Source organism: Amphiprion ocellaris, chromosome 15 (genome assembly GCF_022539595.1).
Source record: "Amphiprion ocellaris isolate individual 3 ecotype Okinawa chromosome 15, ASM2253959v1, whole genome shotgun sequence".
NCBI classification, from domain to species: Eukaryota; Metazoa; Chordata; class Actinopteri; family Pomacentridae; genus Amphiprion; species Amphiprion ocellaris.
The window spans coordinates 20,260,537-20,400,324 of NC_072780.1; the positions used below are offsets into that span (position 1 = coordinate 20,260,537).

The 139,788-nt window shown below is 38.6% G+C and overlaps 1 protein-coding gene across 1 annotated transcript; it reads left to right on the plus strand.

The window, feature by feature from the left end:
- Nucleotides 1–3,351: 3,351 nt before the first annotated feature.
- On the plus strand, nt 3,352–102,301 carry ctdp1 (CTD (carboxy-terminal domain, RNA polymerase II, polypeptide A) phosphatase, subunit 1). The gene is made up of 13 exons (XM_055018038.1): nt 3,352–3,848; nt 5,979–6,062; nt 6,854–6,947; nt 8,650–8,778; nt 10,015–10,165; nt 11,089–11,179; nt 11,686–11,852; nt 18,277–19,320; nt 22,333–22,474; nt 22,612–22,837; nt 26,727–26,876; nt 51,606–51,847; nt 101,573–102,301. The coding sequence occupies exons 1-13, from the start codon at nt 3,556–3,558 to the stop codon at nt 101,733–101,735; spliced, it is 2,976 nt and encodes a 991-aa protein (XP_054874013.1). The 5' UTR covers nt 3,352–3,555; the 3' UTR covers nt 101,736–102,301.
- The last annotated feature ends 37,487 nt before the right edge of the window (nt 102,302–139,788 follow it).

The window sequence follows — 139,788 nt, forward strand, 5'->3', positions numbered from 1 at the left end:
GTAGCACTTTTCAAAAACAAAGATAGAACATGCTTTACCATGAAAGAAATGTCGAAATAGACAAATAATGAAAACAAATTCAAACAGATAAATAAGTAATAATAATCCGAAAAAAAAAAGATGTGTTATGAAGTTGTGAAAGTAAGGTTACAAGTAAGTTTTTACATTTTAAATTGCTTGTTGGTGTTGTTTTGCCTTGTGACCAAATCGTTTGAGAACCACTGCACTGCAGCAGGGTTGTCAATTTTTAGCTCCTTGTAGGAGTGAGACTGGTTTATCTTTGGGTTATTTTTTAATTTCTAATAACAGTTATATTTAATGGTGATGTGTGTGACTGACTTTTTAAACAGTTCAAGAGAATAGATGCAGAGGATAAGTTCACCCATAAAGTCCTCAAACCAAATATCTCAAATAAAAAAACTTGAGATAAGAAACAAACTTACACAGAGCAAGGTTTATCCATACACTGACTTCACTGAATCTATACATAACATAATTTCAGTTTCTTCCTTTAAAGGAACGGAGGAGTGTTATTGAAAGTCAGTGTTTTTATTTATTTATTTTGTTCAAGTTGTTCCAATATTAAAATAGCAGGGACACTTGAAATCCTTAAATCAATCAACACAGAAATTTGAGTATCAAACATAATATTAAATTGATAAAACATTATGTCAACTCAGCCCATTAAAATAATGTTTGCAGCTCAAAATGCTTGCCTGAATCAGTAAATTACATTTTCTATCCTGCAACCATGTATTTAAGTAATATCTATCTATCTATCTATCTATCTCTCTCTCTCTCTCTCTCTCTCTCTCTCTCTCTCTCTCTCTCTCTCTCTCTATATATATATATATATATATATATATATATATATATATATATATATATATATATATACATATATACATATATACATATGTGTGTGTGTGTGTGTGTGTGTGTGTGTGTGTGTGTGTGTGTGTGTGTGTGTGTGTGTGTGTGTGTGTGTGTGCAGTTTGGGGTCACTTAGAAATGTCCTTATTTTTGAAAGCAGTTTTTTTTCAATGAAGATAACATTAAATGAATCAGAAATACAGTTTAGACACTGTTAATGTGGTAAATGACTATTCTAGCTGGAAACGGCTGATTTTTAATGAAATATCTACATAGAGGTACAGAGGTCCATTTCCAGCAACCATCACTCCTGTGTTCTAATGCTACATTGTGTTAGCTAATCATGTTGAAAGGCTAATTGATGACTAGAAAACCCTTGTGCAATGATGTTAGGAGATGAATAAAAGTGTGACTTTTCATGGAAAACATGAAATTGCCTAGGTGACCTCAAACTTTTGAAGGGTAATGTATATGAATACGTAAATATTATTTAAGAATGTTAATCTGCTAGATACATAATGTCTCCTATACTTCACTGAGAAATCTGTTCACATGTGCTCCACAAACTTTTCATCTACACTCAGTCACTGGTTTCCAAACTGGTTGTGATATGACAAAATCCTGTTGTAATGCACAAGTTGAAACCAGAGAAAGATTCCCAGGTTAGCAGGCAGTGGACATCCAGTCTGTGGAGCGTCATGCAGGCTGGACTGGTAACAGAAGGCTCTTGATAGTGAACTCTTTGGTAGGAGGTGCCGAGTTGATGTCATTGATCATATGGAGTGGTCTGAGGCTTGCCCTTGTCTTGGTAGCATAAATTATTATTCATGTCTCGTCTTCTCTCTTTGCATCTCAGCTTCAGCCTGTTAAGTTCATTACTGACATCATGTAGAGCACAGAAGTAAAGTAAAAATTACGTGACCTTGAGCATCAGTAATGTGACCTGTAGCCCACAATGTGACCTAACATTTGTTTGTCCCTTCACTTCAACAGAGTTTGCATAATCCTCCTAAATGCACTTATATGACAAGCTATTCCATTGTGTATGGTGAAAAAAAAGGGAAAAAGACTGTAATTGTAAATAATGCATTCACAGGCAGATAAGCCTGCCCAGTGTACCACATGAGACTCTACTATTATTCACATGTTACCCTATCTCAGAGGAGTGTACTAAGAAACAGGACTGACATAGCCAGGCCTGCATTAGCATTCTTTAGACCTGGCATATGGACGTAACATTTAATAACATTTGTTATTCACGCAAGATTTGACAGTACACCAAGTGAGGTTTTAGTTCACAATAAACACCAACAAACAAAACATTGATCTAAACTAATAGCAGTTTATCAAACTGTCTAAATAACTAACCGCGTAATTTATTTGTGATTTCCTAAACACTGAAAATTCTGTCCAATAAGCCTCATTCATAAGACACATTATTTTATGACTTACATGAGAGCTATACGGAGGCTTATGCACTAGTTTGAACAGAAAATAACTATTTTATTTTATTTTATTTTTTGTAACACATGGAAGTGTAAGAGTAGAACTTTTGCGGGAGGATGCCCACTGTTATGATATTTTTTATTTTTTTTTTTTAAAGGCCCCCATTGACATCTAGGACTAATGTTAAAGACACATTATGTTCACTGTCATCTAAGACAGCAACATAATAGCTAACAATCATTTAAAAATATACAGTATTACTGTCTGTTTAAAGGGGTAACTAGCTGATTTTATGCTAAACAGATGATGCTAGTTAGCCAGCTTTCATCCTTAGCTAGTGTCTGCTGAGCATCCCCGCTGGTTGGGAATTCATGATAAAGTTATAATCTCTCTAGGTTGTTTTTGTTGTTGTTGTTGCCTTGGACCCATTAATTCTAAATTAACTGGCAACAATTTTGATTTTTTAAAAAACTTTTTTAAAAGTGAAATATATATATATATATATATATATATATATATATATATATATATATATATATATATATATATATATATATATATATATATATATATATATATAAAAAATAATGATAAAATAATTTCAGCACGTGTTACCTAACTTTCAAGCTACAATTACAGTCAGAGCAACGTCAAAATTTTAAAAATAAAGTTAATGTTATGCATAAGATTAGACAGGACAAAAAAAAATCTTCCGGGATTCATAAAGTTTTACCAAATCCTATTTCAAGCAACAAATACGTACAGATCAAAATTCCCCTGACAGGAGGATTTAAGGAATTTCACGGCGCTGTTGCGCCATGTGCGCAAATGTTTGCACCGCAGTCCCTCTGGAGTCGCTCATATCCTGCTGTCAGCCACCATGGTGATCTAAATAGCAGTGAAACTGCAAAACCAAAACGCTTCTCAGAACGACACAGCTCTGCTATGTCACCAGGGATTTTATTTTGAATCCTAGAAGAGCGTGTTTCTGCCATTGCCGGTGTACCGGATGCTGTAGCTGTCCGTGTCGCTGCAGTGTTGCGCTTTCCTGTTTACGGGCGGGAAGAGCGAACTGTGGGAGCTTCTGGGTTTAAATCGGCAGCACAGTTCTTTTAATTCTCCTTCATGCTAACAGCTTGCACGTTTTGATGATTCACAGAGCGCTGCGAGGTCAAGAGGATACGTTTTAAGTGGACTACTGCTGAAAACAGGGGATTTTTGGAGACGCAGGGGCAGATGGAGGATCCTCCAGCAGATTCTGGTGGTGGCGGCAGTGCAGCAGCGGAGGGCCCCGCGGTGCAGGTGGCGGATATCTGCTGGCCGGCCGGGGCTCTCCCTCTACGGCTCCTAGAGTGGAAAGTTAAACCCGGCTCTCTTGTTAACGTGGACTCCGTGTTAGCTCTGTGTGCTCCCATACCTCAGGAGAAGGGGGCAGAGGCTGCCAGGCTGCCAGAGAGGAAGGTGAAATCCAACCGTGCTGGAGTAGTGAAGGAGCTATGCTGTCAACTTGGACAAGTCATACCTCCCGGGTGAGTCACTGAGCTTGCTAGAGGTAGCTAATGTTAGCTGACCTGTCCCCTGCTTGGAGAGCCTACAGGCAGTGTGGCAGCTTAGTTTTGGGACGCTTTGTGCAGCTACTGACTTCACACTTAGTGTACGTTAGCTAGCTAACAAGCTAACATTGCTAAGTTGATGTTAGCTTGTTTGCTAACCAAGCAGCTCTGACCAGCGTCAAAGCAGTCAAAATAAACAAGCGAACCTGCAACAACGATTTTCAGAATAAATGCGTATGCTTTCTAATAATATGTTTCTGAACTTCATGAAGCGTTATAATTTTAGTGGAAGAGAAAACCAACTAAGAGTGGTCTTGCAATAAGCATTAAGTGCTTTCTTGACTTTCCACACTGATAAATGTGAAATAATTATTTCGGGCAAAATAGTTTGCACTTTTATTTTGAAGGGAAACAACGTGTATTGTTGTCTCAGGTTGTATGACTTGACGCAGCTGTCCCTCGCGTGCAGAAGTGTGTACAAGCTGTGCAGGTTGACAGGTAGAGGAACAGTCGGAGGCAGCTGCTGTCGCCGGGAGTTTGAACCGGTGTCGTGCCAACAAACAAACATGTTTCAGCATTGTTTTACCTGCTCTGTGCCCTTGATTCCAACCAATCTACTTTTTTTTTTTAAAAACAGTTTAAATGGCTTTAAAGGACCAATTCAACTCGTACAAAGCAATTTTCCACCTGCCAGAAAGTACCTGCAGTCCCTGTATTTTGACTGAAATGTTGTTAATGCATCAAAATGACTTGACTTTAATAATTGAGAGTTGTCTATTAAAGATGAGAACCCATAAGATGATTAAACTGGCTATTTAAAAAAAAAAATCCATCTGTAAATCATTTTAAATGCAGTCCACACAAAGATATTACACGTACCCAACGCTTATAAAACAAATATCAGAAACAATGCAAAAGTATTGCATATCATTTGCCTAAAATTCAGACTTGGTTACGGTATGAATTGCCAAGATTTACACTACTGTTCGAAAGTTTGGAATCACTTAGAAATGTCCTTATTTTTGAAAGAAAAAACATTTTTTCCCCAATTAAGATAGCATTAAATGAATCAGAGATACAATCTACACATTGTTAATGTGTAAAGAACTATTCTAGCTGGAAACAGATGATTTTTAATGGAATATCTACATAGAGGTACAGAGGCCCATTTCCAGCAACCATCACTCCTGTGTTCTAATGCTACATTGTGTTAGCTAATGGTGTTGGAATAAGTAAGAATAGGTATTATTAATAATTAGAAAACCCTTGTGCAATTCTGTTAGCACATGAACAAAAGTGTGAGTTTTCATGGAAAACATGAAATTGCCTGGGAGATCCCAAACTTTTAAACGGTAGTGTATGTGGTGCAGTTTAAAGTGCAGTGTATCGACGACAGCCTCAAAAACACACATTCAGACTTCTGGGATTTCATACGTAACAAACTTAAGGAACCAGTCTTGTCAAATTGCAGGGTGGAGATTCGGTCAGTTTACAGGTCAAACATTTACGACTGAATTACACCAATATTCCAACTTGTCACTGTGTAGCTAGAGCAGTTTTATGGTTTTTGAGCAGAGTCGTAGAAACTTGTGTGCCTGAGCTGCTGTGAGTGGGGAGGACTGGGCACTCTAGATCTGCACATTCTAGAAGGAAGCACCAGTATTAAGTTACATTTCAGTCATTTTTAACACAGGAAGGGATTATTTTCTTGGAAAAATCCTCTAAATATGCAGCGTTGATGCACCGAGATTAGTTTTTAATATTTTAATTAATGACTGAAAAGGGAATATAAAATGTACAGCACTGGTTTGGAAGCTGCTCTCACTGCCAGTGTCTGTCTATCATGACTGCTGGTTTAACTCTAAACAGGAACTTACTCAAATCCACTGTGTGTGTAGTGCTAAACTTTTCACCACTGTAAATACAGACATGTTCTGTTAATTGGATTGGCAACTCGTTTTCTAGTTCAACAAAACAAATCAGTAGCGCACATGTCTAAACATGCAACACCTACTGATGTCTTTATCCATGTACAGGCCTTGCATGTCACCTGTTTACTCATATGTACATGATTTTTCTGTAATAGTGTTACTTTTCATTTTTCAGAGGTGTCATCGCCAGAATAGAAGAATGCAGCCATCCCATAGTCATGAAGGGTTTATGTGCGGAATGTGGCCAGGATCTGACTCAGTAAGGAAACACACACTGTTTTTATGCTGGTCAATTTTTTTTATTTTGCTGTCTGGGCTGTCACCCTTGTATGTAAAACATCCCTACCAAAAGAACACTAAAATAAAAGCTTGCCATGTTGTACAGTTACTTGACTTGTTTCAGCATCTTTCAGTGAAAGGACAGTTTAGAACTAATTTATTTTTATGTTACGTTCCTGAAATGAAACACTGACTGACTGCGAGTGGCCAGTGGTATTACTGGTAGATTCTATTTCATGTAATGCCATCAGGTGGCACCAGAGATCATACAAAGAGCACTGAGTGTAACTTAAGCCACAAATAAACTGTTTACACTCTGCACTTTCACTTTGACAAAGATGTAAAATTTGAAACTAAACATGATGATTATTTTCTGATTTTATTGATTTAAAATGTTAATATATTATTATTGTGAGGTAAAAGTGTGGCTGTTTATTGTACCGCTTGAAAGATATGATATAGATATCTTGGAACACAGAAATGTTAAATAGCAGATAAAACTTTTAGAAGTCATAATAAGATGTTTCATGACAAAAAAGGTGAATCTGAAGTGCCAAACACCAGACAACGCACTTGGTAACTGAAATATTTTCTTCTGTTCTTCCATTGCAAATGTAACTGCCGCCAAGTCGAGCGAATTAGAATTTGCATGTTTGTGAAAGCTGCTTTTCTTCTCATTCACGATATGTTCAAGGACCAATGAGATGCACAAAACACAAAAATGCATGACTGCCACTCTTTTTTTTTTTTCTTTTTCCCTTCCCTTCTCAGGCTCCAGAGCACAAATGGAAACCAGCAAACTCCCATCTCCACAGCAACAGTCTCCATGGTGCACAGTGTCCCCGAGCTGATGGTCAGCTCTGAGGTGAGTCATGCGATGAAGACACCTTGAAGACTGGGTTAGCATGGGAGATATTGCTCACATTTATCCCACTGTAAGACCTCTGTGTGTGTGTGCTTGTGTGTTTGAATGTGCATGCAATGCTCTTGGAAGCACAGTGCCCCCTCAGCTTTTGCATTATGTTTCCTAGATATTCAACAGTATATGGATTATTTGAATTGTGCAGCGTTTTGGGTTTTAAAAATGAACGGACTCTCATGTTAGATATGTTAAAAATTTCAGTATTTTTAAGCACATAATAATAAAATAGTTCCGCACAATAACAGTCAGGTTAGATCAAGGTATAAGTAGTCAGTCAGTGCAGGTTATGTAGTAAATAAGTATTTAAAAGCAAAACGTTGGTGCATAACAGGTCAGTCATTTTTTAGATTTTGTTGCTGTTTTGGTCCAAAGGACAATTTGTTTGCCTGATTTCTATACTGACCCAGAGTTTTGGACTTATTCAGTTCAGTTGAATGCAACTCTTTTCATCTGTTTGAAGACCGATTATAATCCGTATTTTATCAAGGGCAACAAATACACACAGGGATTACAGGGAAAAAACAATTATGAACCCCAAGATGTTCCTGGGTGTATTTTTTTTCTGTTACATTTTTAATCACTGTGGGCTCTTTTTTTTTACTGCAGTATAAAGTCCTGCATCTCTATGAAAAACAACACAACCATGGCTAGATGTAGAGAGAATGTAAACATATTTTTTGTGCAGTCTAATAAATCTACAGTGCCATAAATCTGAAAAAAAAGTTTGTTATGTTGCATTTTTGATTGTTTATTTTATCCAATCAACAGGATAAATAGAATTAACATGTACAGCATTTTCCATGTGTCCCCAGCTATTAAAAATACTGCAAAAAAAGAATGGGGTCTCAATGTACTACAGATATACACTTATATTTTTTCAACGTATACAAATTAGTTTATCTCAAGCTTGGGGAGCTTGCTGTTTTTGACATCAGCTCTACAAAGATATTTCATCGTGATAGATAGATAGATAGATAGATACTTTATTTATCCTGAGGGAAATGTATCCTCCAACAACTTGCTCCTCTCTATATTGTTTAGAGCCGTGCTGCATTTATTTCAGTTTGAAGTATATTTTCTTCTCCTTTCAGTCTGTCTAATTTGTTTCCATAGTTGTCTCCTGACTAGTCTTTGTCAACACTGACTACAGTTCAAATGAAAAGTCACAGCATTTTTGTCACATGACTGTTGGTCACAACCGAGTAAGTCATGGCTTCTCAGTTGTGCTGAGAAACTTTGTACAGAATCTGTTTATTTTTGGTGATTTTTTTAATCTTAAAAGACAGAGTGATTGTTACAAAATATCACGATTGTAATTTTTTTTTTATGCTCAGATTTAGTTAAATTTCCCTATGGGACTGCACATCTTACATGACTAGTTGAGAGACCATCAAAAAGTTAAAAATCCGATGGTTATTTCAGTTTTTAGCTCTGGTAAATGTTGTAATTTTGGAGATTTTCTTTACAGACAACATGCCTTTAAAACCTGCTGGCAGGTGGTTAATCACAACCTTGAGAGATGAAAGCTTAGTACTGCATGTTGAGTCTGAAGTAAATAATTAACTCAAACCTTGACCAGAGGCTGTACAAAAACATAAAGTTGTGATTGCTGATATTTTCTAATCATCTTCATTTAATCCAACAGCAAGCAGAACAGCTGGGCAGAGAAGACCAGCAGAGACTCCACCGGAACAAAAAGCTAGTCCTCATGGTAGATCTGGACCAGACACTGATCCATACCACTGAACAGCACTGCCAGCGTATGTCCAATAAGGTAGTAGTCTTCCATATCACTATTATTTACGATTATATACGCGTGAACATAATTGAGATGCAGTGTCAGGGTGTTGTTTATCTACCACTTCTTCTGCTTTAACATATCTGCAACATCTGCAACATATGGACTGTGTAAGTGTTGCTGAGCAGCCACCACTGGAGCTCCAAGTTGCTATGAATGTTGTGTAGTAGCACAAGTAAAAAAAAACAAAAACGCTTCAAATAATAACATTAATCTGTTTTGTAACCATAAATACCTATAAAAACTTATATTAACTTATATTAACTTATATTAGCCACTATATGCTACAGGTCATGCCAGTAAGGCCATGGTGCTAAAGTGTATCCAACTGAGAACGGATGTCTCATTTCTTGTGAATGGTATTTTGATATAAAAAAAAAAAATGATTGTTTGTGTCAAGTCACATTTAAACCTGAAATTAAGAGAAATAATTCTGTTTTATTACATGCAATAGTGCAGTTTTTGTAGTTCTTAATTTACCATTAAAAGCCAGATATAGTATAAATCTCTTTCAGTCTTTCATAATTATTCCTCCAAGCAAGGTGGTGCAGTTATGTAATGATCAGCGTACGTTTGTCTGTCCGTTTGTCTGTTAGCAACATTACTCAAAAACGGACTAAGGAGTTTGGATGAGATTTTCAGGGAATGCCTGAAATGACACAAGGACCAATTGACTAGATTTTGTGATGCAGCTTACAGTCTGGATCCATGGATTTCTTAAAGATTTCTGTTTTGCGAGACAGCGGAATGGCGTCACTGTAACTATGACAACAAGTGAACACTACGTCAGCTGCCTGCTGACGATCACATGATTGTGATCCTATTCCTATCGACCACTGCAGACTTATTGGGACTTATCCATCAGAAATGATACACGGAACAATTGATTAAACTGGGGGTGTTTCTGAGTCCCATCAATTCCTCCTGCTCACTACATATTTAGGTCACGCAATTGGGTATCCGTACATAACGTACACATGCATAACACACGCCTGTGCTCATCAAAAGGTAATTTTTTTTAAATTCAATATTTCATTCATCTGAAATGATACAGTTACATGAGTAGCCTTGGCAGAGTACTGCGCTCTCTGAGTGCTTTTCTTGTTGATTAACTGAAGTTCTTAATCAGAATCTTACTTTACAGATGTTGAGACCCGAATCTGTGGTTTCTTCGTTATTGTGTAATACTTACACCCTTTCTTGCTCCTTCAGGGTATTTTGCACTTCCAGCTCGGCCGAGGAGAGCCTATGCTCCACACACGACTACGCCCACACTGCAAAGAATTCTTGGAGAAAATTGCCAAACTTTATGAGTTGCATGTCTTCACATTTGGAAGCCGCCTCTATGCACACACCATTGCTGGTAAGGAGTAATTGTTTCCCTCCTAACAAGGAACTGGGCAGTAAGATGTGCTTATTATATAATAAGTATTTTAGGTACAGATTCCATTATTCTCCCTAATTTAATTGCGTTTTTATGCAAAGACTTTAAATTCTACTTCTGTTTGCACTGCCTGTTTGTGTCCAAAAGAGGGAAGTATCTGCTCATACTCTGTGTTGCAGCTGAAGTCCTGGTCATTCAGTGTTGTGTTCAGGGGTGCTGAACTTTAAAATGCATATTAAAGCCAGTTGATGTTTTGCTTTAACATTTTAGCAGGTTCCCTACAGTAGTCAGTCCTTCCATTTCCAGCTTTCTTTTGGCAGCATTTGGCTGCTGTAAGTAATCCTGATGCTGCTGTCCTTTTAAATGGAAAATATTTCACAGTTGTATGATTAAAGGTTGTGTTATATTGAAGTGTTGGTTACGTGTTTATGCTGCATCCCTTTGGTATTCATGATGCAATCTTTCATCATACTGTATGTAATAGATTCAGCTCAGCTTCAGTACTGTTCTACCTCTATATGATTAATGTTTAATGCATTTTGAATTGGATTTTACTACTGACCCTGATGCAGGAGGGTCGGTGTGTTTCAGAGCAGTGCTCCCGCTATTGACAGCTTCTGTTGTGATTATAGCAGCCTCCACAACAACTGTCTTGTTCAGCCATGCTAGATCTCTGTCTGAGGTTTCATTGCAGACTGTATATTTCTTTTCGAACGTTGTAAGAAAGCCAGAGAAAGTTAGATTGATTACATTAGAAAACACTGAAGAAAAGGTCACCAAAATGTATTAAAAGGTTGTTCTCTTCATCTAATTTCAATACAAGAGAAATACCTACTGTAGCCCTGGAGAAGAAGCCACAGCTGAATTGGCATTTTTTTTTTCTTCTTCTTTTTTTCTTTTAGGCTTTCTGGACCCTGAAAAGAAGCTTTTCTCTCACCGAATCCTTTCTAGAGATGAATGCATCGATCCATACTCCAAGACAGGGAATCTTAGGTGGGAATTGCCCTCTGCTAAAGATGGCAACTAAATCGATTGCTCACAGTTTAGTCTGTGGTGATCCTCCACTTCTTCTCTCTCTAGGCCAGTTTTGTCTTAAAGCAAAGAAAATCCTAAAAGTGACTCAGAATGTTTCTCTTAGAAGATCACAGAAGGATTTGATCCTATGACCTGTTGCTGTTAGGCAGCAGTATTTTCATCCAAGTAATTTCTGAGCTTCTATAACACTTTGTACTACAGACATTCTGTCTTTATTGTGTTTAATTGTTGATACATGAGCAGAAATGATACAGAATTGTTACTGTTTTTCTCAGTGTCAATTCTGAATGATTGTCAACAATTCTGCTAACACATGGAAAAAAATAGAAGACTGTTGAAAGAAATTGAAGTTCATTTCATTTATCTGTCACTGAAACAACACTACAATCCTAGACAGACAAATAATGGCTCATCACAAAGCTCAGCATTTTCACTAGTGTTTTGTGCATCATTTTTAATAACAGGAATCTTTTCCCTTGTGGGGATTCAATGGTCTGTATAATCGACGACCGGGAGGATGTGTGGAAGTTTGCACCGAACCTCATCACTGTGAAGAAATACATCTACTTCCAGGGCACAGGAGACATCAATGCTCCTCCTGGGTCACGGGAAGCTCAGATGGCCAAGAAAGGTACAGTGCTCCTACACATCTTTGATAACTTGATGCATCCAGAGAAAGACCCAGTGAAACAGCTTATGCAACATATAGGGTCAAATAAACAACCCAAGGAAAGCACTGTCCAGTGAGTTGTTTCCACTAGTAGGCTCACTTTCCTGTGAGAGGCACTTTTAGATTATGTTGCCAGATAGAGAGATTCACTCACTGTTACACAGTCCATTATGTCATCTGTCTATGTGTAGCCCTGTGATAGACAGGTGACCTGTCCCCTATCTTCACCCTAAGTCAGCTGGGATAGACTCCAGCCCCTGGCGACCCTAAGACCCTAAGCGGTTTATCGATAGATAGAAAAACGTTAGGATAATCTATAAAAAGCTGAATATCAGACCCAAAAGTCAGCCAAACGGATAATCAGTCAACCCCTAGTTGCAATATCGGTCTCCTGGCTCGGCCACTCATTTGCTTCAAAGTAAATTACATCCAAAGGTATAGGATCAATTGCCAAAAAATTCATGGTTTCCAGATGATGAATCCTACTTCTGGCTGTGGTGACACCCTGACGTTACCGATAATCCCTACACATTTGATTGTAAAAATATTTTATCTTGCATCATCATCAGGTCAAAAATAGTTTATGACCAACTAACCTTCAAAGCTAAATGCATTCACATATCAACCCCTGTTATGCTGTTTAATTAGAAAGTGTTAGAATGCTAACATCCCAGACTCGCATGGTGACAATGGTATACATCATGGAGTCTTGTTGTTGTTTGCAAATATTCATCAAATTCGAATATTGACATCTTTGTACAAGATTTTTTTTGCAAATACACAGTATGCTCTTTGTAAAGCCTGAGGTAACTGTATGTGTATTAGTCCCAAACTGTTTAGCATTTGGCATGCCATGTGAGCCAAACACTTACTGTCTGACGTTTATTTATGGGTACATAGTTCACTCACAGAATGAAAATTCGAAAGTGCAGGTTGCACCCAGAACATTTTTACAGTTCACCAGTTGCTGTAAATCAGCCATAGCATGCCTGTAATTGAAGCCCGTACTGAACCATTAATCTTATGTAACATTACACCCTTAGCTTTAAAACTGTGTTATGTAACAAAATTCAAATATACAATTTTAAGATCCACAGACCTCATTATGAAAAAGCACATGTTGATAAACAAGGGAAGACCGTCTTTAAAGGGTTCCAGTACTTTGTCCTCGCTTCTGTATTGAACCCCTAAGTTGTGGCCCTTCATAAAGGGATTCTTGTCAATGACACTGTTACTCCTGATGATCATTGCTGGAAACAGGCTGCTTGAAGCCATCTAGTGTGTATCCTTGGTCTGTTGTGGGGTTCCGTCCCCCTTATTTACACCCACTCTCAGGCTATCACATCAATTAACCGATTACTGCAGCTTGTACTGATCCCATGTTACAACAGCTGCTGGTGTTCATCAATTCAAAGATAGCAAGACAGTTTATTGTGTGAGTAAAACACAAGCTTCCGTTGTGGATAAAGTAAGTGGAAGCCCACCAGTTCCTGTTAATCTCAATGTATCATATCATATATTACAGACAGCTTGCTACTGATATTATTGTACGTCAAACTTACGCCTGAAACTAATTTGGTTTAATGTAGAAACAAACTCCTCTTGTAAGACATTTTTCCCAAATGCAAGACAGTATTGTCTTGCTGCATTGTATTAAAAATAGTTTAGACATTTATTCATCTATGCATGTTCTAATAACCTCAGTAATATCACATCTATGACTCACACTTGCATATAGGGATTTAGTAAATTACCAGTTTATTTTTTTTATTAAATATACTGCGAATGGTATAAGGCACTTGACTTTAAATTGAACTATAGTTGTACATATTTTATTTTTGGCCACTTTTGGCCAGCACAATAAAGCTGTTAACAATTGTTGAGAATGCTTCATAGAGCTAAGGTGAGGACAAACTTGGGTAATTACTGGTGTAGGTTTATTACTCAAAGCAATCCTGTTACATCATACAGTGGTTGACCCATTGTAAATATGAAAATATTGATTATTGCAGCAATGAATTCAGTATAAAAGCTTTATAGATATGAGCCCTCATGATATTCACTTCAGAGAGAGGGCATATTTGGCTTGAGATTATCTTTAACTTGAAAGATCCAAATCATCATGTGATGTTTAAATTTTATACCATGCTACATATTTCATTTTTTACTCAAAAGTCACATATGGGAGAAATTACATCTACCGGTAATGTCTAATGACCTTTCTAATTCAAAATTGAGTCTACAGGTTCAGCAGATTGAAGTAGTTTATCCTGTGGTCCAATAAAGGATTAACATGTCAAATGCTCTGTTGACCTTTCTGTATGCTAAAGACCTTTTCAGACATGCATTCCTTTCTGTTAATCTGGCAACATCTGAACTATGTCAGCTTCATGTCGTGACCATCCTGGTCGCTTTTCCATAAATGTTGCAAAAGCAATCTTACTAGCTATAACTGAGATTTCCATGTCCCTTTCAACACAGCACACGCCTGAAATGCATAATCACACACAAACAAAGTAGTTGTTTGGACGAGTCTTACACCGGAGTTTATTAAATACCGGCAACATCAACCAACATCTGGATCCATAAAAGTGTCTATAAAGAGTGAGAGTTTTGCACATTTATACACACAGAGCACCAGCAGTTACTGCATTAATTTCTTATAATTATAAATTATCCCCAACAGGATCCATCAGGATCTAATGGCAAGTCACACTGTGTACTTTTCTTCACTTCAAACAAGTGAGCTGTCACACTGAGTCACAGTTTGTCAGCTGCAGTTAAATAATTTGTAATATAATGGAGTTAGATTTTGTCTTTTGTTGATTAGTGCATCATTATGCATTACCTTACTTGATTTATTGTCCAATCTGGCATGCATGACAAATGTGGCACATGTTTTGTGGCTCTCTCTGTCACTGTGGGGGTTTGTCTCAATGAAGCTGTGAAGAACATGAAGGCAAAAGTGACGTATGCCTGAATTCTGTTGCTTTAACACAGTTGTGTCAAACTCATTTTAATTCAGGGGCCACATTCAGCCCAAGCTGATCTTAAGTGGGCTGGACCAGTAAAATCACAGCATAATAACCTATAAATAACGGCAACTCCAAATTTTTCCCTTTGTTTTGGTGCAAAAAAGTACGTTCTGAAAATGTTCACATTTAATGAGCTATCGTTTTTACAAAACATTATGAACATCCTGAATTTTTAAAACAAAAATAAGTGCAATTTCAACAATATTATTTACACATTACAACTTATACACACACACACACACACACACACACACACACACACACACACACACACACACACACACACACACACACACACACACACACACACACACACACACACACACACACACACACACACACACACACACACAATGTATCTACAAAGGCACAAAACATTTAGTTGCAGGTATCTGGAACTGAACAATATAATATTTTATAACTTGTCAAGATCTAGAAATCATTTTAAATTTACATTCATTTCCGCATCTGTGTAGTAATCCTGACCACCTGAACTGACGCACCACACAAACTAAAGTGGGAACCTTTAAGGAAAAGGTTCAGTTGTCTTCCTGCCTTTATAAATGTATACATAAAAAATGCATAAAAGTTGTGGCAGTGCATCAACAATAGGCTTCCACCAAACCAAACTCTGTGCTGACTCACATTATATTGCACAATATTCAATGCCTTTAAATATTTTCACAATAAGGATTCATTTTCACCTTTGTAATTTTTACACTTTGCAAAGTCATCCTGCAAGCAATCAGTTGAACAATCTGGCGGTCTGTATGTTTGACACCCCTGCTTTAACAGATTAATAAATCCAGCAAAGTTACATATCCCATGTCTGAAAACGGCCTAAGTTAATAAATGAAAAATGAAGGATGGCAGTGAGTGGACTGTGTTCCAGTTGATTCATTTAAATTAGGTTTTTGAGTGCCCTATTGTGCTGCATTCTTACTCTGAGGGCTGATGTACCCTAGTCTGCTCTTGCATGCCTTGCCTCCACAGATTACTTCACTGCCCTGTCTTGTCCACCGTGGCCCTGTGGGGTTTAACTGATACAGTACGCTCCTTTGAACAAGCACACTTACTGGATGTGATTCACTTTACTGTGCTTCTTCCTATCTCATTCAAAAATTCTGTACTTGCTTCTAATAATCATAACTTTTTGTTAAGTTTGACTGCTTCAACATCAGTGCAACACTTTTTAAAAAATTCTTTGTTGTTGACAGGTTATCACTTACAATTTTATTTCACGCTGAAGCAGAGTCACTTGCATGGCAGTGACTCAGTGTACCCAGAGGAATCTGATTTGCCTTAGAGAAAGATTCTGCTCCAAGAAGAGTTTGCCAACAAAGGCAGTCAGAGCAGCTCTTGTTGAACTAAAATCTGGGTTATCCCTTGTGTCACATGTACTAGTGTTTAACATTAGGAAGGTTATTACTAAGAGGTTTATAATTACAGAGCAACAGACCTTCCAGAATGCAGCAATGTTAAATACATGAAACAGACCATAGCCATCAGTGCTAATTAAGTTATTTGGTTCTAAGTGATGCCTGTAATCTAAAGCAGGTGGATGCTGCATAAAATGTTAAAATAAATACATAAATCAAGAAACTGGATGAAGCACATAATGATAGATCCTGGAAAACTGAGTTGCAAATTTAATTAACCTTCTGAACCCCAAATCTTGTCTGAAAATGAAGGCTTAAAGTTGGGATATTTCATCACAATCACAAAATTACCTGTTTGCTACTCATCCTGATCCACCGGCTGAAGTACAGGCTGTGTTTATACAGAGCACATAGAAGAAATCATCCAAACCAATTAGAGATGCTGAGAGGAGAATAAAATGTGCTTGATCAATAAAATAAATGCAGCGTAGTTCAAAAACAGTGTACAGAGGAGCAGGTTGTTCGAAAATAAATTCAGCATGGTGAAACACCTTTCTCAAGCTGAAGTGCAGAGTAGTTTGTCCATGTTGTAATCATGTAAGTATGTCAAATATTGATAAAATGTGGAGACCATTTTTCCGAATATTGGTAACATCTGGTGCCACACCATGCTACTGCAAGTTTTTTTTTCAATTTTTGTGAAAAGAATAACGAAGGAAATGCAGCTTTTGTTCTTTCTTTTTTGTGATTTATAGTCTTATGACTATTTTATTGCACAAAAGTTATCTTTAAGTTCTGTCTACTTCTAGCTATGGTTGTGCTGTTTACTTACAGATACAAAACTTTGTAATGAAGTGCAAAATGAGCTCACATTGGGTAAATATGTGACCGGAGCAAATAAAAAAAAAACAGCCATAAACTACTTGGGATTCAGAGTTTAATGTGGTGTGACTATGAAAGAAAGACACTTTTCCTTTAAACCTCTTAGAACAAGGCTAGAAAGGAAACTCAAATGCAGGTACCTTAATGTTAATCATCAAAACCTGTGCATAGCATCACCGTGCTAGCTAAAACTTTGTAGCTGACAAGCTATCACTAACAAAGTAAGCAAGTTCACATCAAATAAATGTTCACAGACATTATGTTTGCCTGTCTCAATGACTACAATAGAAGTATGTTTTGAACTTCATTGTTTCACCCTTTACCGTTTTTTTTTTTTTTTTTTTTTTAAATCATGTGTGCTGTTAGGGAAAACTATTAGTTTGCTAGCTCACCTATTAGCATTTGTAGGATGGCGCTGTTGCAATGTGTAGTACGGTGTATGGATGATGCACTTGCACTAGCAGGTATAGTTTCATGAAAAAAATTAGCTTTAGCTTGGTAGGTAGCTAAAAAGACTGGTGCTTAACTTGCAGTGTTTTCAGATAAGCTAACCACAGAGTCCTCCTAATTATTCCACTGATGTTATACACATATACACAATTGACCCTCCCTTTTCTAGAAATACATATACGCACCCATCTCATTATCTTGTGAGCAGTGTGAGGAACATGGGGAAAATGTTTGCTGGGGAAAACATGGACGAGATGAAAAAAATGAGAGTCAAAAAGCAAAATGACTTTCTCTTTTTATCAACATATTGAATGGAATTGATACGTTTGAATTTTAATATTCCTATCCAACAATTTAATTCTATCATAAATCAATGCGTTCTGTTCCATTTTCGACTAATTAAGTAGCCATTTGTTGATTTCTGCCCTCCATGAGGCGCCTTAACTGTACAAGATAATCTTTGATAACCACAGACCCTAGCCAAGACATTCATTAGATTTTCTTTTCCACATGTGAGAAGAGAAATCACTTGTGCATTTAAATTCATTAGTTGGTTGCTAATCTTACTGTAGCTTCACCTCTTGATTCTATTGCATGTAGCCTTGAATACTAGATGATTTCCATGTTTTGTTCCTTCAGGAAGCCCCTCAAGTCGACCGGCAGAGAGCACAGATCAAGGAGGAACACCTGGTGCTGACGAGCAAAATAATGGCCTCAAGAAAAGGGCAAAGGGCCACAATGTTACTGCAAAGGAAGAGTCAGCAACACCTCAATCTTCTCAGGGAGTACCAACAAATGAACTGACACACCCCACCGGGGTTGGGGAGGATGAACTAGGACAAAGTAAAGGGTCAGAGACTGACGCAGAGTCTGGGGCAGAGTCAAAGGAAACTCAGGTGGGTGATAAAACAGATGTTAAAGTAGATGGGACACGAGACGCACAGGAAGGTGCAAATTCATCTGCACCAAGCCATGAATCCAATAACTTAGACTTTGATCTTTCCAGTGACAGTGACAATGACAATGACTCCATTACAGAAAAGCCCCCATCAACAGACAGTGATAGTGAGGGCAGGTCTTGCCAGGCAAAGGAATCTGGTCAGGAAGGAGTCATGCAGGAGCCCACTGATGGGAACAGGGAAAGAGAAGGGGACAGTAAAGGACAGGGTGATGGTGAAAATAGCTCTGACGTAACAGAACCCTCAGGAGTTCTTCTCCCCGACCCCGAGCTCGGAAATGGCTGTTCAGACAGGAAAGAGCCAGAAACAGAGTCACAAAACAGTGAACTGTCTGGGGTTACCATGGGAGAGGAGCTGCTGGACCAGAGTATGGAAGATGAAGAGGAAGAAGAGGAAGAAGCTGATAATGACCAGGATGACCACCTGATCTACCTGGAAGAAGTACTGGAAAGGATCCACGCAGAGTACTACTCCCGCTACGAGGCCTACCTGAAGAAGGCGGCCCCCGAAATGCCAGACATACGCAAGATTGTCCCAGAGCTGAAGAGCAAGACGCTAGAGGGCACGATGATAGTATTCAGTGGTCTCTACCCCACCAACTACCCCATGGAGAGGACGCGGGAATTCTACCATGCCAAAGCACTTGGGGCCAAGATTGGCAAAAATTTGATTTTTAGCTCCCAAGACCCCAACCGGACAACGCATCTCATCGCAGCAAGAGCTGGTATGTACACAGACATGCGTCCTGTAGTAGCATTTATCGGTGTCAGATTTGACAATGATTTGATCTCTAACAATTTATCTTCTTATTGTCAAGTCTGACTGAAATTGGATTTTGTGTAATACTTGTTACGAACTTAGTATTTTCATTTTGTTCCTTTAAATATAGTTATATTTTGATAGCAGTGTGCTGAAGATATTTGCAATTGATAGAAATCGTGATATCTTTATTAATGCAAGAATTCCAGAAGGGTAATGTAAGGCTTGAATAAATGTCAGTGAATGCGTACCCTGGTCATGTTTCCAGAGAAGTCACAACAGCATCTTCTTGTTAGGTTAGAGTAACATTTCCATGTCACTTTCAATATAGCACAAATCTGAACAGAACACAGTCACAGTAACAGATAGGTATTGTCCCATGTTGTGTAAATGATGAAAGTCACATGCTTACCGTCTCTCTCTCCATCGCTGTGGTGGATATGTCACATGTCACTTTAATGGATATTGAGGCCAGCAATGTTCCGTATCTCATGTCTGAAAAGGGGCGTTAATATATCTGAGGGTTTGGCTATGCAAGTTATGTGCAAGTGATGAGCTCTGGTTAACATATGACCACAGTTGAGACCTCGATTACATTCCTGGTAGTGGTATCTCTGAAGTCAGCAGCAGGATGTTTTCATTGTATTCACAATAACTTGATATACCTCTGGTATGGTACAAAGAAAGTGACAAGCAAACAGCGAGGTAGTTATCAATGAGATTCAGATACGCCGGATGATGCGTATATGTCGTTTCCTGAGAATCCCATGTGCCTGGCCAGGCAGTCCAAAGCAACAGTGGAAACCCCACCACTATCAATACAAAAATGCCATATAGACAAGTAATTACTACATTTAAATACAATAAATGTATTTTCCTATTTTATGTCTGTTTTCATAATTAAGCTGTCGAAATGAACACAGATTTGAATACAGTTGGCAGCTTGTTTTGAAGTACTGCATAGTTGTGACAAAATATAAATTCCAGTTCCTCACAGTTCCTTGAGATAGTAAAGTTCTCTGTAATTAGAACTAGCTGAAGAACAGAAATGTAGTTTACTGTATTAAGACAATGCTATGTCACTTCTGGAGGCGGTTTGAGTGATGTTTTTTTTTCCCAAATGACAAGAACCTTAAATGGCTGTAATTTTACTTTTAAAATGCAAACACCACCGGTTCTTCTCCATGACAGTCAAACTGTCAAAGCTGCTGCTGTCCTGCTCAGAAAATGCACCAAAAGTGGATTCATGGCTATATTGCTAGGAATCCAGTTTATCATTTGAAAACAAGCACAGGATGTGGCGCCGTTGCCTTGGTAGCCGGCCCTGCTGAGAGCAGCACTTGGCAATCACTCACCTCGTTCATCAGCTGGAGAGAAAAATCAGCCAGAGATGGAATCAGGTTGATATGAACAGTGGGTCACTTAGTCTGGAAGTAAGTGCTGAAAAGGCCTAGTGTGTTGCCTGTACAGCAAATTTGGCATGCATTCATCACGTCTCTCTCCAAGGTTTCTTCTGTTTAATTGTTCTTTTAACAACCATTATCCCTTCACTGCTTGGGGTGTAGCTATGGAATGTGCACCTCCACCAAGCTTTTTTCATCCAATCTATCCTCCTTGTGTATACATGGAAATTCTTAATGTTTTTAAATACTAATTCCAGATTATTTCTTTCCAGTGTATTCCTATCAATGGGGCCACTGTGTCTCTATGGGTCAGGGAAACTTTGCACTCTTCATGAAACGGTGTACATGGATTTCAAAAGATCTAAACAGAATGCATATGTGAATCATTTTTAAAGTATGTTTTTCAGTCTAACCAAAAGTAAACACAGAAATGAGTCACCTGGAGCAGCCATCTTCTACCTACATCAGGGATCTCCATCTGGGGATACCATGTGCACTGTTTTCATGCTCAGTATGGCACTGACTCATGCTGCTAGCCTGGCAATGTCTGTCATTCCAGCTTGGTCCAGGCTGAAATATCTCAACAACTACTGGATGCATTGCCAGGAAATTTTAGCCAAACGTTTATTGTCATTAGAGGGTGAGTCTTAGTGACAGTGATCCCTTTTACGCTGCAGTCGGTCGTGATTCCCTCACTTTTTTAATTTTTGTGTGCCAGCACATCATAGCTTCCATTTGTCTGGTGTCTTTGGTTTACCACCAGTTGCCTGCAAAACTAATGGCATTCCTGTGAAACCTGCATTACACTTAATTTATAGTACTAGTTAGCTAATGCAAATCTGAGATGGTAAACATTACACTGGACCAAGTGCATGTTGGCAGTAGTTACCATACATCACAAACTGCAGCCTCACAGAAACACTAGCACGTCTGTAGACTCCTCTGTGTAGTCTGTCTACTCAGGGGCTTCAACTTGGATGTTTGTTTTGTTTCAGCACATTTAGATTATTGTGAAAAAATGGCTTCAGTTTATTGACATGCATACATTAGTTTTGAACTATTGAACAATAATTAGTATAATGATCTGGATAAAAATGAATTTATGGCAAACTGCATACTGCACATCAGCTGAACAGCAGATATGCTCAAATATCGATAATCAGTATGAACAAGTATTTGATTTTTAGCCATGCATATCTAAAATAACCTGGGGTTAATGAGCTTCTGCGCTCAAAGATTCAATTAGGTGTCGATGTGTCAAACATCAGTGGTGTTATTCAAGCAGAAACTCTTCTCTCAGTGGACTTCACCAAAACAAACATTGCTGTTGGGATTTCTAAGAAAACCGTAGAGTTGGCAGACAGATGTAATGACAGAGGCTCCAAAAGACAAATTTTCCTTGTTATCCTTGTAATAACATTGAGCAGGTAATTATTCTCTCTTTTCTCTTCTGGAAAAGAAAGTGAGAACATTGATCTGAATTATTCAGCAGATACAGGGTGTGTGCGTTTGGTAATAGCATTTGATTGCAAGGTCAGAACTCGCTCCCATTCTCTTTCATCCTTGTCAACCAGGTACCGAAAAGGTTCGTCAGGCCCAAGGCTACAAGTACCTTCATGTTGTCAACCCTGACTGGCTGTGGAGCTGTCTAGAGCGCTGGGAGAGAGTGGAGGAGCAGCTGTACCCACTAAAGGAGGATTACTCTAAAACACCACGGTAAGGCATCTGTGGTCTCACAGGCCATTCTGAGCCTGGTAGAGGAGAACTTGAAACACACTGACAGGAATACCTAAAAATCTCCTCATCATGGAGATAATGCCCAGTCTGAGATCTCTTTTCTTGTGTGTTTGAAGGAGCAACAGTCCAGCAGCTTTTCCTGACAATCAAGGCTCTCTACAGAAGACCATTTTCCAACCAGCTCCCATCCACCCCAGACCTCCTCCACCAGCTCCAGAGGTTCGGACCTATGACCCCGTCACAGGAAAGCTGATCCGCAAGGGCCCTCAGCTGTCACGTCCACCCCCCCTCGTCCAGGCGTCAGGGTCTTCATCGCTCGCTGATCCCAGAGAGCAGTCTAGTCTCAGGTACTGTAGGAGTTGGGTTAATGTATTTATATAATAGTGCAATGATTTAAAACTAGATATCGTGCGTGATTTCAGTCGATTCAAATGTCGTGATACTGATGATAAAACGCTTGTTGTGTCATATTTACTGTAGCATTTTTAGAAAGTTTACTTGTGCAGAAGGCAAACGACAAGAATTTTAATGCAGATTAATAATGCTTTTACATGTTTAATAGGTGTACGAGGAAGGCTTTTGTGCTCTTAGTGTTTGTTACCTGTTGACAGTCATGGGTTTCTTCTTTCAAAAACCAACTTTTTGTGCTCTGGGTTATCCTTAAATCTGGTATTAGCTGCCTTTGCTGCTGTGGGCTAGAAATACCACAGAGAGCCACATACATATTTACCTCCAATTGAGTCAGTTCATTGACTGATCCACAGTAGTCATCTGTGAATGGGCTTCACATCTTTATCATCTCTCTACATGTGATTGATGTACATTAAGTGAAGAAATATTGACCCTTGGGTGTCATGCAATACTATGACAAGCATGTGAAAAAGTAGGAATTATGCTAGTGGTATTTCTGTTCAGTACTGACCACAGAATCGCTCATAACAGACCTTAAATGTATGGATTTGACCTCTGGGCCTCATTTCCATCCATACCTTCTCTGTAAACTGAAACAGCTGCTGGTGTAGGATATTCTGCATTATTACTCCCAATGGAGAGCTACAGCATCTTTAGCTATCAACTGAGGAACAATAAAACCCTCCAACAAGCCTTTTATTGAATCAGCTGATCGTATTTGGTGGCTGGGGATGCCTATCAACCACAGAATGTGTAGTCTTTGGCCCCTAGACGAGCTTCCGAGCTGCTGTTGTACTTCTTTTGGCAAGGCCAGGCGAATTTATTTGTATACATTAAGATCATACATTAAAATAATTGAAATAAAACATAATTAAGCAATAAAAGTGCATTACAAGTCAAGAAAATAGATTGAGCATCTAAGAGAAAGTTGCAGTAAACAATATGATTTTCACACCTGATTTTAAAGATCTGACAGTTTGAGGGGACCTCAGGTGTTCAGAACGTTTGTTCTAACGTTTGAGGAGCTGAATGCTGCTTCACTATTCTTGGTTTTGGTTCTGGGAACATACAGTAAACCTGTCCCTGGTAACACGAGGGGTCTGGAAGCTTCATATGGAGCTAACAAATCCAGGATGTATTTTGGTCCAAGATCATTCAGTGCTTTGTAGACTAGGAGTAAGATTCTGAACTCTATCCTTTGACTAACAGGAAGCCAGTGTAGTGATTTGAGGACCGGTGTAATATGTTCCAATTTCCTAGTGTTAGTTTGGACTCTAGCAGCAGCGTTCTGGATCAGCTGCAGCTGCTTGATCGATTTCTTGTCAAGACCTGTAAACACACCATTACACTAATCTAACCTACTGAAAATAAATTCATCAACAAGTTTCTCTGTGTCTTCTCTAGACAGGAAACCCTTGATTCTAGCAATGTTCTTCAGGTGGTAATAGGCAGATTTAGTAACAGCTTTCATGTGGTTGTTAAAATTCAGGTCTGAGTCAATAATGACGTCAAGGTTTCTGGCTTGATTTGTAACTTTTAGTGACATGGAGTCAAGCTGAGCACTGATCTTTGACCTTTCATTTTTGGGGGCAAATGCAATCACTTCAGTCTTGTCTGCATTGAGCTGGAGAAAACTTTGACACATCCACTCACTGATTTGATGGATACACTGACTAAGTGCAAGGACTGTAGTCATGTGATGACAATGAAATATAAAGTTGTGTGTCATCCGTAGAAGTGTGGTAAGAGATGTTGTGATATTCTATTATCTGAGCAAAGGGCAACATGTACATACTGAATAGAAGATGGCCAAGAATAGACCCCTGAGGAACCCCGCATGTGATCTTTGTTTGCTTGGACTTATATTTACCAATTGAGACAAAGTAGTCCCTATCTTGTATATAAGATTTGAACCATTTTATCTGCTTGTTGCATCTTTAATAGAATTCAGACCAGCAAAAAGTTTTTTTGTTTTTTTTTTAAATTAATGTTATTTTATTTAGTCTTCAGCCAGACATTTCATTTCCCAGACATGTTCTCATTTCATTTCCGCCTGCAGTCTGACAAGAATGATGTGGCAGGTGCAAGAAAGGCTTCACAGTTCCTCAAAGTCACCTCTGTGATCTTCCGCTCTCCTTGTCATTTATCTGTCAGTCACCAATGCTAATGAAGAGCTTGTCCTCTGTATTTATATTTGTCTGCCATTGGGGAGTCACAGGGAGGCTTTTCCTAGACTGTTTTACAAATAACTCTTGAGAAATTCATGCTCTTAACTTCAACTCTGAACGGCAGCTTAAAATGGTTATAAATTGAATATATCTGTGATGATACTCCCTAATTAGTAATCTCAAGCGTAAAATTGGCCCATTTTATTCATGGATTAGAGGCACTGTCTAGTTTTCAGGGAGTTGCATGAAGTTGGACAGAATCATCAAAGAAGATCTGTTCTATTGAACACTGCCAAGAGGAAGCGCGGAAATATCCTCTTCCCATTTGCATATATCTACTGGGCCCTTGTTACAGAGAGAGAGAGAGAGAGAGAGCCTATACACTTCTCATGATTGGTCTCCAGTTTTAACCTTTATTCTTTGTTGTTATGAACTATGTGTGCTCATTATGTACAGTGTTTGCAAATGAATTCTGTTCCCTGGCAGTTCCTGTAAGGATTATTGTAATACAGGAACAATGAAGCTACAATAGTAATGTGTGACTGGAAAATTTTTAAAAGTTTAGACTGTGTAAGTAAGCACAAATTTTTCAGATACACAATATACATCAGGAGTACGTTCACATGCAACATCACCTAAATACTAAACCCTATATGAACTTACAGCATTTCCATTGCTTGTAAGTTAACTAGTAGGTTATTTGATCTTATGTAAAATGTGAAGCTAACAGTTTAGATTTACTATATTTAAAATACAGCCCCCACAGTAGCAACTCAATACAACAAAAATCTTGCCAGAGGGGTTGTGTTGCTCTACTTTTTTCTTTTAAAATACCCCAAATGTGTTCTATTGGATTCAAGTCAGGCAACATACTTGGCCAGGTCATAGTTTTACTTTTCCCTTCTTTAGAAACACTTGTGTGACTTTGGCTGTGCTTTGGATCATGCTGAAATATTTCTCCTCTGCTAAACCTCTGCAGACTGGGAGTCCTCTTGTCAGCCAGTATTTTGATTTATCCACAGACATTTACGGTGCCATCTATAAATGTCGTCTTCCTAAAATCTTTTCCACTCATTTAGCCCCATATCAACACACTCTCACCTCCATGCTTCAGTATCAGGACTATGCATTCACTGTGGTAATCTCTTTCTTGGATGCCATTTATAGTGGCTGATGTCTGATTTTTTTTTTTTTTTTTTTTTTTTTTACTGATGACTACTTATCCTTTCTTTATCTTTGTGAAGTCCCGAAATCAGCTTTTAGAATATGGCATTTTTTTTCCATGCAAAGTCATGATATTGACATGCAGATAGACACAATTCATAGGTCTAAAACAGGTAGAGTCCCGATGTGCACAGCTGACTTTATAATGATGTTCATAAAATTAGGCTAATTGGAAATCAAAGATGCATTCAGTTTTGTTTTGGTGATCACAGGATTTCATATGTGTATGTCAGTGATCAAATGTACATATATTCACTTTAGTTTAACTGAACTTTTACTTTGGGGCCTATTTTTTCTTATATAATCTTTCTAAAGTATTTCTTTGTTATTGTTCAGTTGATTAGCTTGTACATCTGCATAGCTGGGCTTAATCAGGCTCCTTTCATAGTGTTTTCTGTTTTTTTTTTTTTTTTTGTTGGTTGCTGTACCTCAGGGGAACTTCACAAAGTCAGCAAGAAGAGGCTCCTCAAGGTGACGGCGACCCAGGACCGTCTCGTCGAAAACGGCAGCCAAGCATGTCAGATATAATGCCTCTATACACACTGTGCAAGGAGGACCTCGAAAGCATGGACAAAGAGGTAAGAATGGGTTAAACAATCACTGCTGCCTTCTGCATAGTGCTGTTTTGGGTAAAAGAGGAGGCTCACCAAGGCATGTGCAGAAATGGATTATGTTAGTTTATATATTCATGCCACATTTCAAATCATTTACTTGTAATATGACAGAGACTGCAAAAAACAAAGGATACATGTGCAGTAAACAAGACACTCAAATACTGCCATCTCAACAGTGACGCTATTTTGTTTTACTAGAATGTATTTCCATTGCAACCTCACAGCAGGGTATAAGAGCACTCATCTGTAATGTTTATCGCTCCACATTGTAGAAACAAACACCATCAGTCCCCATAGCAAGCTTTGTTGATTAATGCAAATGACTTAATTTTCAGGAAACTTGCATCATTGTACCAGATTTATCTAAACTGAAAAAATTTTTTTAAAAAGCACCCCCAGGCTTTACTGTTTTTTTGCAGCTTGTGGAAAAGGGTTTTAAAAGAACATAAATGTTGAGCAAACAATGATTAAAAAAAATAAACTGTCTTCATCCAAACACAGGTGTGGTCCAGGGCTGTATTTTTAGTTTTTGGAAAGATGTAAATGTAAACAGCATTTTGAGTTTGCTTGTCTTTCTTCTGGAACCAAAGCAGATCTGTGTTCAACCCCAAAGTTAACAGTCAGTTGCTTAACAGCAGCGTTAACTTTATCAGGTGTAGGTATTTTGTTTTAGATATTTATGTTTGCCAGGTGGCAACGTTTTTTTTTTTGTGTGTCCTGAGGTAATATTCAGTTGTGTTGTTTCACTAGCCTTTTCGTACTGTTCTATCCTTTGATGCCGTAGCTATGGGAAAAAAATCCTAGCAACATAGCCTGCAAAGTGGGGTGGTGTTTTTTGTTAGAATTTGTTAGAAGTGCTTTGTTTGTCAGATCTGGTGTCAGGTTTGAATTAGACACAATAGAGCTATGAAGTAAAATTATAATTTCAATATAGTTTACCATGCACAGCCTCTGGAAGAATTTAAAAATTTCCTTACCTGGTAGTCAGCTGTGTTAACAATTAATGCAGGAAAAAAAAAAAACAATTAATGCAGGAATAATTGTTAAGATGAATGAAATCAGTAAATGTTTTTCCATATCCAGATAAAACCATTTTTGACCATTGACAATTACTGTTAGCCAATAAAGTGTCTTGGTTACATTAGAAATTTAAAGGCGGTTGTTATTTAAAATTGCTTTTCAGCTATTGGCCCAACAAAACAAAAAAATATTAAACACATCCAACAAGCTACAGTCTTCCACAGTAAATAACCTGTAGTGTTACTAATAGTGTTGGGATATGATAAAAAAAAAATAATCTAATTAATTAGAGGCTTTGTAATTGATTTCTTGTGATTAATCCCGTTTTTGTCAAATGGCAATATTTGACACAATAAGAAAAATTTTCAATTCAAATAAGTTTTGGTCTACGACTGAATCGATGAATAGACATATACATGAACTTAAACAACAAGAATGTTTGTTTCATTTATATCTGTCTGTGGATTTTTCATCTTTCTACATTCACAGAGTACTTCGAACTCAAAGTGCAATTGTAGCTATTATATTCAAGTTAATTGTCTAAACTAGCTATCATTGAACTAAAATGAGGACAGATTCAGCGGCTTATTTATCACCTCAAATGCGTTCAGAAATACTTTTTGCTGAACAGTTGGCAAAATAAAAGAGAATGTTTGCGACCGAACCGCCATGTTGGTCCAATGTTTCTGCGCTGAGAGCATCCTGTGCATCTTCTTTGCAGCTGGCAGTCAGACTTTAGATACATTATTGCACTTACTGGGCTGGAGTGTGCATCAGTGTTAACAGTGTGCCAGAAATGAGGAAACTGAGAAAGGTGTGATTAAATGTGTTCATTTTTTTAGCATGTTATTTTTTTCTGTAACTAATTAATCGTAATTAAAGTATTTAAGTTTGAGCCCTAGTTACTAAACTTTTCACAGTGGTTTAATATCAAAAATAATTCTCACAGCTGATATGCTGTACATGATGTACTGTAGATAGCGTCAGTCCAGATGCTGGAAACAGCTGCTCAGCTGGAACAGATGTCCTCAAATACTGTTGCAGCAACTTTGTCAGTCCATGAAATCTGTCAGTAATTACTTCACCTCCAAAATAGGTTTATACTGAGAGCCGCGTCATTGATACACTTCATCACTTTAAATGTTACTGAAAGTTTTTAATCAGAGTCCTGCTGCTCCTGATTGTTAAAAGCGCCTCTGCTGACCGTCACTTACCTCCTAGCCTGTGTAAATGTTTGAACATCTTAGCTTAGCATTAGCATCAACCTCAGGTAGCTAGCTACACTGGATAACTGTCAGACAACTTTTTCACAACTTGATGCTGCAGACTTCATCAAAATGACTGCCACGGTTGGCAGTTACACAGAAGGGAGCTGCGTTTGTTTCTTGTGACCCTTACAGTCGGTCAACAAACACACCTGTAACTCTATCTCATTAAGCAGTGTGAGGCTCTCCCTGGTGGAGCCACCAGGTACTACACCAAATCCATATTAGATCTGTGACATCCATGTGCTCCCCCGCTACCTTGTGATTTAATATAGTTTTCATTGATTAAATTCTTCATAGCATCAGTCAATTAACAGCTAGTCATTACCATGGCTAGCATGAACCTTTGATAGCAAAACATCCTTCTAGCTACTTACATTTCCAGCTTGCCGTTTAGCTTAATGTTCAGATCCTTCCATATGCTATAATCACTTTCTATTTGTCTGCATTTTATGTATTTTTCTTTACAAGGCCGGTGAAGTGATTACTTATTTCTGAGAGCCCTGCACCTCCTGCTTGGATAATGATCTTGAATGGAGTTGGGAGTTCTGCTAATGCTCCAGCAGGGGAAAATGTGCAAAGCAGATCCTTGAGATCTGCCAAGAGCCTCTCAGTAGGTGATTGCTCTGAAGAAAGAGCTTTGCGGCTTGTTCACATGGGACATGACATGTGACAGTCCAGGTTTGAAGTGAGGTCACATGTTTGAGGTGATAATTTTCTTTTTCATGTAATGGGAATTTGTCATGGAAACGCTGGATGAGTGGCCACTTACCTACTTGAATTTTTTCTTATTATGATATATTGAATATATGATATTATGTACTAGAAAGTGTGGATGAAAGTCTGCATGTAATTGTGAGTCTGAATTACTATATATGATATCCACCCTAAAAATGCACTTACTCATTCTTTATAAGTGAATAAAACTACAAAGTGCAGCATGATGTCTTCTCATTGTAACAAATGCACAGAGAATCATCTGATTCTGTAGTTCCATCAGTTTTACAGTGCATATTTGCAGCTCATTGTTTTGCTCCCTGATTTTATATATATCATAGCCATCTCTTTTTTTTTTTTTTTTTTTAAAAGAACTGTACTTGATTGGAAAAAACAACAACAACAAAACACAAAACATTCTTGCATGTATTTTTCTATATCATCCCGATGACACGGGATGAATCAAATTTTTTCAAAGTGAAATACTTACTGGCTGTTAGTGATACATTATTGAAGTATAACACAGATTATTAAAGCTTTATGTAATTAGGCAATAGAGACTTTTTGCTCTTTATGCAAAAGTACCTCTAGATTTTTCTCCTCAAAACTTTATCTTGAACATGGGGTATAGACCCTGCAAGGAAATTGGACTTTGTTAAGTTACATATAATTGAATGATCTGGATGTCACTGTGATTGGTCGTGCTTTCAATGATGAACTGAGTCCTGTTGCTGGGATGCAAACAGTGTGCATGGTTATTAACTCAAATGGATTCTGAGGTTAAGTAACTCTGTAGCTACAGGCAACAGCTCAGTCTGAGAGCTGTCGTGCTCTTCCTCTCTGAAATTACACTTTCTTCTCGTTTTTCTCTTACACGTATGGCCTTGAAGTGAAATGCACAGCTGCACTACCTATCAAAATATTTCTGACCCAGAATACTGCCAAAATCAGCATCCATTTAACACTTACCTTTTCATTTAATTTACATTCTTTAATCTTCCAAGGCAACATATGATAAATATTTAGTAAGAATCCAGTCTGGATATATTCTACTGATTTTGCAAACATATTATGTCTGCTTATGTCTTTTTTTAGTTCTACAATTTGAAAATTAGTTTGTGTTGTTATAACTCTTCTCTCGAACATTCATAAAAACATTTTTATTTGACAATAGTATTTTTTAAAAAAAGAAAGATCTCTGTCCAGACAAGCGTTTTAACTTGTTTCAGAAATAGTCTCTGTACAAACTACCCAGCCTGAAAACACAGCTTACATAACCATTTATGTATGCTGTACATGCACACATCGGTGGCAACGAGAAGCTTGACAACAGCACTAGTATGATAAAATGCACAATTTAACACTATGTACACCAGGGGGTTTGTGAGTGGTTCTTGCTCCTGTTCGATTTTTACCCACTGTGTGCTGATTATTCACTGCTATATAAAGTCCTGCACCTCTAAGAAAAAAAAAAAAACAACTATGGCTAGAAGTAGAGAGGACTGAAATGTCTTTTGTGAAGTAAAACACAGATTTTTTTCAAACAGGAAAAGCCCTGAAACCAATTCAAATCAATTTTTGTTACTTGACTGTTGCAGAGTCATGGTTTCTCAGTTTTGCTTGTAGAGTGAAATGAGGTAATTGAAATAGTACTATTTTAAGCGTAGATTTGGTTAATTTTCCAGACTAGACATCACGTCACAGATAATTAGCTCAAGGACTATTGGAAAGTTGAAAATCTGACCATCGTTCCTGCTTGTAGTTTTTGGCTTTGATAAAAGGTGTCATTTTTTATTTATTTTTTTTTATAAAGATAGCATTTGTAATGTAGACTTCATCTACAAAAAGGGCCGGAGCCGACTTTTTTGCCTCAGAAGACTTCGATCATTAGACATCTGCAGTAAGATGCTGCAGATGTTTTATCAGTCTGTGGTAGCAAGTGTTCTGTTTTATGCTGCAGTCTGCTGGGGAGGCAGGATAAAAAACAAGGATGCAAGGCGTCTGAACAAACTGATTAAAAAAGCTGGCTAAAATTATCCGTGTTGAGTTAAGCACTCATTGTCAATGCAAATGTCATTGTTTTAATCCAGAAAGGGGTCATGTGATGGAGGTGTGACGAATGTGATAGCAAAGCTGTCTGTGTCATAATTTCCAAAGGTCTATTTCTGCCTGTCTAGACTAAAATACAGTCCTGAAGTCTTCAAAACAAGGTCTGCAGGCTGCAGCATTTCAGCATTTGGAATGCTGCCATAGTGTTGATGCCCGACATAAATGTAGACGAAATGAGGTGTTGTAAAATTAAAATATATTAATGTGGATGTAGCCTCAAAAAAACACGCTCCTCCTCTAAGGGAGACTGTTTTGGCGTGTTGAAAACCCCAAAGCTTGACAGGTTGTCTATTCCTAGTTTCAGTTGCTGAGCTCACATTGGACAGTTGCCATTTGGGAGAATTTAGATACTAGAATTTGATTTGGAAATGGTATTCTTTCCTGATAAGTGACATAAAAATGTTCGCATTGTTAGAACCTATAATTATCCTTCCATTTACAATGGAGATGAACCAGTCATCCCAAAGGTAATTGTTCTGGATACCGCACAGTTTATCCCTCATTTATTGCAGCTACTGCAAATTGTGCTTCTATTATTAATCTGCAAATTGTGCATTATGTTAGCAGTGTGGTCCGGTCTTTGTCTGATTGTGTCTGAGTCATAGTGACTGATCATAACCATTGCAGGATAATATGTGATGTTTTGGAAACGAGACAATATGGTATTTGAAAAGAATATTTTCATGGTCAATTGAATGAATGCCAGTGTTTTCAATATCTTATGAACTTTGGAATAGATGGCTTTGATTCAGTGCCGGCATCATGGATAAATCTAACATTTTATGTTTTTTTTATTAAGAATGGGCCTTGAAAAGTTGCCTTTTCCCAGCTGTAATAGATTTGAAATGGATTTGTCCCTATTTATATGTTGTTCTACGCTGAAACTGTGACGGTCTCCTAACTGTATAAGGATTGGCCTCTTATGAAGATGTGCCAAATGATGAACAAGTTGAGAATTGATGCCACTAATGTGCTAATTATTTATCATCTGTGAACTCCTACTGAAACAAGGTCCATCTATTCTCTATCATTGCTCTCAGTGAAGTAGGCAGTTGCCAGAATTTACTCCATCTCATCCTTTTCAGTGCCAAAACGCTTTATGTTTTTATTTCTTAGTGCCATTGTGTAGTAAAAAATTGTCATGGCAAAATGGACATAACATTAATTTTCAGTCCTAATTAAAGGCCAACCTCTTGTTGATGTAGCACTTTATTAAGTGAAGATTGAGTTGGTTAATGAGGTGTTCAGTGCTCACAATGGGCACTGCTACTAAAACACCAGCTGCATTTATTGTGTTAATGTGACATTTAATATACTGTGTATAAAGCTGTGTGAAGTTCATTGCTGTGCAGGGATATTTTCCCATCTGTTTTTTTTTTTTTTTCTTTTTTTTTTGGGGGGGGGGGTCATATAAGAATTCACTGACCCCTCTATTGTTTCAGACAGCATTCATCTTTTTCATTTGAAGGTTGAAAAACATTTAATAATCCATTCAAAATGAAAATGCCCAGAATAAAGCTGAAGCCTTATTACTCCGCCAAGGAACGTGGTGAAGTTATGTGAAGATATGTTTGTCCATCTGTTTCTCTGTGCGCAACATTACTCCAAAACAGACTAATGGATTTGGATGAAATTTTCAGGGAAGGTCAGAAATGACTCAAGGACCAAGTGATTAGATTTTGGCAGTGATGCAGCTTATAGTCTGGATCCACGGATTTGGTAAAGATTTCTGTATCATTGTGAGATAGCAGCACGGCGTCACTGTAACTATGACAACAAGTGAACACTACGTCAGCTGCCTGCTGGCTTTCACATGATTGCGATCCTACTACAAATCCACCGCTGTGGACTTATCGGGACTTATCGGGACTTATCCATCGGAAATCGTACAGCAACTGCGCAGCCTTGGCGGAGTACAGCGCTTTCTGAGTTCTTTTCTTGTGATATTCTGAGTTGTACTGACCATTAGTTCACCAGGCTAATCCAACAAACTGGCGGAAGTCTCTCTGTTTTGCTTTTAGCATGTTCATTTCCAGTACATAACATAAATGGTTACAGACAGATGTCCCTGTCACAGAGAAAACCATTTAGTTTTCATACCTGTGGCAAAATTTTGGGCAACTTGGTCAAATTATCTGTTATTGTGAAGTGAGTTAGTTTGAGTTTAATATTTTAAGCAAGAAAACTGATTACTTTTTTTTTTACTTCTGTGTTTTATAGTTTCAAAATAACAAAAAAGGAAAAGTGCAGCTGTCCAAAATTATGTAGTTGAGTCATTTTTATACTCAGTAAAAAAAAAAAAGCTAAAATGCTTCACTTCCATTCTGATTTTTAAATGTATTCCAACAGAGGGCAGATCAAAGATGGAGTATAAAACGCATTATGGTACTGGGCATTGCACACTCCTTAACTGGTGATCACACTGACCCACTGGATGGTGTCTGTGTCATATTACTTCATCATTTCAATAAATTATAAAGTTGTGGTCGTTTTACATCACAGTTTACCAGATGAATTTACTTCAACAGTCGATGGTGTCAGTTTACAGCAGCAGTGCTCAACAGGCTCATTTTATGTGCCTGCATATTTGAAGTGTATAATATGAATAAAAATAGATGAATATGCCTCTACAGGCCTGTTGTTGATCAAACTGTCTACAATGTAGAACGCAGTTATCCTAAATTTGTGATTTTAGATGCTCACTACCACCAAAGCCTGACAGGCTATCATTGGAAATAGGACTGTTTGCTCCATGCCAGCACAACTGAATACTTGTTCAACATCTTTTAGACTGTAGAAAAATGAAACAAATTGGTTCGAAGGAAGGATCCTTTGTACATACACTGTATTTCAAATGTCATCCTCCTCAGACTGCCTTAGCTAAAGGGCAGTCTGTGACATTCTTAAACACACTAAGTCTCCAGGGCCAGAGGAAAAGAACCAGTCTTAATTGGCTGGAGCAAGGTCCGCATCTGAGTCAGGTAGACAGCCTCACATTTAAATGTCACCAATAGTTACATGGTGGGATGTGTCAGTTTACCTGGAGCAACATGTGCAGAATTGGCTCTCAAAGAATAACCACAGTGTACCAACTGAGTGACCTTTCTTTGAAATTGCTGTTCGCTTGTTGGCTGTGTGTTGAGTGGAACTGGCTCGATTCTCTTTATATGATTCTTTTAGGAACACCATAATGCAACACATGGACTATCAGTCCTTTGTTGGATATTACTGGTCAGACCCTATGTAGTTGTCTGCTCTAGAGCTCTCACTTTTTCAAAAACTCCAGTTGAAACAAACTACAATTCATTATAAATTCATTCAAATGCTTTTCAGCACAAACCATGTTACCTAATCCTGAATTACATTGTGATGATTGTGGTGATTGTTGTGATTGTGGTGTCTCCACAAGTGATACGCTAGTCCAGCAGTCAGACAGGTGCTGTTTATAAATTGAGAAAACGGGTTTCCCTAAATGCATGATTGTTCACTCCAAATCCATACAGCTTCTTCACATTATCACTACTCAGATTGTTATTCAACCAGTGACTAACTACTTTGTTCCATTTAGCTTTAGTGTACACAACAGTACCAGCATAGTTTACTGACAGGACAACATGCCAGGTAAATGGATATACACTACCGTTCAAAAGTTTGGGGTCACCCAGACAATTTCATGCTTTCCATGAAAACTCATAGTTTTATTCATGTGCTAACAACATTGCACAAGGGTTTTCTAATCATCAGTTAGCCTTTCAACACCATTAGTTAACACAATGTAGCATTAGCACACAGGAGTGATGGTTGCTGGAAATGTTCCTCTGTACTCCTATGTAGATATTCCATTAAAAATCTGCCGTTTCCAGCTAGAATAGTCATTTACCACATGAACAATGTCTAGACTATATTTCTGATTCATTTAATGTTATCTTCACTGAAAAAAACTGCTTTTCTTTCAAAAATAGGATATTTCTAAGTGACCTCTCACTATTGAATGGCAGTGTATTCATATTTAATCATGTCCATAAGTTTCTTAGCCACAATCTAATATTTCAGTAATCCATTCTTTGCCATACGTGAGTTATTCTGAAGTTACGGAGCACAAAAACACAACTGTGCTGTGATTTTTTTTTTTTTTTTGTCAGTTCCCATACACATTTCCTTAAATTTATACAGATTATTATGGGCAGGAATAAATGTGCAAACAAATGTTTCCTGTTCTTTTCAATAACAATGATCTGGAGCATGAAGTTAGCCAAAGATTTCAGTTTACTGCAGCCTGACACTCAAATGCTGCAGGGAGGGAGACTGTTCTGCTGGCCACACACCGTCACAAGACAGGATAATTTTTTTTCAGTGCTTCAATTCAGAAAGCCTACGTTGCAACAGCAGCAGCCCTTCTCTCAGTAAAGCTTTAGCTGCACTCTTTGCAATTAATGCAATACATAATGTTGACTGTTTGATCATATCCAATGTTTCCCACAGGTTAAGCATTTACTTGTGGTGATTGATGGTACAGTGTAGCCATTGTGTATGCACAAACTAATGCAGTTCAGAGAGCGAGATGCAGCTCAGGTCGTTTTCTGAAGCTGTAATTTACCAATATTCCTTCAATGCTTCATGTACAAATCACTTCCATCAGTAGACGACGCAAAGCAGCTAAACACAGAAGCCTCTAGTCTGCCCAATTGCGGCAGTGCACACAACTCAGACAGGTATGTGACCCACAATTACCTTGAGAAGAGTGATTTAAGGTGTTGTAATGTCAGATTTACCGTAGCTGAAATGGAGTCATTTGAACTACCAAGGGAGGCCACCAAAAGATGTGTGGTGCAGCAGTACAACCCATGAAAATTTTAAGTTGCACAAAGATTTTTGATCACACTCTGGAGCCCTGTCCTAGACAGAGACAGCAACCCTTTCACATTTCAAGAAGTCATTTGGTAGCATGCTAATATCAAAAGCGCTACTTTTTAAGGCTTTAAAGAACACAAGGGTTCTTTAAATATTCAGACTGCAATAACCTGTTGATTGCATTTTGCAATTTGCTGATTCTCTCTTCAATCTGTTGTGTTTACGCACAGTATAGGGTGCTCCTAAAATTCTTTATCAGCTAATAAATAAAAATCTTGCTTATTGATGTGTTCTTGGATAATTGGGTCACGGTTGGATACTAGATCACACAAGATTTCTAACAGAACACAGATTAGTCTAATTTACAAAACTGTGTTTCTTGTCAGCTTTTTGCATGTTCCAAGAGAGGTTCCAAGGTAATATGTACATGTGACTGCAGAAGCCCAGGAAGTTGTCAGAAACAGATTTAAAATTATCAGCACGTCAAGAACATTGGACATGTGTTGTCCTCTGTTTGCCATGACTAATTTTACAGTGAGTGTGGTAGCTAATGTTGTTGATTTCAGGCAAATCATCACCACAGAGAACAAAATGCAAATATGATCAGCGGGGTCCTCTCTGTGAAATATTGGTCATTGGTGTATTTTATTATTGCCTTTTTGCTGTCATATTTTCTGTTCATGTAAAACAAACATTAAAAAATGCAGTGTTCTGATGAAAGGAGATGCTTGAGGAATGAATTAACTTGACTCTCCATTACTTGAGTCTGCATTCTACAACAAAGTCAGTGATCTGAGTTTAATATATTCTGTGTGAGGCTCCTTAAAAATGTTGAACTGAAATGCATTTGAACTGTCATTTTAAAAAGTTATGCCTCTGTCCATTTGTTTACTGAGTTGAGTCTGAATGTTGCTCACGAGATGACTTTAAAAAAAATAAATAAATAATGAAAGGAAATACCAATGAGTTTAGGTGACATTGAGTGTACCAACAGTGATTATGTATGATACAGTCAGGTGAGGGTTTAGGGGTAGGTCTGTTGGTGTGACATGTGTGATGCCACAGGGGCCCATAGAGACATGGATCTTTAAGCCATGGATCATAGGTAATGTTGCACAGTCATCAGTCAGTGTGATTCCAGCGCTCTCTCTGCCTGCAGGTATTGATCTCTTACATCCTCGGTGAGATGTAATCCTTAGGAGCTACTAGGAGGACACGTTTCTGCATGGGTCTGCAGAATAAGAGTTTTTTTTTCTTCTAATTATCATAGATATAAGCCACATCATTAAAAGCACCAGGATAGCATTGTCTAGGTGCCACTTGTGCCGCTAAAACTCACAGAGCATCTCCGTGTTCTAGGGTGTCTGGCACTGAGCTGTTGTCAAAGGATCTTTTGGTTCCTGTGGTGCCTCTGTGGGTTAGACTTATTGTGCTGATCGGATTGAGCTCTGAGGAATTTTTTAAGCCAGGTCAACGTCCTGGGCTCTTTGTTGTGTTTCTTTATTCATTCCTGAGCAGCTTTTGCATTGTTGTGCCTGGAAAGGGCGCTGTCATCTGGAAGGGCCATTGCTGTGGCGGATGATTGGTCTGTAACTATGTTTAGGTGGGGGATATGTGATGTGATGTAACATCCTCATGAATGCCAGCATCCAAGGACCTGTAACTACAACTTTATTGAGAGGAAATCAGAGCTTCCTCATATACAAAATGACTTCTGATCGATAAGATTTGAGCCTGCCGATGATGAAGTTTCTGATTTACCGGCGTCATTTCACTCTCTTTTTCTTCCCGAACTTTTACTTCAGTGCAGAGCTCCTCCTCGGATGATCAGGCAGCTCTGGCCTGATAGGAGCGCTGCTTGTCAACTTGTCATTTCACAGACAGGTTCAAGCACTGATGAGATGTTACTCATACAGAATGTAGAAAAGCAAAGGTGCATTTGTTTAGCATGGAGTCCATAGAGATCAAACATGCAACTAGAAATCAGGCTGCTGATGTTTCTCTAACTTAGAAAAATAAGTAGGGCATTTGGATTTGGATAGTTTCAATGAATGGAAGTATTTTCTTTTAATATTTCATTATCTACGACCACAACACCTGGAGTGCTGTCACATATGCAGTTTGGCTCGTTTCGTTTGTTCCAAAGAAAAATACATGATTCATTGTTGCCTTCATAGTTCTCAACCATATTGCGTGCATACTGGCTTATTAAATGAGAACCAGGAGCTGTATAAACAGATAATTTCTTTATTGGAAAGTTTTTTTTTTTGACGTCATCGTGCGTCATCTGTATTTAAAGAATACTCATGGGGACATCAAATTCCCTCAACAGACAGAAAGTCATGCTGCACTTACTTGCTCCATATGTGTTTATTAGTCTTCTCTGATGAGCTTACAAAGATGCGTGAAGCGATTCTTCATAGTTTATTGTTCAGCTTCATGGAGTCTGTCATAAATGGTGACACATCTGAAAAATTAACTGCTCTTCACATTCTGATTGATCTACAGTGGCTGCATGTTAAAATCAAATACCAACTTTCAAATAATCCTTTAGATTGTCTGATTTGCTTACATACCATAAACAAACTGCACCAGAGTCTGACTATAATGTGACAGACAGCGTTTACATCAACTCAGACCCAGTCTGCAAGTGCACAGAAGTTTATTTGGTTAACTGGGACAGCACCCTGGCTGAAGACAGAGCAGAAAGAAGTTCAACTTTGGAGGGCTCATAATGGCAGATCAATCAATAGAAATATAATTGAGGAAGTTTGATATTTCATTAATATTTTAAGTTAAAAAAAGACAAAATTTCATTATAAGATTTTCCCAATTCAAAGCTTTGGGTTTGGCGTCGCTGTCCAGAAAAACAAGCAAATTGAAGATCCTACGTTTGCCTCCGGAAACTTACATTCTCTGGAAAAGAAAATAAATCAAATAAATATTCAGTAGATCTGTCATTGGTTCTTCAACTGGAGATGCACAGTTCCTTTGTGTAATGGTTACACATGATGTGGAGTAAAACTAAAGCTGCATAAATAATTGTCACAGCAGATGTATGCAGGAAGCAAGTTAGAGCAACATGAACAGATTTTTCTCAAGAAAGAAAAGAAAATTGATGTTTCTCATCAACCACCCATCAGAGAAAATCCAGAAGCTGAAAATGGAGTCAACGTTCATGCAAAATCTTTACAAAGTTCGGTACCAGTTCAACCTGGACTGGTACTTGCAGAACCTAAAGAAACTAAGAAAGAATGTGAGCAGACAAAACATGCAATTTGTGTGCTTTGTAATGACAAAACTAAATTCAACTTGTCCCATTTTGTTACAAGTTTCCCACTCCTTGTTACTGTTAATTTACTCACTAAATATATGAGGATCTGAAACCTTTTGGAACTTCTGTGCTGCAGTTAATGACTGCTTTCATGGTTGATTAATGTTTCGATTGTGTTCTCAAGCAATTGGGTGATCGGTAGAAGGTTAATAAATATTTGAAATGCTCAGTTTTTTTAGCCACCATCTGAGAATATATTTGACCAGAGCGACCAGCAGAACATCACATTAGGGTCCTGGAACCAGCTTTTTGGGTTCTCTCTTATAGAGAGAGTGGCTTAAACAAAGCTGAAACTTCTGTAACTAGGCTAGGCATTACAGAATAATGGGAAATGCTAAAAAATGTAACAGTAAAGGCTGGAAATGCAAAACAAGTTTGAGGAGTTGGTAGATATCATTTGAAAACCACAAAAACAATGCACATTTTTAGATTGTCTGTCCAAGGGAATTTTGAAAGCGCTCAGATAAAAAGAGCCACAAACAGTTGAAAGACAACTAAAAGTCAATTTTGGAAAGTTACACATATATGGCAAGACAGACACCTGCTATGTGTGAGAGGAGGATGTGTCTGAAACAAACCATCTAGCATGCATTTCAGATCAGTTCAGTTTAAAGGTGAAACATCCATATGATCCACTAAGCTGAGTGTGTGAGGTGCTGTCCGTGGTGCTGAAGTTGTGAGTTTCACAGCTACACTTTACAAGGCAGACACTAGACCAGAAGCTACAGGGTCAGCGCAGTCAACCATCATTCCAACGCGACCAGCAAATCACCGCTTCAAGTCGAGACACTCCACCGTCTGTCCCTAAACCTAAAGCGCAATGAATATTCCCTCTGCTCTGATTTTCATTTGCACTGGTCCTTGGCAGCCTGACAGAAATGTCTCATCTCATTGTAGCAAGATGTCCGTTTTTGCTCCTAGTTGATGAAAATAAATTTACACTACTGTTGAAAAGTTTGGGGTCACTCAGAAATGTCCTTATTTTTGAAAGAAAAGCATTTTTTCAATGAAGATGCATTAAATGAATGAGAAATACAGTCTAGACATTGTTAATGTGGTAAATAACTATTCTAGCTGGAAACGGCTGAGTTTCAATTGAATATCTACATAGAGGTACAAAAGCCCATTTCCAGCAACCATCACTCCTGTGCTCTAATGCTACATTGTGTTAGCTAATGGTGTTGAAAGGCTAATTGATGATTAGAAAACCCTTGTGCAATGATGTTAGCACATGAATAAAAATGTGAGTTTTCCTGGAAGACATGAAGTTGTCTGGGTGAGCCCAAACTTTTGAACGGTAGTGTATAAAAATTTTGCATCGATTCTACTAGGAGTAATTTAGTTAGGAAATTTTCTGAACCGCACAAATTCAGAGAAGTGCATCATTGATTAAAAAGAAAAAAAAAGAAAAACTCTCTGGAATCTGAAGTCTCTCAATGAACTCTCTAAAGTAACATTTTTTGTTCAGTCTTATGTATCTCCCCTCGGTTAACCTCCGCTGCGTGCATCTTGCTGAGATGCTGATGAAAAGAAGCCAGTATCTTCCTGTTTGCAGAGCCTCTTAAGAATTCTCCTTCTCAAAAGATTGTTCCATTCTCTGCAGTTGAGTGCTTCAGCTTTTCCTCATGTAAGAGTGACCCAAGTGAAGATGTGAATTCGTGTTGAGTCCGTTCCCATCAGAATACCCTTGACCCATCAGCTGGCTTTGACCTTTGCTGTGATCCTGAGCTAATGAACAACTCAGGTGGATGTAGATATGAGCAGAATGATGCTGGAGGTCTTTGAGCTCGTGACTGACTGGTCTCGCCATGTTGTATTCCTTACTTAATTTTTCTAATGTGGTTTGATTTAATAGTAATCATAGCAGCTTCACATCGACTTCTTGTATACATTTGCATTAATTTCCTTTTCTCAGGGCCTCAGGTGAGCTTTTTTTTCCTGCAGATGCAAAGACTTTACCTTTCTCTGCGCCCACATTAAATGACCTGTCAACAGTCTCGCTCCATTTAGTAATCACCTGCCTGCTGTATTATCGTCTCTGACTACCTTTCACAGATGGAGTGGGTAATTTTGGGATGAAGTATGAAACTTATGTAATACCCCTTCATTGGGTCTTTGCCATGTAAATTTCTCCCTGTGCAGTCCTCAGTCTGCTGAAGGCCGGAGCTCCTTGTACAATAACCCGGCATAAGCGGAAATTGGTGAGAACAAGTACTGCTGATTGACTGTATGGAAATGTGTCGAGCTCTCACTGTGGGTCCCTACCTCACCTATTCTGCTGCTGAATATTTCTTCCAGGTATTTTATCATGTTTCCTCTGAGGTACCCTAATGTACTGAGTCATGGATGTCTTTCCTTTGAACCTGTGCTTCTTTTCTTTGCCACATGCGAAGTTCTGTGAAATATTTACAGTATGCAGAAATTCGGTGGGCCAGCTGGCAGTAGTTACTATAGGATGCATTTTGTTTTAGTGTTTTGATGAAAATTTGTTTAAAACCTCACTTTATTAGTTGTTTTACTTTGTCCAGTGACTAAATACACTCACTGGCCTAAAATCTGTCTGTTTGAGCAGAGCCACTTGCTCTTGTGTTGTTTTAGTCCAAATGTTATCACAGCTCCACTTAAGAGTGTCAAAATTCAGAGACCTTATTAATTTACTTGTTCACTGTCTGGGTTTACTTAGAGAGAAGCTGCTAAAACATCCAATAACATGAGTGAACATTAAGAGGATGGTTTCAGTGACAGCTTGCATTATTCCTGAACGTTCTCCTTCAAATAGAATACAAACACCAAAGTTAGTCAACTGAAAGTTACTTTGAAATTTCCTTTATTTTAACCTCCTAACACCTGGTGTCCACATATGTGGGTATCTTTTTTTTTATTATTCATATTCTTCATAATAGTAATAATATTAACAACAACATTAATAGTAATATGAATATAATCTCAATATAATAAGATATTAGATATTATCACATTATTGCTCCACCAAGGATCGTGGCAGAGTTAAAGCTGGGTTATGATTTCCGCCCGAACGAGCTGCGCGGAAATCCGCGCGAGAGAACGTGTGACTTTATACTCCGTGTGGCGTCTGCTTCCAAACTACAACGGGCATTGTATCACAAACACACGTCTACCTAGTCTACTCCAGTCTATGGCCTGCTCTAGTACTAAACTAGAGTAGAAGAAGTTTGCCATTGTTTACACCACTTACAACATGGCATTTTACCGAATAGTTGCATTTCAGCAGTCAGTTTTAATTTCATACCATGAATTGTTCATAACCCGGTTGTCACGGTGAGCTCTGTGTGATATATCGTGAAAGTGCCTGTATTTCTGGACTTCAGTTACGAGTAGGTCCTGGCCGTCTGCCATGTTTTTCCGTGCGTCTCCATTCACGTAGTTAGAAAAATGTGGAGGTGCACGACACAGAAACTTTCCACATGAGAAGGGCCGCTCGAGGGGGCGAGGCTGCTAAAATGATGTAATTTGTCTGCACGGAGCCGCACGGACCTCGTGAACGCAGCAAGCATAAAACAACCTTGATGTGACGATCGGCATATGTTTGTCTGTCTGTGCACATTATTCAAAAACGGAGGGATTTGGATGAAATTTTCAGGGAAGGTCAGAAATGATACAAGGACCAAGTGATGAGATTGTGACTTTGATGCGGCTTAGACTTAGACAGACTTTATTCATCCACAAGAGAAATTTTGTTGTCACAGTAGCTCAGAACAGTAATCTTAAATAGACCAGAGAACAGCAATAGAATTATACAATAATAGGATATAATAAAAAATAGACTAATTAGTAAAAAGTAAAAACAGAATACCGGTAGTTACTATCCATATAGAAAAATATGGAAAATGTACACATTTACAAAATATATAGTCTGGATCTACACATTTGTTAAAGATTTCTGTATCATTGCGAGATAGCGGCACGGCATCAATGTAATTATGAGAACAGCTGAACACTGCATCGGGTGCCTGCTACAAATCCACCACTGCGGACTTATCGGGACTTATCCGTTGGAACTCATACGACTGAGCAGCCTTGGTGGAGTACTGCACTCTGAGTGCTTTTCATGTTATATTTATTGAGAGCATTGCGGGGATTAGCCATTAACAGGTCACCATGACAAAGCGTTTTTTGGCGGTTAAAGACATCTTGCCAGGGCTCATGTTCTCCAGACAAACTGGAGTCCAATAGGACAGTGTTCCCATGGCTAAGTGGGTGATGTAATCAAATCAATTTTGTTTGGAAAGTCATGTGTCTGTGTCAAAAGAAAAAAATATTTATCGGCATCATCATGCTTTGCACCCTAAGCTACAACTATTCGACAACCCCAGCAGTGTGAAATAGCCTTAATCTGTGTAAACTATTTGTTGTCAAATTGTTTAGCATTGTCTTCACTTCGCTCTGTATCTGTTCTCCTCTGCTGTGTGTGTCTGTTTTCACACACAGACAGAACAGACAACCAGCTGCCAAAGCAAGTTCTGATTACAACACACACAGAGGGAGTGTGACTTTATTCTCTGCAAAAAAAAATGCCAGTATTCCACACTGAACACATACCAGATAGTTGTTTGCTGCTGTATTAATGCTATATTTATGCTCATAATGTCATACCTTTATTAAAATAGTGTAATGTTAAAGAGTAACTATAAAAAAGTTTTCTTTACTAATATAAAACCATTAATATGATTTATTTTTTTTGATTCCTTGCTACAATGGTGGAGAAAGGTTCTCCAAGGAGTGTTAGATAGGAATGGGTGGAAAAATTGATCTTCTGCGCCTCTGAATCAATTCAGAAATGCCAGAAATCAATTTTTGTAATAATGTTATGTTGACAGAGGAGAAAAGGTTCAGCTGCGAGGGTACAGTGCAGCACCTGGACAGTACAGCACACACATACTAGGTATCTTGTAGTTCAAGCATTTGGTGCCATTTTAGATTGAAAGACACTTAAAATTAGCATTGCATGACAGACTATGTTATGAATACATTAGACTAATGGAGTGGAGTGCAGAAATCAAGTCCAAACAAGTGAGACCAGCTAACCAGTGAACACTGCAGCACTTCACAAAACCTCAACCCACAGATATTGGGTAAAATAAATAACTGTTGTTATGTCTAATAGAAACTAATGAGGCTGATATATATATATGTACATGCATGTCCAGATTGTCTAGGTCAATACTCACATGGTACTTTTACATTGAGGGATAAAAGAGCCACTATTTCACATTGAGCAGATGGAAATAAAGCTAGATAAAATTACAAACATCAATGGACTCTAAGACTCCAACCTGGTAGATGTAAAAATGTTTAGTACAGAGTAACGTGCCCAAGCAGGGACTTAATCAAAACCCTATGTAATTGCCACTAATTTCTTAAAGTTGGCTTCAGTTTAGCTAAAACTCATTGCTCTGGGCAACAGTCCTTCACTGCTCCCACAGTTACAGCTACTCCTAATTGCCGGCTTTCATTTAGAAATAATTGACTGTCGGCTGCTCTTTCAGCACATGAATCTTTCAGCGTGTGAGCAACACCTCAGGCTCATTTTAAAGTCTGAAGTTGAAATATCTGTGCCCAGACTTAGAAGTCTCCTCTGCTTTCACCATTTTTGTGTCAGTTCAGGATGTACCGATGAGCCAAAACATTATAACTACTCAGAGATGAGGCAAATGTTGTTGATTATCTTGTAACAACAGCACATCACAAGATTTGTGATACATTAGATTGTAAGGGAACAATTGGTTCTTGTTTAATGGAGAAGGAATGACCTGAGTGACTTTGACAAGGGTGAAATCGTTACAGAGTTGGAGTGTGTCCTCGGCAGGTTAGAGTCATTTTGGCAGCTTGCAAATGACCAGCAGCATAGTTGCATGGGTGGACATAATATTTTTGGTTCATCAGTGTATTCTTTAAACCAAGAGCCATGTATTTTTTTTGTACATTGTAGGCGTAGCTTTGTAGTGAGGTAATAAACACCTTCCGCATGTTCAACGTTGCTTTTCCTCTACATTTTCAACATCTCCCTGCACACAGATAAATCATCACAGCAGACCACGGGTGGTTACAAACAATGCCTAAAACAATAGCTTAGCTGCTGAAGCAGTTACTTAAAAATAGATTCTGTGACCTGGAATCTCACTTGTACTAAACTGAACTTGAAGCTCGCAGTGATAAGACCAAAAACTGGCCTCTACACTAGATTTGAGGGGGCGTCGTGCTGTGCTTTGAAAAGTTTCATGGTGGGCTCCTTGCTTGGCCTTTGATAGCAGCCAAGAAAAAAGGATGCTATGGGAGGTTTTTCTTGCTGTTTGTGGGGAGTGTTAATGCTTCCTTTTCTGCCAAGGTTGTAACGAGCCTTCCTGACACAGTGAACTGTAAATTGGTTTTTAAAGGGTAGTGATCAGAAGCAGACAAGGCCCCACTGGCAGTATATTTTACTCTACAGGGCCTCCGTGGTTGTTGTCAATAGCAGATGAGAACTGCTCTGATGCATGTACAATACAAGGAAGTATACTGACATGATGTGTGATACTTCAGTTCTTGGGCACATTTAACCATTTTACAAAATAGAAGAAAATCATTTTTGGACATAAGTGTAAGCAGTTTTTAAATGTCAAGTGTTTTGAGTTGCTTTCCTCATCATTAGCTAACTAGCATTTCAGAGCTGGCAGAGAAGACACATTGTCAACTTTTTTGGCGAGCGTATCATGGCTGTCGGTACGTCCTTGGTTTGTTTTCTCTGCGCCATTAGCGATTCAAGAGGGCTGACCCATCACAACTCTTCATCCTCATTTAGGAGGACCCGTCATTCTGTTGGTGCACCAAAGGTTGCACCTCGAGGCTTTCATAATTGAATTATTTAATAATACAGTAGGCAAGGTGCTCCACTGCACATACTTTATTTGCTAAGTACTTGTCATTGTGGCCTTATAGGTAACCTGTGTGTGAAGTGAGCTATTCTTTCAGCTGCATGTGAATCATTGTTATCACACCGACGGGTGATGAAGTTAACATAATCACTCATGAAATGTGGAGAAGGGCCCCAATTTCAGTATCAGGTATCAAATGTTGGGTGCCGTGTTCCCTGTCCCAGATAAACAAAAACAAATAAAGGCCCAATTCATGCAGTGTTACAGTTGCATCTCTGTGTGCCGCCCTACAAGGCAGAGTATGTCCCCACACTAGGGGCTAGTTTTCACCAACAAGCCAGATACTCGTCCATAATCCACAGGTGTCTCTACTGCTGGTTTGGAGCTGTGGATCCGGGAGGGCATCACCAGACTCCCTAAATGCCTGATGATAACTTTGAAAACCTGCCGTTGTGTTTTCCTACTTTGACACTACAACTGAGCAGTGTCTGAAACATAGACTAACTTATGAGTGTGAACCTCAGTGCATCATTCTTGGAGAAATACATACAGAGATTGTCACAACCATTTGTGAACTCCGGATGGATTCTGTTCAGGAATTCAGCCAGCTGTCTTCTCTACATGGAGAAGCCAACAACAGTCCTTCCTCCTACGCATATTTTTATTCAGAGTATGCACAGAGAGGAGGGGACTGATGTCAGTGTGTTTGAGAGACAGAGACAGAGGGGCGAGGTTCTTTAATGAAACAAGGTTCAGCCATTTTAAATAGTAAAATATCTAAAATCAATTTGTGGATGTTGTGGTGCGCTGCCACAAATATATCAGTGCATGGAAAAGACTATGTAACATTACACTACCCGAAGGGAACTAGCAGGAAAGGCTAACTACGTCACTCAGTGGTCTTCAGAAAGAAAAAGCTTGTGAATCTGGCAACTAAAAGCTAACACTGCATCCTGGTCCATGTTTTGATTCCTTTAAGTTCAAAGCATGCTCTGTTATCAAAATGTTCTGCACATTTGTGTTCACCCCGAATTCTACAAAGAAGAAGACCAGTCTTATGTTACCCGTGTCTTTCACTGGTTCAGTTGTGGTGATGGTAAATAACTACACAGTGAGAATTACCAGCAACAAATTGCCCTGTAGTCTCAGCACTCTGTGGTCTGAGTAATGTCACAGTAATAGGCAGAGAGACTAAAAAGCACAGCAGTGGTTCTCATTTGACTTCCTGTCATGTGGCCATTTGAGTTTAAGCCATCCTTTCATGGCCTGCCTGTACAGTTATTGCACCAAATGAAAGTACAGTGGCCACAGTGTCATTCAAAAGTTAAAAATAGTGCCATTGAATGTACCATGCATCTGCTTAGATGGTTCATTTATTATGGATGTAAACACTGTAATGCTGATTTTGCATGAAATGTCTGTCTTAACCAATTATTTACTTTAACTATACTAACAGACAAATACACCATCGTTAAAATTCTTAGCAGACGTCAGGCAAGATCCAATAAACTGTTAGCGTTGGAAAATGGTGATGGTGAAAATGCCATGACAGAAGAAATATTTTCTGTTATGAAAAAGCAATTTGCTTTCAGATGCTATCTCAAATTGTGCATTGCTAGCATTTCAGGAACAAGCAAATCCCCCATTTCTGTTTTATTTGTGTCTTGCCCTGTAATATGTTGGTGCCCTGCTGGGTCAATCTCATTTAAATTTGATCCAGCAAATGGGGCAGAAGGATGACCAACGCTGACCCAACATGTTTGTAGTTTTCTCATTTTATATTTCCAGACCAGCCTTACCTCAGGCACTCTTACCTTCCACCTTTACCAAGGCGTTGCCTGATGCCAGTAATGATCCTGACTGTAGCCCCAAGAGAACATCCCTCTGCATTAATCCCACTTTTCCCCCAGCTACATGCTCCTAATGAGTCAACGGATGAAAGGATTCACATTTGCTGTGGCTGTGTTCGTTTCCATTGATCTGATAGCTGTAATTGTCTAACCTGTACTAAATGGTCAGTAACCGTTGGCATTATAAATTATGAGCTACTGAAAGAGTACAAGATTGATGAGCTGACACTTTTCCCTCCAGTATTTGGCAAAATGTTCCTACTGGAGAGATTGTCTTTGTTGTACTTTGCTGTGCATGGTTTCCTCATAGTATAAATCTGATGTGATGAGTTTATTACCTCACCTCAAATATTATTTCATCTATGCAGAGTGAATTAAAAAAAAAACAGCATCTGTTCAGTGTAATATTATCTGACTCATCAGCCTCAAATACTATGTCTCCAGACAGCAATGAAATTGAGTTTAGACTTGCATCAACTAATGTCTGTGTGCTGTGATTCATGATGATATCAGACAGGCTATATCTCATGTTTTACGTCTCTTCTCCTGAGGGACGTACTACAAAGTAAGATTACAGTCGTCCCTCATCTCTCACGGTCGTTAGGTTCCAGAACCCCCTGCGATCGGTGAAAATCCGCGAAGTAGTGACCTTATATTTGTTTTATTATTTATATATATTTTAAGGCTTTATAAACCTTCCCCACACTCTTATAAACCTTCCCCACACTCTTATAAACACTACCTATGCTCTTAACCACTGTCTACACTCTGAAACCTACGTAATTCTGCGATAGTAACCATCTTCCTCTGGCGCTTGAGTTCGGTGCCAGAAGCCTTAGAAGGCGCAGAACGTTTGATCGACATCATAGGGCTTGAAATAATAATTTTTTATGAAAACTTCAAAAAAACACAACACCGCAGAGCAACACTGTGCACAGCGATCAGACGTCGATGTGAAATGGCCAAGACGAGATGCTGAATGCATGCTATACACGGGAGATGGAGAAGACTGATGCTGCGGTCGCCCAGCGCTGTACGCTACACATTTTATTTCGATTTAATATTCTTTTATTATGTTTTAATTGTTATTTTTTATATTAGTGAAAATCATCTTAAATTTTTTATAGGCTAGAAAATGCTTATTTTACCACAAAAATAATTGAAATAATAAATACATAAAATTACCTATATACTGCAGAATCTGGTGATATAGCTGAAAATCCACAATACAAAATTGTATAAATGCAATGTAAAAATCTGCGATACAGTGAGACCAAGAAAAGTGAACCATGATATGGCGAGGGACGATTGTAGTGGGTTAGCAGGTATGTCTAGCCGAAAGTCTGACTTTACAATATCGTAAATATACACAGGTAGCTCTCTCTTATACAACTTCAGTCAGTATACAATCAGTAACATTGTTTTCACTTTGATCTGACCAAAAACTGAAGTGATTTCCACACATCCTTCATTATGGGACAGTGTCAGACCTAAATGTATTTTTGTAGTATAATGCTTAAATGTATGAAGTTTAAAGTTGAAGGCAGTGTGCGTTTATGTGGTCATAACAGTTAACAAGAAGTTATTATCAAGAAATTCCCAAGATAAGTTTGCAGTTATATAGAAATTATATTACACTGTTGTCCAGCAGAGAGCACTGTCAATTTTAGCTATCCGGCAGGAATTTTAAGACACCCTCATGTCAAATGATTTTTAGGTTAGAAACACACTACTGCTGACAAGTTTGGGGTCACGCAGACAATTTCATGTTTTCCATGAAAATTCACTTTTATTCATGTGCTAACATAATTGCACGAGGGATTTCTAATCATCAATTACCTTTTCAACACGATTAGCTAACACAAAAGAAAGTAAAGTAACAAAATCCACCTACCACCTTTATATGCTGGACTTTAACTTCACTTTTGTGCTCTCGCTAGCTGTTCACTCCTGTTTCTATTGTTTTGCGAACCTAAGCTAATCAACATTTGACTGTGGACTCATATTTATTGTACAGGACATTACTTTGATCCTGATCAAACTCATGATTTTGGGTAATATTTTATGTAAAGACAAAGCAACAAATGGACTAACATTTGATACTGCTATATTTTTTTCAAATCTTTGAACTTATATGACAGTTTCTGCTTCACAAAGCTTGTTTTATTATCTTAACTGTTGGCCCCAAGTTTAATTACCATCCAGGATTACAGTATAGAACATAACCCAGTTATTTATAGAAGGAAAGCCACTTTCCACATGTAATTAGATGCATAATAGGAATCAGTATTGCATCAAGGGAACTGACTAACGCATGTGGTTCCTCTTGATGATACTCTGAGAAGTAATTATTCCTTTTAATAGAACATTCCGTTATTTCTATTAATGATTATCCGCAAAAATAAAAGTTGAAATTTGCAAAACACTAACTCATGTATATTAGGCGGGAGTCTATTTCAGAATGCTCAAAGGCAGATTAATATGTGCTCACTGGAAGCTGAGAAAGTAATTAATGTAATGTGCTCTGGTCCAAATGCAAAACACGGGTATTCTTGGCAGTTGTGTTCATGTACATTGTGTATTCATGCTGGTCTTGCAAAATGTTAATATTCACACCAAAACAAAAGCTCACAAAAGCCCCTTTTTAAAAAAAATAGGTGGACGAAATCTTAGGCGAGGAAAGCGACAACGAGAGTGACAGCGAGAGTGAAGGCCCAGGGAAGGAGAAGTCAAGTAACGAGGAGATGGAGGATGAGGAGACGGTGGAGAAGCAGCAGCAGCAGCAGCAGCCAGGAGCTGGACAGGCAGCTGAGGGAAGGCTTGGTCCTCAGGCGCTGAGCGTGGAGGAGAGGCTTCAGACACCTTCCAGTGAGGCCACTGTGTCCCATAGTGTCCCAAGGTGAGGAACAAAACTTATCTCATACAGCTTTACTCCCCTCCCTGAACTTGTTTGTGCCTCGACGGCATCAGCTCCAACAGCTACTCTTCAATAAAATGTTCTACAGGGATATCACATAACTCTCTTAAAGCTCTGGCTCTCCTATTCCCAAATATTTACTATCATATGTTTCCATTATCCCTTTCTCAGTTTTCGCTGGTGTTGGCACTCAATGTTGATCCCTCTCATTTTGCATAAACATCTCAGGTTGAGGAGGATGCTTAACTCAGAATTGCAGTTGGCAAGAATCTATATCCATTGAGGATCCTTGCAAATGTGCTGTATATGTTCAGGTCTTACTTCTGCAGTCACTATTACCATAACACAGCACTTCATCAGCAAAGCTATGCTGAAGCCAGACGGTCTGGTCCGTTGCCATGGAGACTAATTCCAAACAGACAGCAGGCATTCAAAGAGTTTTGAACATATGAGAGTCTCTTATTGCAGAAGAACAGGCTGAGCTGTCAGCCTGCCAGGATTCAGTTTGTAACGACAAATTATTTTGCTGCTTCTGGTATATTCTGAGTGTAGATTGTTTATTATTTTGTATGTAGTAGCACATTTTCTATAAGATGTACAGTTTACCAGATAGCTGCGCTCTTGAAAAGTCATTCTTTGACATAACAGTGTATCAGAAATGTCCTTAAATCAAAGATTGTCCAGCTATACAACATATAATAGGCCCAGAAAGTCCAGAAATCAAGAAAAGTAATTACTTTCTGCATTCACATGACTCTCAAGAATATTTTGCTAAATTTTATTGTACATACATTGTATTTCTACAATATTCTGCAAATTCATATTTAACCACCGTAGTTTTAAATGAAATTCTCCCCTGTGAGGGTTTGGACATGCAGCAGTTATAAATACACCGAACTGACACCTGCGCTCAGGATGGATCTTTATCATTGCTCTCTGTTTTGTGCCGTCTGGCTAAACAAGATAATTTAAGTGTGTTGCTGCCTAAAGAAAATCAGAGTACAGAGTGGGTTGGTCATCAGAAAACATGACCTTTTTTCCCCTCTCTCTTATTTAGTAATAGAAAGAAACTTATTTTTAAATAAAATACAACCATTTGTCCAGTACAAACACCACCTGCTGTAGTAACACAAGGAGGCAAGTCGAATTGAAATATCAAGAACATGCATGTTTCTCATTAGTTTATGGTATACAAATGCAAAATGAAAGCCAGACTGTGCTGAGGTTTGCAAACAAGGCACACCCACTATGGCTGCGGTGATCTAAAGAGCAAGATACGCTAGGCTTTTGAGAGAACATCCGCCAATGCCACTGAATTTTTCGCATTCTTGAAACCATACATAGAGCAAATGATTTTATTTTTTTTTTAAAGTTATTTTTCAAGAAAACTGCTGCACACAGTGTGCTAAGTCACACACTCAAACAGCATTATATCTTGATAAAAATAATTAGTAATGGTAGCTGACGAATGTCATGAGCAGCCCCTGCACTTGCTGCCACCACTCCACATGTCAAGTAATGTCAAGTCAAAACCTATTTGAAGATAACAATAAGAAAAATAGTGAAAGTACAATAAAAGAAGGAGTCATGCATTCAGGCTATAGTTAAATCAAATTCTCATGTCAAGATGTGGGGGTTCAGCAGCAAACTGAAGTATGAGCTGTTCTTATATGTCCATATTGTCCTTATTGCAAAAAATCGGCAGTGTCATCAGTGCTTTTGGACCTCAGCCGCCTCAACCTTGTCCTATATACACAAGTAGTTTCCAGAACACCTTTCAAACTTAGGAAGCTAGAGTCTGGAGATGCCTTATTTGTCCATTTGCGCTTAACTGGTTGTGTGTGTTATTATTGATACTACGCTCTAAAAAAAAATAAAAGGCTATGATGTTAATGCAAGGGTTGATAAAAAAGTTCAGAGACTGTGGTGTGCAAGCGTGGAGCATGTCACAGGCGTGAAACACGTGTGAGCAACCACTGTCATGAGTCAGGACACTGTTCTGCCATCAGGATCTATGCTACACATGTTTTTGTAACCATGGTTAGATGTGCAGTTGTGATTTCTCCATGGACTGCAAATCTCATTGCTGGAGATGGGTTTGTAGCTACCATAGAGAGAGGAAACCGCAGTCATGTGGTTGTGCACCTGGAATTATTCGCAGAATTCTGCTGATGTTACAATAAATTAGCACTCACCACAAATAATGTGATCTGTGGCTCCAGCTTTTTGGCCATAGCAACACGGTCGTTGCTGCCCACCTACACTGTAAACCAAATTTAGCTACCTGTGACTTCTTCCTCTTTCCCAAAATGAAAATTAAGTTGAAGAATTGCCATTTCAGCACAGGTTAGGAGATTCCGCATTCATTGCCTGTGGTGCTCGACATGTTTACATAACGGGGCTTCCAGGGAGCATTGCAGAAGTCTGTCTCTAGACTTGGATTTCCTCTCTGTGAGTCGGTGTTCTGCCTCACTGCTCTGATTGTCAGAGCTTAAAATGGAGTGTTTTTGTACACCTGTATTCACTCCAATACCTCTCTTCTTTCCTCTGGGTTTGTTTTGGCTGTGGTCAGTGTCCATGGCCGTCCAGACATGTCAGCCCACCTGTCACCTGTTCTGACACCTTTGGTTCCTGCTAATGAGTCAAGTCTGTAAAGCACATTCTAGTGTTTACTTGCTGTTGGAACCTCTTGAGGTCCATCCCCAGTTTGTGCGGTGGTGCAGAGTAGCATTGCAGATTCAACAGCCCGGCACAGGGGGGGAAAGAGTGCACATTTGATTCTGAATGAACTCAAATTTGTAGGAAGGTCTTAAGGTCCTTCCACAGAAAGATACTGGTAATGTAGTCTGATCTCACCCCTCCGATGCCCTGACAATTGTGTGTAAAGAGAGTAAATAAAGTTCAGCCCACATGGAAGTGCTGTATGAGGTTAACGCTGCACGTAGCCATGTTAGGTTCTTGTTTGTGTGCTCCTCTACAGTAACCTTGTCTGAAGGGTTTTTGCCTCCCACTGCTTCTGTCTTGTTCACTCTGATATCTTTTAAAGTCCCTCTTTGGTCATTGATTAAACCCTGAAAAACTCTTCTCTATGTATCAGAGTTACATATTTAGATTTTCTACCTCTACACCATTGCATTCTTGAGAATGTGTGGATCTAGCCTCCTCAACTCTTATTGCAACCACCCCACTGCAATTCATGCACACCAGCTTACCTACTACTCTATTCAAATACTATAAAACTACTCACACTATCACACAGTGTCAAGTTGTAATATGGGAGTAATTTAATCATAGATGTGTGAACTGGAAACAGATTCTGAAGAATAATTATAGAAAAAGCGCCACTCCCCAAATAGACAGGATTGGTTCCTTAGGTTTCTTACATATGGAACGTTTTGTATCAAAGTATAAAATCTCAAGCTGTCTAGATTGCCTCAGTTTCCAGGAAGAAATACCCAGCCATGATGCTGACTGCTCTTTTTGCTTATGATGTGTCTTCCAGCATATAAAAAAAACACCATATGGATGTAATTTTTGCTTCAGTTAATTTACCATGAATTTAAATCTGCTCTAACTCACACGTTCCTGTATGAAAAACAAAGGCAGCAGTAAAAACAAAAGTTATTACATGCTAAAACAATATTTTGAAAGCAGGGAAGACATGCAGGACATTTTATACAATATAGTCTAACTGAAGCAAAGAGGTTGGCTAAAACGAATGCTTAAAAATCGACTGCAACTGATTATATTCAGCATTGTTTTCTTGATTAATGGACTCATTGTTTTGTCTGTAAAATGACAGATTTTTTTTTAAAAAAGTGCTCATACAAAAAACCCAATGACACACCTGTCATATTTTTAGATGCTCAATGAAACATATTTCAATCAGTACTTTGAAACCCTAAATTATTCAGTTTTCTGAAAGATTGCAATTCTTCAAAGTGACTGAATAATTTGATTATCAACATAATTGCATATTAATCCACTGCCAGTTAATTTAGCAGCGCTCCACAAAGAAAAATAGTTATCATTTACTAATCTTTTTTTTTTTTTAGCCTGAAGGAGAAAAACTTGATATTAAAATTTCTAGAGGTAGCATAGAGAATACAGATATACCAGCCTTTTAAACAGGTATTCCTGCAGAAAAGGTTCCTATGTTTGTCAACTTGAGCAGCCCACAGGAGACAAATTTAAAACAAGAAAAATGAATAATCAAAGTCTAAGCAGCAGAAGCTGACATATTTTAGTGTTTTGGTCTCTGCTATAGATCCAAAGATGCTCCATATCCTACATTTCCCATAGTGTGACTCACTCGCATCTTTCTTTAGATTCCGCTGTGCCTCCCAAAGGGCTGTTTATTTCAAACTCTTCACCCCAGTCTGTAATGCAGGATTCCTGCTTGTCTTGAGGCCAAGCATCGATTGGAGTTGTAATGCTCACGAGGAACTTGGAATGTGTCAAATCTGTGGAGCACCCCTTACCATGCACTACCAAAATAAAATGTCACATGTAACATAAACGCATGTACAGGTATCTGTTTGCATGTTTAGTAGATTTCCAAACACATTAATCTTTAGTGTAGCACTACCAACTAAAGTACTTAGACATCAAAATGTCAAAGATGATAGGTTTAATAGTGTATTTGTAGCTCTGCTGAGAGATTCAGGTTCAAATACACTGTATATCCTGTGAGGATTATCACTGTCTATACACCCTGTACTGGAGGAAAAAAATCAAAACCTCCGTTCACCTCTAACTGTCTGCCAGACTGCAGTAATGTAATTGTCCTGTCTGATAGAAAAGAATTTGACAGTATTGCTGCCCAGTAGGCCATTAGAGACTGCTTAACATTTCTGGAAGAAGTCATATTGCTGCTTCCGGATTTAAACTGGACTCCGCTGGACCTCCAGTCCCCCGGGAGCTGGCTTAATAGTTGCCATTCTGTCAGTCTCCATCCCTGGCTCCACCACTTTCTTATATTTGGTACAAAATAGGCATACATCTGTTGCTAAGATACTGTAGTCATGTGAATGTCTCTGTTTTGTTCTCACCATCATTCAGGATCTGCTCCTGCCTTTCCTGTTTCCGTCTGAAGCAAAAACAGCGCTGCTCTTATTACTGTTCTTTTCAAGCATTCTGCCATAAACCATTCAACCGCTAACACCAAATCGCCACCACCGCAGCACTAAATTTAGAAAACTAACTGCAGGCAAATAATAACGTCCTGCTTATTTTTTTTTCCCTGTTGAGATCCATCCTACTAAGCAGGGAGGAACATACACCTACACTGCCAGGTTAGATCAAGAAACAATCTGCTTTTGTTGAAATGAAGAAGTACCTTGTGCTCTGAGAACCAGCAGAGGTGATCCAAAGGGGCACGCCGTGAAAAGGAAATATCATATTCACAAATTAACTGTTTTAACATCATTGTAGAGAACAGTTTAAAATCTGCAAATCATTTCACTTGAATAATTAGTTGTCCAATCTTTAGAAAAATACTCAGTCGCCAATTTAAAGTGCTTTATTTTGTTGAATTATTTGTCTGCATCATTGTACATTCAAGGGGTCAAGCGTGTGGCACATATAGTACGATCAGATTAAATTCAGCCAGTACCAGTATAGCAAAGATCTAAACAGATAATGCAGACAATGGCAAAAGTGTCCCTCATAGAAACACAGTGGGGAACAATAACTTCTACTTCACTTCACAATTTTAAACAGACTTGTGACCAACTGGGATTCAAGAGTTTTTGACATGCATTCAGTATTGAATAAGCATATTATTGCCACAAGTGCATGAATGAATAGAAGACTGGATGATCTGGATTTGTTTTAATTGTGTTGCGTGACTAACTTATGTAAATCGTGAGTGTATTTGGGATTCAGTATGATGCACTGCTGATGTATTTTTAGTATAAAAACTTCCATTACTGTCTCTTCTAATTAACTGCAGAACAAAAAGAAGAGTTTTCTAAACTTGTTCAATAAAAATTGTCCTTGAACCGGCTTAACCCCCACTGTCTTAACCCTCTGTTTTGATATTAAAATTTGTGTTTTAAAGCCTCAGAAATTAGTCTAAAGCCTCCAGTCGGTGGTATTTCAGCCCTCTTGTGGTCAGGTTGGTGGTTGTTAACTGCTCGACAGGATGGATGTGAATGATTTATGATGAGCAGTGGCACTTAGAGCTCCAACAGATTTAAGATTTAAAAAGGAGGTTGAAGGGCGGTTAAGAATGGTGGATGAACTTTCATCTCCCAGCAGCGAACAAACTCTTGTCCTGGTTCAGGCTGTGCAGTCACAGTTCCAGACCACAGCTGTAGTGCACTTGTCAGGCTAAGTTGGTTTCATTTTTGTGTCAGGTCAAATACTTTAGTTGAGGGTTTTGCACATTACAGAGGTTGTAGCCATAAAGGATCTTTTAGGTTGTGTGTCATACAATCAGGTCCTTAAGTATGGACAGACACAATTTCTGTAACTTAAACAGCACCACGATGTCGTTTACATTACGCAGATATTGCATTATTATTATTGAATACAGCAATAGCCATGTAAGAATTACAGTTATTTTTTACATACTTTGTCACAGACTCAAAGGTAATTGAACAAACTAACACAAGCATAAGTATAAGGATTTATTTTAATATTTGAATGTAGTTCTTTGCAGTCATTGACTGCCTGAAGTCTGGAACCTACTGACATCACTTTACCTTGCCAAGTTTATACTGCTGCTGCCTCAATTTGTGGGTCTTTCTGCCGATAGTTGTGTCGTCAGTAAGTGAAAAAGAGCTAGATTGGATTGACGTCAGATGACTGAATCGGTCCGTGAGGAACATTCCAGTTCTTTGCCTTTAAAAGCTCTCTGATTGCTTTCAAGGTATGCTTTTGGTTATTGTCCATCTGTACTGTTAAGAACCTTCCTGTCTGTATTTGACGGAGCAGAAAGTAGAGGTCTGTGCATTTCAGAATTCATTCTGCTACTTCTATCAGCATCACGTCATCAAAAAACACCAGTGACCCAGTTCCATTGGCAGCCATACATGCCCATGCTATAACACTGCTTCCACCATGACAGATGATTTAGTTTTCTTTGATCATGAACCCTTCTTTTTTCTTCCTATTATTCTGCTAGAAGTACATCTATACAAAAAAAGCCTTATTCCAGAACTGGGCAGGCTTTTGCATGTGTTTTCTAGGAAAGTGTAATCTGTACTTTCTGTCCCCAGTGATATGCATTTTTAGTTAAGTCCTCTACATTTACAACCAGCACTTTTCTATTTTCTCTCTTCTCTTTACTTGTATGATCATCCAGGAAAAAAGCTGTTTACAAACAGAGACTTTCCAGTTGGAAGTCTTCTTTAGTAACATGGACAGTAAAACTGATGTACAGCTCTGTTGTCTGGCTGGACAATTGTAGCTGCATAATATCCCACTGACAGCTCGGTTTCATTTTGTGTCTTGCATGTTTCGTACAGCTCTGGTATGGCAACTCGAAGAAAGTATTACATACTGCTTCTAAGGTGACTAGATAATGTTTTTAAACTCTCTTTGGTAACTGTGTGAATTGGTATCATGTCTTTTGGGAGGTGAAAAATTCTCAGCCATTTTGAACCTTCTTTATGTTGTACAACACTGGTAAATACATCCAAAATAAGTTTTTGTGCTTTGGATGTCATTCAGATCTTCCTTTCCTCTCAGCAGAGCTTTATGATGCTCGTTGAAATGGTTAAACAAATTTTTCTTGTTGCTCTTTGTGGTGGCAGCAATTAGCCCTGCTGAGGCTATGTTGACCTGTGTGTGTACTCTGTGACTTCCAAATTAAGTTGAAAAAAATTCTGTATCACTTGAACTAGAGTTAATGGTGTTCTATCACACATACAGTTCTTGTAGATCAGTCAGAAAAGGAAAACCGTTATCTTTTTGTATCCTGCAGCCCAAAGTCTATCTCCTAAGCAGTGTTCCTGACTTGGCTGGATGTTTCGAAGGAGTCGTGGAAAGAATTCAGTGATTGTCCTCTCAAGCTGTCTTCTGTGTTCTTCAGACAGTTGCTCAATGACTTATGACCCTATGACAACTGAAAGACTATGTACACTGCCAGTCAAAAGTCTGGACACACCTTCTCATGCAATGTTTTTTCTTTATTTTCATGACTATTTACATTGTAGATTCTCACTGAAGGAATTAAAATTATGAATGAACACGTATGGAAATATGTCGAAAACAAAAAAGTGTGAAATTGTGTACAAACCTGGCTACTGCAAAACTGAAAAAAAATTGACAAGGCACACCTGTGAAGTGAAAACCATTTCAGGTGACTACTGCAAAGCATTAATCAAGCAAAGGGTGGCTATTTTGAAGAATCTAAAATATAAAACATGTTTTTACTTATTTCACACACAAACCATTAAATTAGAAAGTGTGTCTAAACTTTTGACTGGTAGTGTATGTAAATCCATTGTGAAGAGGCAAAACTAGAAAAATTGTGTCACGGTCGAAAAGCTAATGTACCTGCCTGCATGTCAGAGATTAAGGTGGACGGCTCCTTAAATTCAATTACTATTCAAGTAATGAAAACACTATGAATAACTGAAGTTTCTCAGTGTTAGGAACTGTAATACAAACACATAAAACCACTCATGATTTAACCCCTCGCCTTCAGCTCATACTGTGCTTGTTTCTTGTTTCTTTTCTGTGTCAACTTACGTAAATAGGAGAAATTGCAGCTAAACGTTAGTTGAATTCAGAAGTGTTTAATTGACACCTGTAGAAGCTCCTTTTTTCAGACATTGCTGGCTTCATCTGTCCATTAGAATGATGGTATTCTGTCATTCAAACATAAATGACTTTTATGTTGATGTCCCTTATGGCTCTTTTCAGACATGGCAGGACATTTATGTAATGAGCTGCATATTAAAGCAATATAAGAGAGAGGGAAAAGCAAGGAGTTGGAAAATCATTTCACATCGGTTTCATTGTTTAATGTTATTTAATAGCCGATTCTGTTGCACAGTTTCTGAGCATGTACAAGTACTGAATGAAGCGATGTTAAGTAACTTCATTTCTATCGGCTCACATGCTGTCTGTACCCTGCTGTTTGTCAGATCGTTGTTGTGGGTGGATGAGGGGTTTTTTTTTGTTGTTTTTTTTTTTTTTTTTTTACCCTTTCTGGCTACACCACGAGGGGAATCTGTCCAAGTTTGTTAAACTGATTTTGTGCGTAATTGGCGGTGATTAAGATAATGAATTAATTACAGTGCTCTTAAAAATTAAGTATTAAATGTGCATTTAATCTCTCTCTCTTCTTCTGCATGGTTTGCCTTGTGGCTTCATCTTCATCTGATGATGCTGAGTTATGGCTTGTGCCAGTTTCAATGAATTACTTATGCACTAAGTATGATTTCTGCTGGGACTTCCATGTTAAAGCTTATTCAGACACGAGACCATGATGTTCAATTTTTAATTTTCAGGGGGGCGTGTCTGAAAGGGGTTAAATGTTCATTTGGCAGAAGTTTCTATCCAAAACATCTTCCAAGTTCTTGTATATGACAGACGTGGGATTCAGTGGACACAAGAAGAAAACAGATAGTTTTACTACCAACCTAATAGTTACAGATTGATAGTTTTAGAAGTAAGAGTTCATTGCTGCAGTTTATTTAGTTCTATTTTCTTTCCCTATTGCAGTGACATGATGAGAAAAATATAAATGTTCACCCACGCACTCCACTGCTGAAAATAAAACTTTAAAGCCGTTATCCACAAATGTTGTCAGTGATTGGCTGTGATTCCCTTCAAACATAAAATGTCCCATTACTAGAACTTTCGTGTGCTAAAAGCCCAAATCGGTTTTGCTTCCAGGATTATTCATTTTTAAAAGCTGTACCATGTATTCATTTCAGAAACCCCACTCTCTACCAGATATTTAAAAGATCAGTCAGCATTGCATTTTTAGTTCTATTCAGAAACGGCAACAGAGTGATGAATCTGTGGCTGAAACAATGGGGAGTTACCTAACGAACACATAATTTTTCATCCCTGCACAATTTAACACTAACAGTTGATATCAGCACGAAGACAACATTAGAATCCATCCCTCAGTTACAGTTCATATTGTATCATATCAGTATCACTTTATCTGTAGTCTCTGGACACCAGCACAGTAATGTAATTATTATTACTAAAAGTGAGCTCCAGTTAATTGGTCTGAAAAATTCTTTGAAGTTGAAATACCAAGTAAACCTCAGAACTCCAAGTGGTTTCTGGGTGTTTTTTCTCCCTGTGGACTCCATTTTTCCTGCACCTCCATGGAAATAGCGCAACCATAGCTAGAAGTAGAAAGATCTCAAAATTCTTTTTTTGTGCAGCATAACAGAGTTCTCATTCCATAATTCATTGAAGAAAAGAAAAAGAAGTTACATTGCTTTGATTACTTGTTTTGCAAAAATCTGAAAAAAACAGGAATCAATCCAAGTACCGACATGTGAAACTAATACTAGTAAAAACAGGGACTCTACATGCTGTAGATATTTTATTAGTGACATTCTTCATTTGTTTCCAAGCTTTTCTACTCATTCCAGTATCATTTTTATTTACTTATTTTTTATATATATATATATATATATATATATATATATATATATATGTATATATATATATATATATATATATATATACTTATTATACATATATATATATATATATATATATACACACATTTTTTTTTTTTTAACAAAATTTGGCTCAAGCAAACAATTTATTTCTGTCATTTTCTTTGATGACACATGTAGAATGAACTGATTTTGATGAAATATCATAATTTTAAATTTAGATTTGGTTTAATGTTTGGAAAGCTGAACATTTGACAATTGTCTAGTTTTTACAGTTCTTGGATCTGATAAATGGGGGCATTTTGTTGATTTTCTAAAATTTGACATGGCTTTCAAACCTGCTGGCTTGTTTTAGAGATCAGTTAAAAGGTAATAATTTCACATTGAGCCTTGATTTCCTTTTCTGATAACTGATAGATATTATATCCATGTTGTAAGTCTATTGTGTTCTCATGTGATTTCAGTTGTTTGATCATGTTCTCTTAGTTCACTTCTGCAGTAAACATGTAAAAGAAATTGGGCTCATTTTCTTTTGACATAAATTTATTTCCTCAGTTGCAATAAACACAAGTTTTCAGAAACCAAACACTTTTAGGATTGACTGACTTTCTATAAACATACTGAACACACTAGCTTTAAGGCTGCAAACTCTAAGTCCAACACTCAGTAGAAGATAATCTCTCCATTCAAAATGAATGTCTGTTGTTGTGAACTTCAAATTCTCGTCCTGAAATAGAAGACAAACATCACTTTTTACAACCTAATTCCTATGGAAATGTCTTGCTTTCAAGTAAGTAAGTGTATTTTTTCACAGTGCTGCTTATTGTTCCCTTTGAATGGAGAAGTGGCCTTGATCTGGCCACCTCCCAGACATTCCTGGCCCAAACACTGCTCATAATTACCCCATATATCTGAAAACATTTTCATTTTATAGTAGAGACCACTGATCACCGAGACCATTCATTAGATTTACGCATTTATTGTATGAGCTTTGGCTCCACTTCCTTCCATTTGTCTTTGATTATGCTCTATAGATAGTAGTTTTCCATTATGACTGTAGTCAGTCTTTTAGGAAGGTGTTATGAGACTGCAAACTGCACACTGAGTGGAGGAACTGTAGCCAAACAACAAGCAGGCTTCCAGATGAAGATTAGTATGTAGACATTTTGTTGCCAAGTGATAAACAGCTCACTGCTAACTCCTTCTACAGTTTTTACTACCAATACCAACACAACTGAATATCTCTTCCGATACAACCCTGTAATCAACAGATTCAATTAACAATTAATTCTTCTCTTTTTTCCTCGTTTGCCCCATTTAGATTGGATTTATTTCTCCAAGGGAGTTGATGTGATTTTCATAGTACCTGCCCTGGTCAGTGATTTTAATCCTGTCCACAGCACATATGCGAATAATTTTTCACACCCAGCCGGTAATTATTCCAGCTGAAATTACCTCTTGTTTTTCAGCAAAATCGCTGCTCTTCCTGTCATTTACATCCTGTCCTTATATTTTGAAGTCAATCTGTCAGTTTTTTCCACCAGGTCGTCTTTCCATCTCCTGCTTCTTATCAGCTCTGTGTGAAAATTGTTTTTTGTGTGAAAATGGAGGAAGCTGAAAGTGTCTGCCAATCAGATGAAAACACGTTAACACCAACTTGGATGCCTAATTGAGAACCAATGCAACAGAGGAAAGAAAATAAAGACTTGACGAGCGTTAGCTACAGGAAGGTACTGCTGTTGATTTTTTTAGTCTGTATATGTTTACATTTGTCGAATCAGTGCCATTAAAACAATGCTAAATTAGTCTGTACGCAATATATCCATGGATTTACAGACATGTATAGGTGGATTACTTTGAACTCAGAGTCCACAAAAACACTCTAAACACGCTAGCAAGTTATGGTGGTCATTTGACTGGTGTCCAAAACCAACAACATAACCTGAAAAATGGGAAGAAATAATTTGATTTGATGAAATTCAAATATTAAGGTCATAACCCCGCAGTATTATTTATTACTCAGCCAAGGAACGTGGCGGAGTTATGTTACGATAGCCGTTGGTTTGTCTGTCTGTCTGTCTGTTAGCAACATTACACAAAAACAGACTAACGGATTTGAATGAAATTTTCAGGGAAGGTCAGAATAACACAAGGACCAAGTGATTAGATTTTGGCAGTGATGCAGCTTATAGTCTGGATCCACAGATTTCTTATGGATTTCCATATCATTGTGAGATAGCGGCACAGTGTCACTGTAACTATGACAACAAGTGAACACTACATCAGCTGCCTGCTGATGATCACATTATTGCGATCCTACTACAAATTGCCCACTGCGGACTTATCAGGACTTATCCTTCAAAAATGATACAAAGAGCAATTGATTACATTGTGGGGGTGTTTCTGAGTCCCATCAATTCCAGCCACCCGCTACATATTTAGGTCACGCCATTCGGTGTCCGCACATGACGTACACATGCATAACACATGGCTGTGCGCAGCGCAAAGTCTTTTTGTTTGAGTACATCTATATTAAATTGAATCTTTCTATGGTGCCATGATTTCTGCCACAACTTTTTTCAAGATTTCACCCATCGGAAATGATACGACTGACTACCCCGCTCTCTGAGTGCTTTTCTTGTTATACAATATGCCACTTATTTAATTATTAGGGTTAAGAAACTGCAAGATTTGATACTGTACCAAATTACCTGACTTAATGTAAAAATTAAACTTAATGTCCAACAAAATTATACAAGACAAACAACAAATCCAAACATTCTTTATGAGTGAGCACATTGATGACTCCCTCATAACTTGAAGAGACCTCCAGCAGAACCAGGCTCTGTCTCTGCTGGTTTCATGGTTTATAATGATTTTAAACTCTGTATTGTAGATTTAAACACTTATGAACTTTAAACTCATTGTATGTACCTTTTAACACCATCTGTGTTTTTAAACCTTGTTATACCATCAATCTATGTATTTACCACGATAGTATTATCTGTAAACGTGTCACAAGAGCCAGAGAATTGTAATGACATTCAATTAAAGTGCTAATGATGTATACCATAAACAGATCTGCCCCGTCAACCACAACATTGATGCCAGATTTGTGTTGGATGTCAGATCCTGGGGTCGTAACTATAGTATGACATGTCTGTGAAGTTTCTTTTTGAACCCCCTCCACTAATTACCGTCTTTCAGTCTGTCACCATTAACATTTTCCATTCAGCTCTTCATCTAATGACTGCTGAACTTATTACATTATACCTTTTTCTGTCAGGACTTTTACAACAATTAGACCCATTCACTGCACAGACATATCTGCTGTTATCAGTTCTCCTCATTTTTAATTTCCTGTCTCTCTGGGTGATACGCATTCATTCAGATGCCCCATCTCTCCTTTTCTCCGCACCACGTATCTCTGGAGTGTATTTATTTCCGAGTGAAAATGAAAGTGTGAAACTTGTCAGCTTGAGTGAGCGTGTTATTATAACATCGCCACAACGGAGGTGATGGATGAGGCAAATGGGTTGTAAAGTTTTCCATTCAGGTTGTCAGACGGCAACGTGTGAAATTCAAAATGTGTTTCATCTACTGGGATTCACTTTGTTGGAACCCCAGTTTGAACCCCAGTTTGCTGTGGTGGCTCGATGAGATTGTGTCTTTGTTGTGAATGTATGTGCATATATGGCTTTTGCGGTGCAGTAAAGCTGCTTTGTGTTCTTTGTGTTTACCGTCACTGTGCGCTCTGATGGAGCTCTGAGCCTCTGAAAGATGCTTAACAAGTGAAAAATCCAGTCCTTATATAATGTGTGCTGATAGTGGCATTGAAACTGTCTGATGTGTTTTATTTACTGTGAATGTCAGGCTGTGAGGAGTTTCAGAGATATACTGGGGAGCAGTTAGAGTGGCTGATTAAAGATGCTCTGTGCACATAAAGAGATTATTTTACACTTTCTCAACTGGTGAGGATGAAGTGCAACGGCGTTAATTTTAAATAAGTGGAGTACTACTTTTTCCCCCTCTACTAAAACATTTTTCTTGTTTCTTTGCATTTGATACGTGGTCCATTGTGTAATTCCTATGTGTGAAACTGCTTGTGCAACATCGCAAATGACCAACTTTCATGTACTTGATCAAACCCACCCATGCAGTATGTGTGGATAGTCTGTGGAGAGAGACAAAAATAACTTTCCATTAGTCTTTACACCGACACACGGTCTTATCAGACACATTCTGAATAATTAAAAGTCATTTTAAAAATCCATTAAACATTAGAACCACAGCTTCATACTTAGCAAGAAAACCTTTTCATTTGAGTTGGTAATACTTTAAAGAGCTTTTATAAAGATTTTGTCTTCAAAATCAACTTGTCATGAAGAACAGCTGACAACTGAAAAAGCAGGTATTTTTTAAACTCGTGTTGTGGACTCGTGAAATGTGGTTGTTAATTAACAACTCTTGTTCGTGTACAGAGTTACATACACTACCATTTAAAAATTTGAGGTCACCCTGGAAATTTCATGTTTTCCATGAAAACTCACACTTTTATTCATGTTCTAACATAATTGCACAAGGGTTTTCTAATCATCAATTAGCCTTTCAACACCATTAACTAACACGATGTAGCATTAGAAAACAGGAGTGATGGTTGCTGGAAATGTTCCTCTGTACCCCTATGGAGATATTCCATTAAAAATCAGCCATTTCCAGCTAGAATAGTTATTTACCATATTAACAATGTCTAGACTGCATTTCTGATTCATTTAATGTTATCTTCATTGAAAAAAAATGTTTTTCTTTCAGAAACAAGGACATTTCTAAGTGATCCCAAACTTTTGAACAGTATTGTACATATTTATATATATATATATATATATATATATATATATATATATATATATATATATATATATATATATATATTTTTTTTTTTTTTTTTTTTTTTTTTTTTTTTTTTTACCTTAATAACAATCCCTTCAAATCTTTAAATTTCTTGTTGTTTCTGGTAGAATGTACCATTCTATGAAATCCCCCACACACCCTTTTGCTACTTGTTGCAGCTTGAGTATACCAGCTCACTGACTGCTCAGACACTTTACAACTACAACTGCAAGCTGTTATTCATCCACCCATCCATTATCAATACACCGCTTAATCCTTATTTGCTTCTTGTGGGGGCTGGAGTCTATCCCAGCTGGCTTAGGGTGAAGACAGGGGACAGGTCACCAGTCTATCACAGGGCCACACTTGGAGACAAACAGTCACACTCACATTCACATCTACGAACAATTTAGAGTTACCAATTAACCTCAGCATGTTTTTGAACTATGGGAGGAACCAGAGCACCTGGAGAAAACCCACACATGTACAGGGAGAACATGCAAACTCCATGCAGAAAGATCCCAGGAAGGCCTGGACACGAACTGCGGATCTTCTAGCTGCAAGGTGAAAGTGCTGCAAGGTGTTGTACTGGAGTAATTCAATCACACATGTTTGAACCTACAAGTGGTTCTGAAGAATATTGATACAGCAAGCTCCAACCTGCAAGCTTTACTGATTGCTTTTCAGTTTGTTGGTTCGTTAGGTCTGACTCCATGTGTCTGAGAGTGTCTTAGGGTACGTGGCAATTTTAATGCTCAGCAATGGTGTTGACTGCATAAAAGAAAACTAAATATGGACATGATGACAAGGTAAAAACATGGTGGTTATTTCATGTGTCTTGCTGCTCCCCTCTTTAGGTCTGGAAACTAATCCCTGTTGCTTGAAATAAAACTGGTGTGTCGACGTGAGATGATGCCACAGACGGTAGATATGAAAGTCCGCTATTGAGTGAAATACAGGGAGATTTCCCTGGTGCTGATAGGATTAATCAGCATTGTGTGAACTCATTTTGCAAGGGCTTAAATTAAACTGATGTTCGTTCATATGTACAAGTCTCACACTCTGGCTTGAACATTGTTTTTGCTTTTAAAACTAAAAATCACTTTTTCAAAAAAAGGAAACGTCAGGTACAGACTGACTCAGACACAGCCCACGTCCTTAACTATGTTGCAGTACTGACATTGTGTTTATTCATTCCTTCAAACAGCCTTGCCTTCATCCAAAAGTCTTTGTTCTATTGTGTCATTTCCAAAAATGTGACATGCATTACTTCTCGGATGCTTCAGTGTTGTGATTATTAGTTCAGTGTGGCTTGCTAGTTATCTCAGTGTTTTGCTAGCAGTAGTGATTAAATGCTACATCTTCTGATAGGGCAGAGACTCTGATGTATACCTAATTCTATTATTTTCTGTAGCACCATCATAATTAAACCGACTTTGCTTGCAGAAGAGCCTGTGCCATTGTCTGTCTTGAAACTCCTCTGGACCCTATCAGACCCGCAGCAAAGATGAAGGCAGCTGAACTATGATTGGACATTTTGATTCAGTCTTGTGGCAGCAGATTCAGGTGCAAAGACAGCATCAAAATTCATACTCGCAACATACACCGCCATTCAAAAATTTGGGATCACTTAGCAATGTCTATTTTTGGAAGAGAAGCATTTTTTTCAATGAAGATGACATTAAATGAATCAGAAATACAGTCTAGACATTGTTAATGTGGTAAATGACTATTCTATCTGGAAACAGCAGATTTTTAATGGAATATCTACATAGAGGTACAGAGGAACATTTCCAGCAACCATCACTCCTGTGTTCTAATGCTACATTGTGTTAGCTAATCGTGGTGAAAAGCTAACTGATGATTAGAAAGCCCTTGCGCGGTTATGTTAGCGCTTGAATAAAAGTGTGAGTTTTCATGGAAAACATGAAATTGCCTGGGTGAATCCAAACTTTTCTGCTTTGCGTCTGTATACAAGTGTTCGCCCAAGCATTTACTTTCCTACACATGCAAAGTTTTTTTTTAATTAGAAATAGAAAGCTTTGCACATCACTCTACAAAACCTGCTCAAAATGTTATGGACCCCAACTGAGCCCATGTAATTGTTATGAACAAGCTGACAACAAATTCTAATTTAACTTAAAAGTTTCATCTAATTTGCTATGTATATGAAATTAAATTCTTGTGTGTCCAGCAGAGTCTCACTTAAGCAGCAGATGAAGCAGAAAGAAGAGTTCTCAAAAGATGGTCACACTCATACTAAAGTTAAGGACCTAGCAGTGATCCTTAAATCAAATACACTTTCTTTGTCATGTTGAAAAGCTAGAATTTTGGATGAATAGCCCTATTAAAAAAATTCAGTTAAGGAAACAACACCTGTACCCACTTATAAAAGTTGCTGAAACTCTAGTTCTGTTGAATAATATGAAAAGAAATAATAGAAGACGGTGCTCGTCCACAGATCCAAGTCCCTGAGCCAAGTCTCAGCATTGGTCTTTTAAAAGTTCCTGAGGAGGATCTGGTCATTAAATGGCACCTTCTCATTAATCAGAGAATGAATGTGCCACAGGGCAGCGGAGCATGAAGCCATGTCTTCCTTTTGACTGCGCCCGCTGTGTGATATCAAAGAGGTGCTACAGCCGATTAAACATAAATGAAACACAGAGCAGCAAAATGCCTCAGACCTACCAAGAAGCTCAGGCTCACTTTTTCTCACGCTGTTACTTTGCTGCCTCCCTGCCCTCTCAGTCATCTGCCATTTTCCTTGTTGTGAGCTGGACTGTGGTGTATGCTTGTTGAAGTGAATCCAGTTTGACTCCGGTGATTGATAAAAGCTGATGACAGTCTACTCTTCTTCTACTCTTCTGTAATTTAAAGACTGATAGTCCCAGTTGCTGCCTGGCATCCACTTGCTGTTTACTGTCCTCCTCATGTAAGGCGGAGTGTTTCAAGGGTAAGCCTAGCAGGTCTTTCTGCTAGTAGTTCCTGTGAGACTGAGCCTATGAATAGCTAGACGTTGAGAAGAGCCTATTATTGTGGATTATTCCATCCTTGGATCATTAACAATGCAGTGACAGACCTTTAGGCTGTTCGACAAGCCTTTTTGAAGGCTACCGATAATGAAGCAAGCTTTCTTCTCTCCACTACAACCAAGACGGCTCAGTACAATTTGCTTCCTATTGCGATATCTCTCTCATTCTTTATCTTTTGCTGCTGTAATGCCCCGGCTTCCCCTTAGAGATTAACAAAGTTAATTTGGTCTGAAATTTTCTCTCGTTTTCATCTTCTGTGGTGATTAGGTTCATCAAGATTAAGGTTTTGATTGTGCTGAACACAAAAATCCCCTGTTTTACATTGTCTTTGTCAGCTGTTTTTAAAAAAAATGAGCAAGGCAAAGCAATGCCAGAAGTCTCTTCAGTCACAACATATGTCACATTTGGCTTACAGAAAGAGATGGGCTTAATTATATAGAAAAATTTAAAATGCAGTTTTGCTGATGGAAAAATGGGTCACGATTTTAATTGCTATCAATTTCTAATAATATATAATTAAAAGATAATTAAACTCTAGCTGTCCGTTGAGTGTGCTAACTATCAATAGAGTATTTTTATACCAAGAATAATCACAGATATGATCTTAGATCCTTATTTTGATGATTATAGCAACACACCAGAACCTGTGTATGCAGTGTATTCCAGGAGCTTTTTTTTTTTTTTTTGTTACCCCACCAAGGAACGTGTTAAGGATTTCCGTATCATTGTGAGGTAGCGGCACGGTGTCACCTTAACTATGACAACAAGTGAACGCTACGTCAGCTGCCTGCTGATGATCACATGATTGTGATCCTACTACAAATCGACCGCTGCGGACTTTTCCGGGACTTGCCTGTCAGAAATCATGCAACAAACAATTGATTAAATTGTAAGTGTGTTTCCCAGTTCCATCACTTCCCTCCACCATATTTAGGTCATGCGATGCGGTATCAGTACATAACGTACACATGTATAACACATGGCTGCGCTCAGCGCAAGGTCATTTTTTATTAAAGGTTTGATCCGTCAGAAACGCTCTCTGAGTACTTTTCATGTTGTAGTTGTTGAAATTCTTTGCAATCCTGAAAGCAATCAACTAATCAAGTGCTCTGATAATAAAAACAGAAAGCATCTGTTATCTGTGGCTGACAGGCCTGTAAAAGCCAGTCCAGTCATTGCATTTAGCCCTCATGAGATGATTAACAATGTACCTGTATACCTGCATTTCCTCGGCCAGCGCACCTGAATCTTCCACAAGACTATGTGGACGCATTACTAGAGGTAGAAGGCAGAGAGCACAACAATCGCAGCCACATTTTCCAGTTCCACATATCCCTGTAGCATCTTGCACTGCTAGACATGCCAGATGATCTTGTTTATTTGTGCATCTTTCAGTGCTCTTTGTGGTCTTTCTCCTCCTTCAGTTTTATTGGGGTGTGTTTACTCATATCTGCGAACGTGCTGCAGCCTGTGTGCTTTGTAGCCAAGTTGTGAGCATGTGTTGTTTGATGATATTTATCTTCTGGTGGACCATATTGGCTTTGAATGGGACATTTTGAAAATGTGGTGATGTAGTCTGTTTTGTGTTTTCAGACGAGATGCACCACGCTCCTCTCCCCACCGTTATTCTCTCTTGTGGATTAGTCTTCCAGCTGTACTCAGATAGTGGCGACCGTGTGTTGTGGAAGAGTGGCTTTGCAGCGAGCCCTGAAGACAGGGCTGGGGATTTTATTCTTTCAAAATGGGGCTCACACTCACTGTTTATACAACTCTGTATACTCCAACTTTAAGTTTGTTTTTTTTAAAGGTAAGATTGCCACATTGTCAAAATAGGTAGTTCAAAGTCCTTTAAGCACAGCCCACATAAAGTAGACTGTAGAACTGGCACTGCCATCACTCACAGAGCTGCTTAAGTGACACCTTAACGTTCCCGTAAGGTAGATGTGTTGTACAGAAACTTCAGACAGATCGTGTCCGAAAAGAGTTTGCTTTGTAACAACAAACACTTCTGCAGCTTAAATTCTAGATGCTGTATTTTATCATAGTTGTGAGTGATTTTAATTAGCTTACATGTTATTCCATCTTTTGCATAGTTTACATGATTTAGTATTTGGCTTAAAAATACTGACTTTGAAAAATACCAGCAGATAAGGTTATGCTAACAGGGTTGTTGTGGTATCAGACAGATTGTATATTGAGAGAGAAACTCTGTTTGGGATTCAAAATGAAAATATTACAGACTGTATATGTAGATTAATGCTAACCAACTACATTTACTTGCACCTCTTGTCATTGTAGCCTAAAGTGTCATAGCGTTAGCAAATACAATTTTCACTTTATCGAGAAGCACTTAGATTACTATATAAGGTATCACTGTTTCAAAACCTGAATTTGACATGGTAGATGTGTTTTAAATATTCATTCAGCTTTTTATATGAAATTCACATTCACTAATTCAGCTACACTCAAGAATTTAAACACCAAGTTAATAGAGCTGACCACAGCCCTGCTGACATGTTTTTAACTGCTCTCACTCCTCCCTTGGTGAGTAGTAATTAAATAGTTATTGCTCGACATACCAGTTTTAATATTTCATTATGGTTCGAGCAAGGTTTCTGCTTCATAAAATTATAAAGCTAAGGAGAAGTTTTTGCAGAGACCACAGTTCTGTACCGGCCACTCATGTAAATGTCTTTCCTGATGCTTTCATCAACTTGTGCCACTGCCAGTAGAGGTGGAGGCTGTTCTAAAGTAACGTGTTGTTTGTGAGTAATAGGCACCCTGGGAAATGTTCCACATAATGGTCCATGTCCACCTTTTCTCAGTGGATGGTTTTGGTGCCACAGCAATAAACCTGAGGCACATTTTAGAAATGGGTTCAACCAAATGGGCCTCTGTTGTTAAACTAAAGGGAGTACAGCACAGTATGGGATCTGTTCTGCCTCAGGAAGCTTAAATAGATGTTGAGCAGTATTGGTGTATGTAGCATTTGTGCTAACTTAGCAGTATATGTGATACAGATGTATTGGTGTAGATGTATTATTAAAGCATTGCTTATAAAAGCATTATTGGGTCTAGAATTTTCATGTCAAATTTAAGCTTGCTTTTTGGCTCCAAAAGCGTGTCAATCCCTATGGACCTCCATTTTGAAACATCCAACTTTACAGAAGAAATAAATGTGTTTACAGCCTGGTACAAAGCCCGGTTTTGGGTCATATCTCTATAACTCCTGCCGCCGTTCATTACAACAATGTGGGGGTGAATTTTTTGTATAACTCATCTATTTTAAATTGTATAAGGGTTATGCATAACTAAGGCTTTGTTCATTTTTGCGTCAGCTGGGAGTTAAGAGGGGTTGGGCACTTCCAAGATAGCAACAGATAGAGCCACCACACTGAGCTTTAAAACCCACTGTTCAGGTAACGTATTGGTGCCATCATGGAAGGTTCCCCATCTTATATACGGTTTATGATTTTACTATTAGGGTAAATAGGGATTGACTCACTTTTGGAGCCAGCCTCAAGTTGCGATTCAAGGAACTGAAGTTATTGGCACTTTGTGTCAGCTTCATATTACAGCACCAGAGGTTGACACTTGGTACCAACACACCTGTAGCAACAACACGGTTGCTACACGGAGCCACATCTCATAGAACACTCAGACTTAGTGGGCAAGTGTCAGTTTTAGGAAAAATAGTTTTTAAACTGGTTCAACTTTCTGCCATTTATTTAGATCGGTGTCACAATAACTGATTAATTGTGCTTCTAGAAATTACGGTTGTCTACAGATTAGAAAGACTGACAACAAAAATTCTAGAATTGATACTTTAAAATTTGATGCTTCATTGTCTCTGCTGGTTTACTGGTTTATTTCTAACCATACTGACTGTGATAAAGGTATTAAATTGCATTCTATACTGTAATAAAAAAACTGTCTTAAAAAATGTACATATAATATAGAGAACGCTGCAGGAACATAATCAGTCCGGGCACATTTAGTCCTTCAAAAACATCATATAGACTGATGAAGACTGCAGTACCATAAAGTACTTGCTGTTTCTGCAATGCTACGATTCATGTACATTTGATCACATACACTCATTAGTCCTACAGCTCTCTGAGTTGTATAAAAGGACCCCATATGCCATTGTGTGGTGTAACACAGGATGATTGGGATGTATTACAGGCTGGGTAATGCAGCACACCTTGATAAATGGGACCCAAGGGTTGGGAAAGTAATTTTTCTGTTCTGTATCTAACAAGAAAAAGCATTCTTTCCCACCAGTTCTGCTTCCCATGATTCATTTGTCATCTCTTTTATGCTGGCATCACTACTGAATTTCTTGGGAAGGGTTTATTTCCAGCAGTAGCAAGTACAGCCCGTTGTTTTGGCGTCTGAGATTCATTAGAGTAAAATTGCTTGTAACATTGGGCACTTTGTCAGGAGCATCAAGAAAATCATGCTGGTTCCTGCAGAATTCATTTCTGTCCTGTACAGTACATTTATGCTACTGTTGCTCGCTGAAGGAAGAAGAACTACTTTGTTGATGAATCTGTTCCAAGTTTGCTTTCCTGGAGGATGACACTAAATGATGCAGCCTGACTACATTGACTTGCAGTTAACTCAGACCTCCTAAGAAATACAGAAAGTCCCCAACCACCCTATTTCAGCACTGCTTTCAAATGTACCCCATTCCAAAAGTCCAATTCATTCTGCAGACATCACTTGGCGCCACTTTTTTGTTCTGCCTTTGATAAAGTGCACATTTTTCTCCAGGGGAAAATGTTTTACCTGTATATTCTCTGACAGCTCAGGATACTCAGACTAGACATTTCCCCGGTGCTGTAGCTTTAGACCTGGGCTGATGAAACTATTCTGGATGTCTGCATCATTGTGTTGTCTGGTCATTTCAGTAGAGGACCCACAAAAGCAATTTGTGGAGTTATAAATGAATGACTCCATACGGCACCAAGAAAATTTAACACAAAGTGACGTCAGTAAGCTGGATACAGCATGCTGCTGTCTGCCAGCCAGTCTGTGATGCTCTACGTGAAGGAACCACAGGGAGAGGAGAGGCAAAAGATCTAACAGCCTAACTGGACAAAGCTCTTTCTCATTTTCTGTTTCGCGACAGTTCGTTTCACTGTGGAGGATTTGTGGATTTTTGGGGTAAATAAGATGAATGCATGTAGTAGGATCTACAGGAATGTGACATCATAGATTGAAATATTGTAATACAGGCCAAAAACACTGATGTTTTTATATCCAACTATTAACTTATGCGTCTTTATAAATTTATCTTTGGCTTTATTTGTCCCGTAAATGTCTTATCATATTACCCTTGTTATCTGATAACATCAGGCAATGGTACCAACCCAGTCTGTGCTCTCATGGATTTAGGGATTTTGCTTGTGAACTTGGTGACATATAAACATGGTTGTCCTGCCCCCTACAGAATACACATAAGACACAGCATTTGAAAGAATCGGTCTATTAATTATATGGGTAGTAGAGGAAAAATGTACAAGTATTTTGATAATCATATCATCATTTTTGAACAGAATCCACCACTAATTTTTGGTTCCACTTTCTTTTTATGAGATTTTGGTGCTTTTCTTTCTCTTGTGTAATATTAAACTGACATCTAATATTACTGTCATCGGTATTTTTCCCAATTTTCTAAACATGTACACATTGAGCAATAAATGGAGTAAATAAGCTGCCCATTAATCAAGAAAGAAGATAAATGTTCGTTTTAGCTCTACCAGATTTTACGAAGGTGTGTCAGTGTGATGCACTGGTTGAGCACATATGTAGAACACATTATAACATTGCAAAGGTAATGAGATTCGTTATCAGATTCACTGAAGCAGAGCCTTTTTCACGCTATAATAATGACCTACTAAAGTAGCGCCATCAAAACCACAGGGCAGTTATGTCTTTAGTGTTGCAGTTTCATTTTCATGGATTTATGAAAAATGAGACTAAATGTTAATCAGAAGTCAACTCAAGACATTTGAAGTGAATCTTTAGTCAAAATTTGAGGAAGCATGTTCGTCAGCAGCTGATAGAACTGAATAGTCTCATTTCACAATTATGTAACATTTACCAGAGAAATGCTTTGCTACACAATGGAAACTTATACGCCTGTTTTGAAACCCACTCAGCATCGTAGTGCCATCTTGCACTACTCACTTGAATGTGAGTGATGGCTTGTTTGTTTGCAGCACTCTCTGACCACCCACCAGAACTCAAATTTCTCTAATTAAATAATAGATGCTTTCACACTGCACAAGTCCTCCAGTGTCTTGACTTTTCTCTCAATAAACAGTTTGTGCAGCTTCACTAAATCATCATACTTGACATTCATCACCTCATCAATTTGCAGTGCCACTGCCCCCTCGCAGCTCAGCCAATAAGCGTTTGGCTCATTTTGTTGTGGCCTGTGCATGAGTGGTACTTAAAAATAAGATTAAATGAGCTTTCCACATATGCGACGCAAGATTTATTATTTGAGAATTGATTTGAAAAAGGGCTGTTTGCTGGATGAGTGAAACACACACATAGATCATGATAGCTGATAATTCATTCATGATGTTTGCATCTGCCCTAGTATCTGAAAGCACCACGGCCTTGCTTAGTAATGGCATGGCTATGCAACATGATATACAGTATTTAGGTTTTTTCCTATATCTGTAAGCAAAATGTCTAACTGTATCTGAGAGTATGTTTCTGCTAATCAAATTGCATCATGTTGATTAATGAGGAAGTAAGTTTGAGCCTAAAGATTTTTTTTTTTTATGTTAGGATAAAATGAATAATCTCATCAGTGCTTAGTGTGTCTTCCTTCTTTCCAAACAGCAGAACAGAAACAGCATTATCAGCCCAGTTGGTCTCATCAGCATTTTGCTCCTTTTGTTCAGTGTATGCTTTGACCGAGATGAAAGGGAAAAGTAAAAATATAGCCCATCTTGGCGCACTGTGAATTGGATTCACTGGTGTTGCCTTCTTCTTCTCACTCTCTGTCTTGCCTTCTCCCAACCCAGTACCATTTTATTCCTCTTCTCCAGGCTATATTTCTGTATGGAGGTGGCCATCTAATTTCTCACTGTGCTCTTATTCTGGGGATAAACTGACAGCCTTTCATATGGACTGCACATCTTCATCAAATGTCCTTGTTCTGCAGCTTTTAAACATGCAGTGTGAAATCTCAATTCCTGCACAGAGCTGTTATGTAATTACTGCTCGTCTAAATAATTCCTCTTGTCTTGCATTGGTGAGTTGTGGGTATTATACTTTAAGACCTGTAACAGTAAACAGAGCTATCTTTCTAAAATATGTCCTTATATTGTAATTGTTGCAACAATCTGTACTTCTATTCCTTTGTATTTTCTGACACATGAGTAAAAGAGGCAGTTTTAAAAGGTCAGCCAGTCTTCCAGCAGTGACTTCACCATTTATATTGACAGAACATGCAGATAAACATCGAAATCTCTTGCCAGTTATCAAGGGAGCTGAAAGCACACCGGCTGAGCTACACAGCTGATATGCATCTTTTCCTCGCCTTCTGTGCATGAATGTGCTTTGGCTTTAACTCAAAAACTAATCATTAGTGAATTAGTCAGCCCAAAGAGAGCACCAAATGTATTAATTCACAATGTCTTGTCATGTAATTATGTAGGTCTTTTTTTCTCCTCTTGTTTTTGCCTCACAGGCTGAAAACAAGTTGACCTATCTTCTTGGTGGAGACCTGAAGGCACTGCTCAGGGCTGAGAAAACAGCCATTACATATTGTGTTTTTAGGGGGCAAACATTTTTTGTTAATCTATATTGTTGTCATTTAATTTTAGGTTTAGAAATGCTTGTGTATAAACAAATCTAAAAGCCATTTAAGAATTTGCATAAAAAGACATCATTAAAGGTGCCCTGTGTACGTTCCTTGTAAACAAACTTGGTTTTTAGTTCACTTTGATTCTTTCCAAAATGCATTTTGAGATTGAGTGCATTTCCTCCCTGGCCTTTTTAAATTTTCTTTATTGTGCTTTCTGTCATTTGCAGTTCTCTGGAATAGTATAAAACCAAACAACAGGACAGTATATGACCTGGAGGCTTGTGCATATGTGTGTGTATAAGTTTTTTGTCTTCAAACTGGTCCCAGTTAGACGACTAAAAACTGGGATCCACTCCTAAAAACATTACTCCAAGTTCTACTGGTGGTCAAAAATTTTGCACAGGGTGCCTATTAGTATCAGGTGTCAAGAACAGGACTTTTGTAGTAGTGATAGTGGATTATTTAGACAATAATTTATATACAGTTATCAAAATGTTTTTTTTTCTTTTTGTCAGAATGCAATTGTTAAGGAATACATTCATATTTGTCATTTCAGTTAAGGTATGTGACATGAGTTTAGACTTTCGCTGAACTGAGGTCTTTCCATTAACTGTATATTTAAATCCGTATATAACCGTGGTGTCACAGCAACCTGTAGGATTGTAATATTATATATATATATATATATATATATATATATATATATATCTTAATATTTAGAAATCAGCCGTGATGGGTAAAGAGTGGATCTGACTGAAAAGTCTTCACACTTCCATATGATTGCAACTTGTCTATCACGAAGCAGCCTAGTAGTCTATACCATACTCTGCTTTACTGTCTATTTTACTCTGAACTGAACATTAATTTACAAAATGAATATCACACTGTAATGAAGGAGACCAGAAACTAGTGATTGAGACCATCACCTCATTAGAAAAATACTTGCTGAGGAAATAAATCAAATGACAAGTAGGCTCTTTTTCTGCTATACAAAAAGACTTCTTTTATGCAACCAATGTAATATCCCACTGCTGGCCGCTACAAAGAATGCAGGTTCAAGGCACTTAATATTTCAGACTCAGGGGTTACGTCTATCTTTTATATACAGTCTTATCTTTCCCAGTGTATCACTTGAGTTAGATTATTTTTACCCCCTCATGATTAAACCTGGTGTCACCAAGGCATCAAATTGTCATTTATGATTAACATGCTACCGGATTTTGTCCACTGATACCAGTAAGAAAATACAGATATGCATTGCAGACATTTATGCCTAAATGATGGAAGTTGCAATTAGTGATTTTAAATCTGAGCACATCTGAAATTGTATGTGTAAAGGTACAGTGTAAATAGCAACATATACATAGTGTCTGCTTAGCTTTCAGGGAGGGCCGGTGATGGTCACACACATGCACTAAATATTAAAATATTTGGCTGCAAGACAAAAATATGCATCAATCTCATGCATTGTTGACACCTCTTTTGTGGAGTTAAACAATGAGAACAAATGCAGACAAAAAAAAGAAAGAAAAAAAAGCAACATATTTTATTATTCAGTATGAGATTAAATATGAGACTGTGAGTCTGAATACTGAATTTTTGCTGAATCACTGTTCAGGAGTTCAGTACATAAACCTTGTTAACAAAGTTAAACGTAAAGAGATTACTATTAAACATTGACAAGATGGGAGCTTCACTGTGATGTTCATTACATTTGAATAGCTGCTTTCTGGAACAGCTCACTCCTGGTTTTCTAATGGGGAAGATGATGGTGGTGTTAAGGGGAAGATAAGGCTGTTATCTCCGTGTGTGTATTGTAAGTTAGACTCCGTGAGCTTTCCAATTAGAACATGAGCACCCAAGGGCCCTGTTGTGGGTAATTGTTTTTAAGGATCGCCCGATACCCTGAAGACTGCTCTAATGCTAGTGCATCTCCACATCTCCCCAGTATACGCTCAGGATACTCTATTTGCATTTTTTAAAGCGATTTTCCTCAACCCATAGATACAGGTCTTTGTTGTTGTACCAAAGCTGCTTTTTTTGTCACTGTAAAGGCAAAGCTTTCATTTCTGTCCTTTGCTACAGGGCATATTAATGCTCGCTGCAGATTAATTAAGTATCTACAATTACTGTTGGAATTTAAGCAGGTGTCTGACATTCAACATGAGAGTGAAACAAACAGCCTAACTAAATTCAGCTCGTCACTTACACCTGTTTTGCCTCGGCACCTGATTTCATGTCTAAACTCAGCTGGCTGCGCTGACTCCTTCCCCCTTTTTTGTGACATGCAGTCAAAGCTGTTTCTGTTAGACTGGGCTCTGTGGTTATGTGACTTGTCAGGTGCAAACGTTGTTCAGCAGCTGTAACCAGCACGGTTGTTTCAGTGAACAAAGCCTCCATTTCTTCTTTCTGCCATGCTGTCCACAGTTTGTGTTCAGACAAACTGCAGCTGGAAAGGTGAATGAGAATTTGTTGAAGTCATTATAAGGTCAGCTGTCACATTAGTTGAAGGGATAGGGTGGGTGTGCTGGAGTGAGAATGTGCAATGTTTCCCCTAGACAGTACTGGTTAGGTGTGTCAGGTGATGAATGGTCACAACCTGGAACTTTACAGTAACACTACAGCAGATTTTGCCAATACGTGTTGGCAGATAAATCTAGGCTTACATGTACCCATTAAAGCAGTCAAACTCATTTTACTTCAGCCCACATTCAGCCTCATTTGATCTCAGGTGGGCCAGACCAGTAAAATCACAGCATAATAACCTATAAATACCCAAAACTCCAATTTTTTCCTATGTTTTAGTGCAAAAATGTTCACATTTAAGGAATCATCTTTTTACAGAATATTATCAAAAACCTGAAATTTCTGATGAAAAAAAAAGTTCAATTTCAACAATATTATGCCTCACTTAAAATTTACTTATCATTTACACATTACAACTTACAGATCACAGTGTGTTTACAAAGGCACAAATCTTTTAGTCACAGGTATCTGGAACTGAATGATATAGTATTTTCTTTGTGATCAAAAAGACAAAAACAAGACAAAATATTAGAAAAATTAGATATCAAATGACAAAAACGGTACACAAAATGACAAAAGCGAGAAACAAAACAAAAAATAGACAAGTGAGACAAAAAAACGCCAAACGATGCACAAAACAACAAATGAAGCAAAACACAAAATGACAAAAATGAGACAAAAAACACAAGCGAGACTAAAAGGAAACAGAAAACGACAAAAACATGAGAAGTCATTCAAAAAAAGACAAAAAACAACAAAAGCAAGACAAAATATTACAAAAATGAGACACAAAATGACAAACGAGCAATGAGCAATGTAGTATTTTACCTTAAGATCAAAACAATTTGTCAACATCTCGAAATTATTTTCAAATTATAATTTTACAAATTTACAATTTGCAGTTAATGTCTTCTCTGAAATTTGTAAACTTTCCAAAGTCATCCAGCGGCCAGGTTTTGGCCCACGGGCTGCATGTTTGACACCCTTGCATTAAAGCAAAGGATGCTTTACATATCTGTGGCCAAGAAAATGAAATTATTGTTCCCATAATAGAATTTCTGTTGATAATTATGCCCAGTAATGCAGCACAGGGCTGCAGACGAGAGACGCCACTCCAAACCCAGTTGTGAGCGGTGATTTTTAGCTCTCTCTCTGCTTTTCTGTGCTGTGCTTTCTGAGGGCAGGGCAGAGCTCCTCACACGCACCAGACAGTGTGTGACTGGACAAGCTCTGAGTTTGTTATTAGTCGTGTATGTTGTGAGGGAGCACTTAAACTGCACATGGCCACAGATAGGATGGCTGTATTCTCACAGTGAGAAAAAACACTTCACAGGCCAGTGTGTTGTTTCCAGAGATTGATCAACATTGATTCTGTCCACACCACGAGCTCCGTTGGTCTGTGCCATGTCTAATATTGTTTACTTCTGTGCTGGCACAAACACATTAAGGTAATGTCATGTTGGATTGTGCAGAATCCGCCCATGTAACTGCTCAAACTGCAAGACAAAATTTCTGACATGCCAGATATCCAACTGATCGTTCAAGAGCCAGATCAATAATTAGATTTGGGATTAATCAAGCATCATGATGCTCCTCGGACTGCACCGGAAATGACAACAAATCTGGCAGAAATTCAGCCCAATTTTAAAATCATTTGGAGCAAAACCAAACTGAGGTCATAATCAAGCCTAGTCTGTACCAAGTCTGCCTGGCTGTCGTCAAGTCTGTTATCCCTAAGTGCAGCAAAATCCGCTTGTAAGGGTACGAGCAATTTCTCTAACACTCGATCAAGCAAAATATGTAGCATGTACGGTATATTGTGATAGAATATAGAAAGAAAGAAATGAACTGAGATATAAAGAAATAATCTCACCTTGCTACACATTAAATAGAGAGCGCCAGTTAAAGCCTAGAGGCTTATGGACAACATTACCAAACTGTGCTGACATTATGGTTCTCAGGGAGATTAATGAAATGTGTAGGGGTTCCATCTTTAAGGAGTATGATGTGCTGTTATTAGACAGGGAGGGAGCATGCTTGGAGTTTCTTCATGCAACCAAACTGCACTTTTGTTTTCTGCTTTCTTTTGCATTTAAGAAAAACTATCAAACATTCTATCACACCATTTTTTTTTATTGCCATTGATGAGGTATACATCACTGTTACCGTCACTATCACCTACCGATGTATCTCCATGGCCTATTTGCCAACAATTTTAGATTATTACAAATGCATTTGTATTGGCTTATACATCTGCATAATATTGTGTTGGTCCGCTTTCTGCTGCTAAAACTTCTCTGACCCAGTGGGGCATGGACACAGGACAGATGCTCAGAGTTTTGTGGGTCCTGTGGGTTGCAGGGTGGGTTTCTGCCTAGATCAGGCTTATCCTGGCACATCCCAGAGATGCTCAATAAGATTTGGATCTGAGAAGTGTGGAACTCGGGTGAACACCTTTACCACTGTTATGTTCCCCAGTCTACTCCTTAGCAGTTTTTGCGGTATGTCGGGGTGCATGGTCCTTTTGAGGATGGCAACTGGCATCAAGGACTGCTGTTGCCATGAGGGGTGGTGGGTTGGTGGGTTGCTTGGTCCACAGTGTTCAGGTGGGTGGTACATGTCAAACACCCACATGAATGTCAGGACTCAAGATTTCCCAGCAGAATGTTGCATTATAACAACTAAGGCTGGTCCCGAATATCTGGATATCCGAATATTCGGCCGTTAAGGTGGTATGCTGAACTGAATATTTGGATATTCGTCATTAATCGGTGCTGAATATCCGGAGCCCAGAAATTGCTACTCGGGCCAGCCCTAATAACAAGATGATCAATGTTATTCACTTCACCTGTCAGTGGTCATAATGTTGTGGCTGTATGTCAGCTGTAGTACAAATATGTTGGACGGCAATGTAGAAAGAAATAACATTGGTTATTGTAGTTTTTGTTTACGTTCAAATACTGGCATCAATACCAGCTTCATGACTTCCCTAGTGTTGCACTCCAACACAGATTATTTATATATTGTGTATAGCAACATAACAACATAGCAACACTAATGGTGCTGTTTACATTTCAATATTTTTGCAATAAGAGAATTTGGCTTCTTGTGGAATTTCTCTAAATAGAAAAAAAAGTATGCTATTACTAAACTCTTAATGATGCAGGGAAGGCTGAGTACCAAATCAAGCATCTAGGTTTGCAGTAATACAAATTAATAATGTGACACATTGTGGCCTAATGTCAACTAGAAAATTAGATTTTAATAATACCTCAAATTACAGTTCGTAAGACGATTATGTATTCTTGGGAAAGTCATAACATTTTGAAGTTTGCTTCTCGAAAATCAAGCTGAAATGAACATATTTTTGTGTTCAGTATTATTTTAAATGGAGTTCATTATTGGCCTCAGAACAAAAACACTGGTCTATTGTTTGCCATTTTTGTACGTGTCATGTCATTATGTTTCCAAGACAGTTGCCAAAGACGTCAGGAACAAAACAATTAGTGGCACTTCATTAACATAGTTGACCTTATCAGTGCTTCATTGCATAGTTCAGCCATGGAGGCTGGCTGGCTTGCAGCATCTAATATCTGTTAACTGCATCTTTCTGTCCTAGTGCAGCACACCCTGTGGGTCTTGTACTCCTGACATATACACCAGTCATCTGTCCTTACTTTGACAAAGACATGGGGCACCAAAACTAATATCCTTCATGGTATTAGAGTGCACAAAATAGTGTTCATGTGTTGTGAAGGACTGCTTTAAAACTCGTCTCGCCTCATAGAATGGATCAGTCCATCCGCAAAGAGGCCCATGGGACATTTAGCCTAGTGACACCCAGCCTTCCTGTTAGTCTGACAATGAAAGGTGACACCTGAATCCACAACGGTACTGTGAATGATGCCACATGCAGGAAGAGAGGATTACCACTCTAACACAGATTTCAAAGACACTGCTAGCAGTCAGGCCCTGTGAACACACTGAATCCAGCAGGATGTGTTTCCAAGCGGAGCAGCAAGGACAAACAGCACAATGATCCCCGTGCTTCCGGTCCCTTATAAAGACAGCTCAGCAGTGCGAGAGGGGGCGGCAGACCGTGCTGAAGAAGAATGCTTACTCAGGCTTTTCGCATATATGAAAAAGAGAGAAAGGAGGAAAGTTGGAGAATCAAAACTGCAAGCAATATGACCCAGTTTTTGCCTCCAAGCTGGTGATGCAGGCAGTTTTTCTGTTTATGCTCTAGCTTCAGATTGATCTCACTATGAAGCAAAGAGATGTTTCTCAGGGGAAGGCTGTCCTGTTAATAGCCATTGTTTATCATAAGCCATACACGCATGCATAAACAGTTTTTCCTCACACAGAAACGTGTATACAGTGTGTTTCTGTGGGAGGGAAAGTAGCTTTAGCTCTTGCTTCTCAATACCTGATAGAGATCTCATATCTTCATCTCCTATTAGATTCAACAGGCTAATGTACATTTTACATATAATTTTATGATCAAATGTTGAATTAATTTTTCGTTTCTGGATATGCAGTTTCCTTCATCCAGCCTGACGTGCTTTTATTTTAGATTCTGATGGACACTATACCCAAAGTAAAGTTCCACATATGCAGAGACCCAATTCTGTGGGTATTGTCAACGAGTGACAGTAATAGCAAGAGCATAGATGCACCCCAAATTCACAGTTTACTTAAGGTTTTTAAAGACATTTCACCTCTTACCCAGTAGGCTTCTGACTGGTTGATGAGAACTCAGCAGCCTCGATATACCATGACTTGGATGACTGAAAGCTTCAATCCCAATCTCTATCCAAAACCCTAAAGTAATAAACCTCACAGACTAAACTGATGTCACCGCCGTAGTGTTAGAGCGTGTGGGGTTTTGCATATGAGGGCTCGAAGTGGTATTAAAAAGAGGAATGTGGCACACTTAAAAAGAGTGACTTTGAACTTGTGCTTCATTTGTAGTTTTATTAGTGGATCAGTTTGTGACATTACAGTGTATATATGTTTTGGCAAACTACCGGAAATACAAACAAAATGACTGTATATAAAAGATGGACGTAGACTCCGGATCTGACAAAGCGAAGACAACGCTGAATACCTTAAATCTGTGTTCTTCAAACAGCCAGTAGGGGGCAACTACTTTGGTTGCAAAAAGAAGTCTGATTGTATAGAACTTTATGAGAAAGTGATCCTTCTTCTCACTTGATCTATGACCTCAGTAAACATTATCTGAATGAATTTATTGTCTCAGTGGCTAGTTTCAAGTCTTTTTGAAGAAAGAACGATGATGATTTTCTAATTATGGTCTCATTTGGGGGAAATTATACAGAACAGCAGGGTATTTTGAGGGGAGTTCTACACTGTGATTGATAGATAGCTATTGAATCACTATGCATAACATCTTCTTAGTCAGATCCACAGCTCACTTGTTATGTCAGGTCTCAAAAGACCAACATGGTGGCAGCCAAATGCCAAACTCCAGCTTCATCATGGGAATCCATTAACCAACGGGTAACATCTTGGTGGCTATCTCCATCTTTTATATTCAGTTAATCTTAAAACTGACCCTACAACAAACAGTGGATTTGTGATCTGTTAGACAAGAGATCTACTTTCCCTTTCAGAAAACTGAGAGCCAGAGAGTCCAAAATGGATAAAGCTATCATAGCTCATTAGTTCTCTTTCATTTAGTTCACTTTTATGGAACCTTCTTTGTGAGAGTACTAACAATCCCACAAAAAAGCAGTGTTTTTAATATCCTGAGACAGGAGTTAATGGTATAAATGTCTCTTTTTAATAAACCGTGTGATCTTGTTTGTTGCTCCATCTGTAGCTTTGCTGAACTACATTCAGCTCATTAGCTCACAGAATAAGCAGGAGACGTTGTGACAGGTGCCTGGCAGTTTAAAACGCTATGAGACAGGGTTTAACAACTCTGGAAAGTTAATATGATGACAAACTCCCTATCCTCCATCCCAGCATTTTCTCTGTAGGCTGTAGAGTCACACTGTTCAATGTTTGTCATTTCATGCAGGATTGCATTGCCGTAAAAGAAAAAAAAACTTTTTAACCTGATGACTCAGCATTTGTTTCACTTGAAAACTCTGCCAACACAGTAGTCTCATTTAAATAAATTAGGAGGCAGTGTTTTTTGACCCAGTGTTAATGCTGCTCTTGGCACAGCCTTAGCATAAACGTTTGTTACTTGACTTTGTCCTAAAGAAAAAGAACGAGAAAAAGCAAGATAAATTAAGGTAAAATATTTAGATCCTCTAACATCTACCAAAAGCTAATTCCATGTCCCAACGTTCAAAACGATCCTTAAGGAAGGACCAGCCAAAATAACTGTTTTTTAAAAAAAAAAAAAAAGGAAAAAGGGTTTTGAATGTTCGTGTTTATTCCTGTTTTCACACCATTTAACATATACACTTCCATGCCGTGACTGTGGTCTCTGCTTAGGCCTTAATACTGAGAATTAGACAGATACTATGTCAGTAGACAACTGCCAACAATGGAGGTGTAAGGAGAAGAGTACCTCATTAGGAGCCACCTCTTCACACTGTGGCAATTAGTCTGCTAGGGAGGAAATGCTTTGAGCTCAGAAACTGCTCAGTGCTCTCCACCCACTGCATGGGCTGATGAGGAGAACACGGATGGTGCGAGTATCAAAAGTAATCCTGATTTTTAAGGCTGTAATGCAGTTTTATTTTAACATCTTCATGTTAACGTTCAAACACCATTTCTAGTCCGGCTATAATTTCTTTCTTAACATCATGTCGTTGTTCACAGCACAGGATGTACCCCATTTTAATTTGCCTCAGTAATGTAAGTTGTACTTGGGATCTGTGCTTTTAATACCTCTACACCACGGCCTTTCTGACTTCAACTCTTACAACAGAGTTCTAAAATTCACTTTCAAGTCGAATCAAACTTCATCCAGAGGTTTATTCCTCAGCAGGCATCCTTCTTTAGACAGGGTAGAGCAGATTTTGGTATTAAAGCGCTAAATCAAAGTCATAATTACCTCAGGCAGGTTGTATAAGAGACTGTATTTACAGTATCAGTCAGAAAGGCTCCTTGTCACCTTGAAATCATATAATGTCATTTTTCAGCTTTGTTCCCCTTGTTTTTTCCATTAGGAAGTCATCTACAATAAAATATGGAAGTTGTGTTGTAGTTAATTATGCTGTGTGATCGGCTTCATTTTCATAAATCTGAGCTATCAGGGGCTGACAAGTAATCTTACAGAATAGTTTGACATTTTAGGAAATGTGCTTTCTTGTCCAAGCATTAAATACATAAATTTATACTCCTCTCATATGTGAAGCCAGAGCCAGGAGGCAGGTAGCTTAGAATAAATCCTGAAATCAGAGGGAAACTGCTAATCTGTCCCTATCAAAAGGTTGCATTTTTTAAAACATTTTTTTAACTTTTTATAACAGAAAATATGCACCAGTCAGTGATACCATCAAAAAGCATTTTTGTAATTCAGCTCATTCCAATAATACAGCTCTGAACTATTGGGGGATGGACACATAACTTAAGAGGGGGGATGTCTTGTGGTGTCTCTCACTAAGACGATATCAGAACTTTTGGGTCCTATGGGTGGGGCAGTGAGGCCTCTGTGGATTGAGTTTGTTCCAGTGCATCCAGCAGATGCTTGATCAGACTGGGATCTTTGGCATTTGGTGACTGAGTCAACACTTTAGGCTCTTTCTCAAACTGATCCTATGCAGTTCTTGCATTATAGTGAGAAATACTGTCCTGCTAGGGGAGGCACCTGGTGTCGAGGAGTGCTGTTGCCATGGGAGGGAGTGTACTTGGTCTGCAACAAAATCCAAGTAGGTGGTGTCACAGTAACATCCACATGAATGCAGGACCCAAAGTTTCTCAGGATGACATTGTATTGTAAGCAGTTGAGATGGTCAGTGTTGTTTACTTGATCAGTGTGTTGTGTTTTAACTGGTGGGCTGTAGACGTAATGGAAAAATGGTGGATTTTGTTTTGGCAAGGCTAGCTTTTACATCCAGTCTAACAATATATGATCTCGTATCTTTATGTTTAGTGTCTGTCAATTATTTCTTGAGATTGGCACCAATCTTAGATTTTAGAGAAAAGAAGCTTTCCAAAGCCTGAAAAAAATAACCTGATGATATCATTATTACTCCCGGAAGGAACGCGGCGGAGTTAGGTGATGATCGGTGTCCGCTTGTCCATCTGGGCTGTCTGTTTATTGGTTTGCAACATTACTCAAAAACGGACCAACGGATTTGGATGAAATTTTCAGGGAAGGTCAGAAATGACACAAGGACCAAGTGATGCGATTTTGGCAGTGATGCGGCTTATAGTCTGGATCCACGGATTTGTTGAAGATTTCTGTATCATTGCGAGATAGCATCACGGTGTCACTGCAACTATGACTATAAGTAAGCATTACGTCAGCTGCCTGCTGATGATCACATGGTTGCAATTCTATGACAAATCGACCGCTGCGGACTTATTGGGACTTATCCGTCGGAAATCATACAACAACTGAGCAGCCTTGACGGAGTACTGCGCTCTCTGAGTGCTTTTCTCGTTAGATTATGTTGACGTGGAGACATCAGGATTTATAGTTTAGAAACTGCAGGGTCTAGTGTTTTTGTTGCTTGGCCATAAGTCAGAATATTTGGAACCTCCCAAACTTTTATAAAGTGCTGACAAAATCACTGTAGTTACATATTAAGCATTCCACATAATGCTGTATATTCATCAACATTCTTCCAGCAAATCCATCTTCCTGCCATTAGACACACTTTCTGTTGTTTTGGTGACTGGGCTCTTGACGCTTCCCCTATATAACGATTAACTATTAACTTTGCACTCTTCCAAGTGACTGGACTGAACATATGAACATTGACTCACTCCACTAGGAAAGAACAAACACCCAAATCAAGTGAAGCATGCTGCTTTTGCCGATATGCTTTGATTATTCTGTGTGACATTCACACTGGCGGGGGTTTGAACTTCCTCTGCCACCCAGCGCACTTGAGCTGTAAAGCTGCCAGGGCTTTGGATAGAGACATTCCATTTTTCACTCAATTACTTTGAATGTCATTCCTCAGCCTCTCTCTCGTGTGTCACCTGTCATTGTCAGCTCACTTGAGTAGACTTTAATATTTGGGAGATATGAGATACAGCAGGGGCAACGGGGATGTTTGCATAGCTCTGGTGGAGTATAGAGACAGAAATCCCCAAAGCACAAACTCATCTCAAATATTTTATGAACAGGGACACTCTGAGCTTATAAATGAGTGAAGTTGCGCTGGAACTAGTCCAAAGAGTTTGTCTTTTAAGATTTGTCTGTCCTTTCTCAAGGACAGTTGGGCATTTTATGGCTGTTTTTTGGTGCATTGACTGTTACAAGAATTGTACCTGATGCTTCTGTTTTATGGGATTCTGTCTTTAACTAAAACCCCACACAGCCGACCAGTAAAAAGTAAGACGCTAGGGTCCAAATCCATCTCAAGCCCCCGTGAAAGGATCTCGGCAGCCCTGTTAAAGCCGGTGCTGTAAGCAGACAGAGAAAAGAAGTAACTCAGATGAAAGGATGCCTGGGGGCTTTAATCTGATTCTACTGCCTGTAGCTGAGCCAGAAATGGGGGTGGTTTGGTGCAGACATTAGTGACGGGGGAGATATAAATGACAGTGACAGTGAATCACACAGTTGACACACTGCGTCACACCTTTGTCACACTCGTTGCTCTGAGATGTTACTGTCAGCAAGGTTTTTTATCATGGATGTTCTGTCAAGTGGAACTTTGAGACTGACTTTTATTTGATCCTTTAAGTAAAGGTTTAAATAAAGATCCTCCGTGAAGGACCTGTATTGAAAAAGTAGTGGAATATTGCACTGACCATGCAAAAAATCAGAATGCCATTTGTGGTTAATAAAGGTCAAGTCACTGAATTCAATACAAGTCTAGAAATTAAAGCCAGTGTGAAAAATAGCCTTCATGATTAAAGTTGCATGGGGCAGACTTTCCTATTATTCCTTTATGAGCCACATTTTCCAGCCAACACCAAATGGAGGTTAGTGCATTTGCTTGTAAGACAGAACCAAAATATTGAAAAAGTCATTTCTTTTATTTTTGGTTTCATGACTCCCAGTTTTACTGTTTTGCGTCACTCCCACTGCTTTCATAAATCTTGTTTACAGACACACCAGGCAGCTGTTTTCAGTAAAATGTCCAATACACTGACTGTCCAGCTCCCCCTGAACTCAGTGAACACTGAAGCAAAAGAACTAAATATTTTCCCCCAGGAGTTGGTGGAGACCAAAACAGAACTAAAAAGAAACGGAAACTGGATTTGCTTTTATGAATGAATTTAATTTATTTTCCCTTCATACCCTACAGATCAGAATTGGTAAAGGTTAAAGGATAGGTTCACATTTTTTCCTGCCTGACATTAAATAATATTAACATTCCTAACTCCACATTGCTGTTTGCTGAAGTTGTTCCTTCTATATTTGCCAAGAGACCTCCTTTGATTGCACTTCCAATGTAAAAATGTGGGACAAAATCCCCAGCAGCCGTTTTTATTAGGCAAATAATCGTATGCCTTTCAAAGTCAGTGTCTTTAGTGCAAAATTCCTTCGTTGTGCTTCAACAGGTGGTGCTTGTTTGCTGAGTTACAGCAGAGGGATAGTAAGACAAAGAGTATTTAAAAACCTGTACCTTTGAGAGATGCCCACTTCATTTGTGTTACCCAGACCGATGAGGCCTCCTATGAGCTTCAGCTGTCATTCACAATTAGGGCTGAAATGATTCCTTGAGTTATTCGACTAACTGGATTACTAAACTTCCTTGAGGCTTCCTTGTGTGAGTCGGCTCGACAAAAACAAAAATATAAGTCAGAGTTAACAGGTATGAAGGTGGTTTTCAACTTTCTTTGTTAACTCAGACTTTCTGCTTCAAACTCGTCACACAAAAGAGGAACGTTTAAAGCATCATTTGACTCGTTTTCCACATAAAATGAACTGATCACGAACAGGTTGTTTTAATGGAGATCAGTGAGGAACATAAAAATTTATGGCGGTAAAAATCACTGTGACTGGATTATTATGCAATTATTATTTTAGTAATGTAAGACAGGAATGCTGGTAGAAAACTGGTAAATGTGCATAATGTATTTATTTTACCGATCAGTGCAGCTGATTATTTCTAACTGACAGCTGCACAATAAAACTAACGAACTTCATGTATTCAAACTTGATATTGTATTGAAGTGCATGTAGGTCTGACACTGTCTCATAATCATTTTATAATTTGTGGCCAAATCAAAGTGAAACTAATGTTACTGATTGAATATTCTCTGTAATAAATACTAATAAACTGATCAGTTTTCTTATTTGTGTTCTATCAGCTGCAGTAGCAGCAGTTTAAACGGACCAGACATAAAAACATATTGATGCAGTTTCTGCATTACCAACTGAATACATGTAGGTTCCTATGGCTTTGAGTTTTAGTTGAATACCCCTATACTATACTATATATGTACAATACCCCTGTACTACACTATATATAGTATAGTACAGTATAGTCCGCTCGTGTTCCGCCAGGACGGTTATTTCTGTTGTAAAGCGCACTCACTTCCGTTTTTCATGCTGTAATGTGCATGCCAAGCACGGAATCTGATTACTCGATTAATCACCACAATAATCGATAGAATACTCAATTACTAAAATAAGCGATTGCTGCAGCCCTGTTAGTAGTACATTTTTACTCAGAACAGACTTTGGATTTTGTCCCCAGCCACTTACTCTGTAATCAAAATCAGATAGAACCAGAAACAGTTTCTGTGTTCACAGAATTGTTATAACAATTAGCATGTAAACATGTTAATATGGTGGCGTTATGCTATATAAAGACATATCATGAACAAAATGCTGAGGCTGAATATTTCCACCTTGAAACCATCAAAAACAGTCTCAAAAATGCAGATTCAGATGTCCATGGTGTAATACTTAGCAAACCCAAGGAACCAACCCTTTCAGCTTACAGGGTCTGGTTTTCCATATCATCATTCTTCAGAAGGGATTTCCAGTCCTGGCATGTGTTTCTGCATCACTCCAATATCACAACTTGTCAACGTAGAGTAGTTTAACAGAATCTGAGTTGTAGGTGAAGCAATATCCTTGGAAGAGAAACAGAGATATGTTTTATACGTTGAAGAAATAATGGAACAGCAACTTTCAAAGACAAAAAAGACTTAAAAACATGTGAAGTTGGAGTTATGATGTACTTCTCTTGGACTGAGAGCCGGTGGTTCCAGGTGGACAGACCACTAACCAGCTTTTTTCCACACAGCCAGAGTTGCTAAACTGCTCGAGCTGCTAAAGTTGACCACATGGGCTGTGAAGTGAATTTGTCACCCTTTTGTTTTGACTTTTCTGCCACTAGAAGTGAGAGGAATTTACCGAGCCAGCTCTGCTTTGTCAATTTACAACTGCTTCCAAACATATCGAATTCCTCCATTGTGAGCATCCTGCCTCAAATCTTTGCCAACGTGTATTTTGCACACATGGGGCTTGAAGGCATGTGACCTCAAAAAAACTATTTAGTCACTGAGTGAGTGCTTGTTGTGCACTGTCATGCATTTCACTGTTTCTCATCTCCTTGCAACACTGTTAAAGTCGTATTGTTTCTGCAGCCGAGCTAAGCAAAGCTGACACGTCCCCCTACAAACCAGAAAATAACGTCTGTATAAAATCGTTCGTTTAACTGTGCTGCTTATCAGCTCTCTGCATATGGAGCTGGTGAATGCACGAGGGACGGGAGTGTATCTGTGCAAGCATCTGTAGTTGACACAACGGCTGTAAATGATATGGGATTATGAGGAACGGGGAGCGATATGATGGCAGCATTGCTAAAGCGTACCCCTTCTGTTCTTGATGGGCTACTTCTTCAAAGCATTAATTCAATGCCAGAGAAGATCCACTACAATGACTCATTTTTAGTTGGCTACAGACAGAAAGTGGCTGCAACTGAGTCTAACTGACCCGTATAGATGGAAACTGGCTGAGGAGTGTGGAGGGACACTGATAGTTCTGGTCAGTCTTCGTTTCAGTACGTTGTCATGGGATGAGCTCAATAAACTGCTTGCCCTTAGAAACTTTTTCCAAAGAAATCAAGCAGATTTGGTGTGAGCTCTAAAAGTTGAGTTCATTATTTACTTCATTACCTCCCTCCTCTGTCTTCCGTGCTCTGTTTCCTCCTCTTTCACACGTTATTTGCTCCATTTGCGTTTCTGCTCCTTCTCTCCCTCAGCCCCTCCTTCCTTCTCGCTGTAAGCAGAGTTGTCAGAAGTGTTTGAAGTCATTTTTCACTGCCACCTTCCTCACCAGTCCTACATCAGGATGCCTTGTGCAGAGTTCATAGCCTTAAATAAGAGCTCGCTTCTTTATCAGCAGGGATGGTTACTGTGCCCTTTCTGTGAAGCCTCTCCCAATATAGCCCCTTTAAATGCTCCTCTGAGCGACATTCATGCTGTCTGGATTGAAGCACACAGTCTCATAAAAATGCATCTCGACTTGGGGCAGACACATTTTTCCTGACTTGTATTAGTCATTTTGTATCACTTATGTATCTCTAATGATGTGTTGAGGCGGGTGTTGCTGCAGGCTGTTTGTTCAGCAGCAGGCACTCTGTAGTATATCCTCCTGGCACCCTTAATGCAATTATACTCCCATAGTACACAGACATAATAACATCTCAGACTAATGACCTCAACATCTGGGTCTGGGATAGCAGGCACGTTATTACCTTTTGCATCCTCATAACCGACATTTCTGGCATTTTGTGAGGGAGACAATTCAGTTGCTTATGAGAGTTTCATTGCTACAGACATATGGTGAGAGCTTGAAATGTGACTTTGCACAAAATAATCTGTTGATTTGGTTTCACTTTTCCCTCAAATCCAAATTCCAACACTAGTATGAATAGTGCTAAGTCTATTTGACGAAAACTACCTGTCAGGTCAAACTTGTCTTGCTTCTTGTGTCATCGACGTTAGTTTGATTCAAAGTGCTTTCTCGGGCCTTAAGACTCAATCTGTTTAACTGTCAACATTTTCAGCCACTGAACAAGCCGGTGTTTCTCCATTATGATATGAGTGCCTAGCACTGAAAAAAAAGTCTATAGTTCCTCCTTAATGCTCCTGTTGTCCTCTTGTGGGCCAAGTGGACCAGTTTTAAAGTAGAAAAATAAAATTTGATTGTTCAAAGTATTATTATTATTTTTTTTTTGGTATGAAACTTCTTCTGCTTGGCTAAATAAGTGTAATCAACATATAAAATTAAAATGGTTCATTTTAATTGCAAACCCACCTTGACCAGAAGATGCATCTTGTGTTAATTTATCTATAACTCCATAAAAAAAGCCAAAATGTAAACTAAAATTATTTTAAAAATTATATTGTGCAAAACTGTTTTGGATTTTATAAGTAGGTCTTTCCAATGTACATTAAAAAAGTTTTAACATGTATTTTTTTTTTTTTTTATGAAAAACAAGTGAATTATTCCCATTGAACCATGACCTGTGAGAGGTAAAGAATACATTGCACTAAATATTGATAGAAATGATTAGTAATGGGGTTAACAATAAGATATAAACAATGTTCATTGGGATTTTTTGGTTTCTGCCATGTTTGGATAGTTAAACATGACCCAGGTACATCATTGCTGTTCCTGAAAAACAAACCTAACCAGACGGTTAACACTTTAAAGTAAGGCAAGACCAGGTCATTTGTATGGCACAATTAATATTGAAAGGTTATCCATGGTGCATTAAAGAAAGAAAAGCAGCTGAAAAATATTCAAATTTAAAATTAAAAAAAGAAAGTTTTAAAGTAAGAAATAAATAAAAGTACAGACAACTTTACTCAAAGTGCTGACAAGTTTAAAACAGTACATTTTTGGCAACTTTCTCTTGAAGTTGTGATGACTCAGATGCGTCTTTAAATTTACTGTCCAATAAAAAATGCAGTAATGAAGACATTTACATGAAAGACGTGCATCAATAGATCCCATTATGTGAAAACTCGCACTGTGTCAAATATATAACAGAAAATAATAAGCCTTTCAAAAACCAACAAACCTGCTCCTAGAAGTCTTTTATTTGTCTGTCAAGCTGGTAAACACTTTCTCTTTTATCTCTCGTCATTCGATTAATGAAAAAAAAATAAGTCTACATATTAATGGATAGTGAAAATAACTGCTAGTTAAATCCTCGAAGAAGGAAATTTCTTTAGGGAGTTTTCTTCAGGACATTTGTCTCGAATTACAATGTCATCAGTTACAAAGGTACATTGTGTTCGTATGTTTAACTTTGAGCTAATATGGCAGCAGTCCCTTTATGTTTAGTTGGTTGGTTCATCACTTTGATTCTGACTTTTGAGCAGATTGCCATGGTAATTTATGAAGACTTTGATGGTCCCCAGTGGACAAATCCTCTCAACTTCAGTGAGCTTTCATCATGATCTTCATATTTGTGGTTTTTTGTTGGATTTCTTGCCAATTGTTGGATGGATTGCTGTAAAATTTGTTATAGATATTCGTAGTGGCCCAGGGATGAACCTCTACCAGCAGGTTGATGTTTGTGGTTCATCTCCAGAGTAAAATTTCTCAGTAGTTGTGGATATATAACACAGATTCACTGCTAAACCCTCTGGAGGTGTCGTGGGCCTATCAGCAAAACACCTAGGAGAGAGGGTGCCCACTTGATAACCCAGAAGATGTCCTCACTCACTTTACCATCCCACAGTCTTAGTAGGTGTCTCATCTATTCAAGAAGGGATATCAACCCCTATTCCTACACAATGGATCCAATGATATTTCATACAGACATTCACAGCCTCTTTTCTTTACAGTGAGTCTCACACAATCTACAGAAAAGAGCACAACACAAGTCATCTGTACTGCTTATTAAAGCCAACTATGCACTTTTATTAATAATACTATAGCTATAATTATACGAATATTAATATACATAGTATCTACAGAACGGTGTGTACATTCATGGCTACAGTGCCATGCACACATCTGCTGCTCTTCATGTCAGCATCCGTTTTTGAAAGTACTGGATCTCGGCAAGAGCCAGTCAAGTTGCGTATTGCTCCCTTCTTTTCTTTCTCCAAGACCTTTATCAATCAAATGTACCTTTGTAAACCATTTTCCAAGTATTATTGTTTTGCAGTTTATGCACCAAACCCTTAACTAATTTATCTAAATGAAAGTCGGGACAGAACCGTAAGATAAAGACACCCTCTATCTTTCAATATAATTTGTAAATGATTGTGTTAAACTGGAATCTCATTTTTGTATTTTGGTAGAAATGTAAATAAACTAGAAAACTGCGGGATTCTGTCTTTATAGCTGTGTGTGTGAAACCTGGAGCCCATTGTGGAGCTGACATTGGCAAACATGGTGGAATTTACTCGAGTGTGTGTGTGTGTGTGTGTGTGTGTGTGTGTGTGTGTGGGTGGCTGGATTAATAGCTGAGGATTTAGATTGGATGTAATGATGCAAAGCAGAAAGCAATGGGGGAACTCATCCACCCCGGCCCATCGCTGTCTCCACTGGTAATATTTGGAAATGGGAGAAGGATGGTGCTGTATGGGTGTGGAAAAACCTCTCCATGTGCACATACACACACTCAACTGTAGTGACTCATACACTGTCACAACCGGCTCAAGTAGCAGAACAATGTCACTGAAGGCAGTACATCACCTATTACTCTCACTTTGTTGCCAAAAAATAATAATGAATTCCTTATTTTATCCCTTACCATTACACCTTGCTTCACATTATCCTCTGACCACTGAGACTTAAACTCATGGGTCTGAGAATTCGCCTTCCTAAACCAGAGTTGTTCGACTGTAACACATGCACAAACCTTTCCCTTCCACACATACACATTCTGCTCCGTCTGCAAGGGTCCACTGTAACTGTCATGTCACCGAGCCTCTCCTCTAATATTAGCCGGCATCTGACCTTTAATGAACACACAGCCAGAGCCCTGCTGTTGTGCGTGGTTAGCGAGGCTGTCTTACAGCAGTATGGTCTAATGAGACGGGCCCTCTCGACACAGCCAGTGTCAGACCCTCTTCAATAACCATACAAAACCCCTACACACCTCATTAGCATCATGCTAATAAGCCACTCTGCAGAGAATGTCATGGAGAAGCTTGAGTGGAGTGGAAAGAGGGATGGCATGTTTACAACCCTATCAAAGAATTCTTTAGCCACTTAGGAATGTGTGCTTTCCTTTTTTTTTCTTCTTGTCTGTTTTAGTTTCATCAGTATCCACTTGAGTGCCCTGTTTGCAGCAACAGGCAAGACTCGCAAATTTGCCACGAATCCAATGAGTGCATTCAATTATGAAATTGCTGCAAATTAGCGATGACATTCTCAGAAGATTTTTGTGAGTGTTTACATTCTTTCTGAAAGTGAGATGCGAAGATTAATACCACTCAAATGTTTGTGCAATAAGTGTGTAGCCTGAGTCTGAAAATGTTTAGCCTAGCTTAGCACTCTAAACCTGGCTAGCTGAGTTTCTATGTTTCTATTAGTTTGGCTCTTTTTAAAGTAAAAAATACATGTACCTGCATGTCTAAAGCTTTCAAATTTACACCTTTTCATTTACTGAGTCATACACAAGCAGACATTTTCCTAATAGCTTCACTGTAAAAACAAGACTTGTCAAATTGTGGACATTCACTGTGTTTGGTTCCTGTTAGCAAGAAATACTTAGCACACACCACCCAGAGTTGGTTATTTTTACATCTCTGTTTACCAGGTGATTCTGATAAGATGTAGCTTTTTAATAAGTCAGCTTTAAAGGTGTCAGTGTACATATTTTTTTCTCTTTGGACAGAGACATGCTATTTGCTTCTTTCTGCATCCATAATATTTTATATATAATTATAATATAATAATTTCTCCATAATTATACAGACATGAAACTGATCAGCTTTACATTTCACTCAGAATAAACCAACAGTATCTATATGTCGAACTATTCTTGTAACTTTTGAGAACCTCTGAGAGCTTCTTGGTTAATGAAAACACAGATGTTTTTTTGATTTTTTTTTTTTTTTTTACTTTAATTGAATGACCATCTCCGGAGTGGTTTCAGTCTTCAGGACATCTTGGGGCTCATTTACACTTACATTTCATAAAAGCTTCCACTTCTCTTGGCAAAGACGTCACTGTCTGACACCTTTCTCTTTGCTCTTCGTAACAGTCTCTACCTCTTTCCATTCTCCTCCATCTCCCGGGTTTCCTGATTGTTCTGAATCCCCCACTGCCACACTAATGCTTTGTTCTCGACCGTTGGAGGGCCTTTGCATAGCAAAGCAGCTCCTCTCAGTCCGTGGTGAGAGTCTGGAACTGGGGGGGGTTTGACTGCACGCTGGATTCAGAACCAGCTCTTGTTAATTGCACTCTGTGATTCTCACAGGTCATGCTGTGCTGAACGCAGTGCAGCAAATAATTTCTTTTCATGTGTTTTCGTTTTCAACAGGGGAGTACACTGTATTCTGTTTGTATTCAGTGAAACAACAGGTCTTTTTATTGATTTCTCGCATTCATTATTAAACTTCGATTTGCTGACTCGCTCCCAAGAGCTCAATTTTAGCTACGAACAGAACATCCACTCAAATGCGTACCATTCGGAAAATGAGTGTATGAAGACACCTTTACAACCTCCTTTACAGCTGTCAGAACAAGCCCTTTTTCTTGTCTTACATAAATTTAGAAACTGATTTCTGATGATCAGTGGGTTAAAAACTTTGATTTCCAAAACCTCCACTGAGTCTTCTTAGTGTGAAAATTGAAAGCAATGACAGGCAGCAGTGTTACAGTTATCCAGAGAGGTGTGGGAAGAGTCAGTGAATGTCTTAAGGGGAAATTTTACATTTTTCAACCTTGTTCTTATTTTCATAACAGTATCCATGGCTAGTAGGTCAGCAGTAATGCAGCACTCACTATTAATATAGATGAGAAAGGACTCAGCATATATTGATACAAGCAGTGTAAGTCTCCTAAAACTTTACAAAGAAGCTTCACTTTTACATAAATCACTACAAACCCATTTGTCTTCACAGTGTGTTTTGCATTAAATAAAATCCACATTGTGGCCTTTTGGGTGTTTTACATAAACCAGACAGAAGTAGATAAAGAAAGTCCAATGAATTGGCAACTGTAGCAAACTGAAAATAGTTCAGAGAAACTTGCTGGGTAGCCAAGTTAGCTGTTTGTCCTCATCAGCTTCTTATCCAAAATGTTCCCAAACCACAATGAGCAAAACTAACAGTTGTCAATTCACAATGTTTATTCATGAGGTTAAGTTGTTAAACACTCTGAAGCAGGACATGAAGAAAAAGTTAAAAGCAGACAATTCTTTCATGCTCTTTTAAAGCATTTGACATTTTTAACTAGAAATGCACTCAGAGAGCGCAGTACTCCGTCAAGGCTGCTCAGTTGTATGACTTCCAACAGATGAAATCTTAATACGCAGTGGTGGATTAGTAGTAGGATCACAATCATGTGATCGTCAGCAGACAGCTGACATAGTGTTCACTTGTTGTCATAGTTACAGTGACGCCATTCCGCTGTCTGGCAGTGATATGAAAATCTTTAACAAATCTGTGGATCCAGACTATAAGCTGCATCACTGTCACAATCTAATCACTTGGTCCTTGTGTCATTTCTGACCTTCCCTGAAAATTTCATCCAAATCTGTTCATCCGTTTTTGACTAATGTTGCTGACAGACAGACAGACAGACAGACAGACAGACAGACAGACAGACAGACAGACAGACAGACAGACAGACAGACAGACAGACAGACAGACAGACAGACAGACAGACAGACAGATGCCGATCATCACATAACTCCACCACGTTGCTTGGTGGAGTAAAATATTTTCTTACCAAGAGTTACATCACAAGATCGATACTACTTTTACATTTTTATGCTACATAGGCAAGCTTATTTGTACAACACATTTCAAATTCAGAGACAGTACAAAGTGCATGGTGTATTTAATGTCTCAAAGGGACAACATAAAACATTCAAATTACAAGAATATAAAATGAATGATTTAAAGATGAAGTCTGAAACAGAAATTTATAGAACCACTTACCAGGCCAAATACGAACAAAGGGAAAATTATAGAGCGACAATAGCAGCAGCAGTAGGTCTTTACTTTGTATTAGGAGTGTGCACACACTGGGGATAATTATTAAAGGATTAACTAAAAGCATCCACCCACCCACCCATCAACTGGTTAGCTTAGTTTAGCACAAAGACTGAAAACAGTGGGGAAACTGGTGCTATTAAATGCAAGATAAGATAAAATAAGGCCTTGTTAGTCCCATAGTAGAGAAATTTGTAGTGTTACAGCAACAAAGATAGTACAAACATTTCAGAAATGTAGCACAAAAATACAAGTAAACCAAAATATGCATAAGTACTAATTATAGAAATAACAATATTGCACAGATCGTATGTATGCAGTAACAGTAGCTGGATTTTATGTACTTTCCAATTTGTCAAATTTTTCTTTTACTAATGGAGCTACTTATGGAGTCTAGCCATTGATTTTGTGACCATCAAATTTGGCAAATTTTTTTTTTAAAAACCAAACAGAAGCAGCATTTTGCCACCAGTTTTTAAAAAGAGCATCCCTTTTTTGATCCTGTTTTGGGCAGCAACTCTGAAACACAGGGTTCTCAGCAGGTCTGTTTCTAAAACGCCTTTTGTCGTTGCATTAGGGGCCACAAACGTAAGCTCGATGAAGCCAAGGAGGACGAAGACGCAGACGATGTGGAGGAGAAGCAGGAAGGGAAAGACTCCAACGAGGAAGAGGAAGGCAGCAGCTCGGAGGCAGGAGAGATGCTCGCCGCCTTGGAGGCAGAACTCAATGACTTCATGTGAGGAAACTGAAGGGGCTCAGTCACCGCAAAGAGACAACAAACACCCAACCCTAGTCGGCCCCACAATTGGTACATAAAAACTTATTTTTCTGCTTTTGGAGTCTGTGTGTTATTAGGATGTATGAGCCATGAATGTGTGCTGTAATAAACAGTCTATGTCCTGTACAGAAATGACACATCGCGGTGTAAATAAAGGCTTAGATTGTTGTAGCATTGATATATAGCCTTTTTGGCATAAACCCTTTGATGTTAACATTTTATTGTAAGATAACAAACTGTAGGAGACATGACATTTGATACTTTTTGGTTTTTCTATTTCAATTTTTATAATGATGAGAAAAAAGATGAGTGAAAACTGTACATTTTGCTGACTGTACATGCCAAAGAGTTTGAAATAGGTTTGCCAAGGCGTGCAGCTAAAGATTTTACTCTCGACTTCCAGTTTTAGTATGGTTTTTTTTGGCCTCCTCAACAGTTTTTTTAGTGTCATAAACGCAACCAGCGGATCGAGACGTTTGAATGTGTTTCTTCCTCCTCATAGTGTTTGTACATTTGATTACAGAATAATAGGATAAGCTGTTCAGTATTATCTTATGCTCATGTTGCTCACTTCTCTTTTTCTCGAGCCACTCTTGATTGTTGATGTCCCACTTAGGAAGGACTGACACTTCTGCTCGGCCTCTGCTCATGTCCACTGGAGCTAGCCAAACTATGCTTTCTTAAAGGATTAAGTCACCCGATTTACCTAAATAGATGAAGAAATTTTTCTTTCCATAGATTACCTTTGGCATTCTCTGGCCTTGCAGATTTGCAGTTTTGATTTTTGCCTGTTAAGCTTCTGAGATTACTGACCCACAATTTGGTTTGACCCGCAGAGCATGGAAGTCTGTATTTTAGAGAAATAATCCAGAATTTTGGGAAATATGCTTTGCTGCTGAGTTAACTGAGAACAAAACTACCACCAGAAGCTGCACAATTACTGGAAAAAGGAGAAAAAATGGCTAGTTTGTTAAACAAAAATGCTAACATTTTCTGTTCCTAGCTTCTAAAATCCCAGAATTTAACACTTTTCCTTTTACTCATATGATATTAAACTGAAGACCTCATCATCCTTGTTCCGACGAAACATTTGAACCGTTTTAGCAGGCGCCCTGACTGGAGTTTTTGACAGACGCTACGACCATTGGAGATTTTTATTTTTTAAAACAAAAAATTTATGTGATGAATCTATGAGAAAAATTCACTAATATATGAGAAAAGATTTAATGTTCTCTGAGAATTTAGTTATAAAATAAATCACTGTAGAGTAGCTTAATCTGGGGTGTATTTTCCAAATCAACGATGCTGATAAGTCATACAAATATTAAAGGAATGTTATATGAGTACAGCAGGCAGCCTCTATGATCATAGTACAATGTAAAGATATGTGATTCCTTGATAATATTAAGTAATGAAAAATTTAGGACTTTATAATCTCAGCAAATGGTTGGGGGTATTTCATATTAATTTGTTTTTTTCCTGTAAATTTATCACATCTCACAGAACATTTAGGTTTGTTTGTCTCAAATTTACAACTTTTTACAAGTTTTTCCTTGACATAATTCCCGCTGCCTCTGTTTAGCAAAATTAAATAAAGCTTACATAATAATGCAACAGGCTTTATCAGAAAAATGTTCTTCCTTTTGGCCAGAGCATGGCTAGTCGTTTCTCCCACCAGTGTTTGTGCTAAGCTAAGCTACCTGGCCACCTGCCGCCAGCAGGTCTCTACAAGAAAGGAAATAAGCATATTTCCCAAAAATCTGAGCCATTCTTTTTACAGAAATGGAAATTGACAAAAACAAGGGAAATGAAAGAAAAACTTGGCACCATTTTTGATTACACTATACACAGCATTGACAGGCATGGTGATTATAAACAGTACAAATAAATGCAGGAGCACTACAAGTTGCACAGAACATCACTTTACCAGAGGTATTGGGAAAATAAGATAACAATGCTTATATTTTTTTTGTTTTAGACACTCTGATTCACATATTGGAAACATTGGTCACACACCTCCCCAGGAATTGAGTTCTGCACCTATGTATCACTGTATTTTACTGTTTGTTTGTTTTTTTGTATTTGCTGCATATTTCTGTTTACTGCACATGCCGTCACATTGTGAATTAGTCATGACTATGTGAAAGTGTTGAAGAGCTTTCCCTCTGTTGCTCATGCTAGAAAAGTGCATTCCGGTCGTTGATTAAACCCCTGAAAACTCATCTATGTGTTTTTAGAATGAACCGGCCTAGGTGTAACCCTGATTTCTAAAGTCCCTGCCTCTTTCTCTCCACTTACCCTCGACACTCATGGCAGCTCGAGCACACCAGCTCACTTACAACTCTGCTCAAACACTGTAAAGCTACTCTACCTTGCATAATGGCAAGTTGTTGTATTAGAATAATCCAGTCATACATGTTTGAATCGGAAAGAAGTAAAAAGATCCAGAAAGCTCCACCCTGCCAGGTGACAGGATTGCTTCTTTGGGTTTGCTATGTATGAAACCCTGGAAGTCTGAATCCACGTTTCTGAGACTATTCTTGGTAGACCGCAGTTTCAAGATGGGAATGTTCAGCCATGGTGCTGACCGCTTTTTTCACTCATAAAAGTGTCTTCCAGCCTTTAAAAAAAAGACACCATATGGACATGTTAACAAGGTAAAAAAAAACTTAATTTTAACTGGAGGGGATCTTTAATGATTCATCAAGAACATCTTTCTCCTTAAAGTACCCTCATTAGTGGGATGATCCAAAATTCTCACTGTCAACTGTGTTTGTAAGGACTGCTGCATTTTTTGGTGTGTTCATGTTTTACGTTTTTTCACCTCCGTTCTATTGGTGACAAGTCAGACATCTCACAAAAAAAACGAAAACGCAGCATTGAGATAGGTCCATGTAAAATATCTGTTTAAATTGCATTTGGCCAGATGTTAGTACTATATGAAGATGAGAAAATTGTTGATGGATAAAGCAGCACTCACCAGCATCTTGTCCCTTTGCTGGTTTAAACCAACCTGACTGTGTTGTTTGCGCTCAGCTGACATCCCGTATTACATGACTCGATCTTGAGCAGCCACCATGCAAAGGTGTGGAGTTTGACTAATGGAGCATATGCTCCAACAGGGTTGCTTACATTCACCCCTGATGTTTTCCGTCTGCTTTGAATCAAATCCACAGCCCTCAATCTGTGTCTCTCCTCCACCACTGAACTTTTAACGGTGACAGATCTTCTGTAGAACTAAATAATTGTAACTACTGACCTAAAGCAAAGAGGGCTGACATCTGTGTGAATATCTGTCCTGTAGCTGTTTTTACCGTCAACTTCTTTTTACCCAAAAAACATAATATTTTACAGTGACATCCATCCTGTGTGTGTTGTGCTTGAATCAAACAACTGACATGTATAATATTTGTAAAGTCTATTTCCTACCTGACCCAGAGAGAAAGGATACTTTCCTTGAATAAAGATGTTTCTAAATAATACAACTGAATTTAGTGTTTTCTTTTTTTTATCCTGAAAATGATACCATGATGTTTTCTGTTCCCAGATAGAGTCCATTAGCCTTCTGCTGCCTTGTCTTTATTGGCATTAAAACATCTGAATCATAATGTGTGTGACTCTGTTAGACTCCTGCTATGACATACCACTCACTTAATGGGCTCAGTGTCATGAAAATACTCAAACCATTAGGCCCCGTTCCATCTTGCTGCTCTGGTTGATACATGTCGAGCAAATTTGTCGCAACCTGCAAAGACCCTCTATCTTTTTCCTTAATATTGCACTGACATGAGCAGCCTCATTACTGGATAACACAAGTCATCAGTTTGCAGTTCTAGATGCAGAAGGGAAGCAAAGAAAACTGAAAGAATCATTTGTGAAACTTAAAAGTATAATGTTACCATTGAAACCAGGGGTGTCGAACTCAATTCTGTTCAGGGGCCACATTCAGCCCAATTTGATCTCAAGTGGGCAGGATCAATAAAATCACAATATAATAATACATATAAAATAATATTTATAACCACAACGCCTAATTTTTCCTTTGTTTTAGTGGAAAAAAGTACATTCGGAAAATGTTCACATTTAAGGAACAACCTTTTCACAAAACATTATGAACAAGGTGAAATTTCTTAAGAAAAATCAATTCAATTTCAACAACATTATGCCTCAGTGTATCATCCATGCATTACAACTTACAGTGTCTACAAAGGCACAAAACATTTAGTCTCAGGTATCTGGACCTGAATGATGTAGTATTTTACTTTATGATCAAAACGACAAAAGTCAGACAAAAAGGACAAAAAACCCCACAAAAACAAGACAAAATATTACAAAAACGAGACACAAAATGACAAACGTCAGAACAAAAAGACAAAACAACAAAAACGAGAAAAATTTACAAAATTGAGACACAAAATGAAAAAAGTGAGACAAAATGACAAGTCAGACAAAAAAGACAAAACGACAAAAACAAGACAAAATTTTACAAAAATGAGACAAAAAATGACAAAAAAAATAGACAACACAAGTGAGACAAAAAAAACTAAACGACAAAAACAATACAGAAAACAATGTGTGGAGCAAAACAGAAAATGACAAAAATAAGACAAAAAAACACAAGTGAGACAAAAAGGAAACAAAACAACACAAACGAGAAGCACAATGACAGAAACATGAGACAAACGCCAAAGGTCAGACAACAAAAAGACAAAATATTACAAAAAATGAGAGACAAAATGACAAAAGAACAATGAGCAATCTAGTATTTTACTTTATTATTAAAACAATTTGTCATGGTCTATAAATTATTTTTAAAAGTATAGTTTTACAAACTTAAAATTCGCAGCTAATGTCTTCTGTGCTTCACAAAGTCGTCCCATGGGCTGGATTGGACCCTCTGTCGTGCCTCATGTTTGACATCCCTGCTCTAAACTGTCTTTTCATCAGCGATTGGTATAAATTGCAGGCGACACAGTGGTACCTGGGATGCTCCGCAGGGAAAAGAAAGACGCCTGTGATATTACTTTATCATCTTGTCATTCAGTCAGACTAATGGGTGTTCAGGTGAGATGTTGATTACACAGGACGCAGCAGGATAAATCACAGTCATAAAGTCTATTAAAAGCGCAACTCTGGCGGCTCTGTTACAGCGATTCATGTGTTCCTTTCCACCAGCAGCTCATGATCGCCTGACTTAAAAGCCAAAGCAAACAGCAATAAATGGATGGCCTTTCCTCCGAGGGTAAAGGCCAGTACTTTCCTCTGGTATGAATTTCTGGAGGACAGTGCTCAGCAGTAGGGTTGAATGTAAATGTGTTCCATTTTGCAGCTTCAGTGTCGATCAGATGCTTCAGAGAGCTCCTGCAGCCAGGGAGTGGAGCCGATCATAAAACTGATTTTACAACATTTCTGTTGAATCAATGGAGGCTTATTAAGATAAAACAAGTGTGACCTTTGTTTCAGGCTGAAAGTTAACAACCCACAAAAATGAAATGATGTTATAGTTCCACTCTGGTGTGCAGCCAGGTGAACGCATTTTGATAGGCAAACAAACATTTTTGTGGGCATCATCGAAGGACGCAGCAACTGCCACGTGTTAGGAACAAATACTGGGACATCTGGGTAGTTGTCATCAGTGATAACTACTCAGTGGTTGAAAACAAAAAAGCAGCACAAACACTAACCCAGTCTGCAACAGTAAAATAAAATCTAGTCACGGTCAAGTGATGCAGCAATGCACTTTTATAGTATAATTATATGACTGATTGGGTTACAAACAGTGTCAGCATTACGACAGTTAGAGATCAGGTAGTTACCATATTCACCTTTATGATAGGTTGATGTGATTGATGCCTATTTATACTAAAAATATGTCCAACATGAGCATAGAGGAACAGCAAGGTCTCTAAAAGCACACTGATAAATGAAGAAAAAAAGCAGGACATCTTTAAATGTCATGGGTGGAACCCTTTAAAAGATTAATAGTTGGGTCTGACAGCTCCTCTTGACACTTAGCATTTAAAGATGCTTTTGACTACATCTAACAGCTTTTACTGGCAGATAGAAGTTCACTCCATTTATCTGGCCCTGCAAACTTGACTCAGCAAAGTTCATTTCCTCATTTTCTGCATGATACTGAAGTTGATTTAAGGATCTTGCAGAAATCCTGCTCATAGGACTAGTTGGTTAGCATGACATGCCTGCTGGTTAATACTCAAGTTACAGTTAATAGAAAAAACATACAATATAAATCAAAACAGTATATATGAGATGGAAGAAGCCAATACAGGCGCCTTAAACCTGCATTCTTCCTAACAGCCAGCAGGGGGTGGCTCCTCTGGTTGCTAAAACAAGTCTGATTGTATAGAAGACTAGGAGAAAATGATCTTAAAAGATTTTTCATTATGCATTAATGTTGTCAACTTTAAGCCTTTTTGATTGAATTATTAAGTTATGGTGCCATTCAGAACAAAATAGACGATAAAGCAGGATATGTTTCAGGGTGAGGCCACCTTGTGATTGACAGGTCGCTACCATGACGGTGTGCTTCGCATCCCCACGACTGATACGCCTAATTTCAAAAGCACAAGGTGGCAATGGGCAAATTACAAATTCATGGCTTAAGAACAACTGTTGTTTATCATCTACATTATTTAGGTTACATTAGTAGATAGGAAATCTCAAACATCTGAATATCAATGGTGCTTCATAGGCTATTATGTGCCATATTCTGAATAGATGGTGTAGAAAGTAATGTAAAGTCTGATGCGTGACACTGTCTTGTATCTGTTAATTATCCACCTCCCTTTCACTGGTGTATTAAATTTAGCACATTGCAAATATTCATATGCAGCCATGATGTTTACATTTGACATTCAGAGTCAAAATTTGACTTTGAAATTTCCAACCTAAAGGGAAAATTGAATGCAGCATTTGGCTTCTACACTATCAGTAAACTAATTACTCTTGCAGGACAGTATATGCACAGTTTGTTTCAAGAGACTTCTTAGCACCTTTAGCAAACGTCTTCTAACGATAAGCTGCTTTTACATGGAGCAGTGAATACCCTAGTAGAGCAGGGTTATATAACAGTGGATGGTGCAACACAGCTAATAATAACTAATATCACATTTACCGAAGCTGAACGCAATGTAAAAGATTTGGACAGATTTATTTCAGACTGCATGCAAAAGAGCCGACTGTTGCAATTTCATTGAAATACTGTAGTAAAATCTCTCCATGCTAAATGCTGGTGTGTCCAGACTCTCAGAGCTGCAGGAAGAAGACTGTGAGAAGTGGCTGAAAGCTTAGGAAAACCTAGTAAGTGGACTTTAACTTAAGCTTAGTTTGTTTGCTTAATTTTGGACCAACATGAACCTCATGCTGTTTACAAAGACTGAATGCAGATGAGGCTACAGATTTCTTTCATCACTCTTTCCTCCAGACGTTCTACCCTAAAGGTTAGACAGCATTATAAATGCTTTCTTCACTGAGTGACAGCTGCTCCCACTTGTACCTTCCCAAGGATACACCTTCATATTTCAGATCTTACCTCTGCTGACACAAGACTTTCTTCATGTGTCTTCTTCCCAGAAGGCGTGGCGTCTTGGATGTGATGGATAAACTATAAAGCCAAGGACTTGCTTTGGTCTGATTGACGCTGGAGGTCAGAGCTCAGTTCCACCTGCGGTGACTCTGGGAGTAGTTCTGCTCAGGGCTGATAGCTGCAGAGATTGCATCGGTCTATAAAGAGCAGCACCAGTTCTCATAACTGTTGTCTTTGCCATAAGAAATAGAAAGCCTTGGGGTGGGCTAGCTGTTTACCTGACCTTCTACTGGGTCCCACCTTAACAGAGGTGTCAGCTGTGTTAACTGGACTCTGCATGTTGGGATCTTATTTTTATGCTCCTTTAGGACTGAGGATAGGTTGCTGTAGCAAGAACAAAGCAAAATAAGCCAGGCAAAAAAAAAAAAAAAAAAAATGGATACAGATGTGAACAAAACAAAACGATGTGCAGGTGTCTTTTCAAAGACAGAATAAAAACTATATTGTCGCAGCCACAAAAGATTTTTGGAAAGAAAACACAACATTATGGCCATTATAGTTCCTGTAAGTGGTTGAAAGTTCATCTTCCACAATGCAGCATTAGGATTTTAAAAATATGTTAATTTCATGAAACAGAGCCACATGGGGTTAAAGGCTTCAAAAGTCAGATTTATAAAGATGTAGAATCCTATAATAACTTCATTCTTATTCTATTTCACATTTTTCAAAACATTACACATTCATATATTCTTCCTTTCTCCACCCTCCCCATCCTCCTCCACCTACATTATGGTCTTTGTCTTCAATCCTACTCTCATCATATTACAAATGAGGTCTTTTCTATGCAGGGAGACCATTAACCCTGTCTATTTCTGTAGCTAATGGTAGCGTACGTGGTTGTCCATTCAGTCACTATGTGCACAGTTACATTCACTACCATTATCTAAGACCTTTGGTCTCACATAAGGAGCTACATTTGTTGTATTTCATGAGTTTGTCATTTAGTTTGTACCAATTCAAGTAACATTATATCATAATACAGTGAAACACATTCTAAAAAACAGAGAAGTAGTGCTATTAATGAGGATGTGTTGAAGTATATGACATGTACCAGTATGTATCGACCATGAATAAAATCTGTGTAACAGTGGTAGTCATTCTCCTCATCATTACTATCATTACCAGGGTCATCATGATAATTATGTGCCATTGTCATTCCAGGATGTAAAGTACACATTAGATGTAAAGAAAATGTATGCAGGAAACACTAAAAACCCTGCAAAAGAACTCCAAGGCTCTTGCAGCATTGAAGTTCAGGTACATTTTTTACATCTGCCTACTTCTAAATCCTCACAAAATTGAAGCTATGGTATTTGGCCAGAAAGCGCCTCAGAAACACACTTTCTAATCATGTGGTTACTCTGGAACGCATTACCTTGTCCTCCACCAAGTCTGTGGGGAACCTTGGAGTTACATCTGACTAGAATATGTCCTTTAACTGACAAATAAAAGTAGTGTTTACGACAGCCTTCTTTCAACTGTGCAATATCATTCAAATCATGAGCATCTTTGCTCAGAGTGATGCTGAAGAACTAGTCCATGAATTTATAGACTGGAATATTGTACCTACTAACAGGATGTCCTAGTAGTTCTCTTAAAAACCTCCAGCTGATACAAAATGCTACAGCCTGAGTTCTGACAGGAACCAGCAACAGACATTATACTTCTCCTGTATTAGCTTCTCATTCACTGGCTTCCTGTAAAATCCAGGTTACATTTAAAAGCCTTCATCTGTCATACAAATCTCTCAATGACCAGGCCCCATGATGTCCTAAATACGTCACAGTACCATATTATCCATTAGAGCACTTTACTCTCATTGTGCAGGTTTATTTGTGGTTTTCAGAAGCAGAATGGGAGGCAGAGCTTTCAGTTATCAGCTCCTCTGTTGTTGAATCAGCTCCCAGTTTGGGTTCAGGAGGCAGATATCCTCTCTACTTTTAAGATCAGACTTGAAACATTAAGGGCTGACTCAGGTAATCCTGAACCATCACTCTCTTCTACTCTCCTCTAATTACACATTACATTAAATTTAAATGGCACTGTTGCATGTCAATAACTTTGTGTCTTGTCTCTTCTGTAGTTTGTGTTTTATCCTTTCTGCAGGTTTCTCTGGCTGCGGTGCTGAACATTTATAACTCTTAGTTACTGACCCCACCAGTCTCCTCAGTGCTTATTTTTCTCTTATGCATTGTTTGTCTGTTTCTCCCTGCTATCTTTTCTCTCTACCCTTTACCCTCACCCCAACTGGTCGAGTCAGATGGCCACCTTCCCTGAGCCTGGTTATGTTGGAAGTCTTCTGTTAAAAGGGACATTTTTCTTCCCACTGTTGCCAAAGTGCTTCTCAAAAAGAATTATTGTATTTGTAGAGTTTGTGTCTATAACATAATATGATAAAGTCCTTACTTTACTATGTGAAATGCCCTGACATGACTTATGTTGTGAACTGGCGCTATATAAACAAGAAAAGCACTCAGAGAGCACAGTACTCTGCCAAGGCTGCTCAGTTGTTGTATCATTTCTGACAGCTGAAATCTTGAAAAAATTGTGGCAGAAATCACTGCACTATAGAATGTGTTCATTTAATGGATAGACTCCAGCCCTGATGAGGACTAAGCGGTGTATAGATAATGGATGTTTGTTTCATGTATTAATTTGAGGAACAGCAGAAGTTTTGCTGAGTCTTTATGACTGTTTGCGTTTTGCTATTTACATTGTGCAAAATAAAAACGCACATAAAATTGATGAATTGATTTAAAGGTAGATACAGATGTAGGTAGATTTGAAATCTGTCTGCTCTGTTAGAAGACATGATCAATGCTCCATGTGTTATTATTAGACTGCGAAGCATCATCCTATTGCGGATTTCTTCATCTTGAGTCATGCGAGTGCAGCTCCAAAGTTGAGACGGCGCTCAGATCAAGGGTTGTCCAAACCTCTCACACCTTTGATTAGCAGAGTGCAGACGTGCAGCAGCTGTTACAGTACAGTATGTGGGGCAGTAGAAGGAAGCGGCTGTAAATCGAAGAAAGAATCCATTAAGAGGTATTTGAAATGACTGATCACTCTGATTTTAGTAACCCATTACAAGAGCCGGCATCCACAGTTATTGCTTCAATCTGTTAAATAAGTGTGACTTATAAAAATAAATGAAGTATACTTTTTCACACAGTTGAGCATTATTCAAATTAATTTCAATTACCAGCACTACAGTAAATCCTTCCTTTACTTTTCATAGGAAACTACTGGAGCCTGTGAACTTGAGCAGCAGAAGTACCTTGACTAGGTCACTCCATGTATTACGTTGTACATGCATGATACATGTGTTTCTGTCCATGTAATCCTTCAAAATCTTTGAAATGGTTTTACTGGAAAGATATCCATGAGCATACTAATCAATCCTTCCCAGTGTAAGTTGGCAAGACAGATAGCAGCACGGGCACCAAGCAGCGTAATGAAACATGATAAATCAAGTCCGACGTGCGATTTGACCGCTGGAGGGTATGGTCAGAATAGGAGATATGTTCTTTTTCAAAGTACCTTTCAGTCACATCACTGACAGACCGAAGCCCACTTTTTAAGCAGGTCAATAAATTCACTACTATAATTTGCTTTAAATAGGTTCCAGAAATAAATGAAAGGCACTATTTTAAAATGTGTAAATGTGCTAATAAATGTAGAGCTGGTGGTAACTGGGCCAGGTCAACATAATCCGTCAACTTCCTCTGTGTGATGCTAACCAGAGGCCTGAAGGGAAAACACTCACTGTCATTGTTCTTAGTTCATCCTCTGTTCCACCCTGCTGCCTCTAAGTGTGTGTTCTTGTCACTCTATTAACCCGATCTGCTCCTTTGGTCATCTCCAGTTCAGTGTTAGTTTTATAGCTTGTTGTACATTTTATTTCGATAGATCACCTTCCTTGAGTCTTATGGGGTGTTTTACCTCCCATAACGACAGTCTGATGGGGTTTTGTTACTCTTGCCTCCTTGTGTGTTTAGTTCCTGTGCTTTCTCTCTCTGTCAGTTTGCCTGTGTTGTTTGTGTGTTGCTGGTTTGTGCTTAGTTTCATTTTGAATCTGTCTGATGTTCTGGAACTTTTCTACCTCAGCCTGTCTCTTATGTCTTTATTCTCTCACTAGGTTGTTGCAATTTTTTGCATCACCTTAAGTAAAGCTTGCTTTTTGTTCTTCATACCTGCTTGCCTCCTGCGTTTGGGTGGTTGTGGGAACTGAAACACGTGAGTGAATCAGCCCGAAGGTATTGAAGATACAAGCGTTGATGCCAGAGGTGGGTTTAAAATCAAACAAAGAGGAAACTTCAGGTTTTCAGTCTGAAGGTTCAATCCGTATAGGAGTACATTGTCATGTTACTTGATTAGATATTCTTTACACTATTTGTCTTTTCTATGAGCAACCTAAAGGGACCAAATCTCTGTATCATTATACAATCTTGTATTTCATACTGAAGCCAGATAATAAAAAGCTATCCTGCATATATTAAACTTGCTGCGTAGTTAAATGCCCCTGCTCTCAATGGGGATGTTGGCTCTTCACCTTTCTTTGAGTCAGGACCTGAGTTGCATATTAGGGTGACCACATCATTTCCTTGAGTTGATTGTCCATAAAGTTTCTTTTTTTTTTCTTTTTTTTGCTGGGCTCAACACGGTTTCATCATTGAACAACACACAGATCAGGCATAACATTATGACAACTGTCTAATATTGTGTTGGTCTCCTTTATCTTCCTACCTTTATTCATCCCCAGAGGGGAAATTCAGTTTTTCGCATATCCCCCCAATTTGGGGGGTCAGAGCGCAGGGTCAGCCATGGTATGGTGCCCCTGGAGCAGGAAGGGTTGAGGGCCCAAGAGTGGCTGCATTGGGGTTTGAACCGCTGACTTTTGGATCAATCATTCAGAACTTAACCATTGCGTCACCATATGCTGCTAAAACTCCTCTGTCCCAGTGGGGCAGGACACAGGACATCTGGGGATGTCCTGTGGCACCGGAATGGTGGAAGTGAATTCTGTGGGTCCTATGGGTTGCAGGGTGGGTTTCTACCTATAGATCAGGCTTATCCTGGCCCATCCCAGAGATGCTCAAAAAGATTTGGATCTGGGGAGTGTGGAACCCTGGTGAACACCTTAGTTCTGTCATGTTCCCCGGGCCACTCCTGAGCAGTTTTTGCAGTGTGTCGGGTTGCATTGTCCTGCTAACTGTGGCAAATGGCATCAAGGGCTGTTGTTGCCATGGGGGGTGCAGGATTGCTTGACCTGCAATGTTTAGGTGGGTGGTATATGTGAAACATCTATATGAATGTCAGGACTCAAGGTTTCTGTTAGGTCTGCTGATGCTGGCTCTGGATAGGGCCCCTCCTTCCTCTTGTTTTCTTCCTTTTCAGGTATGCTGAGCACTGTGGCAACAGCAGGTGAGGGCAATCGTGGATCAATCAGCAGAAGCAGGAGCGGGTGTGCCAGAGCCAATCAGCTGACTTCTCCTACACAATATAACCTGACTCCACTCTTTAGTCGACGCCAGATCGTGAATGCCCGTCAGTTTTCTGATCACTTCACTCTAGCCATTGTTCCTGTGAACCTCTAGTAAAGCTGTTCTGCTCTTTCATAGTTCGGACCAACCACCTGCTCCTGCTGCCAACCCATTCCAACCCACCAGGATTCGTCTACACCCCCGTCCTCTGTCTACATCTCTGGAAATCTCCTGGAACATCTCCACCACCTCCCAACCTCCGTCCGAGCCTCCACCGCCGTCGCAGCCGCGACCGTCTGACACAGCCCAACAGAACCCCCGCTGCCTCGTCTGGTTCTCTGCCTCCCAGCTTCCTAGCTGTCCGCTGTCAGTTCTGTCTCAGTTACGAGCAGTCTCAGTCTTAGTTAATTATTATCGTAGGTTTGTATAGGTTTTCTGGTTCATTCTAAGTTGTGGAGTAATGTATCTCCGGATTTCTAGTTTTGGTTATTTGCGGATAGTTCTCTAATTCTTGTATTTTTCTTAGAGCAATCTTGTTTCATAGTAGTATCTGTTTTGCTGACTCCTAGTTTCATATTCTGGGATCCATGTGAGCATAATCGCTCTTTAGTTTAGGAAATTCTTGTAGTTGTTTTCACTCTCCTGCCCAGGTGTTACCTGCCGTGGGTCAGTTCTCTTGTTGGTAAATACTCTTTGTTTAGTCTTCCAGCCACTAGAGGCCCTGTAGTTCGCAGTAGTTGTTACCGTTTCTGCTTCCCCGTTCTGGGAACACACTTCCGTTGGGAGTTGGGGTATTTGTGTATTTTGTTGTTGTAAATAATCCATTGAATCTGCAGGAGCTCTAAAATCCTGACAGGTTTGGAGATCCTACTGGCATCACACACATAAAGAGATTTCAGATGTTTTCTCAAACATTGACACACTACAAGATTGGAAAATGGAGCCTAACACACCAGAAGAAAAGATTATCATGACACATTAACAATCATGCAACAATAAGCACCCCTCTCGGGGAAGCAGATGGAAACTAAATGGAGACTGTGGTGCAACAACCTGCTGTGACACTAATAATACTTCAGAGTGAGAAAAAAAAAAACGCAGAAGGCTAAAGGAATATGGATGAGAAAATGGTTGAAAAGCCTCAAGGGATAGAATACTTGGTGTCGCTTGGCAGCCGAGTGGTAGTGTGATAATCATAACCATCTAGATTTTGACTCTCATATCAGGATGGCCCTGATGAGTCTGCATGTAGTTCAGCAGGTTTCAGACTGCATCTCTAAACCGCTCATTTTACCAAATAATCTGGACCAGCATCAGTTCAGACCAAGATCCCAGACTGGATTTGTGCGCCGACTGTCGAGGGGTAAAATGCAGGTAAATTAGTCAAAACTCCTATGCACATCCTAATCACTATGGATCGAGTAAAAAAGATACAAGACGTTCATTAAACATGTTTTAAGGCAAAAATTCGCACAGAACCAGGCTAATTTGCCCCCCGTGTTTTCTGCCTTTTCATCAGACACAAGATAGTGATTAAGATCATTTTTCAAAATGACAAATTAGTGTCAGTAAATATAGGTTCAACACTGTAATGGCACAGTTCTTTGTAGGACTTTGGTTAGCATCACACAAGAAGTTGGCAACTATTCATTTACGTCTTTAATTATACACACTGGTCATTAAAGCAAAGCAGATCTTTAACGTCCCTTTACAGTTATTGATTGAATCCCTTAAACCTCATCTCCATGTATCAAAGTTACATTTTTAGCATTTTTCTTTCTTGAAAATGTTTCATTTTTGGCTTAAAATAATCTCTACACCATTATTTCCTCCAAAAGGTGCCAGTCTACTGAGCACCTTTGCTGCAGTTCGAGCACACCAGCTCACTGAAACCCTGGCTGTCAGAGCCTGTCATTAGTTCACTGCAGTTTCAAGTTGGAAATGCAGTCTTCTAGCATATTAAACACCATATGCAAGATAGAGACTCGACTTTCACCAAAGGGGGTCTTTAAGTTTTTAGCAGTTTTTTTTTTTATTATTGAATTTTTGCCAGCAGCTTTAGACATGAGTAAAATCAGAATGACTGAACATTTCTCCATATGTCGAATACTCTTCTAGCTTTTATCAGCTGATATCTCTCTGGTTCTGGTGGTCATTAGTGACTGAGAACATTAATCAAAATCCCACACCTCAACTAATTTCCGTTCCTGCAGAAATACAGCCGTCGCTAATACTGAGGGTATTTCTGTCCATTGTCAGGCATTGTAGTTGATCCTTACAGCCAATGTTCCCTCTAATTTTTCCTGAGTGTGAGCAAACACACAAACTCCCTGAGCGTCCCTTGGACCACTGTGAGCAACATCAGACGTGTGCACTGTGGTCACACCAGCATCACATCCATTCAAGTTACATGGTTCATTAAAAGAATCAAATTACAGCATTTACATTTCTGTTAAAACACTTTGTCAACAGGAGCCAGTTGAAGGCTGCAGTGATTTTAGTGACACTACAATGTATAAGAGTGAAGTTATTGAATATTTGTCTCTCTTTACTGTTGCAGCGGTTTTGCAAATTGCAGACGGACCCTGTTCACTTCATAGACACCAATGTTATTCCTGTAGCTTGAAAGACAGCTACTTTTGATAAAACTGGGCTTGTAGCACATTGTCTGCCTTGCAACAATGGGAAAGAGGCACCGTTTATGTTTTGACAACCTATATCTAATGAGTTATTGATGCTGGAAGTCTGAATCTGTGAATATCTTTCCAACTTTACTGAACTTGGGGCCACTACCACCTAAGGAGTGATATATTTAATTTTGAAAAAAGCATTTAGCCATACTTAAAGCTTTAAGTGCTTTATTAACACGGAACTAAAAAAATTTGTATTGTTTTATTATCACAGGTTCTGTCTGAAAAGAGGTGGCATCATTTTAAACAGTGAAATCAAACTAACAAAATGTAATGACCAACCAGTGAGCAATACTGGATTCTGTAAAAACATAAACAACTTTTTAAAAAATCTAAATCTTATCTTAACACAGTTAATGTATTAACTTATTTATGTGTGTATGCATGTATTTATTGATTTATTTAGTACTGTTAACATAGAGTTCTGAGTGAGTTTTTCTTAAGATAGGCAAAGGCCAATTATTGATTACATATAGGCTGTTAAATGTTTATTAAAAACTAAAAAGCATTTTAAAAAAAACAACTTAGGCATTTATTGAGTCACTAAAATACTGTAGAGTACAGACCACATCAGCATGATTATAAGCATCCTCTGGTAAATGAACAACCAGATACTGATGTCTCTCACCATATGGACTTCAGGAGATGACTGGGGGATGATAAACTGTGACCTACTGGTTGGGTTCTCTCTGTTCTCATGTTTCTTACATGTTTGTCCCCTGACAGCTGGGTCCTAATGTTTTTTGAGCAACACACCATACTATGACGTTTTTACAATGATGGTTCTACTATGGAATCAGTTTGACATGTTCAGGTGTTCTTTGTGTGAAAACTCAGAGATTTCAGGTATCAGAAGGTGGTTTTCAACTTTCTTTGTTAACTTTCTGCTTCAACTTTAAATTAAATTTCCTTCACTAACCCAGCCCTCTGGACTTCCAGTAAGCTGTGTTCCTATTGGCTGTCCAGGTGGCTGCTTGGTGTTATCAGGAACACCTGAGCAGCTCAGTGTTATCAGGAACACCTGAGCAGCTCAGTGTCTTCCTGTTTTATTTAGCTGCAGTCAAACATTTCCTCTGCTTCTCTCCCCACTGAACTGGGTTTGGCTCCATTGCTTTAGTTTGTTCTTTAGGCGTTGGCTTTCAGATTCCAGCAGTAAAATCGTCTTTAATGTGTTTCTTGGTGTGTTTTAGGGCTTTGTACTGGATAGTTGTCTTGGTAAATGTGGTTCTTTAGCCACAGTTAGCACATGGTGCTAATGTGTGCAGTGATTAGTGGATTTGGTGCAGCTGAGTTGTGTCTTTATCTTGGCTGTAGTGAGTCTTTAGAGGTTTTTGGTCAGACACATTCTGTATTCTTGTTTGTGAACCAACGTTGGTTGTCCAGAAGGTAAGAGTTCCTGTCCTGATTCTCTGTTCTCAGAGGTTCTCTGGTAGGCTGCAGGAGACTTTAGCGTTTGGGTTGTGCTAGTTTGGTTTTTGTATGGTTTCATTTGGATGACTATCTTGAGGCCCCTCCATGTGGTTTAGTGAGGTTTTCTGTAACAGTTCTACAAAGCAACCTGCAGCAGAAGAGACTTTGAGAGTTTTTAGGAAGTTCTGGAGACCAGACTTTAGAGCAGCAGAAACATTTGTCAGCAGTTTGAGCAGGAGAAGGTGAGCTTCAGAGTAGAAATGAGACAGAAACCTTCTTGACCCGTGTGGTAAGGTCCTGTACGAAGAGTTTGAGCAGGTTGTGAAGAGTCTGTAGTTCTTTGGTCTGAAAGCACAGGAAGAGTCGACTCATTAAAGGAGAAAACAGGAGATATTGTTGGTTCTTCTGTCGCTCTGCAGTTTCCACTTTCCTTAGACTGAATATCAAGTTTATATTTTAAATGATTTACCATGTGAGCCCAAGAAGACTTCAATAAACTCCCTCCATCCCCTGGACACAACAGATCTTATTACCATGTTAAATCTTTTTTGTTTGTTTTTGAGTTTTAATCATCGTTTTAGCATAGTTTTTTCTCTTTGCTTATTTAGTTTTGTAATCTGTGTGAAAGGTGCTAAACAAATAAAGCTGAATTGATAAACTGAATAATTGACCAACTCATGATTGTGACAACAGAAGTATTTTTGTTGTGATTTAAGGGTTTATTTCATTTTTAAGGTTGGGGTTAAAATCTTGACAGAAAAAAAGATTAAAGAAATAAACTACAGTAAAAAAGCAATTAAATCAAAGGAAAAAAACATTTAATAAAACATTAGAATATTAAACATGAAATACAATTAAATGATATTAAACAGACAAAATATTTAATTAGATAATTAAACGGAAGATACAAAGCATGTAATTATGAAATGAAACAAAAATTTTTAAACAAAAATATTAAGCATTAAAAATGAAATATTTTAGATAAACATTTAAAAAATGCAATTAAACAAGAATATTACACATTTAGAAAAATACAAAACATTTAATTAGATTATTAAACCTTTAAAAGTCAAAACATTTAATTAAAAATTAAATGTTTAATTAGAAAATTAAATCTTAAAGACAATAAAACTTTAAATAGGAATTAAACAGAAAATACAATGAAGCATTTAAAAAGAAAATTAAACATTAAAAGGTGGTAAAACATTTAAAAAGAAAAACCTTAAAGATTCAATTGAAAAATTAAACATTGGGAAAGAAAAGGAAATTTTTCAAACAAGCCGATAAAACATTTGAAAAAACAACAATTAAACATTAAAAAGACAAAACATTTCAAAATCACATCAGACATTAGAACAGAATAAAAGGTGAGAAAAGAGCAAAACTAAACATTTAAGAAGAATCAAACTAAAGAAAACCTTTGAAAGGGCACCAGTTAAACTTTAGAAGATCAAAGTAAAAAGAAGAAACAATAAAATGATCAAAAGAGCAAAAACAGATAAAGGCCTTATAGTGTTTTCTAGTCTGAAACGAAAACATCAAGTTGTTTCTTAAAACATTTCCTCTTTCTGTGTTCTTGGTTTGATTGTGGACAGATTTACTAAGAACTCATTTCAGAAAACTGATTTCCAGATAAAGTCTAATAGTAGTTGAAGGCATCGATCAAATTAATGTTACCTTCTGATCTCCACAAACTTTACTGTTCAGTGAAGAGAATCAAAGTTTGTTGAGGATTTCTAAAAAACCCACAGGTGAAGGTCTGAGAAGAACTCAGATGGATGGTCTAAATGTGAAATCAAGACTCATGCTCACAAGTTTTAAGGCTTCTGTTAACTAGAAAGTTCAAACTAACAGAGAAGTACTGAGAAACATTAAAACTTCCGTCCTCAGACTGTCTAAAGGTTCAAACTAACAGAGAACTACTGTGGGACTTAGAAAATTTCAGCCCTCAGACTGTGTGAAAGCTCAGGTCCTGAGGACTCGGGAGGTGTGGAGGCTTTGGAAAGTCTTGGAACTGAAGGTTCAACCCTCCAGCACAAAGGCTGAAGTCCAACCTCCTGAGAAAAATGGTCGAGTCGAGACACAAAATCTAAAAAAAAAAATCGAAAACGACAAAAAATAGATGATAAATGCGCAAAAAAACGAAGAATTAGTATCTGAGCGAGTAGCTCAGGGAGTAAGAAGACAGACTACCAACTGGAGGGTCGCCGGTTCAAGACCCACCACCGGCAATTTGCTTTCTTTGTCTTCGTCAGGATTTTGATAAAAATTTAAGAAGTGTCTGGTCTTGAACCAGCGACCTGCAGCTCCATAGGCAAATCCTTAACTCACTGAGCTACAGATCAGATACAAAGAAATAAATTCGTCGTCCCTTTGGCATCGTAGTTCCTGAAGTGACCACATGGGCAGAGCCAAGGCGGAGTCTGGGTGGAGTCAGGGCGGAGAGTAGGCGGGGAGGTGGGTGGCGGCCTCCCCCCTCTACTCCCCCACCGCCCACCACACCTTCCCCCGCCCGACGAGTTCTTCGAGTCTCCACGAGTTCTTCGAGTCTCGACAGGTTTTCCCGAGTTTCTGGAGTTTCCACCAGGTCAGAGGCAGAACAAGTTGTCATGAAGAGATGTTAAAGTCGACCAGGATGGACTGACTTTTTACAGCGACTAGAAGGAAGACGACTAGAAGAGCAGGTCTTTAACCACCATCCATAAAATCCATGGAGTCGCTCCAGAGAAATGAAAGGTCAACTTTTATCAACCTCCATCCAGATGTTCAACTCGATATCTTTACTTTGAGATTTTTAGCACCACAAACCTTTAGTATCACACTTTATTATCCTTTATTAGGACTTTCATGGAATCCACCAGCAGATTTAGTTTTTGTTGAGAAACTTTATTCTTGTCGTCATGGGACTGCAGTATTTAAAACTCTTCCTTCTATTTGACCTCATGTTTATTAGTTTTAGTGGAGAAAGTTTGAATTGTCAATTAGTCTCTTAAAAACTAAATAATAAATTGGATTAGTCAAGAGGTTTAAATTTCTTACTTTGTCATATTTTAAATATGACAAAAAAAAATAAAAATAAAGCATCTTGAGACAATTTGACCTGTAATTGGCGTTATATAATAAAATTGAATTAAAATTGTATGTATCTTGTAATGTTGGAGTAATTCAGCCATATATGTTAGAAAACACATTTTCTTTGTCCATTAATCTGTCACTTTCTCCAGTAATTCATTTCTTGTTTTGGTTTATAAAATGTCAAGCCCAAATATATTCAGTTTACTGTCATAAAAACCAAAAAGATTTACATTCATGATGGAGGAATCAGGCAGTTTTTCACTTTTTATCTTAGTTTAGTCAGAAACATAGTTGATAATGTGTGAACTGTTGCAGATTGTGAGCCGTAGAAGGTTTTAATCTTTGGGGCCGAGTGTCAAAAAACATTTAGAAACCAACATCAACAAAACACTCAACAAATGGAAATCCAACTTTTGCATGACAATGTCTAATTAAAGGACATTTATTTCCAACGTAAATGTGTGATATTCATCCTCTGGAGCTTTCTCTTCACATTGTCTTCCACCTGGACTGGTTTGGTTGGGAGCATGTGTAACAAACATTTGAAAAACTGCACTTTAACATCAATGAATGACACTGAAGTTTAATCTCTACATAAATGAGACTGAGTCTGGATGTGCTGCTCTGTCATTAACGCCTAAGTTTAGGGAAAGTTAAAGCAAAAGAGGACAGTTCAGAGAAGACTTGAGAATGAGCTTATTCTGAACAAACATCTCAGACTTTCTGAGCTTCAGCACCTCTAGCAAGATATTTTAACAACAAGCAACTGAAGAGATCCAGAAGTTGGAGAGAGTTAGCTTTAGCTGAGCCAAAGAACATGTGGAACACTAACCTAGCAAACATTTCAGATTTTTCTCTGTGAATTCTGAGAAATAATTTCCTATTTAATGACAGAGCTACACATCTTAACTCAGTCTCATTAAAACAGACTCTAATTCAGTGTCATCCATCCATATTAAAGTGCAGTTACCCAAAATGTTTGTTGCATGAGCTCCAACAAAACCTGTCCAGGTGGAAGGCCACTTTGACAAACAGGAAGTGGAAGATTCCAAGCAGATTTATAGAAGGGGGAACCGGACTGTACTAAGTGTGGTCGAATATAGAGGGGTGTTTTGTGGGTTTTTAAGGCTGATAATGATTATTAGTGAGACATTTGGAGTAGATATTCATTTGCAGTGAATGAAAGTATTTAAAATCTTGGAGTTAACCTTACAAGAACACAAACTCTAACAGAAAACGTTGTTGATACGTTTTTGTTTTGTTTACAGATGTTAAGTGAGGCATGGCAACAGCAAATTTTGATTTCAGCTGAAAATGTTCGGTATACAATCTTCAGGGGAGGTCCAGGGGAGCGCAGCCCCCCTGAAGCCGAGAGGTTTTCAGTAAAATAGAGGTGATTTAGAATGAAAAACATGCATAGAATTACAGAAGACTAGATTGTAATGAATAAGTTAATTTAATGAAAGTTAACTGGCTTTTTCTTCAATGTTGTCTCACTGCATTTAGTCCTACAATTTTTACAGTTCTATAGGTCTTTTAACACTATTTACACTGGAGTTCTACACTGGTCACAGTCACTTTTAATGTCACAGTTTCCTCTATGGAGTCAGCTGTGTCAGTTTTTTTTTTACATTTCCAGAATACTCTTTAAACACTATCAGGGATTCATTTTGCCCTGAGTCATGAGTCAAATACCCAATGTTTTGTTAAATGACTCAAATATTTTACTCATAGTGAGTAGTTCTGACTCATGGCTCGAGAAATCAAAATGATTATTTTAAAGCAAACTGACCCACTCTGATAATATTTGACTCAAGGTTTCAAACTGTCATGAGTCAATTTCACTCAAGGTTATGGAGAGCAAAATGAACCACTGCACTATACTTTTTCTTCAATGTTGTCTCACTGCATTTAGTCCTACTATTTTTTACAGTTCTATAGGTCATTTAACACTATTTACACTCGAGTTCTACACTGATCACAAAGTCACTTCCAATGTCACAGTTTCCTCTATGGAGTCAGCTGTGTCAGATTTGTACATTTCCAGAGTTTCCATAGTTAATCAAGTCTTTGCAATATACACAAAAAGCTTTGCCGGCCATGTCTGGCTTTTTCAGAAATTGTCCGAGTGTTTCTGTCACCTCATCATACTTTGAACCATTTTTCACCTTTACCGTCACTTTTCTCTAGCACCGATGACTCTTGATCTTTCGATAAAAACCTCATGATTCCACCGAAAACGATCCCGATAGCTCAAAATTCCAACACGAACATGCCGCCATGAATTGTAACAAAAGAATGCATCGAGGAATTTGATTGGTCCAATCGTTGGCAGCGAACCAATTTCGACCAATCGCAAGGCCTTTTACAATGCAGCAGGAGCTAGACTGGTTCTCTTCGTCTGTTACACTGCGGGAGAAACGCCGAGCACTTCTCAAAAACCGGGAGCAAGAGTAACAAAAACATACCTCACCCCCCCTAAAATTTTCTCAACGGATTTGGACGATTCACAGAAATGATCAATTTGAAAATTAAAACGGCGGGACGATTCACAGAAATGATCAATTTGAAAATTAAAATGGCGGATTTCCGCGGAACGGCGGAAAATTGCCATGCCTGTAAGTTAAAGGAGTTTTATTCATTACGTATAACCAATCAAATCACTCCAGAAGACAGAGCGACCACAGGTAGATAAAGGTTCAGAGCCAAAGTAGCACCATTTTTAAATGTATTTATTACCGTAAATCAGTAAAAAATAAAATACTGATAATCAGTAAATCAGTCAGCCCACAATTACTACAATTCTACAATGTATGTGTCTTTCCTTTGACTTATTATTTGTACAATATACGATGTATATGATGGTGTTTTTTCATACCAAAGGCTATACTATGATGTTTTCTAAGAGACATACCATGTTACTCTGTTCTGGGCCGCTGCACTCCTCCTCTGTTGTTTTCTGGATTGTACTCAGCTGCATGCCTTCGTCCATCCGGCCTCCGTTGACTCGTCCCGCCTGCCGTCTCTGGAGCTGAAGCTGGATTGGAACAGACCAAAGTACAGTCCAATCACGATGCCAGCTGCCTCTCAAAAGGCTCCTTCATCTGGTGGAACTTCTTCTGAGGGGAAGCTGAGCTGGCCTGGCAGAACTTTGGAGATGTGTTCCAGTGGTTGGTGGATGTGTGGGGAGATAGAGAGGGACCTTTGAATTGTTCAGAAAGGAAAACAGGGAACCCATTGGTAGTTTTAGTTTAGGGTGCTACTGCGGTGTGTTTTTGGGTTTTAAGAGGTGAACAGGAAGAGTTTTTTTTCATATTGATTATCTTTTACTTTGTTCCTGGTTGGAATGCCCATCAATGTCAACATGAAGTTCACGTTTAGTTCTGTTGATTTATTTTTATTTTACTAACACCCATTTGTTTTTAACCCCCTCACATGTTGTGTTGTTGTAAACTTACTCTTTCAAATAAATTCTCGTCTAACCCTCTGGAAACCAGCGTTTGGACTGCTTTTGTGTTGCTCCTCACCTACTGACAGCTGTGGACTTAAGGCTATACTGTGACATTTTTAGAGCGACATGCTATACTATGATGTTTGTTGGGCGACACGCTATACTATAGGCTTTTTTAATTGACATATTACTGTGACTTTTTTTTGTTTTTGGTTTTTTGTTTTTTTTTAGCAGCATATAAGAATTCAAACAGTTTTAAAAATTACTATACTTTTACTTGTGCAATGAAATATTATTCTATGGCATTGTTTAGATGCCATATTATACTCTGATGTTTTTTTGAATTCCATACTATTTTGGCAATATACTGCACTATGACATTTTTTGAACTACATATCATACATGACAATTTTAGGCAACATCCTATCATTTTGTGCTTTTTGAACCACATAATAATCTGTTTTGTTTTTTTTTTCTTGCCAACATGCTGTACTATGAACTACAGGCCATACTATGTTATTCTTGAGTAAAGCATACTATACTTTGACATTTTCTGACCTACATCCTATACTATGGCGTTATACACAGAGTGCTTTGGTTACATGTTGATTTATAATCTAGATTTTTTTCTGTTTTGTTTTTTGACAGGATTACCACAGACCTGACTGTGAACACCGTTGACACCCACCTCAGGGAGACGCTGCCTAAGATCTCAAGGCTGCTTGGTCGTGGTCTTTCTGGCACGTACTCTTCCAAGATGAGCCGGGAAGTTTAACACTGATGGAATGACACCAGGTCTAAGCCGACAAACTTCCAGTTCCTCCTCAACTCATAGTCTCTGGGAAACCTACATGGAGTAAGAAAAGTAGACAGAGAAGTAATTAAGTCTACACAAGATATTAAAAAGAAATCATGCTAATAAATGAAGTACAAAGAACCGAATTCGTCAATATACTGGAGACCAGAGCTATTTAATTTGATAAGTATAACCTTGTTTAGTAATATTTCAATTATTTGAGAGCAGTCCTAAAGAACTGCCTGTAATCCCAATCATAAAATGGGTTTGGAGGAAGAACATAGATGGTAATCTGGATATACATGAGTTAGGCTTTGTAACTACTATTGGTAGTATTGGTGGTAGTAATAGCAATGTGACTACTACTAGTAGTAGTGGTAGTACAGTAACTACTGCTGCTGATACTGGCACTGCTACTACAACTTGTAATACTATTACAAATGCTGATACTACTTCTACGACTCTAACAGCTGTTTATACTAGTACTGCTGCTTCTACTTTTAGTATTACTACTACTGCTTGTACAACTATACTACAGCTACTATTAATCGTCTGGTATTTGGCTGTCAAGCTGCTAGCTCGCCTTAGCGTTTTGCTAGTGGCTAACTAGTTAGCTCTCATAGACTGGAAGCACTCAACAAGATTTCATAATGAAAAAAGAGCCAAAAACTATTCTTACCTATGAAAAGTCATTCCAAGTTTCCTTGTCTCAATCGTACGACGCAGTGTGTAACTATGCAGCACAGTGAGACGGCATACTTGTTGTTTCCGTTTTCACGCCATCTACATCAACGGAATGCACTGAAACTTTTCCCCCACTAGCTTAGCCTCGCTCAAAGGGGCGTGTCCTATCTACTCATTCATATCTATGACAATAACGGTGGCTGCACATAAGGACGCCTGACATTGATTAGCTGCGTAAATACCATTATATACAGTCAATGGCAGGGCAATTCAATTAAAAATTGACTCGGGCCGGATTTTCAGACTAAGAACATGAGCTGGGCCGGACGTTTTAAGCAGACAGTGAGCAAAGTTAACCATTTAAAATAAACACAAACAAATAAGATAACAAACACACTGGATGTTTATTAACGTATTGCCACATCTAAAAGGACATAAACACAATAGAAGAGCAGTACTTAGTCTAAACCTGTGCTGAAATACTGCTTCTTTAAATTTTACATTTCAAACACACAACTTCAACACATTTTGATAGGTAAATATAAGCACAGGTTAAGGTGCATATGAACATAAAAACTAAGTGCAGATTAGAAACACCATCTTTTGTTTTGGTCACATCTCAAAGTGCATTAAAAAGTAACTTGCTTAACAGTAACTTTTCAGAACTTGAGACATTTTTCTTCTTTTGAAATAACAAAAAACAGAGTTTGTCCCTGTCCATATTTGGTCTCATCTGAGACAGTCACATCTTCAGTGCATATAATCAAAAAAATAAACAGTAGGCACAGTGATAGTTACTATCCCTTTGAAACGAAATAAAGCTGACATCAAAGTGCATAATAAAGTGCAACTAAGTGAAATAACTGTCAAAACAAAATGTCTTTCTTAAATATTAAACTTATAATAAGTGACCAGAAAATAGTCACATAAATACATAAAACTACCTTTAGTGTCTGCTACAGCACGCTGCTTTGTTGCACTTACCATGTCTCGAAGACATCTGTGGTGAGAATGTTTGACGTGTCAGACCTGTTTGATAGCAGATGTCACACTCGTCTTAACTTTATGGTCCGTTAAAACTTCATCCACGACAGCCAACATGCAGTCCTTCACAGTTTCTCAGTCTGTGAACGGCCTCTTTTTCGTGGCCTTTTCCTGAGCTGTGCAGGTCCGCTTCATTGTAGTACAGCTCCGGTTGTAAGATGCAGTCAAACTCTGAATTATAGCCGCTCTCTCATGACATCCCTCGGGAAAGTTTGTCCGAAACGCGGCATGTTTTTTCAATGTGGTGTCTTCGGACATTATAATCTTTCAGCGCTGCAAAGCACTCGTTGCAGAGTAAACGCATTGGTTTGGCGTTCGGACTTGGTGGTAAATAAATAAATACTTGTCAGTCCCCCCAGGATTAAACCGACGGTTTTCCTCGCCGATTTGTCGTTTCAGGGTAGAAAAAGACATGCTGCTATTTTCGCCTGTATAGAACTGCTAATGTTAACCTTTCAAACGCGTCTCCTCAACACAATGCATTGTGGGTTAGTTGCTAGGTTACGGTATGTGTTGCATTCAATGTTTGCAATAATGTTGGAATTTTTGTAAGAACTTGTCAGTGTTACTGAAAGATGTTTTTCTATTTTTCTCGGACCCAAGTCCCAGTCACTCGGCAGTTGCTTTAGGGCCACTCGAGGGTTGCTTTCGGGCCGCATGTGGCCCGCGGGCCACTAATTGATAAGGGCTGGTCTATGGTAAATACGTATGTGAATCGCATCATTGGCTCAGCAGCCACTCACCGGTCACTCACTGACTCACACTGAAAAATAGCACAGAATGAATTGTTACGTGTTTATTTTATTTACAGTTTAAGTTGGATTTTTTTTTTTTTTTTGTGCGCAGCGCAGATTTTCTGTGCGCGGAGACCGTGTCAGCAGTGCGCAAATGCGCACGCGCGCAGTTTAGAGGGAACAGTGCTTACAGCTTATTTCTGGAAACATCAAACGCTTTTATAGATTTTGCTCCATACTGCACTACCAGATTTATCTCCAGCTATGTGTGCCATTATGTTCTGTCTCTATATAAGCAACTTTCAAAACACTATTGGAATTTTACAAAGATGCAAAGCTGAACTGAGCTTCTTACAGAGCAAAAGCGTGTCAGTTTGTCCAGTAATGAGCCTTACAACTGCTTTTTTCAATAACATGTGAAAAGATGTGTGAAGATGATCATATTTAAGTGGATTATTTCAGCTGTTTATAATGCAAATCAATTTGTTTCAAAGGATTCCTACCTTATCTTCATGCAGCTGAAGAGGATGTTGTTGCATATGATTAAGCAGGTGGAGCTGCACTGAAAACTGCTGAAAGAAAGCGCTTCTTCATTTGTCTGAGTTAGTGACAGCCGGATTCTACAATTTCTGCTTCAGCATTTCTAAATAGATGATATTTTCTGCTACAGATGGAGCCGAACATGATGTTTAATAACCAAATAAACAGATTTGAAGAAGCAATACGGAAGAGGGCCAGATACTGCTTCTGGTTTCTGGTTATGTTTTTTTCTTCATAGCACGATGGATTTATTAATGTCATACATGTTATTTATGGCTGTGTTCACTGATGTGGATGACTGGGTCACTTGACAGCTTTATGATGAGCCAACTGTATCTTCTGCCACCATGCTGTCTGTGGGATCACTGACTTGTGGCTTCTTCACAGCCTTTTACAAGCCACTTCCAGATGACCTTTAGATCCAGAATCTGTATCAGTTAGATCAGCACTAACATGGGTCACATACAGCGCTAAACAAATTTATTAAACCATCACCCAGTGTAAGGTGTTTGCCACCGCTGCCCTAAATAAACAGTATTGCTGACTATCAAAATACTTTTTTATGTTTCTGTAATGGTTAATCCACCAGTAGGTGCAAGCTCTTTAATCCAAAAGATATCTTTAATACTAAAATATAATTATTGTTACCCATGAATTTTCTATTTCATTGTTTTACAAGCATCTGGATTAATTTCTGACTTCTCAGAGATTTCCAGTGTGCGGGCTCAAACTTGGGTATTAAAACGTAAATTCAGTTTGAAATTCCTCACTCCTGTTCAAACTGAGAAAGAAAAAGTCTGATTTAAAGCGCTTCATGATGCTGGATGGTTTTTGAGACGAATAGGGCAAGACATCAAGGGTTCGCACCGTGTGGTCAAGTATGATTTGGACTCGATTGCAAAGACTGGAAGAGGTCGAAAATGAAAGCTAACTGAAGCAGATGTCAGGCACCTCAAGATTTGAAGTACTAAAGACAGAAGGAAGACTACTGCTGATCCTCAGGCAGAGATTAATGCTTCTAGATCAGAATCTGAGAAAGTCTTCAGAATGACCATAAGCAGACAACTGAAGGAACAAGGCTTAAAGGGAAGAATAGCTGCTAAGAAGACATTATTAAAGCCTGCAAATATCCTAAAATGCCTAAAATTTGCCAGGGAGCACAAACACTGGACTGTAGATGACTGGAAGAAAGGACTCTGGACAGACAAGTCCAAGTTCGAACTATTTGGTCAGCATCATCTTGTTTATGTCCGCAGAAAAGCTGGAGAACGTTTTGATGCTAGATGCATTTCACCTACAGAGAAACATGGTGGAGATTCCATTATGGTATGGGGTTCCATTTGTAGAAATGGCATGGGAAAATTAGTTAAAATCCATGGTATCATGAACAAGAAGGTCTACCACAACATCTTGGTGCATCATGGAATCCCTTCTGGATTGAACCTGATTGGTCGTGGGTTCATATACCATGAAGACAATGACCCCAAGCATACTTCAAAGCTGTGCAGAGACTACTTGACCAAGAAAAAGGAATCTGGACTGATGGACCAACTCAAGGTCCAGACTTGAATGCTATTGAACAGATGTGGGATTTATTGAATTCACAAATAGAATAATCTAAAGCAAGTCTCTGGGAACAGCTCAAAACTATTGGGAACTCAAGAACAAAAGGGACTGTTGGAAAAAAAAAACAATGGCAGCAAGAATGAACATTTTTGGTTAAAATATGTGAATAAGGACTATTCAGGTGTTCCAGTTTGTTATTTGCCTAATAAATAACAACACATTTTTTCAAATTTTTATGACAGGTGGTCTAATAAATTTGTTAAGCATTATATATTCTAATAATGTCCACACACATAAGTCTGCATAATGCCATTTTGTTTTCCTGTACCCAATGTTAAAAGACTTATTTTATAATTCTGCTAACTAGCAGTTTGGCAATTAAAGGAAAATGTTTGTGTTTTAAAAATTGTTTCATCTGATCTGTTTTCTTGCTCCTGTTTGTGTCAGAAAAATACATTTTCCCAGTAAACCACACTCCCTTTGAGAATATAAATATCATTATGACTTGATGAGATGGCTGATGTTGAATGAGATAACCATGTTGGAGGTGATACATATAAATCACTAATCATGGATTCACACAGCAGCTGGGATGGTAACCTCTATAACAAGGGGAATTATTTCATCTGCACCATTAGTGATAGACAGGCCACTTTATATTTTATTCATTGCATTGTCACCAAGGGCCGCAGCAGGTACACTGCCAGAACAATGCATCCTCGCTCTTCTTCCATAAAAACAAAAATTACAAATCGTACATATCTGTGCCACTTTGATTTACAGTCCTCATAAAGCGAGAGGCCCCAGGCTTCAGTGGGAGCCACAGTGTGCCCTCTTATGTCCCAGCCATAGACGGAAAAGCATGCAGACCAGGGTTAATTAATCAAGAGATGTCTTTACTGCAGCAGACGTGGGACTTCACCGGGTTATTATTGCTCCAGCAATTCAAGTCTTGCTCAGTGCTCAACCCTGATTGCCTTAATGTCTGCAGGGGTTATTGGTTTGCTTTTATGACTCTTAAATGCGCCAGGAACAAATGGTCTGGTTGACCACAGGCTCATTGCCTAGTTTCCTATCAATTTTAAGATTTAAAAAAAGACTGCTTTACTGGCATGTAAGAAATTATTATTATTTTTTTTAATCTGACTGACTTGCGTCTTTTTAAGATTCCACACATGAAGCAGAAACGAGGAGGACATACAATGAGGAGAGGAATATCTTCTGTTTGTGCACATACTCTGTTTTCTATTTCAGTTAGAAGAAGATACTGAGCAACAGTATCTTCTTGAAAGCACTGGAGGCTCAAGGTCAGTCCACACACCATCAATTCTGAAAAATCTATTAAATAAAAGTCTGCAGCCATGCCTGTGGTCCTGTACAGCTGTACTGTACAGTGATGCTCTGAGCTATATAGTCTGTGCCAAGTTTGCGTCTTAGCTCAGCATTTTAGAGTGCTAACATTCGTAAATTAGCACTAAATACAAAGACTGGCAGATTGGAATTTCATTATTTTGAAAAATATTTGTTCATAAAGTAAGACATTTTCACCAGATGATGCCCAAGATGAAAAGTGAAGAGACTGCCAAAGTTATCACACTTCATTCTGAAGGGAACATAAATTACTGTACCAAATGACATAGCAATGAATTCAGTATTTCTCTTTCTAGTATGAAAGTATAACTCTGTTCTCTCAACCTGGATCAGAGCAGAAATTGCACATTTTATTCCTGGTTCACTTAATGTTCACACTGGAATTTTTAATAACAAACCAAAAGATCAAAAGGCGCGTGGACAAGGTTACAACCTGACTGGACAGCATCTGTATGTTTTGAACTGAACTTAGTAAAATTGCAAAATAATGCTGTGTGCTAGGATACAGTAAATATTGGATTTGTGTAAATATAGTGATGTTTTTGTTACGGTCACAGCCACAGGCTGTGATTCGTGGCAGTGATCTCCCCTCCTCCGGCTCTGGTTTTCTTTCGCTCCTAGGTGTGCGTTGGCACAGAGGCTTGGCAACAGGTGTATCTTGAGTGTAATAGGCAGAATCAGAGCGCGGGGAGGTAATGATCCAATCAACCACTCCTACCTCTCCATAAAATCAGACGCCACTCTTCATCCGATGCCGGACCCTGAACAGTCACTACTTAGTGCTGCGCACTGTTCAGTCTGAGCCTTTCTGCCTTGTACTCTCAGTAATCCTGTTTCTCTTTGTTCAGAACTCCTGCCTGCTTGTCCCACCTGGATCTTCTGCCTACTCTACCTCCGACGTTCCGAAATACCTCTCCCTCCCAGATCCCCTTGGCTTCCTGCTAGTCCACTACATCTCCGTTCCCCTCTCCTGTTTCCCTGGATAAACACCTGCTGCCTCCCTCGCCTATCCCAGAGATCAATCACACCACCACGGATGCCATTCTCACCAAACGCCCGCCAACTATGGACACTGGCTTCTCCAGTCTTTCCACCACGGACGCCAGCCACACTATCACTGCTCCCCCCAGCTGTTGGTTCAACTCGTTCCTCTGACTGGTGCCTGTGTCACAACCTGGACTCATTCTCCTTGGCCCAGTCAGTTAAGTTCCAAACCCGAGCAATACCAGACTTAATTTATTAAACCTGTTCTTGTTAGTCTGAGTTTTCAAGTTCCAATTGGCTGATTAGTTCTAATACTGTTTGTATTATCTCAGTCTAATATTGTAAACCTTCGGGTAAGTAACCACCTACTACTTGCTTTGCGAAGTATCATCTTGTCTTGGGTTTTTTCTGCCTTCAGGATTACTGATAGTCAAGGATTCCAGTGCTTTATTTTAGTATGTCTCGTGCGGTTAGTCCTCCTGACCGTTAGAGGGTATCTCGATCTAGCCCTCCTTCGGCGGTTCAGTTTGTACTTCTGAGTTTTGTGTTTAATTTCTGGTTTCTAGTTGTAGTTCTTTGTCATCATCTCTGCATTTGTAAATAAAAGCATTCTAAAATCTTGTCTGCAACCTCATTTCCTGTGTCTGAGCCTCTGCACCCACCGTAACAATTTTACTACCTGAGATATCATAGAGAACTTATAAAATGTAAAAAGCACTCATAACAGCTTCTGGACTTTATACACACAAATAAAGATATTTTCCAAGGAGACAGTGGTTCCGATGCAGGTTCCAAAATATAATGGGCAACATAGCTCCAGTGATAACAAATACATGGTTTGCTTCAAAATTCTGTCCTGTTTTTGGTATATTTAGATACCTTTGGTTTGTGCTGTATTCAAGTTTCGGTTGAAGCTCAAAAGAGTTTAGTTGGAAGAAGACCAAGATCTGCCTGTTTAGAGTTTTGTGGTCTGCTTTTTTGCTGTGAACCAAGTTCAGATGGCGGCATTCATCCATCCATCTACCGCTTAAATCTCATTAGGGTCGCAGGGGGGCTAGAGTCTATCCCAGCTGACTTAGGATGAAGACAGGGGACACCCTGTACAGGTCACCAGTCTATCACAGGGATACATATAGAGACAATCACATTCACACCTATGGAAAATTTAAGGGTCACCAATTAACCTGAGCATGTTTTTGGACTGTGGGAGGAAGCCGGAGAAAACCCATGCATACACAGGGAGAACATGCCAACTCCATGCAGAAAGATCCCGGGAATGCTGGGACACAAACAGGGGATCTTCTTGCTGCAAGGCTAAGGTGCTAACCGCCAATCCACTGTGCAGCCCTGACAGCATTCAGACTTATTCAAATGAACTGCACAAGCGGGACAATCACACCAGAGTTTGTTTTAGTTTTGATTGTGAACACACTCTGAGATTCACATCATGGAAACCATTAAGGTGTGTGAAAAAAATGTAATGGCAAACCATTTAAAAGTTTTGGAAACATTTCTCTCAAAACCAACAATGTGTACCTTGCGTTGGTGTTCAAGGTTAAAGGCATCACCAAAGTCTGTATCACCTTCTGGAAACCATGACTGTAAACACTTTAATGACAATCCATCCAATAATTTAAAGTGAATTGAATCCTTAATGTTGCAGGATTTTTTTAGTATTCTGCATATGATAAAAAAAAATTTGCCATTTGCTCACACTTGTAAACAGAGAATAGAAGATAGATTCGTTGGCTTGAACATTCTCAAAGTTTGTAAAGCACGGTATTGTATCTGTGCATCTCTGGTCCTCTGTTGGTGACATACTCTACCAGCGCGCAGTAAAGACGACAGTGTGGAGACAGATGAAGGGGGGAGGTTGGGGGAGGTGGTTGGCATATGCATACCCAAATATCACTATGTGACAAGACGGATGTCCTCTGACACCCACAGCCCACTCCATTTATAGGATGTCTCCTGCAGCTGGTGACAGGAGTAACGAATGTGGCAGGCAGTGCCATCCCATGAATCCGCCCTGCATGCATCTCTGGCTGGTCTGATTGTGTGTGGCAGCGGAGCTGTGCTGACGATCAAGGGCATCGAACACAGATGCTCTGACAGCTTTGGAGGAAAAAAAATCATCTCTTCATGTGACTTTCAGATTTCCATAACTTCGACTAGAAATCATTAAATCAATGCTCACTCTTGTCCGCTGTGATTTTCATCGTTTATGTTCTAAAAAAACACACAAAGTCAACCTCAACTAAAGATAGGTAGATGATTGGTTTGCGTGTTCTCAGTCACTTTTAATCTGATTCTTATCTTGTATCTGATAAGGCTATTATTCAGATTCATGACACACAACTTTGATCTAAATGCTAACGCCAATTTGCTAACATTGCAAGCATGCAGATGTTTTGTGAGTAATGCTTAAAATGGTTACCATCCTGTTTGAAAGAGCAACAGAAGTCTGCATTCTGAACCTGGAGGGTGGAGGTGGTGTAAATCACAGGGACTGGGGTTTGTGACCATTAATGAATGGTGACTTAACTTTTATTAGCCATGTTGTGTAGGTGTCAAACCTACTTTGTCAGGTTTAAGAAAAAGATGATGGCTGTGTTTAAAATAGCTCCCCTGACAACACTGACCACATGTTAGAAAGCTCATTTCTTTGGTTACCAAGGTGACCAATCACACCCAATTCAAAGGTGACGACACCGGCAGAGATTTAACACTGCACTGCATAGTCACATTATTACTTATTCACACAGCCACTGCAGGCCATTTCATTGACCTAGTATTATAGGATGGAATCAGATGCCTGCACAAATGATTCATAGGCTGTTGCTTCAGATAGGATTATCTCTGTGGCAACCTTGAATGCTTCTGCCAAATTTTGGACCAATATATGGAGTAATGGATATTGATAAAAATGTCATTATTTAACTGGAAAATTGAGATCTTTGACCTGCTAGTAGTAAAATTGGAGGGGTTTACCAAAACCTGTGTGAGTTATCATCTGGGAATCATGAATATTTATACAGAATCTTCCAGTAAAATATACTTCAGTGGCGAAGTGATTGATGGAAGGTCAGTCATGCTGCGAGTGACTCAAAATGTTTTTGGTCAACTGTGAATTTACAGCGTAATTACCTCAACTTTCATGTTGCAAAACAACGAGTATAAGTGTCAACCAGTAGCAACATATGATTTTTTTTCTACAGTACTTTTCTTTGATGAGTTAAGTACTTTACATTAAGGACAGGAAGACAGCCATGTCCTATCAGACTCTTATGTAAAAACAAAGTGATTATTATTTAGTAGAAAAGGCCGAGATCTCTGATAGAACTCTGGAGGATTCTTCTGGAAAAATAAATCCCTTTAGGAAACACAACTGTACATGAACATTAGATCTTAGTTCAGTCAATCACAAGGCTGCCCAGCTGTGGCATGAAGGCAAAGTCAAACCAACAAGTCTAGTGAGAAGTGTCAGGTTACAGTGTACATCTCCATAAAAGTAGATGTCAGCTGGTACCTAAACAGCTGAATTAGGCTTTAATAGTGAAGCATGGAAGAAGCAGCTGATGTAAGTTGCCTGTTCAGTTTCTTTCATCTCTTTCAGTTTGTTTCATTTCAGCACTTTGGTTACATCTTATCTAAATCTTTTACTCACAAGACCTTGTTCGCTCAAAACAGTCCACATAATCTGCAAATGGAAAATCATTTTTCCCATTCTCAAAGAGAATCTGCTTTTTGAAGCCGCATTTACTTATCACAAGTGCAGAAATCAGCATTGTTTTATCTCAAACTGTTTATCATTCCTTGAAAATCTTGGAACAAGAAGACCTGCACTCACAGCAAGTGGGAGTATTGATACCCATGTCTGCTTGAAGAAAAAAAAAAGACAGATGTTTCAACAATATACATATTTTTTTTTCCTCATTAAATAATTTTTTTCTGTGAGGAAAGTGTGCCAGCATGTGTGTAAAATGAAGCAGCAGTCAGAGGTTCGTGTCGAGATCCAGCTGCTGCTGTGTGATGCTGGCAGAGCTCCTCTTTGTGTGTTCTGCTTGACAAGGGTTGTCGGATTCTGCACGCACTTCCTTTTTCATCTCTGACTTGTGGGACTGTTGCAAGTGGAAGATGTGCTGGTAGAACAGCTAATGTGCAGAAAGAGCTGTGCTTGTCTCCTCGTGGACTCTGACATTTTCCTCTCCTGCCCATTTTTCAAATCATGAGCATGTTAACGTGTCCAATCTGCACACCAGTGCATTTTCAGGAATCGTCTTGACGATCTCCAGAGGATTCATTGCTGCGGTTCTGCCTTTGGTGGAGGGAGGTGTTGTTTCATCCACTGTCGGTTCAGTCTCTGTAAAGATTTGATTTTTCCATCTGAAGAAGATGTGATACTGACATGAATGATGAAAAAAAGCCTCACAACGTTGCAGTATGGAGGTTGATGTGGGAATTTCTTCCCTCTGTTCCTCTTCCCTCTCTTCAATATTGCACAACAGCAGCAGAGCACTTGTCAACCTGATGGGACCAATAAAGAGAGAGAAAGACCTGTTCTCTGATGGGATGTGATACCATGAAGAAAGCCCCACCAGGAGGTTGTACATTATTTACTGTTTCCAACACCCTCTTCTTGACTTCAGCTGCAGATAAAAACTACATTACTGAGTCTGTGAAGATTCTCAGTCATCCAGGTCATGGGAATCATAGGAGCTTAAGTAAGTATCAAGTGGAGAACAGTCCACTTGATCTTTACTGAAGCTCGTACGATTACATTACTGAGGTTACTGCACAATGACTAAACTTCTATCCCCTTCAAATTCATGTTTGTCTTTCAAAAGAAGAGAAAAAACAGAGGTTGACACTAAAGATCTACAAGCAGTGGGGTACATCATGTGGTTTGCACTATCTTTCTGAACAAAGATGTCTTTGCTTCTCGGGCACTTTAAATGTAGACTTTTTATAGCTTTAAGGAATTTCATCAACAAAATAGACCTGAAATGTATAATCTGAACAAACAGACCCCCTGCTTTAACAGTGGGTCGGGCGATGAATGGTTTTCATGGTCTAAAATAAGACAACACTTTAATCCTTTCATTGTTTCAAGGCAGGGGATTAAAGCTGTATTAATCCACAGTTCTGGCCACTTAGGGACAACAAACTCTAAACACAACAGTGTTAACAGCTTACATTTTATCACTGTATGAAGCTGACAAAGCAAATGTGTTAGGACGCAGTTAGCAACCTTATTAGCAGAAGACGTGATGAAACATTTATTGGTCATTTTCAGATGTTTCTAGTCACCTGATAAATATACGATCAATATCTCGCACTGTTTTGTATGGAAAGCTGATTGAATGTTTAACAATTGAGTGTGACCCTCTGGAATTAAAATCACACATCACAATGTCATTTTGACTCCTTGTAGATACACTATGACTGGTCAGAATTTTTGGCGTAGTCCAAATAATAGTTTCACATATCACAGAGGTCATTATGACTGGTTCAATTTGTTTTGCACAGTGCTGCTCATGTCAGATTTTCCATCCGATATTGGTCTAGCGAACTAATTGAACAGTATTATCAGAAGTAATGGTGGCTGCTGTGGTGGATAAGATCATTAGAAACAGGAAGAGCTCATCAGCGAAGAGTTTGTGGAGAACAAGAATTTTCCTAGAACTTTGGCTGCTTTGACATGGCAGTAAAACAACATGACGTGATTGCAGCACCGTAATATGTCAAACTAGTTGCTTTGCCTCCCATTTGCTTCTGACGTCACTACAGATATCAGCAACGCTATTAGGCTCAGTTGAAAGTCTGATTCAAGATACATGTAATTACATTTTGATGAAAACAGAATTCCAGTTCAAGATATCTACGACAACATTCTAGTGAGTTCCAACTTAATTCACAACACTGTATCTAAAAAGCACAATGTAAATACATTGTAGAACCATAGACATCTCAAACTGGAATTACAATTAGTCATGATTCAACTGTAGATAACTGTAATGCAAACTTTGGATAATAAATTGTGGCCGTGATCTGATCTGATCTGACATACAAAACTACAAAGAAAAAAACCTCCCTCCTACCTGAACTCTCTCATTCAGGTCTAAACTCCCTCCTGCTCACTACACTCAGCCAACAAAAGGCTCCTGGTACAACCACCACACCAGGGCCGGTCCATAGCTAGACTCTTCTCCTCTGTGGATCCCTGGTGGTGGAACGAGTTGCCAAACTCTGTTCAATCTGTAAAGTCTCTCTCAGTCTTTGAGAAAACACTGAAAGCCCAGCTCTTCACTGAATACTATTTTTTTTTTTTTTTTTTTTAATAAATTTTTAAAACTAGGGTTAGGAAAATAAATAAAAAATGTCCTATTACCTCCCGCACTGCCTGTAGACACCAAGGTCCTATTATCGCACTTGAACTTGTTTTATGGCTCTTATCCAGGTTGTTTCCTCCTGACAAGATCCTTGCTTGTGTTGTATCTACTCTCAGATGTACGTCCCTTTGGATAAATGTGTCTGCTAAATGAAATTGTAAAAATTGTAGAATTGCAAATATGCTTTTG

Excerpts from the sequence above, each read along its gene's own strand:
- ctdp1 (XM_055018038.1), top strand. The coding sequence starts at position 3,556 with ATGGAGGATCCTCCAGCAGATTCTGGTGGTGGCGGCAGTGCAGCAGCG. Across the intron at positions 6,948-8,649 it reads AGCTGATGGTCAGCTCTGAG|CAAGCAGAACAGCTGGGCAG; the intron begins GTGAGTCATGCG and ends TTAATCCAACAG. Across the intron at positions 10,166-11,088 it reads CTATGCACACACCATTGCTG|GCTTTCTGGACCCTGAAAAG; the intron begins GTAAGGAGTAAT and ends TTTTTCTTTTAG.